This window comes from Brachionichthys hirsutus, chromosome 5 (assembly GCF_040956055.1).
Source record: "Brachionichthys hirsutus isolate HB-005 chromosome 5, CSIRO-AGI_Bhir_v1, whole genome shotgun sequence".
Taxonomy (NCBI): Eukaryota; Metazoa; Chordata; class Actinopteri; order Lophiiformes; family Brachionichthyidae; genus Brachionichthys; species Brachionichthys hirsutus.
In genome coordinates, this window is record NC_090901.1 from 13,095,355 (window position 1) to 13,239,533 (window position 144,179).

General features: G+C 43.0%; 4 protein-coding genes across 4 annotated transcripts in view; 3 read left to right on the forward strand and 1 right to left on the reverse strand.

Annotated features, from left to right (window-relative positions):
- The window catches only part of LOC137893599 (sodium- and chloride-dependent GABA transporter 2-like), an 8,426-nt gene extending 4,485 nt beyond the window's left edge, over nt 1-3,941 (reverse strand). Inside the window, exons 1-5 of the mRNA XM_068739010.1 lie at nt 3,734-3,941; nt 3,209-3,343; nt 1,218-1,358; nt 497-578; nt 182-314 (exon numbers count right to left, since the gene is read on the reverse strand). Of these exons, the coding sequence (XP_068595111.1) occupies nt 182-314; nt 497-578; nt 1,218-1,358; nt 3,209-3,343; nt 3,734-3,929 (687 nt within the window). The 5' untranslated portion in view covers nt 3,930-3,941. The remainder of the gene's footprint in view (nt 1-181; nt 315-496; nt 579-1,217; nt 1,359-3,208; nt 3,344-3,733) is intronic.
- A 23,632-nt stretch (nt 3,942-27,573) lies between these two features.
- galnt18a (UDP-N-acetyl-alpha-D-galactosamine:polypeptide N-acetylgalactosaminyltransferase 18a) lies at nt 27,574-118,981 on the forward strand. The gene is made up of 11 exons (XM_068739216.1): nt 27,574-27,820; nt 84,984-85,191; nt 85,326-85,492; nt 90,442-90,628; nt 94,976-95,173; nt 96,932-97,046; nt 105,181-105,366; nt 105,566-105,703; nt 110,373-110,468; nt 114,784-114,951; nt 118,835-118,981. Exons 1-11 carry the CDS (start codon nt 27,574-27,576, stop codon nt 118,979-118,981), a joined length of 1,857 nt encoding a protein of 618 aa, XP_068595317.1.
- A 6,540-nt stretch (nt 118,982-125,521) lies between these two features.
- On the forward strand, nt 125,522-126,512 carry pyurf (PIGY upstream open reading frame). Its single transcript, XM_068739591.1, has 2 exons — nt 125,522-125,749; nt 126,230-126,512. The coding sequence occupies exons 1-2, from the start codon at nt 125,550-125,552 to the stop codon at nt 126,375-126,377; spliced, it is 348 nt and encodes a 115-aa protein (XP_068595692.1). The 5' UTR covers nt 125,522-125,549; the 3' UTR covers nt 126,378-126,512.
- Nucleotides 126,513-142,429: 15,917 nt separating this feature from the next.
- LOC137893864 (BTB/POZ domain-containing protein 10-like) overlaps nt 142,430-144,179 on the forward strand; it is a 7,368-nt gene continuing 5,618 nt past the window's right edge. Inside the window, exon 1 of the mRNA XM_068739310.1 lies at nt 142,430-142,548. Within this exon, the coding sequence (XP_068595411.1) occupies nt 142,430-142,548 (119 nt within the window). The remainder of the gene's footprint in view (nt 142,549-144,179) is intronic.

Sequence of the window (144,179 nt, forward strand, 5' to 3'; positions counted from 1 at the left end):
CTGAAGAGAAACGGCATCACCTCCTCATCACACACTTGTCTCCAACGTAGCAAAGACAAAACTCAAATGTGTGTTTGAGCTCAAATTTTCAGTTATGTGGTGTCAATTCTGCAAGAATAGATGGATCTAAAGCTTCTCAGAAATGTTCCTGAATGAATCATGAATGGAGTAGAGGTTCCACCTTTCCGGTAGACTTGACTCCCTTCCAGATGCTGAAGTAGCACATAACCCACGCAATGGCCAGACAGATGACGAGGTCCCAGTTCAGAGACCCGAGGTCATGAATTCCTGATGATATCCTCAGAACTCGTCTCCTGTGGGACGCACAAAAGGCATTTTTAGCTGGGGTCTAAAAATGTGCTTTTTTTAAAGTTGGATATAGTGTAAAAATCATGGACTGTATTTGTAACAGAAAAATGTTGAATAGTTTGTGAACTTGTTCAAAATTATGGAATGTGGTGAGGGTAAAACAAAAAACAAATAAAAAGGCACTTACTCCCAGAACTCAATAACAGGAGAGGTGGCGTTCACATGGAGATCCATGGAGCTGTTTCCCTTCTGGAATGTCACACAGGAATCTTGAATGAAGGACCAAGAAAAATGAAAACAACTTAAAATCCTGTGATTTTTTTTTTTAAACGCTTTCTCGAAAGATTTTGGCACTAAAGACGTTAAATAGCATTCATTATATGTCATTCAGTCCAAAACTAAATTCGATTTTCCAGTATTTACAGATTTCCCCATACTAATTTCCACAACAAAGTGGCAAATATACCTGTAGCAAAAGATACTCGCTAAATTTTCCAAGATTCACAAAACCATACAGGGGTGTCGAAAATAAGGGTGCAAATAGATTTACCGTCTGAACATAGAGCGGACCCCCAAGATAAATGGTTCGATTGAGCAAATAGCATGCTAGCATTTAAATGGTAACCTCCTAATGGTTAACAAATGTTTATGTTTACCATTTTGGTTTTGGGTAATAGCACGTTAATATTTTTTTTATAGCACTTCACATTACAGCAACAGCTTCCACAGCAACTTGGTCATAAACAACGATATCCAATTTAAACACTTAAATATTTAAAAATAACTTTTTGATGTTTTGTTTGGTGCTAGCATGCTAAGGTTTGAAGACATTTGGACAAGAGCCAATGTATCGAGTCGGGTCACCCTGACCAGGTGTCTAACAGAGGCCTGGTGGTTCTCCGTCTCACCTGTATTCCACGTGTTGTTGCAGGAAGCCCAAGGCAAATCCCAGGTGAAGGAGTTGTATAAGAAGAAAATGGCCCAGGCTAACACAATGATGTAGTAGATGTTAAGCAGAGCGACAATGACCTGAGTGGCATAACCCAGTCCTGCAAGAAGCACATCGAGTTTATTACTGTTTGAAAAAAATGAATAGAAATACAGATAGAACTGGATTTCAGGGAGTGACTGAACAAAAAAAAATTAAATGCACGCATCGACTTGGACGCATACAGACACAGATATACAAGATGAACACAATTACGCAGAGTTTACATGTCATAAGTGCATCACACACACACACACATAGCTGAAATTCCTCTTTCATCCCACACTGATGTCCAGACATAGTTAGATGTTCTGACTGCGTCCTCATAAATCTGCTTGCGTGTTGTGTTTTGCAGCGAAGCTCATGGTTCCAAGATCATTACATATTCATAACACCATGAAGATGTTACAGAACACAGGAATCAGAATCAGAAGTAGTTTATTGCAATTGTCAATGAGGGTTCACAGACTAGGAATCTTTCTCTGTGAAGTTGTGCAACATGCAACAGTAATGACTGAAGTTACAAAAACATACAAGTACAGAACATATCACAAAAACAGCAGCATCAGAAGTGGATCCACAGATGTGTATTAGCAGCAGTAAAACTAATATAATCACACAGTGGAAACAGAACAGTGCAAGTTACCGGTAGTAAAATGTTCATGAGTCCGAGAAAGAATAATTAAGTGTTCATGAGTCTTACAGCCGAGGGGAAGAAGCTGTTCTTATGGCGGGAGGTTCTGGTCCGGATGGACCGTAGTCTCCTGCCTGAGGGGAGAGGGTCAAAGAGTCCAGGTCCAGGGTGAGAAGGGTCGGCTGTGATCCGACCTGCACGCCTTCGAGTCCTGGAGACATACAGATCCTGGAAGAGATGGCAGGTTGCAGCCGATCACCTTCTCCGCAGCATCCCCTGTGGGGATCCAGTGCTGATAGTCCGCGTGTCCGAAACCGTATTCCCCAGCCGCACATGCTGCCTCCGGTCCGTCAGAAAGTCCCCGCTCACCATCGTGTAACAGTGGTCCAACTTGCTCTCCTCTCTGGTGGAGCATTTAATAAACTGAATAAACTGTCTGTATTTGGGAAGTTCCTGGCCCAGATTTCCTTTGTTAAAATTTCCAAGGACAATAACAAGAGAATCAGAGAAAGTCCGTTCCAAACACATACAAACAAAATATTTTCCACGGGTGCACGTTGAGCCTCGTGCACGTCGGCGGGATGGAAACAGCTGCCAGGATCAATGAAGCGAGCTCACATGGGGAGTAACATGGTTTACACTTTACAGTATATGAAGAAATATTCCAGAGCAGGAGAACAGTGTTGAGCGATTGCGTCGGTGCACCAGCCGTTATTAATGTAGAAACAGACTCCACCGCCTTTAGTTTAGCCGGAGAGCAGCGGGTCAAGATCTGTGCCTAGGAGGCGGAAACCCTGCAGCTGTAGCGCGCTGTCCGGGATCTTTACGTCTCCGTAAAGCACAAAACAGAAGAGAAAGAAAAGTCCTCATTTCTCCTCATCAGCAGCGCCAGCTCGTCCATCTTGTTGCTGAGAGAGCGGACGTTTGCGGAGTCGGACGAGAGCACCGATACGCTTCCCTCTTCTCCGGCGTCTCACTCGTTTGCCAAAACATGGACTAATTCCGCAGCAGAAACTAAAAAGATGGGTAAAAGGTCCGTGGGAGTAGTTGACCTAAATTTTAGTAGCTCTTCACGGATGTAAGAGCACGCAGAGACACAATTAACATGAAAAAACACACAACACTGAGCGCACGAGAGCACCAGGGCGACCGTAGGAGGAGCCATCCGGAAATGCTATTTGTCTTGGTAAATGGATGCTAAATTTCGACTTGTTTAAAAAAAAAATCATTAAGCATCCTTAAAACTATCATTTTTGGAAGAAAGATGGGTGGGTTACCTTCAAACAATGGGCAGATTTTCCTCCAGGCGGTGATACCACCCTCACTGGTGTACTGGCCCACAGATGTTTCCAGTAAGAAGAGTGGGATGCCACAAGCAATCATGAAGATGAGGTACGGGATGAAGAAGGCGCCTGTACATAAGGGGAATGGAACAGTTCACTCAGGCAGCTTCCATGTGCTCTCAAGCAGTATGGAATAACAGAGACAAATGACCTGAGCTGCTCTGATTTAATAACATATTTAACATGGAGTGTTAATTAGATCATTTTCATAACATATTAGTCAACGTAATCTGGAATCACTCATGTAATTTATCATTAACTTTTCTCAATCATCTCAGATGTTTAACTGTCAAAGAAAAAGAAAAAAAGTAGCTTCGAGAGTTTTTGAATTTTTGGTTGTAAATATTTTGGGTCTGTTTTACAGGGAAACTGCGGTTATGCATCCAAGTCAATAAGACTAAAATCAGACATTTTGGTGTTGAAGGAGACAAAGTAAATAAACCAGCAATGAGTACTCACCTCCTCCATTTTTATAACACAGGTAGGGGAAACGCCAGACGTTCCCCAGGCCGATAATTGTTCCAACCACCGACAGAACAAATTCTAGTTTGTTGCCCCACTGACCCCTGTCCATCATCTTCTCCTCGGTATTGGACACAATGTCCAGTGGCATGCTGTGTCCATTGAAGGGATCTCTCTGTGATAAGTTATCCATGTCATCTTTGCTCCCTTTACGTAAAATAAATGACATTTTAAGTACAAAGAGGAAATGGGGCAATATGCAGCATCATGAAGCTGAACAGGAACAGAAAACAGATCCTTTGATGAAGACTTAATGCATCTCAGCAAGTGTCATAATAACTATCATACTTAATCATTATCCCTTGTGTTTATTTGTATTGTTTTGACCTGCAGTGAGAGTTAAAATAAGAACAAGGGGCCCTTGAAAATATTATCATAATACCATACTAAGCACTGTCCACACAGCGGTCGACTTGACAAGTGACCGCAAGGCTAAACCGGAGACCGTTACATACTACAACAGCACCAAGCTTGAAGTAGATGTGCTTGATCGAATGGCGAGGAAATACTCATTGAAAGCACCACGAAGATGGCCATTAGCGGCGTTTGATAATATTCTTGACGTGGCTGCCAAAAATGCTTCGATCGTGTTCAGGAATTGCACCAATGAGATGCTGTCATGGAGGAACTTCATTATGTGAGTCGTAAATGAACTTTGCTCCGGACACATGACAGCAAAAGCCAGACAAATGGCAGTGCGAGAGCCCCGGCTGGAGCAGCAGAAGATGGAGAAGAGAAGTCGGTGCCAAGGGCAAAGAAACTGTAAGAAAAAAGGACACTTGTGTCAAATGTCACACGGTGGTGTGTGGGAGGTGCAGGTTACCTGTGCTGACTGTGAGTCATAAGCAAAACCAATATGCATGGCAACAGCAGAGTGCCTTCAGCTGGATGGCAGCTCTCACAGCATTTTTGAATGTTCATAATTGTTAATAATTATCATTGTTAAGGTCAAATGATGACACAAACCTGTTTTGAAAGCAGGATACATTTCTTTTGTTTTTCACAGAGATAATTGTTACAGTTTGAGTTGGCGTCAATTAAATAAATAAAACACTCAATCTTTATAGTTTTCATTTAGTGGCAGAAAAAAGGACACTTGTGTCAAATGTCACACGGTGGTGTAGGTTACCTGTGCTGACTGAGTCATAAGCAAAACCAATATGCATTGCAACAGCAGAGTGCCTTCAGCTGGATGGCAGCTCTCACAGCATTTTTGAATGTTTATAATTGTTAATAATTATCATTGTTATGGTCTAATGACAACACCAACCGGTTTTTAATGTTTATAATAGTTAATTATCATTGTTATGGTCAAATTATTTGTTTTGTTTTTTACCCTCACCACATTCCATAATTTTGAAAGCAGGATACATATGTTTTGTTTTTCACAGAGATAATTGTTGCAGTTTGAGTTGGCGTGCGTCATTGCAGAGACGTTATGTTGTGTCAATTAAATGAATAAAACACTCAATCATTATAGTTTTCATTTAGTGGCCTGAGGTTTTATACCTATTCCACCTATTTTTTCTTAGATCATTATAACAATAATCGAAATTATATACAAATAATGTCCGAGCAGTCAAAATGACTGCTATGGTCATTCTAGTAGTTGCAGAATTCTGGTAGACCGAGTGTTAAAAGCTAAAGAAAACAGTGTTTATGTTGTAAACAACAAAGCAAAGGCAATGTTAAAATGTTCAGGATGTAAAAAGGTATACAGCACTTTAATGTTTATAAGCTGTCAGACACTTACTAGCTAATTGAAGAAGCATGTCTTTAGCTAAAAGGAAGAGATGTAGTAGTAGGTATAGTGGACTACGAGTGCCACAATGCTTCCGGGTATCTGATTAAAGATGTTACCAATGAGAGTCCACCGTGTCCCGTGTCCTCATTACACTGTGTTCACACAAAACAACATTAAATATTTACCTTGCGACTGTTTCTTTTCTTCTTCCATCCGTTTCTTGTTTCGTTTTTCGCCACCTGACGGATAAATTCTCTCTGACATGATGACGAGTGATGATCGCAGATAGCTGCCCAGATTTACCGGTTTGCGCTGCAGTTTTCACGAGGCACCACAAATTGACAAGCAACCGCGACTGACGAGCATCAGAGGCTTAATCCCGCCTTCCTAATGAAATGGCTGGGATTGACCAGGTGGAAGACTGACGCTGCAATGAATGAGCAGGCTGCAGCCGGAGGGCGTGGCCAGGAGTCCAGGTGACCACACATATTGGAGCAAGAATTTTCCCACAATGCGTTGCGGGCGGCCGTACTTGTAGGGTTTACCCACTCAGTGTTGTTGATCGTTCATCCACAGTAGACATGGTCGGGGTGGCGTAAGGTGCAGCCATGGTCCCGTTCTCCGTCCCACAATCAGCCCTCTGTCTCATGGGGATGTCACCGAGGTGTCACACATGACAGGAAATAGTGAGCGATCACTGATGGATCATTATTTGTTGGTCCACACGCAAGCCACAATACTTGACGTGACAATCCATCGGTTAATGTTTTTGCACTTCACGTCCATTGCACTACGGGGCCACCCACCAAATGTAAAAGTGTTTTGCGTTTTGTTAATTTGTTTTCTGAAATGTAATTTTTTTTCGGGATTTGTTAATTTGTTTTCTAAAATGTAAATTTGTTTTATGCTTTGTTTACTCCCTCGAATGACCATCAAATTGGCTGCATGCTTTTTACAGGACGTATCATATGTCACTCTTTCCTACTTTGCCGCACTCTTTCTCCTGTGCTATTGTCTGTGTGCTTTTTAGGCTCTGTGAATATAAAACCTAGTTTTAGCTTCACTCTAAACCCAAGAGAGGCGAAAATGACAAGTAAAAAGAAAATAAAAGTTATGGAGTCTTTAGCCTTGCTTCAGAGCCTTGGTGAGGAAGACTGACGGAGGAGCAGGTTCAGAGAGTGATGTCTCTTGGTGTTTGGAAGAAGCTTCAATTAGCTCCGAGTAATAGAGGAATCATTTTAGAGATGCCCCCTAGCAAAGAAAAAGACAAATGGAAACATCCCATCAGCTAATTTTCAAGGTATGAGACCTACATGAGGACTCCTTATTATCATCATTATTATTATGCTATATTTCTGTAATGTAAGCCTCTGCTACTTTTATGTGATCTTGTGAGCTTCTTAGCCTTTACTTAGGTATTGCAGGGATCCTTCAAATAATTTACAAAACAGAATGATTTTCTGATACAGCTTTTTGGTCCACATTTCTGCACTACAGAGGTGCTGAAATGTGGCAGTGCAACAGTCCATCAATGCAAACCAAGGAAAAATATCCCCATACTAAGCGCTGTCCACACAGCGGTCGACTTGACAAGTGACCGCAAGGCTAAACCGGAGACCGTTATATACTACAACAGCACCAAGCTTGAAGTAGATGTGCTTGATCAAATGGCGAGGAAATACTGAATGAATATATTTATTAGATAGAATGTTAGAGTACAAGTACAGTCACACAGTAGCATGTATTACAGTACAAATAAAGTCAAACATCCTGTCTAAGAGGAGCATTTTAAAAAAGGCCCTTGCGGTCTTGTTTCCGTTGAAAGTCCTTCGTACATAAATCATGCACAATTAACAATACAAATTTAACAATACAAATAAAAATAAAACCAATATTCAATAACTCAATTGATGCAACGTAACATTAGAAAAACAAAAATAAAGTGATTTTACACCGCCAATGCAAACTAACAATTAATCTAAAATAAATTACACCACTGATGCAAAATGACAATGAATGACAATAAATTACATAAATTCCAATAAATTACTAAGGCAATTAATATGTGCAACGTAGGTGGACAAAAGAAAAGGGAAGGGGGGGGGGGGTGGTTGATCCGGAGAGAGTCGTGATGACTATCTCCGTTTCTGTCCCCCTAAAAGGTGTATTTTTAGGGCCGTTTTGAAGGAGGCCAAAGAGGTGCATGTTTTGAGGGCGGGAGTCAAACCGTTCCACCCTTGGGTGGCCGTATTGTAAAAAGATGATTTACCCATGTTAGTCCTATAGGAGGGGGTAATCAGGTTGTTGTTTGAGCTCCCTCTAGTGTTGTGGCTGTGGGTGTCACTAAATCTGTGGTGTTCCGTCAGGTATGCAGGGATTGAGGGGACTGAGGGCAGAGCTGCAGTGACTATTTTAAATGCCAATCCCATTTTGAGCCGTTTAACCCTGTCTTCTACCCAGAGCCATTTTAGGCTAGCAAAATGTCCAGGAAGAAGGTGGGTCATGGGCCCCAGATTGAGGAGTAGCCAAATCAGTTTGTTTTGGGAGGTTTGGAGCCTGGTTTTCAGGGACATTTTGATGTTTGAATACCAGGAGGTGCTAGCATAGTCAAAGAGGGGCTGGACGAGGGCTCCAGCAAGCGTCCGGAGAGCACTTTTGTTGACAAAAGCAGACATTCTGCCCAAAAATCTTGTTCTTTGATTGACTTTTTTGATCACCTTAGTTGCCATACTATCGCCAGACAGGTATTTGTCAAGAACACAGCCCAAATAGGCAATCTCTTCTTTGCTGGAGATTACTGTATTATCGACTGTGACCTTGAAATCATTAACATTTATCTCACGTAGAGAGTGTTTAGACCCAAAAAGAATCAATTCGGTTTTACCAAGATGTAGTGACAGTTTTTTATCCGTAAGCCAAGTACGGATTCTGGTGACCTCAGAGCTGAGAGCCTCCTCAACCTGCACTTTGTCCTCTCCCGAAATCAGGAGTGCTGAGTCATCAGCAAACAGGAACAATTTGCAGTTACAGGCAGCACTCATGTCGTTAATGTATAGGAGGAACAGTAACGGTCCTAGAATGCTACCTTGAGGAACCCCACAGCTCACCGGGAGGGACGAGAACAAGGTTCCATTTATGTCTACCATTTGTTCTTGTCCCTCTAGGTACGATTTCATCCAGTTTGTTGATGTGCTATCAAAACCAATCGCCCCTAGTTTATTCAATAAGATTGAATGGTTAACGGTGTCAAATGCCTTCTGGAGGTCCAACATGACCATGCCGCAGTATTTGCCCGAGTCTACTTCACGCTTGATGTAGTCGGTCAGATATATGAGGCACGTGTCAGTGGAGTGGGATGGTCTATTCATTGAAAGCACCACAAAGATGGCCATTAGCGGCGTTTGATAATATTCTTGACGTGGCTGCCAAAAATGCTTCGATCGTGTTCAGGAAATGCACCAATGAGATGTTGTCATGGAGGAACTTCATTATGTGAGTCGTAAATGAACTTTGCTCCGGACACATGACAGCAAAAGCCAGACAAATGGCAGTGCGAGAGCCCCGGCTGGAGCAGCAGAAGATGGAGAAGAGAAGTCGGTGCCAAGGGCAAAGAAACTGTAAGAAAAAAGGACACTTGTGTCAAATGTCACACGGTGGTGTGTGGGAGGTGCAGGTTACCTATGCTGACTGTAAGTCATAAGCAAAACCAATATGCATGGCAACAGCAGAGTGCCTTCAGCTTGATGGCAGCTCTCACAGCATTTTTGAATGTTCATAATTGTTAATAATTATCATTGTTAAGGTCAAATGATGACACAACCCTGTTTTGAAAGCAGGATACATTTCTTTTGTTTTTCACAGAGATAATTGTTACAGTTTGAGTTGGCGTGCGTCATTGCAGAGATGTTATTTTGTGTCAATTAAATAAATAAAATACTCAATCTTTATAGTTTTCATTTAGTGGCCTGAGGTTTTACATCTATTCCACCTATTTTTTCTTAGATCATCATAACAATAATCCAAATTATATACAGTGTTGTATATAATTTAAGGAGTAAAATGGGCTGGGTTGAAAGACTTGGGGAAAATTACGCGTTATGATGAGCGATCGTGAACGTCTCTGTAAACCAGGGGTGTCCAACTCTGGCCCGTGGGCCCAATTTGGCCCGCAGTGTAATTATATTTGGCCCGCGAGGCAATATAAAATTAATATTAGAGCTGGCCCGCCGGTACAGAACAGCACATTCACCGCTAATACTAGAAATCCCATAATACCATTTATTTTATTTGACGTTATTTATTTACACTGTTGTTTTATATATATTGTGGAAATTTTATTTTTCTTTTGATGTGACCTTATACATTGTTTACCAATTATTGTGCATTTTAATGTGCAAAAAACAAATTTTTGCGGCGTGCATGCACGGGTGGGGTGGGGGCCCCAGGGATTTATTGCTTGGAGTCCCAATAGACCCAATAGATCCCAATCCCAATAGATTTTCACATTTATTAGACTGTGGAAAAGTTTATTTTCATATTTACCTCAGAAGGCTGCAAAAAAACAAAAAAAACCATACAATTTCTATTTAAAATGCCATATTTTTATTTGAAATTCGATTTTGCATGTCTTCATGATTAAATTACAAAAGCGTTGCTTGTTCCATACTCATTGTTAACGCAAAACTTGTTTGGGACCATATTAAAGGTTCATTTATTCAAGGTTGGCCCATGGTTTTGATTCATTTGAAATTCTGGCCCACTGTGTATTTGAATTTGACACCCCTGCTGTAAACGCTGCCCACAAATATGGCTGGTTGCGTTGCATTGTGGGATACTGTTACGAAAAGGATGAACCCCTCTAATACCAAGCCAGAGGAAGCGAAGGCAGGGAGAGAGATGACAAATGAACCGCAAAACAATATTGCCAGCTGCAGCCGTAACAGGTATCTTTATACAGCATCCATGAAAAGTAAAAGTGAATCGGAGTTGATGTGCGTTTGTAACTAATTTTTGAGTGCATAAATGGGGATCAGATCCAGAAGACATTTTTCATGATAGTGTACTGTAAATTCTGGGTTATAAGCCACTACTTTTTTTCTAAACTTTATACACTGGAAATCCAGCTACAGCACGTAATCTTGGCATAAATGAATAAATAAATGGTGAGGAGCTGGAGATGCCAGCATGAAGAACTGAGTCTATGCAAGTGTAACCCGTGTAAGTGTAACATTCTGCATCTGCTACACAAGAAGACGACAAAAGCTTTCAGAGTTAATCATAGCAGATGGCCCGAGCTTGAAAACGTTCTCGAGGACTGGGTTAGCACACAGAGAGCAGACGGCCGCGATGTTTCCACTGTACAAATCAGGGCAAATCAAGGCATTCGCCACCAAGATGAAAATGGAAGATTTTAGAGGTGGACCATAGTAGTGTTTTAGATTCATGAAACAGAAAAGCCTGTACTTTATGTCAGCAGCTCCCTCCCGACTTTGAGGAGAAACTTGCTTCCTTCCGCACATTCACTCAAACAAAGATAGTGGAGAATTCCATCGGGCCAGATGACATCATAAATATGGATGAAGTACCTCTGACGTTTGACATGCCTCTCACCCGGACTGTAAATAAAAAAGGTGACTCCTCCGTCACACTGAAAACAAGCGGCCATGAGAGAACACATTTTACCTGTGTTCTGAGCTGCACAGCATCTGGACAAAAGATTCCACCCATGGCGATTTTTAAGCGGCTGACAATGCCAAAGGAAATCGTGGTGAAAGTCAATAAGAAAGGTTGGATGATGGAGAGCCTAATGAAGGAGTGGCTCAGAGTGTGCTACTCAAAGCGACCAGGGGGCTTGTTTCGGACAAAAAAAAGCATTGCTCGTTATGGACAGCATGAGGGCCCAAGTGACAGATTCAGTGAAAGCCGCCATCAAGAGCACGAACTCGACTCCAGCTGTAACTCTTGGGGGTACCACTAAATATTTACAGCCCCTGGACATCAGTGTGAACCGGGCATTTAAAGTGGCACTACGTGAGGAGTGGGAGGCTTGGATGACATACAGTGAGAAATCCTTTACCAAAACAGGCCGCATGCGAAGAGATCCTAAATGCATGGAGCCGTGTCAAAACATCAACCATCACCAACGGGTTCCGAAAGCTTGGACTACTGCGTGATGAAGAAGACAGTGTTAGGGTTTTTCCAAACCCTCCTCCAGTTATTTGTTCTCTTTCGTGGATGCATAATCAATGAGGAGAATGTGGGTCAAGATTAAGAGATGTATATAAACAGCAGATCAGTCACAGTTGGTTCGGAATCAGCGCTGATATTCAAACATGTTTGTCGTGGCCGCTCCATGCTTGAATGGAGAAACTTCCTGCGTCGTCATCTTTTCAGTCCATCCCCTGAAGGTGGGGCTTCGCCCCGGCCAATCTTAAACCCTGTTCATCTGTGTTATGTGATGTCACTAATGAGACGTTCATGAAAATCAGTGATAGCAATACAAAAACAAATGTAGTGTCTTCCTAGGGTAGTGGTGGCCTGTAATTGTGTTGTGGAATTCCATCAGGTATGGACATTCCCTACAACTTCCCCTGATGGGGTGACCCAACTGGGTCACATAATAAACTAAAGTGTGTTGTTCCCTAGATGAAGACCCCACAACCAGTCTACGAGAGCCCCTGCCCAGCGGATGGAATGGTATCGGGTAGTCACAGCCTGACAAAGCCTCAGGTCCCCTCCGGCTTCTCCATCCTTGGAGCCCCATCCCAGCAGGGTCTCCTGCTCCATCATCAGGTCGGCGGGGGCATAGCAGCCTCCCCCACCGCACGATCGATACAGCTGATTATAGCTGTATAGATTATGAGGGCTGGTGGTGATTTGCCTCAATCTGTCTCGGGTGCGTCCGGGGTGGCCACAGCCGATCCGCACGCCGCAGGTACTGGATCGACAAGCAGAAACAGATGTGCGTGATAAGGCAATTAAACAGGCACAGCAACATGACCCTCACACATGGTATACCACAGCCTCTACCTGTCATAAACATCCCATAACTAGTGATGGGAACTATGATTTTTTTTACTGAATCGGGTTTGAATGAGTCACTTACTAAAGTGAATCGATTCATTTGAGTCATTTGAGTCACTGAGTCAGTTACCCAGAAGCTGCGTAGAAATATACTGTGAATACAAGTTTCACCTGCTACCAATTGATGCTGCTAAAATGGCTGATTGAAACAGGGAAATAATAAATGTCATTGAGGGAAAAGAGGGAAAGATCAGGAGTTCTGAAAGGGAAAAAAAATATGTTTTTGTTCTATTTATTATGTTTCCGCCAATATTCCAAAAATATATTTTTTAATTTTAATTATATAATAAAAAGGCGGCATTAAATTGTTTCTGTTAAGTCCGGACACTAAAGTTTATCTTCAGAATAATCAGTGGACTAACTGACTGAATATCGATTTTACTTTAGTCTCTTATTGATCCTTGTGAGGCAAACAGAACGGGCGGGACAGCAGCCCCTCGGCTCCTGTGAGGATGGCCCCCCCCAGGCTCGAGTCGAGTGAAAGGGGGTTAGTGAGTCCGGACTCAGTGACTCGCTGTGCTGCGGGGAGGGGGGGTGTGAGCAACTCACTGAACCACTAGGTGCGTTTACATGGACACATTTAACCCGGTTAAAATCCTGATCGGAATAAAAATGCTTCATGGACACACCTTAACCGGAATAGTCTAACCCAATCCAGCCTGATCCGGTCACAATTCTATCCCGATCGAGAGGGGTGGTTTATACCGATTTGTGACCCGGTCAGGGCGCATGAAAACACTTATTCCGATGTATCGGTACAAGTCGTCCTTACTGCGCATGTCTGTGACGTCAGCTACACGTGCTACTGCTATTGCCGGAAGCTAGTTGAAGCAGAGCGAGCGAAAAGCACGGCGGGCGGAAGACAGAACTGTTCAATATCTGAGACAAACATGTTGCCGGAGACATTAAAGGAGGAAACTAAAAGTGCAAACGGGGAAAACGAGCGAAATAACGCTGACGTTTCAGGCAGAAAAGCGCGGAGCGATTATTTGTTTACAGCGGAAGTTGCTACGCTACGCTTCTTCTTCTACCATTTCCGGTGCTTTTGGTCAAACTGCGCATGTCAGAATATTCTGTTCCGATCAAAAGTGTGATGCGTGAACACGCAAATCCTAATCGGATCGGATTTTTAGGGTCCATGAACCCGGCGCATCGGATCACAATTTTACTCTGAACTCTGATCGGAATAAAGAAACTTTGTCCATGTAAATGCACCTACTCTCTTGTTGTGAGCGCAGCTGAGCTGATGCTAGCTTGTAGCGAGTGGGACGGTTCACCAGGGGAATGGGTAGTTCATTAAAAAAACATGGATCGATGCTTTTCTCACAATTACAGTGATTAACTCGACATGTTTCTACAAGGTATGTTAGAACAGCAGTAATATACTGATTGGTGTCCTCAGTTAGCTGTGCAGCTAACTAGCGGTAGCAGGGACGAGTCAGTGAACGACTCAGTGGGGAAGAAGAATCATGACTCATGATTCAGTAAAGTGAATCACGGGTTTTGAACGATTCGTTCAGGAATCGCACAACACTACCCATAACTGCATCTACTTAAGACACCGACATCGTATCCATTGGTTGGTCAATAAGTGTTTAAAATCTGGTTTGGATTGGAGTGTGTGTGTGCAAACGCTGACTCAGCAGTTTTTAAGTTTCAATCCAATATGGCCGCCTTCCTGTGTGTCTGGGGGCGTGGCCATAATATATATATTTTTTTGCCCTGACTTGACGCATGTGCGTACCGAATTTCGTGGCTGTCCGACAAAGTTGGCGTCGGACCCCCCTTAGGCTGCGCTCGTCAACTGTGTTTGTGGATGTCTGTGCGTGTGCGTGTGTGTTGTTTAGTGTCGGGGTGTGTGTGTGTGCTGTTGAGTGTCGGTGTGTGTGTGCGTGAGTGTGTTGGTCGTCCTCAACAGCATGGCAAAGTTGGATGCTGAGGGTTGACGAGCTGCGGTCGTCAACTTGTCGTCTTCTGCGTTGCAAAAGCAATAGCCCCTTACGCCTAGGATAGGCGCTCGGGCCTAAAAAGAATTTTAGCAAAAACAATATAACTTTTTTTCTGAGTGTGTGATTATTACACAAAATACATTTTCGGAATGGTCTCGACGAGGACTACGCGTCTGTGGGGGCACACAGACACACACAAACACGTTTGTGTGTGTCTGTATGTGTGTTGTTTAGTGTCAGGGTGTGTGCTGTTGAGTGTCGTGTGTGTGGGCGTGGGTGTGTTGGTCGCCCGATGGTTGACTCGCTGCGCTCGTCAACTTGTGTTTGTGTGTGTCTGTATGTGTGTGTTGTTTCGTGTCGGGGTGTGTGTGTGTGTGTTGTTGAGTGTCGTTTGTGTGGGCGTGGGTGTGTTGGTCGCCCGATGGTTGACTCGCTGCGCTCGTCAACTCGTGTTTGAGGATCTCTGTGTGTGTGCGTGTGTGTTGTTTAGTGTCGGCGTGTGTGTGTGTGCTGTTGAGTGTCGGTGTGTGTGTGCGTGAGTGTGTTGGTCATCCTCATGGCAACGTTGGATGCCGAGGGTTGACGAGCTGCGCTCGTCAACTTGTCGTCTTCTGCGTTGCAAAAGCAATAGCCCCTTACGCCTAGGATAGGCGCTCGGGCCTAATAAAGAATTTTAGCAAAAACAATATAACTTTTTTTCTGAGTGCCCGATTATGACACAAAATACATTTTTGGAATGGTCTCGACGAGGGCTACGCGTCTGTGGGGGCACACAGACACACACAAACACGAGTTGACTCGCTGCGCTCGTCAACTCGTGTTTATTAGGTAAAACATAATTCTTAGGATTTTTAAATGCTGCTTTAAAAGGAATTATATAATTTCTAAATTGTTCCTAAGTGTCTGTGAGGCATTATTCTGTATATAAAGCTCAGTCCACTGAGAAACAAATCGCCGTGCCCCTGGAAAGATGGGCTGTTGGTAACAGTTTTAAACTGAAAAGTTGTTAATGCCACGAGTTGATGTTTTTATCTAAACTGCAGTGATGAGCCAGATATTATATTCACCCATTTTAATTTTGAGAGAAATAAAAATCGAAATAATCCAATGGAAGGAAAAAGGACAAACTATTACTGTACTACATAGGAAAGGGTGTCAGTTATGACTATGTGTATTGATTGTGACAGTTATCAAAAAGGGATTATCATAACATCACTATGAATGTAATGATTTTGTCAAACGGCAATTAGCATGTCCTGGGTAGATGAACTATTGTAATCCTCATTGTCATTGTCTTAATGTAAATATTCACCGCTACGCTTCCGATGTGATGAGTGTGTTTGTGAGAGAGAAAGAGAGCGATAGAGAGAGAGCAACTATAAAAGAGGCAAAGACAAGTTTTAGGGGTGACAAGGGTGGAGAACACAGATGGTGAATGTGAGTGAGAGTTTTCCAGTTAACTCAGCCAACCTTTCTCTGAGTGCTTCTCCTCTCACTCATTATGGCTGCCAGCGTCAGAGCCGAGGGACCCAGGCGAAGGACTCTCGGGTGTCTCACGGAATGTGCACTGAAGTGGATGAGACTCGTACGCCCATGTGTGTGAGTGGGAGAGGCAGTGATGGAGAGGCGTAGTACGGAGAAGGAAAACCAAGTCCCACGCGCAGCATTTGTCGCACAGCTTGTGGACTTTGGGGAGGATGGCTGGATGAGATGCTTCATCTGGTGGGGGAATGTGAGCAGAGCCACATGGAGTTCAGCCAATTGGGACTCATTCAAAGCAAAATTCATTATCCTGAATGTCATCCTGGAAGGACGGGTCATCTGAGGCTCTCGGCACCACAAAATAGAGACTTTGCACTCAAGAGGGTTGACTCAATATTCCTAATTGGTCTGCTCTGGGCATAATTTGGAGCAGGTTCTCTATGGTGGGAGCTAACATATCATCCCCTTACTGAATACTGGCTGTTCCATTGACCACTGGGTGAATGGATGAAAGTGGTTTTGTGTTATAAAGTGCTTTGAGTGTGTCAGTGCCGTCCGGTACCCTCCACAGTTCAATTCAATTCAATTTTATTTCTATAGCACCAGATCACAACCGAAAGTCATCTCAAGGCACTTTACAGGATTAGCAGGGAAAGACCTGCAGGGAGAGACAGAACCCAACTTGACCCACAAGAGCAAGCACTTTGGCAGCGGAGGCAAGGAAAACCTTCCCTTTAACAGGCAGAAACCTTGGACAGAACCTAAGACTCATGGTGGACGGCCATCTGTCTGGACTGGCTGGGTTGAGAAGCAGAGAGAGAGAGAGAGCTTGAGATTGACAGGCAGGAGGAGAGTCAAAAACAAGGAGATGGATAGGGTAGTGATAGAGACAGAGAGCAGGAGCAGACAATCTGCAGCCCTCCAGGCCGATAGTCAGTCTGGTTGGTGGTGATGAAGAATTCAGTTTGGATGCTATAAGATTTTTGGTTTATTTTTATTATTTGAGGAAATAATGATTGTAATTTTTGAATTGATGCCAACGATGGAGGTAACGCTTTCTGACTAGGCCTGAACGTTACGTAAAAATATGTTCAACTGTTTTAGAAGTATGACTTTGTTATCTCAATCAACTACAGCTGGAGGAGGCCATGTGACCGTGTTGGTTTGTTTCTTTGGTGTCCTTAAGATGTGTTGTCATGTTATCAATGGATAGCTGGATTTTTAGTGAATAATTCTTTAATCCGGTAAAGAATACAAATTTTAGACATTGAACTTTGGTTATAAACCAGTTTAAAATATCGACCAGTTCTTTCCATTTGTTGAATTCTCAGTCAGTAAGTACACAGTAGCGTTTGTGGAGTTAATGCTGCAGGGAACCCACGTGGATATGGGGAGAAAATGCAGGGTCATCAGGGGGATTTGAACCAAGGACCTTCTTGTTGCAAGGCAAGAGGCTACCCACTGTGCAGAACCTTCTGTTAAGGATTCGGAGTTTGTAATGTTTGCTTTTGAAATGAATAAGAAAAACATCTCACTAGTCGTAGAACACGTGAGATGTTCAACCAAATGTTATCGAGTGAGTTTTTACGGGCCTGAATCAGAGAACAGATGTGTCACAATTAGCTGCTACCTATTTACCTTGAAGGCTGAAGGACTCTTCAGCACAGAGGTCTCAGCATTGCTCCACCCAGTCCTGCTCCCAAACACATGTGAGTGACGTCTAACAATGTTGAACTTCTTTGATCCTGAAAGGTGACATTCTTGACACATGTGATCACACAAGATGTGAAAAGTGTAAAAACATATTTAATAGCTTCACTGGGCTCGATGGGTTGGGCCTTGGGTTGAGAACTGGAGTGTCGCCGGTGCAAGTCCCAGCACAGTGGCTAATTGTAATATTTGTAATATTATATTTTTCCTGCAGAGGTTAGGCTACCTTATGCGTTTTGACTTTGTCAAAGAAGAACACTACCGAAGGAACTTTGTTCATATCTTCCCAATGCAAAACATCTGTGGAGTGTTGAAAAATAGACACCCCCATTGTGTTGTCATTATTACAGAAGCTGATGCTTTTTGTTGGTGATAGATGTGCAGGGCTGCATAAAGTATTTCATGGTGTCTAACTGTGTCTAATTAATATGACATACAGCAAAAAGAGGTTTTAAATGATGCTTCTCGGTGGGATGAAGCTTTGCTGTAATACAATCCTTGGTTGCATTACTGGAATTGTCCCCCTCTGGTTTTGACAGCTGAATAGAGAATATGATTAACACATATTTCTGAAATTCCCTCTTTTGTCGTGGATTTGTATGTTTATGTGGATCTATCTACAAAAGCAGGGATTCTGTTTTGGCATGCTAACAATATAATCTGAGAATATCTGCCTGCAGCTGCCAGGTGAGAAAAATTTAAATATAGTGAAAGAAATTGAGATGGAATGAGATGGAAAAATGTTCTCAGGTTGGTCCTACTAGCGCATGTAAGGAGACAGGCAGGCAGGAGACATGGGATGTGCCAGTAAGTATAATATCAACCTACCAGTGTGAATTAAGGAACACAGTGGACATAAAGTGGACAAATGGTCAGCAAGGCAATGAAACAGCATCCCACGGATCAATGCGGTGTCTCGACTGGGTTCTATTTGACATCACGAGTAATGAAAAGCCGTGCTGCTTCAAAAAAAACTGGAAAGGGCGACAGGAATCTAACAGCAGTTTTAGGTTTCCGCTGGGCTGGGCAGTGGATGCATTGAGGTGGTCTAGGCAGGCTCATTGAATAAGTTCACAGCTCTTATGGAGAAGAAGACAACGGTCCTGTACGTGTCCTATAAGGAAGATTCTGTAACCTACGTGCGCTGTGACTGCAGCCCCGCTAGTCATCAGCATCATGCGGCTCTTTTATGGAAACAGTGTGACAGCCAATCAGGCTCTGAGTGTGCAGACAATATGCCAGAGCTTAGCATATTGTTAAGCTGCTTTGTTGATGGATGGACTGGTAGCGTTTTAGCTGCAGACATAATGTGAAGCTATGCTTTGTTATAACGAGGAATGTTGTCATCATGTTAAATGTAATTTATATAGCATCCCCAAAAAACGATTCATATTTCCTTCCTGTTAATGATGTTAAGATTTGGATCCTGAGTGACGAACCCAAAGGATATTTTCTAAAACACTTATTGATTCTGGAATCGAGTTTCTTACATTACAGTTAAATTAAAGTTGGAAGAGAAGTAGCTGCAATTTTCTGCCCTGAAGCATCGATCCATCCATCCCTGCATTTTATTGTAGACGAGACGACCTCAATCATCTCATCTAAGCCACTTATCCTCCTTGCAGGTCACGGTTGTTGCTGAAGCCTATCCCAGCGGACCAGGGGCGAGAGGTGGGGTACACCCCAGACAGGACACCAGCACATCAAGGGGCTACAAAGACGCTGACACCTACGGGCAATTTAGTATGATCAATTCACCCAAGTTGCATGTTTGGGGTGAATTGGGGGAGAACAACAACTCTGTTAACTCTGCATAAAAAGGAATCAAACCCAGAACCTTCTTGCTGTGAAGCAACAGTGCTTCCTACTACACCCCCCGTACCCCCACCCTGAAGCAATCCTTTGGAAAAGGGATGTGGGCGGCAGTGGCTCAGTGGGTTGGGAACTGGTCACCAAGTCCTGGCCCAGACAAAATATGGGGCAGGGGCTGGTGACTGGAGAGGGGCCAGTCTACCTCCAGGGCACTGCTGGCAGCAGCCTAAGCAGGGATGCCCAGACTTCCCCCTCCCTAGCCACTATGTCCAGCTCTTCCGGGGTGGATCCCGAGGCGTTCCCAAGCCAGCCGAGAGATATAGTCTCCCCAGCGTGTTCTGGTCTCCTCCCGGTGGGACGTGCCCTGAAAACCTCCAGGAGGTATCTGAAATAGATGCCCGAGCCACCTCATCTGGCTCCTCTCAACGTGGAGGAGCAGCGGTTCTACTCTGAGCTCCTCCTGGATGACCGAGCTTCTCACCCTATTTCTAAGGGAGAGCCCAGCCACCCTACGGAGGAAGCTAATTTCGGCCGCTTGGACCCCCAACCTTGTTCTTTCGATCACTACCCAAAGCTCATGACCAAGGTGAGGGTAGGAACGGAGATCGACCGGTAAATCGCGAGCTTTGCCTTTCGGCTCAGCTCTCTCTTCACCATGACGGATCTGTGCAGAGTCCGCATTACTGCAGACGCTGCACCGATCCGTCTGTCCATCCCCCGCTCCATCATTCCCTCACTCGTGATCAAGACCCCGAGGTACTTTAACTCGTCCACTTGGGGTAGGATCTCCTCCCCGACCTGGAGGGTACTCTCCACCTTTTTCCAGCTGAGAACCATGGCCTCGGATTTAGAGGTGCTGATTCTCATCCCGGCCGCTTCACACGCGGCTGCAAATCAAATTGAATCTTTCTTTTTAATAAATCTTTTTTAAATTCTTTCTAAAAGCTCTATTTTTGAATATCCCTGTCAGAGTGCAGGGAGGCGATGATGCAAAATGTTAATGAAGGGCTGGAGCTTTTCTTTGAGTCATTCTGTTCAGTTGTACCAAACACTATTTTACAAAAGTTGATGAAGACAGCAGCACTGATGGAAGTCTGATTCATACAAGGCAAGGGTGACCTCCATTATGCTACTAGCCACATTGCATCCCCGGGAGCCAGCACATTAGAGCACATTCAGAGGGCAGGTGGAGCAATGAGAATGAAACACACGCAAGCACACCCAGAAAGCTGCAGCGGCCTGTTCCTGAGGCCATGTACATGAATATCCTTCCCCCTCCACTTAAAAAATCATTTGATCCACACAACCTCATTATAGATATGCCTCATTTCTCAATTGGTTTAGAATATACTTTTAAACCTAATGTAAAACATGAAATTATTCCTAGAGCTGTATGTTGACCAATCTTTAACTTACTCATTATTAGCAATAAGTCCAACGATGTGTTTATCATGCAAGACGTGCTGAAGATAGTGTCACGGTGATGATAACATAGCTGACAACATAAGCAAGATTAAATCCTCAATGCCGAGGATGCACCTTCCTTCCCCCACTTCACAACTGTCACAGTTCAAGCCCATAAAAAAAGAATCACAGCATCAATTATGGTCTGTAATTTTGCTATTGAGATGCCAAAAGGCGTTTTATAACGAGATATTTATTTGGTGTATTATTTTAAATCATTAAAAACCTCCAATAGGAATTTAAAATGGACTTATAGCGTACATTACACATTACACACATTCAAATTAAATAACTGGAGTTTCTGAAACTCACAGTTATGATAGGCATTCCCAGTGAAATAATATGTAAAATAATAATATGTGTAATGGTCTGACAAAATTTCTAATTCCTCTCATGTCTTTTGCATGAAGGAGCAAGATGAGGCACAGATTCAAAGGATTAATCCATCCGTCCATGTTCCACAAGCGCTTTGCAGGGTTATGGGAGGCTGAAGCTAATCTCAGCTGCTGTTGGGCCAGAGTCGAGTTCAAGGGTGAAAGAGAGACAAAAATGCCCTTAGCCAATGCGACCGGCAATTTAATGTCACCAGTTTACCTAGACTGTATGTAATTTGACTGTGCCACCCCATAAAGAAGTGGGGGGGCAGCAGCGCTGCATCATACAGCAGCCAGCTCCAAAATAATAATAAGAGATTTCCATTTTATTAGAACCCAGGACTGATTGTAAAACTCTCAGCTCACAAATTACTCGAGGACATCTTGGCAGAGGCTCAGTGCTTATAAAACAAAGTTCCGTGCAATTCCTGAGGGTCTAATTTGAGGAAAGGCCTCCTTATTAACCTCCCCCCCCCCCCCCCCCCCCTTTTTGGGGGGGGGGGGGGGGGGGGAAGGCAGATTAAGTAAGAGGTGATTTCATTCAGGAGCAGTTCATCACTCCCCATGGCGCCACTAGGTTCTGTTTTAACAGTCTACCTTCCAACACTAACAGTGTAAGTGATTTGAAACCAATGTCTCTCAGTGTGTGGCGATGAAGACACACCGAGATGAAGACAGTGATTCATTCTTGAAATTAAAGTCGCCCCTCATGCCATGCAGGTTTGGTCTGATCTGCAGACAAGGATAGCTTTACCTTCACTACAGTTAGGAAATCTCAACCCAGACTCTTCTAGGAAAGAGTTACCGAACTGATGTCATTCAGCCGAATCACTCATGCCTTCAAAAGTTATTGCCGTACATAACATTTCTGTCTGCCTATTTCAATAATTTAAAATGTAGTAACAGATGGTTTTGAGATTCAGCATGGGAAATATTTTATTTGTATTTTTTTCTGTGTATTTCTATGTTTACTGGTTATTGGATTTTAACCAGTTGGTGAAGCATAACTTGATATTTTCACATACATTTTGAAGAATTAATATTCTGTATCTTTACACTTTGGCTTTTCCTTTAAAGTTCCCATATTATACCCCTTTTCCACAAGTTAATGCAGTTCCAAAACACTTATATAAAATATCTGTGTCAGTCTTTGGTCAAAATAGCAAACAGATGCCGCAGGACAGCGTCCGTCATTTCTGTCTAAAACCGCTCCGTCAGTCCCTCCAAGCCAGTACTCAGTCCGGAGATCTGCGATACAGTTCTATAGGTAGTCCAAAGGTAATCGGCTACATATGGAGCTGTCCGGTGCTGATCCTGAAATTGGTGTCTTTTCCGCTGCATTGACTCGGGGAATATTCTTTATCTTGCCCACTTCAGTTGTTTTTTTTTGGTTTGTGTATGTCCATGACAAGACAAGATGGTGGCTTTTTGGTTTTGCTTTGATTTTGTATCGATCATCTTTTTTCCTGCGTGATGATTGCATTTGAATGGAACTTTTCCACATTATTAGATGTGTTAATTTATTCAGATTACAAACTTTGGTTCATACTTATGATTTTTCTCATTTACAGTATGGCTTTATCTCTAACAATTTTTTAATTACCTACAACCTTTTAAAAAAGTGATATCAAAAATGAATATTTTATTGTAATTACAAAAAATAAATAGTTATTTAACAGCATGTTAAGGAGTAGTTACATTTATTTGACATTAAATTACATTACATTTAGTTACATTTGTTACTGTGTTATGGTTTATATTTCACATTTGGAGGGCAAACATAATGCCAATGTGGCCCTTGGAGAAAATGAGTTTGACACCCCTGCCTTAAATCATTGCTTGGAGCATCTGTATTGTCTTTTAAGCTAAACAGGCAGGTTTTCCGATTGGTTCAGAATAGGTGAGGTAAACACTAAGAATTGCTTAGGGTTTGGGTTAGGGTCAGTTAGTCATTAATGTTTTTTTCATATACTGCTACTTATATTACTTTTACTGTTATTTTATTGATATGTCTCCAGTAACAATTACATTTTACCTTGATTAATTGTTTTCAAAGTCTTATATTATTTTCTTGTCAACTAACTATCCAAGGGGTTGAAAACGATTCCTCTTCTTGTCTCCCGCTCAGGTCTGGATTAAAATACTATAAAGATGCTGCAGACTCTAGAACTTGAATATGCTGAACAGCTTATCATCTAGATGATTTAGGCTTGCTGTGAAACTTAATGATCAAATCTAAGCCTGAATAATGAATGCTTTATTTGAGGCCGTTTAGCGCCCCCACTGTGCCCGCACAAGTCCACACCTCACACCCATTCAGATGCCCCACCAGACACAGCAACATGTTATGACTGTCATTTGTGGTGAGTTGAATGCATATTTTACAAGATTAAAAGTAAAGATTAAAAGTAAATGGGAAAACCAATACTTTTTTTTGTATTTTGATGGGTACCTGGATCACTCTCAAAATGTAACGGGATCTAAGTTAGACCAACCCCCATCTTCAGATGTTTCTTTTCCATCATGATCCATCCAGCAATTTTAACATGATCCTGCTAACAAACAGACAAACATCAAAAACATAACCTCCATGTTTGAAGTAATAAATCCGTAAACATACTCCGATGCGTAACTGACTCAGCTACAAGACGGCAGACAAACCAATGCCGGTGATTACATAGCCCCCGCCTCGGCGGAGATAAAAATCGGCAATGACATAAATGACATCTGCAGTACAGTATATTGTACACACACACAACTGAACCACCCAGCCAGCAGTCTGCTTTCTAAATGGTGTCCTCCTGCCATAATGCCGTGCCTGCAGGTGATGCAAACTAATATCAGGGTGTTGAGCTGCTGCTCTGCAGCAGGGGTGGTCTTCATGCCCTTCCAGCCACACTCCAGATGGTGATGGTCCATCGCTGCTCCATGCTTTTTAATTGACCCTATAGCCCACTATACCGGGGGCCCTGAACAATGCATATAAAGGGAGTACTGGAGGCATATTGAAACCAGTGTGATGCAGAACATCCGAAACCTATTAACAAAAATACCAAAGGCAATTTCTGTTTCGGGGCGGCTTGGTGGCGCAGCGATGGACCATCACCATCTGGAGTGTTGTGGCTGGAAGGGCATGAAGACCACCGCTGTTGCCTCACAGCGAGATGGCCGCGGGTTCGTCTCCGACTTGTGGCTATTCTGTGAGGAATTTGCATGTTCTCCCCGTGTCTGCGTGGGTTCTCTCCGGGTTCTCCGGCTTCCTCCCACCACCAAAAACATGCAGCCTAGGCTGATTGGTGACACTAAATTGTCCGTAGGTGTGAGTGTGTGTGTGCTGGTTGTATGTCTCTGTGTTGCCCTGCGATGGACTGGCGGCTTGTCCAGGGTGTCCCCTGCCTCTCGCCCATTGACTGCTGGGATTGGCTCCAGCTTGGCCCGCGACCCGCTAACGGATTAAGCGGTTGGGACAATGAATGAATGAATGAATGAATTTCTATTTCATCGCCTCCTCATAGTGCATAGTGGTCGACCCTGTGGTTGTTGAACAAGTGTGGACACTTGGTCCATTATCAGGGGTAGCATTAACATTACGTGACACATTGTCACTAAAATCCCCAAAGTGGAGGGAGGCGGAGAAGCCAGTGACCCACGTCCCCTCCCAAACACAAAAGGCGTGTTCATCCTGCTAAAACTCATCACCAAGCTGGAACAATCTGAGCTGAGCACGAATCACCACCATCCGCAGGGAGGCAAGAAGAACACTGAAGAGGCGACAGCAACACCCGGTGGCGAAGCGCAGGAACAGCTCCAATGCGGTCGGCGGCAGCCCAGTCCGAAGCCTCAACGAGTCACGGCACCAATGTAACCGGTGGTTTACGTTCTGCGTTGTGTGTAGTTGCTCAAATGTGGTGCGGAAAGTGGACTTGGGACACTGTTGAATCTTGGGGAGGGCAGGTGACCCTCAACTCCCATTTATTTCTGGCAGGATATTAAAATAAAATAAAATTAGCCCTAACCGTAGTCCAGCCCCAATCTCTCCCCAACATGAGACAATCAGAAGAGAAAGAGGAAGAGGCGGACCCCGAGTTTTTATAGGGTGCCTCCAGAAAACCAATAAAGAAGAGGGTCTAGGACTCTAGGACTAAATAAGCAAAATTATAATGCCAGGCGGCTAAATCAAATGGCATAAACCCATCTTGAAATATTTACAATAAAATATACAACCAAACTCTTAGACTAAAAGAGTTTGGTTCCTCCCAACACCAAAGAACCTGCAAATGAAGTTAATTGGTATTTTTTGTAATATGCAAATTTGAATTATGACTGTTTAAATCTGTTTGTAATTCGTAGGTTAACCAAAGTCAAGAGAGCGATCACCCCTTGTGTATTTGAACATGCCATCACTCTAGATTCCTGCCTAAGTGACGCACCTTTGGGTGAGACAGAAACACAGGCAGATGGCCGACAGACGGCAGACAGCCACTTAGACATGATTGAATTCAGCATACAGAGAGCGCCTTCATATTTCACATCTAATGCATTATTCATGTGATGGGCGAGCCGGCTGGATCTGCCCGAGTGTTCTTGGGTGAAGGGAGAGTTTTTGATTCAGTGCAAAATGTGAGATCGGCGGATCAGTGGATGGAAGAAAAAGATGAAAGTGGCAGCCGAGAGGCTCTCACAGTGTAATCCATCTGCTGGTGCCACATTACGAGGTTAGCGCAGCCTCAGGTAGGCGCCCTCGGCGACGGCGATCAGAGAGGTGTGTGTTCACAAGAGGTCAACGAACTGAAGAAGGGCAGATCAGAGTATTTTGGACAAGTCACCAGCCAGCAGAAGTCATGAATCCATACCTTGTACAGTGCACAAACACATCCAGATGGTCTCTCTCTCTCTCTCACACACACACACACACACACACAGGAAACACTGGGATTATACATATTTTACTTTGTAAAAGCTAAAATATAACAAATGTATGTATCAAGTTAAAAAGCCTAAACATGTATTTTATTGTAGAAGGCTGTAGTTGGTCCAGATGACTTCCAGCTGTGTTGCAGCCCCAGCCAATCACTGCATAAGATGCAGGTATGAGGAGCCCTGTCTCTCTCTCTCTCTTGGTTACCAGAAGCTGGCATCCGTTACTTCCGTTCCTAAAGGTGGCAGAGACTCGCTTGGGTGTGACTGGCTGCATTCAGCTCGCCGCTCTGTGCGCTATTAGTCGCTTGAAGCACCTAATCTTGTTGGATGCTACGAGTGGCGCTGCGGCTCTGTCACAAGGGTTGCATTGCTGTAGCCACTTCTTTTTAACTGTACGGGGGTGTAATTGTGTGAGAGCATCAGCGATTGTGTATGTAGAGTGGATTGTGTTTCGTTATCGTGTTGTGTGTTTGTCTGTTTTATGTTCTAGTATACAAATGAAATGGTTGTTGCAACCCATCAATGGATGATCTTTGTTAACTGTGTGTTTATTTTAGCTATTGTGGCTTGCATTTCATGATGGTGGAGTGGTGTCCTGGTGGTGGTGGTGCCCTCTTTCGTTTGTTTGCACTTTGATTTTGATTGCACTTTTGATTTGATTTGGTCTCTAGTGTTCCTGGAATCCCTCTTTTATTTGGCCCGGTCTCCATGGTCGGACTCAGACCTGATCGGCGCCATCTTATTATACAGTAGTTTTAGAAATTGTTTAACAAAATGTAACTCTTTATGCGAACTGAACTGCTGTCTCTGCCTCCTTTAACAAACCCGAGTGCCTTCCTTTCTGTGTTTGCACTTTCTGTGTTTATCTAGGTGAATTTCCCAGAGTGGAGTTATCTGGCTACAGTTATCTGCCCCCCCCCCCCCCAGATAACTGGGGGGGGGGGGGGGGGCAGCGCCCGCCTCCTGCCCTTCTCCGATTGGGCTGGATGAGGAGTCCAACCTTGCAGCGAGGAGTGTGACAGCTTTATAGCGCCTGAGCGCAAGCGTGACTCGCCGGCTGCTCATCGGGGACTCTCATTCTACTGATGACGGAACGCGTTATTATCAGGCCCGAGTAAAAAGCTTCCATAGCCTCTGCAGAGACAGCGCAGCCGCTGCTCGCTCCATCTCTCCAGTGCGTCCTCGCTCCAACTGGCTGCGCGCGTCGGGAGCGAGAAGCCCGTGGGGAGGGATGTCGCGATGCTGTGCACAAGGAGAACTAAAACTTTGGTGTCGACCTGTGTGATCCTGAGCGGGATGACCAACATCGTGTGCCTCTTGTATGTCGGCTGGATCACCAACTATGTGGCCAATAACGGGGGTCCCAAAGTTGCAGAGAGCGGCGGCGACGCGAGGGGAAAGTTGGAGGAGGAGAGTAAAGGCGAGACCCTGCGAATCATCGAGAGGCTGGACCGACTGGAGAGCGCGATCAACGAGCACATCAAAGGTCAGCATTGCCTGGCGTTTCGGGGGGAGTCTGAAGTCATTTCGGCGTCGATCACGGCTGAGAAGGTCTCTTTACGCGTAGAAAAAAAAACATCACTGTGTGTTTCCATCACCGGAGCTGAACTCCGAGTATACAGAAATTATAATTGAACAGATTCAATTAGGAATGTATACCTTTAAGATACTGTTACGAAAACTACATATGGATATTTGCTGAACACAGATTCATAAAAGTGAATTTTCATGATATATATATATAAGTGGATATTCAGAAAATGAATCAAATATAAGGCGTGACCAAATAATATTAGTTCCTTAATCATCCCTGCAAGTCATGCCTTACGAAGCCCCCCCCCCCAATTCCATTCTGTCAGTCCCATCTGCTTTGTGATTGATTGAAGTATTTGAAATGATTAAAAAACACACATCCAATCTTTTTTCCTCATCGGAAAGGCTGTAGCCGATGAGTATGAAAGTATCCTAAATTTTGCGCTTCACATCGAGTCAGGAAATGTCCCTGAGAGGTCGGCAGTAACTGGAGTTCAGTTTGGACCACAGATGACTCCCAGGCTAGTTCTGCTGTTTTACACTGAGTTGGGATTGATAGAGATGACAGAGAAAGTTTTACAACAGATTGTTGCAAAAGTCTGTCATTCCGTGCGAGAGTGCTCAAAGGGAAGGGACATTTGGGGAGGAGAGTCAAGCGATTCTTTAATTCCTTAAAAAAAAGTTATACTCTTTTGCTTCATTGGGCGGCTGTGATAGAGTGGTTGTCTACTTATCAGGTGGTCGGCGGGTCACGTCTCCTGAGGTCCACATGGGCAAAAGACTGAACCCCAAATTTCTCCCAATGGCTATTCCACTGGTGTGTGAGTGATGGTGTGAAAGTTGTGAATAAGTCCCATCCATTATAGTAAAAGCTGATTTGATTTTCAATCTGTGGTGGCCTGATCGTTTCCAAAAGCCACAATAAATCTCTGGAGTAAATCAATTCACCATTTGTCAAAAGCAATGCGTGATTTTCTGTCAGGCAAACACTGGATCTATCAAATAATTGTTTCAACTCCGTACTATAAGAAAAAAATGAATGATTGGATAAAGAGGAGTGTGTTCATGGTGTGACGGCACCTCACAGCTCATGGTGTGGTTTTTTCGTGTCTAAAGTGAGAGGGGAGGCTCAAATCCTCTGACAGTTACTGTCCCATTTCAGTGTACGCTTTGTTTTCGCATCTTTGCCCCATTTATAGCTCTCTCTCCGGTCAACTCATGAAATCCAACCTAAATACAGAAATCAGATTAGGTCATTCATCTAACAAATTAATTCATGTCAGAACTGGACAAAATAAATGTCATGTCAGTAAGAATTTGCAAATGCCTTTTTGTCCAGATAAGCTTAATTCTCAATGTAATGCCAATGTCAATGTTTAACATCAATGCAAGAAGAAGACATCTCGCATTGATGAAATGTTGCAGTGATAAAGGACTAACCGCGCTCCCCTCGAGTCTCCATGTTTTAATTATCCTCCTCAGAGGCTCACATCAGGACCAACGCACATTCAGAAATGGGACAAACGCTTCCTTTGTCATCTGCTAAATGGGACGGCAAACTGTTCACCACCAGGATGTTGGATCAGGGAGAAGGTGCGCTCTGTTGCACAGCCGTAAGGAGAAACACTGTAGTGGTGTGTTCGGCAAATCCAGACTGCGGTGTGAATCAGAGAATCCATCCTGAAGAGAGGAACAACATAGATGCGTATATCTGCTGAACTTTAAGGCACAGATATAACTAATATACATACAATGCATGGGACACAAGAATCTTTGCAGTCTTTCTTAACGTAATGAACTTTCTTCTTTGTTGAATTCAGTCCCTAAACAGTCTGCAATGCAAACATTGAAGACAGATTTAAACAGTTATAATTGCTTGACAGACTCCGGCATGTCACACTGCCACGCACCAATGATGTTGTATTAATATTTCCGACAACATGAACATTTCAATCATCTAACACAGACCTGGGTATTATATGGCCCTCTGGTCGAGTCTGACCGACCTGACTAATTTTACCTCATACATGAACTAAAATTGAATTCAGTGACAGTTTTAATGAGCACAAAGACAATATTGTGATGTGTTTATGATGCTAAGAACCTTCACACAACTTTCCAACAGTATATTAAACTCAAAATGTGTTTTAGAGTAAATGTGACTGAAAATGTTCACTACTATGAGTCACGAATGGTAAAACGTTCACATTTATTTTACCATTGTTTTGAGAAATTTAATTGAATAAATTACTTTTTTGTAAGGCAACCTCAATTTTTCATTGCTTAATTAATTATAATTATAAATATACTCTTACAAGCTTGTCAAAACAATCTTATTTACTGATTTTTCTTCTTTTCTTTTTCTTATATAAAGAAATACATTTAACATTATGCAGAATTGATTTCAGCCTTTTGGCCCAGCCCTCCAGAATATTTTCTGTTTCTCAACACACAAGTCCTAATCGGATCAATATTTCTAGGCTCCATGAACACAGTGCATCCGAACATACTTTTAATCCTAACTCTGATCGGATTAAAGACATTTTGTACATGTAACTGTCACTGTCACTGTCAGCCGACAACAGTCGGCGCACTGTTTCTGGGAAAATTTGAACACACAACTATATGCTGAATAACGCAATGAGGTTTTTTTCCCAATCCAGTACTTCAGACTGCTCAAAGAGCAGCGCCACTTCGTGCAGGGAGTTGGTGGTGTGTTACATTCTTACTCATCCTTAACATGGACAATGACAGGCTGATGGTGAACTGAGTTGCTCAGAAGCGCTGATAGAATCTGCATAGGCTCCAGGGTTGCAGCGGGAGAGTAAATTTAGCCGTCGGAGTACTTGGCACACACACTTTTCCTCCGCTCTGCTCAGTCCTCACAAGCCGCTGCCAAATTACATTATCATCCAGGAGCTGATGCGTTGATGTGTTTATACTTTGTCAGTGATAAAAAGGGCCCGGATGTGGAAGCAACATCCAGGTTTGAATGAGAATAACACATTCACGGTGATAAATGGAAAAGACAGCCCTTCTATGGCTTTGGAAGCTGAATCAGGAGGGTTCAGGTTAAAATGAGCTTTTTATACATGCACTGCTAATACTTTCAAGCATCTAAGGTTGCTATGGTGGCGTCACCGTTTCATGCATCAGCTCCGGAAGGCCTCATTGGGAGTTTTGGTTTTGTAATTCTGAGCTGACTGAAAAAAATATATATTTATAGATCGAACAAAATACTCAGTATTTGAATGAATCATTATTTGAAAGCAGAGTGACGAGTCCTATCCATGAGGAGTTTGCATTCTCTGCTCGCGTGGGTTTTCTCCCACCTCCAAAAAACACATGCAATTTAGGTGAATTGATTACTCCAAATTGTGCGTAGCGCATGAGTGTGTGCATGAATGTGTGGCCCCGCGATGCGCTGGCGACACGTTTGAGGTGTACCCCCGCCTCTCACCCACAGCAAGCTGTGACAGGCTCCAGCAGACGCTGTGACACGCAAAGCGGAAAAGCGGCTGTAGATGAGACGATTGTCTCACCTGCACGAAAATGGATGGATGGATGGATGGAAACTGATGAGTCAGAATTAACAATAAGTGTGGCTGGGTGATAAAAGAAGCCACTACAATAAGGAATAAAGGCCTCTGGTTTAGTAATGTTCTGGTGCTGCTTCCTGATTTACTGTGACTGTGAATAGGGGCCACTCTTTGTTCAGGAAATTGACTTTTAAAAGATACAGAACTGCTTCAGGTGAGTCCAGTGGGTAAATATTTCCTGAGACACTTTAAGAAACTTGAGAAATCAAGTCCTCACCTTCGAAGGCTTGTCTCTGTCTAAAGTGAAACATGGAAGAATTCAACAGAAGTGTAATATTTAAAAATACTGAGCACAGTTTCTCTGATTTCCCACCACAATCTGTCGGGTGATTTACATGTTTGACTATTGATTCAGGAATAGCATTCTTCATTTATTCTTCCGATGCAATCTCTTTTCCAAATGAAATTGTAGGGTGGATTTTTGGTTAGCAAAGCAGGACTGTAATGTCCTGCTTCTGCGGATGGTGTCTCGGTGTCTGGCTGGTGTCGTGTTTCATTCCTGGCTGTGCCTCAGTGAGAAGGAGCCTTGAAGCAAAGAACTATTTTAATCCATTTATTCACAAGCATTCATTTTCTGGCTGCAAGGCAGCTCAGATGGGACCATTATGAGCAGAAAGACGACCCTCGGACACAATTTGGAATTTCCTGTCAATCGTCGGTGTCCTCTCCCGAGTTCTTGTGCCTTGATCTCCATTTTGGATCGTTTGTTTCTCTTGTGCCAAGCCCACGGCTTCGTCACCTCTTTATGAGTCAACGCGAGTCGATTTGTGCTGACAGTGTGCTGATGAGGCGGGAGCGCTCAGGGTGGAGGGTGGACATCTGAGACAGTGTGTGCTTGCGTCACAGTGAGCGGCGCGCGTGTGTGTGTGGCGTGTCATCAGAGGAACACGGCAGAGGTGTGAGGTCTGATGTGAAGGACACTGCCAGCCTGTAGAGGCTGGGTGTTGCTGCATGAACAGTGTCGTCACTGTGTCAGTCCGTTTCGGCTGCCAGGGCGCCGCAACAAACGGGTGCTCCGGGACGTTTGTGCACAGAAATCCATCGCTGCGAGAGTCCCTCAAAGATGCATGGGAATAATGCAAAAATAATAAAATTTAAACAGAGGGACAAAACATTCACCGTCGCACCATTGACATTCTAAGGGAGTGCTCCACTGAAGGTGTGATGCTCTGCATCCTTGTTTCTGTCAGACGGAGGAGGAGTGATGCTCCCACTTACCCCCTTAGAGCTTGACCTTAGAGCAGCTCTCCTGCGCTGGCAACGCTCTGATCAAGTGTTCAGATTATTAAGAGATGTCTCAGATGGGCTTGTTCACGTCACCAGGTGTTGGAGGCACGATCCAAAATTAACGCCTTGACTCACCTGCCCAGCACTGATGACCCAGAATCAGTTTTAACTAGGGTTTGTAGGGAATTTCCACACCAGATGGAATTCCTCAACATGATTACATGCCGACATGACACAAGGAAAACATGCCATTTATTTTGGTATTGGACTGATTTCCAATGAAATCCATCCGTTTCTATTCAGTCACTTGGAATGTATACATTGAAGTGTCATCATCTTTGGGTAAATTTGATTTAATATTGACATGTCAGGAACATTTTCTTAGAAAACATCAAGAAATTCCTATCTGCTGGTTAATTAAGTGCAATAATCTGCAAGCGACAGCATTTCATTTGTTTCCAATGATCAGGAACATTAGTAAAAGCAACACTATCAGCCTCTGAGGTCGACAAAACACTTCTGATACTTCTTTTTTTATTGTTTCAAAAATATGTCATTATAAAAATTACATTGCGTGTATCCAAGAAGGATTTGTGGCTGCGGCTGCTGCTGCAGGCGCTGAACAGATATGACCCTTCTTCAGCTGGTTCATCTAATCTGTTATCAGCTATAAGCAAAGATTTTGAAATTCTCATTTCCTACTCTTGAGCTTCAGGTCTGATTGTGTCAAAGCCCATTTCGGGGAACACGGATCCAGCTGGATGGGCTGAGAGTAAATTCTTAAAAGGTAATTATCTCACTCCACCCAATGACCAGATTTTGTCCAAAGCTGCCAGAATTGGGAAACATATCATTTCCTGGTTGGTCACGCCTGCTCGCTGAGTTAGACAGAGCGTTTATCATCTGCCAGGCTGAATTCCTCCTCCAATCAGGTGCTGCGTTCTGTTGAGCCAGTTTGGAAATTCAAAATGATCAAACACAATCAGAGAAAATGAATTAAACTAAAAGGGCATTCAAAGTGTTATGTGGGACAGTGGTTAGTGCTGTTGCCTCACAGCAAGAAGGTGATGATGATGATGAACATATTTATTAGATGTTAGAGTACAATTACAGTCAAACACCCTGTCTCAGAGGAGCATTTAAAAAAAGCCCTTGCAGTCTTGTTTCCATTGAAAGTCCTTAGTACATTCTTAAAAGTGGTCACAGATTCATTCAAGTATGACTTGCGGGCTTCCTGTGAGGAGTTTGCATGTTCTCCCTGTGTCTGCGTGGGTTCTCTCCGGGTTGTCCGTCTTCCTCCCACCACCAAAAATGTGCAAATTAGGTGAATTGGTTACGCTAAATTGCCCGTAGGTGTGTGTGTGTGTGTGTGCGTGTGAATGATTGTCTGTCTGTGTGTGGCCCTGCGATGAACTGGCTGCTTGCCCAGGATGTACCCCGCCTCTGCTGGGATAGGCTCCAGCATGATCAGCGACCCGGTAACGGATAAAGCGGTCAGGAAGGTGGATGAATGTTAAAATGCGGTTACATGCCACCTCTCAATTGTCACTTATAACTCACTTGAAGTGAGCCAGTTTCTGCAGAGACACAAACTGTGCCGGTATTTCTCTCTCTTCTTGTTATGTTGTGTTGGGGATAATTCCATACCTGAGCTTTTGGGTGGGGGGCCTTGCGGCTCCCACCCAATAGTAGTTCACAATATTGGCTAAACTCCTGGTGACTGGGCTGCATCTCTGTCTTGTCTTTTTTCTTAGCTCGGGTTGTGCCATGGATTTATAAAGAGGTGCAAGTGCGTGAGCTTTGAATTCACTCAAAATTGCGTGAGATTTGATGTATTTGTACTATAGTACGTAACCATCAAGTATTTACTGAATGCATATCAAATCACAGCTTTCTCTTTCTCATATTTGCTGCCTCCCTTCATTCCCTGATTGACTGGCTTGGCCACCAGTGCTCTTGTGGTGCCAGGGAGGATTGGCCAACTGGCAGCTGGATCCTCTACTCTGCTGTAAAGGTGGAAAATAATCCCACCATGTACCTCCCCTGGGTTTTTGTGTCTGGTCCATGCTCGATTTATCGCTGCATCATCTTGTTGCACCTTCCCTACAGGTTTCATGAAAATTATAAGAGTAGTTCTCCTGTAATTTTCCTGACAAATCAACGACCTAAATTGAAAACATCAACCAAAGGTATTAATTAAAATCAAAACCTAGAAGGGCACGCAGTAGAGCGCATACAGCCAAATTAAACTCTCATCCATGTTGAAACTAGACACCGTTCCAGTGGCCCTCGGGGATTTCAGCGGGGAATTGACTGCATCGACCGCTTAATCTGGATTCCCTGCCTCATTGTTTCTTTTTGGATGGATGGGTGTGCAAAGAGCACTTTAATCCCCCCCCCCCCCCATGTGCATATCTGCATATCATCATAGTTCACTTTTCCAAGCCAAATTTCCCTTTGCTGTGAGATTCATTCATGTGTTCTATTTTTCATCACACATGTTTCTCATTTTTAATTCGTATTGTTGTTGTTGTTGTTTATCGGTGTAATGGCTGCGTAAAGAGCGCCAGGTGTGCGTAGACTGAATTCACACTCAAACTCCAGAAATGCCGTGAATGCACTATCCTTCATGCAGGTCGCTGTAATTATTCATTCATCTCCCAGCAGATGTGTCAGGGCACAGACAGGGGGGAGGACCCAAAAGCACGACAGAAGAGAAATCCAGAAACTGTTCTTTTTAATCACACCAGGTAGTCAGTCCCAACCAGCAGACAGAACCGAAGGGGCAGGCAAAGGGTAGGTCCAAAAAACAGGCAGTGTTCAGAAACCAGGCAATCCAGATCAACCGGGCAGACAAATCCAATGGGTTAGACACACAGGCGGAAACCACCAAACAGGCAGGGTCGGGAAGAGCGCTGGAAAGTAGGATCATGTCACTAACAATCTGGCAAGGGTGTGGTGTCTGAGCTGAGTACATATAGTGTCCGGGCTGATGACAGATGTGATGCAGGCGATGACAGAAGCACAGGTGACAGGAATGAACTGATTGCAGGGGGTGGATCTGAGAAGATGGGGGGAAGTTAGTGTGGAAAGGACACAGGGCCGCCTCAAGCCGTGACAAGATGAAACAATCCGTAATTTTCTCGTCTCCAGCTGCTTATCTGAGTCACAGGCTTTACTGAAACCTATCCCAACTGACATCGAGCGAGAGCCCCCCCCCCCCCCCCCCCGGAATAGGCGCCAGTTCATTGCAGGGCCACATATAGACAAACACCCACTCACTCATACGTTCACACCTACAGTCACTTTAAGGGTGGCTGATTCATCTAAGCCTGCAGACATGTGGAGAACATGCAAGCTCTACACAGGAGGGCTTCATGTGGAATCAAACCTGGGACCTTCGGGCAACAGCGCTACCTACTGTGCTCGTACCAAAATACCGACCAACACACCAATCAACCAGCAAACAAAGGAGAAAACGTATTTATTAGTCTTAGCTGGCAACATGCTGTTCTTTGTTGGGATTTGCTTTCTTATTTCTTCGACCACAAATGAAGTAAAGACAAATATCCGGACCTGTCTGTTTCAACTTTCATGATTTGAAAGCAGATTTCAAATCCAGACTTCCCATGCAAGCTCCCAGCCTCTAAAAATTATATTATAGTCTAGCTGCATGTCAAACATGTAACAAGTTCATAAGTGCAGGTACTTTGGTTGGAAATACGATGCATGCTGCTGGCACAGAGGTTCATTAAAAAGGAACACAGTGCTCAAGGCGGGACTCGCTTCTCTCACATGTCGGCGACTCATAATGAACTTAACCTTCACCACAGGGACCCTGTGCAGTGGTTCGTCGGTTTAGCCTGACCCACACGTGTAGGCTGAAATACATTATACTCACACACACGCACAGACATGCATGAGGCATGACAGAATTACACAGGCTGCTCGTTCTAATCCCAAAGGCAGTAAAGTGCAAGTTGATAATTCAACCAGTCATGCATGCGCTTATCTCATCCCATAAACAAGACGTTCATGAAGAGGTGTGTGTGTGTGTGTGCACCCTGCCACTTTCTGAACCAGTGTAACATGCACACAGGTGCACGCTCAAGTTCTTTGCCTGGATAAAAACATGTTGTAATTTGCCAGTCCCCATCTTTCCATAGCTCCATCAGTGGAGGTTCGCTCTCAGCTCTCCAGACAGAAGCTGTGCCTTCACGGCCGCCGCCCTGCAGCTAAATGTCAACATGTTGTCATATTCTCCTCCACTCTGGAATAAAGTTGTCACAAAGGGCCGAGGGAAATGCAGTAAACGTTCTGAGCGCTAACGAGTCTTGTTGAAAAGTTCAAAGTGCTGAAATGTTAAGTCCGCTATTCTCCTTGAGCTTTCTGTACTTTATTTTGTTTTCATACATCGTTATTTTTTAGGACATTTCACATTTGTTAATTCTTTTTTTATTGTTACAATCAGAGCTATTATTGCATTTAGCAGCCTTCTAATTTGTACAGTACATTATAAAGGCAACTTTTGCTGCAATTCTTAATTTCTAGGCCGCTTTTGGTACGAAACTACACAAACATAGGATTGTGAATTGAAAATTATTAATTTTTAAAATTATTCAAAAATAAAAAAGAATTGTTAAAATGTGTCATTCTTTTTATAGATGTATTTAGATGACTTATGCAGAGAGTCTCTGCATAAGTCCCCTCTGTGAAATTTTAACTCATGACTAAAAAGTCCTCCTCTTCTCCGAATGTGTGCGTTACATCCTTAATGCTCTCCTAATTTATGTTTTGCGATGGAAAAATGCTTGTTTGGAAAGAAAACATCCACCTTCCTGACCGCTTTGTCTGTTACCGGGTCACGGGTCAAGCTGGAGCCTAGCCCAGCAGTCTTATGGGCGGGAGGTGAGGTACACCCTGGACAAGCCGCCAGTTCATCGCAGGGCCACACAAAGAGAGACAATCATTCACACTCACACCTATGGACTATTTATCGCAACCAATTCACCTAATTTGCCAGTTTTTGGAAGTTAACGCCCCTCCTCAAAGACAGCAAAAACACACGAGGTATTATGACTTCAGCTCATTTGTCCGACATGAGCGGTAGATGGGGGGTATTTTGTTTCCTGAAATACAGACATCTGCTGTCCCCCATCTGAAGTGGCAGCATGAGACCTAAGAGTGAAATCCAAACGGAATCAGTGGTGAGCAGAATCCCAATATGGTCAGATGGGGCAGATGTTGGAGAGGAATGCTAAAGTGTCTCCAGCCTGTGAGGCAGAAACATGACCTGTCGAACGCGCTCTCTGAGATAGTCCCATCTGGAGCAAAGATTGTGTTCCTCAGCGCAGTGTTCTGTCAGACATGAAATGTGCCTCAGGTCACCAAATTCACCTCAGTTGTCTGAATTTGAGGCTGATGGGTCTTCGGCTCAGGCTGTGATGCTTTGCTGTTGCCTCTGGAAGGTAAACACGGAAAATGTGTGAGCCGCTGCAAGTCAGCAATCTGTGGTTTGAGAAGTAGTCCAGTCGAAACAAAGCACATTTCCATGGCGAGCTTAGTGAACAATAATAAAACATGATGATTTAGGTCGACATACCAGGGTCTTGTTTCTGTATGTTAAGGTGACATGATTTCTAACACCAGCTGATTGTGTGTGTTAAATTATATATACACACACACACACACAATAATACCTTGACATATGAGTATAATTTGTTTCTGGACTGAACTCGTAGCTCAGTCTGCTAGTGTGTGTTACACCCAGGAATAGCAGGCGTACCCCAGGAAGCAGAGACGCACTCAATAGAGAGTTTTAAACGTCATTAATGAAGACGAAAACGATAAACAACAACAAAGGAACAGACCGACTGGAGTCCGAGCAACAAAGAAACAAAAAACCCAGCTGACATGTCCACTTACATAAACTTAGACATAATAGTCTAAGTTTGGAAGGCTTCGTGTTCTTGGTAGCCTTTTGCTGTTTGAGGAGGCCTGCCAAATCCCTTGCTTGGACACCACAGGTATGTTTATTGATAATTTAATGCTTCATCATCATCATGAGTTTTTTCCTTCTTTTCACTGCCATCCTTACCGCTCGCTTTCTTTGGACGCATCATTTAATATAAAGAATATTTACAGATACCAACGAAAATCACGTAAATACTGCGAACACAGCACTGGAGACGCAGGAGTCGAGTCCCGAATGCGGTGAAGCTTGCTTGCAGCCCTCGGCCATCTCGCGTCAGCATCTAGCATGCTAGCGTGCCAGTACGCAGATAATCAGTGCATGCGTTGTCATAGAGTACTAATGTGTTACTTACCTAATTGTGGCCCTCTGGATCAGAACAGCAAAAATCAGATCTTTTTTGAGCTAACAATGCCGTCAAATCATTTTGTTTTGTTTTTATCAAAGGAAGACAGAGTGGAGACACCAGATCTATTTATATGACATTGAAACAGTCTTGCTGTTTTTGTCGCTGTCAGTCAGTATCTATCAGCTATCAGATAGCAACAGCAGGAGAGGCTCTTCTTCTTAGTGTAGCCTCCTTTGTAGGCCTGCAGACCACATCCGGATGCTTTTGTTTTGTTGTGTTACACTGCAGTACTGGACTAATATGTTGTGATGCAGTGTTTCCTGTGAGCCGGTCAGCCGGTGGAATGACAGTGTCAGAACATGGGATTCACCAGCGGATGAAATCTGTGCTACCTCAAGCCGCCTGAATCTGTCACATTGGCTCTCAGTAATATGAGCCATGCTGACTGCGCTGCTGCAAACAGCAGGGCGATATTCAGCAGCCACCCTTGAGCTGATCAGGCCCAGATCATGCACGAGGCTGTTTCCTAGTGGGATAAGGTTTATCATCAAGGCCATGGGGGGTCCAAACCATTTTCAAGGTTTAGCATTTAGATGCTGTTGTTCACATTTAACGTTGCAGTGCAGCACAATGCAGTGGTAATCTCTGCCCTGAGGCACTCCTCCAGCAGCATAGGCTCTTGCTGCCCTGTTGAGATGATGTGGAATGACAACACAGTGGCATTGTGAGATTAGACCCTGTAGCAGCACGTTATGTAAGAACACCGTATCATGAAGAACAACAGAGCACAGTGTCTGCAGACGTGTGATGCATTCAGCAGGAGGACAACATTGAATGAATTTAACAGGTTACACATGTTGTCAGTGAGTTAGAGAAAGCGACATATGCCCCATTCCCAAATCCCCACCATTGATTGAAAGTTAACTTTCCTTCTTTGTATTTATGTAATGTATTCACAGGATGTGATTTGTCAGGCTGCATATTCTGCAGACAGTTTCACCATCTCAATCAGGTAAACCTCGGCACTCGTATAAAAACCAACATATGAACATACCTCAGACTTGCATTTAGCAGCCTTCTAATTTGTACAGTACATTATAAAGGCAACTTTTGCTGCAATTCTTAATTTCTAGGCCGCTTTTGGTACGAAACTACACAAACATAGGATTGTGAATTGAAAATTATTAATTTTTAAAATTATTCAAAAATAAAAAAGAATTGTTAAAATGTGTCATTCTTTTTATAGATGTATTTAGATGACTCTCTGGCAGAGAGTCATCTAAATACTGAGAGAGCTGCTTGAGACAGTTAGCACTGCTGGCTGCCATGTTTTCATCAACACAAACCAAATCCGTACTGCATGCAGAGGCTTTGAAACATGCTGGTACTTTTTAAAGTTCAAAAATCTAACCGTTTTATTGATAATAATTACAATCTGAAGGGATAGTAAGAATATTACTTTACACAGTTTCTTCTAGTATGAGGCATTGTTGGGAATGCTTCTCCTCAGTTTGAACTCTCAAGATAATCTGGTTAAATTTTATTGTGTGAAATGAGTAATATCTTTGCACTAATCCTTGTCCTGACCAATCAGACTTCTTCCAGAATTCAGAAATTATTTGTGAGTCAGTACAATTCAAACTGAACCAAGACAATGTCTAAAATAAAAACATTTATAAAAGAATCTAACTACAAGACTTTAGCAAAGGATAGCTGGAACTTTATCCTTTATCCTTACCATTTGTTTTATTAATAAAAAATGTCACTATATTTTGACACAGTGCTGAAGATGAATAGGGACCTGCCTTGATATTAGGACTGTATGGGGGGAAACTCTCCAGCGGGGTTATAGGTGGATGCTCTAATTACATAAATAAATTAACACTAGTTTCTTGATGCGGCTTGCCGTCAATAGACATCTGCCTTCTCTATAAATCTATTATGGTGCACCCCTTTATAAAATCATGTATCATCATGTGCAGCCCCCCCCCCCCCCCCCTCCTCCAGCGAAGACTATGCTAAATTCTGCAGTTGAAAATGTTCAATGCGGAGCTGAATTATGAATGGCTTCAGCAAACCACTTGAGCATACAGATTGCTCCTGCTTTCACAGAAAAATGGATTTGATAAATGGGAGAATGAAGACGAGAATGAGGTGAGGGGTGGAACGTTGAGGCTCTTATTGCTGGCTGCAGCAACGCGTCTCCGTGCTGCTTCACCCAGTCCAGCCTGGCTGTCACTCAGGGATTTGGATTCTGAATCAATGCAGCCTTCTGTGAAGTGAAATTGAATTCTCACCACAGATTAATTTTATAACGCTTGATAAAGTTTCACTCGGTTTTGATGGGCTGTGAAATCAAGCAAGAATGCACCTGTTCCTTTACCTTTGGAGAGCGAGTCTTGTCTTTCCACTACTGACAGCAGTCGGATGGCAGCGGATTGCAGAAGTATGTCAGTGATGGAAGAATCTCAGCAGCGATCATCTTCAAAACCATCAAATAGAAGGATGAAAGGGGAGCGGCAGAGCGAAAACATGAGGGACATCAGAGGAATGCAAGTCAGAGAGCGAGGGGAATGTGGGAGGGGAGGGTGTGTGTGTGTGTGTGTGTGTGTACCAGAATGATCAAAATGGGTGATAAAGAAAATAAGAGGAGAATGGAGCGATTGAAAGAAAGAGAAAGTGGGAGAAAGTCTGAATCTCTCTCTAGAGAATTACCTTTCTTGTTGACGCTCAGGCTCAGAGATAATCAGGTGTTGAAATTCCCCTTACCCAAGGACCACGAGAGCAGATTGCAGAACAATAGGCCCCTCTCTCTCTCTCTCTCTCTCTCTCTCTCACACACACACACACACTGTCCTGATAGGGAAACAAACTCTCACCCTCCAATTTGTAGCAGCATCAGGAGTCTGGGGTTTTGTGTCTGCAGGGAAAACAATCCTGCCTGTTCATGCCAAAACAACACACACACACACAAACACACACACACACACACACAAAGAGAGTCTCTATAGAGCTCCCCTTGGCTGCCAACGAAATATGAACAGCAGGTGGTCTTTTTTCATCTGCAATGTGAGTGTGTTAATATCCACTTCACAGTAGTGTGTGTGTGTGTGTGTGTGTGTGTGTATTTTGAGTGCCAAAGCTACATTATTCCCAGAACTCCTCTGGTCTCGCTCTATATTTTATCCCATCTTAGAAACTTGCATTGTCTAACCTCAGTAATGACCTGCTGTTGCTGTAATGTTGGGCCGTACGCCTTGAGGAGACGCTCTCGCTACTCTCGCTCCTCTCGCTACTCTCGCTCCTCTCGCTCCTCTCGCTACTCTCGCTTCTCTCTCTCCTCTTTGTTGTCTTACTGTCTTAATAGACCTGATAAACACTCCTTCAGTTCCTGGATCCTTTTTGAAGGAACTGTTTGAAGAATACGCAATCGCTACCTCATGTTGTGGAGCATTGACTAAATTATACACGAAACCTTCAAACCAAATGTTGGGGTTTTTTTCTTTTTGTGTGCTCAGGACATTTAATTGCAGCTCTGAGAACATCACGACGTAAAACACTTCGTAGGCTACTGCAGTATCCCATGGCAACTGTTGCAGATTGTGATTGATAAGTCATGCATATATCATCCATCCACCTTGCGGGTCACGGGTCTGCTCGAGCCTATCCCAGCTGACTACGGGGAAGAGGTGGGGTACACCCTGGATGAGATGCCAGCTCATCGTAGCAAATTGAAATTACACTTCTCACTGGGTTCAAATGTGGAACCTACTTTAAAAAGAAACAATTTTGTCATCATTCTCTCCACTGTTGCAACAGCTGGTGCTGCCGCTTTCACTTGAAGAGATTGTTCTCTCTTTTCTTCGATGCCGATCAATGCAAGGAGACCATTTATCTTCCTCTTTTCTCCTGATGCTCCTGCTGCCCAGTTCAGACCCTCCTGATGCTAATCTGTCAGCAGAGATGTCTGTCTGACTGTCTGCTGCAGGAATCTAGCGTGGCCGCTCTTCCCTTCGCCTGACAGTCAGCAATTGTGTGGTGCTGCAGTGATGTGTTTATGAATACACAGATGGATTTGCATGTTCACTTGGGAGTTACAGTATAAAATTGGCCTGTTATGGATGGAATATGATTTAAAGGGGCATTTTAAGTGAATTCCAGTCTTCCACGTCTGATAGAGCGCAGGAAGGAGGAAACTTAAGTCATACAATTCAGTTGTGCAAAGTGTCCTAAAAAAGGATTATTTTAGGTTAAAGGTCACATAGTATACCCTTTTTCCACAAGGTAATGCATGACACTTGCATGAAATATCTGTAACATGTTTTGGTCAAAATAGCAAACAGATGCTGCAGGACAGCGTCCGTCATTTCTGTCTCAAGCAGCTCTCTCAGAAAAGCCTCTGAAAACAAAAAAGAAACTAAGTTCATAGCGGGCACGCACGCAGCTGCACGCTACCATGGTAACCGGTGAGGTGACTTTTTTAGCACATACTAAAATATTTTTGACAATTTTTACCAGAACATTATCACCAAAAATAAACTTTATCCACTGTGTTCTTCTTTGATTCATGCACGAGCCACAGGTAAAGTGTGGACACGGGGAGAGTGCACACACATCTGGTGAATGCCCCCCTGTTGTGACATGTTTCAATACTTGCTTGCAGACCTACGCAGGATTGACTGGATGTTTTTTTTTTCTTTTCTCTTTTTTTTTCTTCCAACTTGTCTGCATTTGTGCTCAACAGTGACAACATACATGACGTCAGTCACTGTTAGAGTTCTATGCAATTTTATTTTTATTGTGATTGTGACCGTCACCTGCCCTCTTGGCAGACTAGATTTCCTGTAGAGTGCTGTGCACACCAGAGTGAAACACAATACCAGTGACAAATCCACAGTGGTCTGAAAAGAAAGTGCAATGGATTTATTGATATCCGTTTCATCCAACCATAACCAAGAATTGTCCCAATGCACCAGGTTCTCATCGGTCTCTAGAGGAAAGTCTGAATCATCATGTTCTCAGGAGATCTGAGAAAAACGAGAGAGAGCATAGTGAGAGCCACAAACACTAACCCAGCAACCTCCACTGACTCAGAGATCTGTGGACGGAGTTAACTCTCAAATCGAGTTTTGATAGGTGCTGGTGTGGTGGACCTGGCATGAATGAACCCTCCATCTAAGAAAGGGGCAGTCATCCCCTCCCCCCACCCCCACCCAGCAATTTTGGGAGGGTTGGAACAAATGAATTGCTTTTGAGTTATTTCTTATGGAATGCATTGCCTCTACTAACGAGCTCAGCTGTGGGACGAATTTAACTCCTCAGTCGAGGTACTACTATATTCCTTAAAGGTGAGTGAATGAAGGCAATTGTTTTTGTTTTTTAACAAACAGAGCAAAACAAGCGATCTTGTTCTTCTGGAGTGTTTTTAACGATGAAATTCGGTTTTCTGCCTGCCAGACACGCACCGGCTCTTGCACCAGTTTTCTCACACAATCCACCGAGTGGAAAACACAATTCCCAAGGACATCTTGTCAGGTTTTAGCAACCGTGGAGAAGCCTCAAAATGACATCAACATGCACATGCATTCATGTCTATTAAATTAAAGTGACTACCCCCTCAATTATTTGCTTGTGTGGAAACGTATCAGTCTTGATTTCAAACGAGTGAGCCCCACTGTTCCCGCTGCTCTTATTAAAGAGGTGGTAATACCTTAGATTTAAGATATAATCATGTAGAAGGTTATACGGCTTTTCCCAGTATGCATTCTCACACTTTAGCATGTAGGAAGACTTCAAAATAGTTCAATATTTTACTGAATTTGCAGCTTTATGAGAAGGAAAAGCACAATCTTGCTTTGCTTAAAAATGCACGACGAGTGAAAGCATGGTGGAATAACTAGCCAGACTCTGTTGTACTTTGATCTGTGCATCCCTTTATGGTTTCAGGAGACTTAGGGTTTTCTGCCTCCCAAGCTAACAATGCAGTTGAATGAGGTTTTTTGTTGATGCACTGGAGCAACTAAAGGCAAACTCCATCTAACAGACTGACGAGAGGCAAAATTTGCGGGGCTCATCTAACCGAAATTAATTATTTTATTCAAAATGTTGATCTACTTCAGTGTTAATTCCTGTCCAGCTGAAGTGTTGCAGCATTTATAGGATAAGTAATATATTTAAAAAAAAATTAACAAAAGGAAAAACACACATCAGTCTGTTGTTAAAAAAGGTTATTACAATTTTTAACACACGGCTTCATACAATGTTAATATGTTGGCTTCATAACTTGACATATTTGTTTAGACTGTTATATTTTCAATTTCTATAAGAAAGTGACTGAATAAAGAATCCCATGAGACACATTGATGTTGTTTTGGGGTGTTTCTCTTGACATTGCTTGGTTGATTCTGAGTTGACCTGAGGATCTCTCTCGACAAATGATAAATTCGATCCGCAGAATGAAGTTCTATATTTAAAGGTACATTATTTTGGTGTGTGTGCAATGCAATCTCCTTCTAGCCTGTCTGACTACTCATTCTCTCCAGTGGAAATGAGAAGCTAAATCCTGCTTAGTGACGTTTTCCTTTTGTGATGGAAATATGATCTCCTTTATGAATTTCTACTGGGATATAATCCTCTTTTTATAGCTCACAGATTGATTTTTGAGTAATGCTCCTTAAGATCCTGATATATCACTATCTTACTTCAAACCGTAAAATATGTCAAGGCCCTCATGAGAGAGATTATGTTGAATAATTAAAGAGTTTATCTGTGTAATCAAGGTTTAATGTCTGAATGTGTAGCAGTTAAAGCAACGACACAAGTACACATTTTGATTACACATGCATGTTTTTTTTAATATTAGCACATGGTCATTTTAGTTTATTATAAGGCCAATAATATTTCATGCTGGGTTTGCCAGAGCACATCACGTCGTTGAGCTGTTGAAACATGTCTTTCATTGTCACATAACTCGCCAAAAAATGAGAAAATATTCATCCCGAAATAGTATTTCTGAATCGTAGAGAAGTGAGGCTTTATTACGATATGTAGATAAATATTTCAAATACATTTACATAAAGGATAGATGGATTTTGGATAGCTGGAAGGATATAAAAGTGCAGCAGTTCTAAAATACAGGTGATGTAATGTGTTACGTCCCGTTATGTTGTCTAGGGGATGATGGAATACTGTAAAAAACCTCTCAATCCGGGTGGCGCAGCAGCAGCAATGCAGCAAACTTCAATACTTTCTACTCTCAATATATAAAATAGTCATGTACACGATTAAAACTGGAAGGAAAATGCAGACTATTATTTTTAATGTAGGGTGAATACATCTTGAACACACCCCGATCCTCACTGGGAAACTGGGAATCAAAAATCAAAGTAACTTTGCAGTTTCTCAGTGGTATACATCTTAGTGTTTATCATATCATCTAAAGTCACTTTCCTAATTCCCATTCTACTATGTTAGAGGCATTTAAATATAGGACACAATATTTAGTGAAATTACAAACATTAATGCAAAAATACCAAGTACCAGGATATGAAACTGGGACAGTTATAATGCCTGGAAAATCAGGGCTGTGTTCAAATAGTGCGACTTACAAGCTTCTACCTTCTGGTGTGTTGGTTGAAAGCAGTTCTCATGAAAGTTTAAATTAATCTTAAAAATACAACTTAAAGACAGAAGTCAGTGGATATCGCTGTTTAACATCTCGGGTTGCAAAGGGGCGGAATATTTTCTTAAAATGTCCAGTAAATTTCCATGGGAAGTTAAGCTGGGGAATTTTGGAAATATTCTGCAACCCTAATTACATCAGCGTGTGTCTTTGATAACGAATGCGTTAAAAGAACGGTTCAGGCCTTGCTCTCGGCTGCCTGATTTGCGGCTGCTTCTGGTGGGGTAAACTGTGACAAGAGTTTAAAAGGAAATGAGATTTCATCCGACAAGGTCCCCCCCATGATGGATTTCTGTTCTTCATATTCACGTGTTTATCATTTTCCCTTCTCAAATGTTGTCGCGGGTCACTGTTCATGCTCCTCTGCAAACTGAATTGGATTTCACACAGGGAAGACAAAGAAGAACATTATGCGACAGGCGAAGACACTAATGCTGCTTGATCTGCAGACGTGTGCCGTTATGCCCTACCTAGTTTCCATGCAAATTATATTGCTGCTGGTTAATGTATATATGACATTGTCAGTGGTAGACTTTTGATTTCACACTGTGTTGAAATTCACAAAGTAATGACCACTGACTTTTATTTTCTCTCCTATCAAAAGCCAGCGAGACGGACATAAACGGGATACGCGCTGTGCATCCTTTTAGCTTCCTGATTGCTTTGACCCTTTAAGGAAAGAATAATTAATTGTGTTGCAACATCTGAAAGTTTGAACGAGACTCAAATTGTATTTCTCATTGGCAATTATTTCTTTTTTTTACCTCCAAGAGGTAGGTCATGCTTCCATTCTGGATTGATTATGGCAGTATTCCAGTATCAAACAAATCATTGGGTTATAACGCTGAATGAGATCAAAGGTCGTGGTTATGGAAGGAAATTCACATTTCCCAGCAGAATGGACTGTCGTCCTTGGCTGAAGTGTGCATTCAGTACACTTTGTCATTTTTTGTTTGACTTGCCGACCGACAGTATTTTTGCTTTATTAATACAGCGGCTAAATCTCAAAGTCAATGAAGTTACCTATAAGCCAGCTACAGCAGAAGAAAGGAAGGAAGCAAAGGCAACTCTGCAAGGTTTTTGTTAATATGAACATGTATTAAACGTGTTAAAGAGTAGAAGGTATAAGATACAAGTGTTAACATGGTCTACTGCTAAGGTAAGCACTATTGACTCTCTACATTAAATAGATATGATAGTGAACGAGTCTTCTGTTCCTCTTCTGCATTTATTTTCTACATATTTGGGTATATTTTCAGGAAGCTTATCAATACTGACAAAACGGACCAATAGTTGAGGTCAGTGTAGGTACAATTATACAAGCGAAGACATGTAAAAGCTTCACGTGTCACGCAGGCGACACAGACTGCCGCTGAGTGCGTTAACTCATTACCAAGTTGCTGGCTCACAATCTACTACAACCATTACCGTATTGGTTATAGATAGGGGGGGGCACCGATTGCAATTTTCTGGCCCATCACCGATTTTTTTTCTTAGTCCTGCCCTGCCGATACCGATTTTTTAAGTCAGTTACACCTTCAATATTCCAATCTTATTTTATTGAACACAAACTACATTTGTGCGACAGGTTACCCTGCAGACCTGTTTTGAGCCTCTCACCAAAATAGAAAGTGCACAGCAATATTTTGCTTTTACAGATAAAAGGAAATGACAAGGGTTGAGGTTGTTAATAAAATCACTGTCTCAATTAACATTTCTGTAAATATGACTGACCAGGCGCTTTCATGTGTTATATACTAATATTAATTATAATTACAATGTGATTTATCCTATATTTACATGCAGGAAAAAAGACGGAGGAAATATTAAGTTAAATCTTAGAACACAAGTACAATATGAAGCATGCAATGCAGAGACTCTTAAAATAAGTGTATGCATTTATGTGCAAACAATTAAATGATTATGTACAATTTGTACGAGACAAATGTGCGCGTGTTTTCTCGACTCAACAAGTTATGTTTTTTTAAATGTTGGACAAATATGACAGTGTATTTTGTATTGCATTTGTAACTGCAATGTTGTTCTGTAATTCAAGTGGGAAAATACATTATGTTTCAGGTACATCTTCCTGCCTCTGTTGAAGCCCCCCCCCCCCCCCATCTCATAATGGTCACCTTTATGAATAATGCATTTACCTAGTATCAAGTTACCTTCAATAAATCAGTGCAAGAATTTTCCACCTGTAGGCCCTTCTGTGTGAGAATAGCTTTTGGCCACATTCAATTCAGCTTCTGGCAGTGATTTCCACATTGAGTGTCTGTGGGGGGAGGACATAAGAGGGAGGCAAGAGTGCAGCCAAAGGATGTTATCTACTGAATGTCATGCTTGTCGCCCGGCGACTTCAATAGTTGAAGTTAATTAGCTGATGATCTATTAGCTATTTTTTGCCTCCAGCCTGTGTTGCTCTGGGAGTGGCAATGTTGTCTGTCAGTAGATTCAACACGCCGCTGCAGATATACCCCAAGCTGCCCCTTGCAAAATTGACTCGACTAATTCAAGACGCCCGCAGGTCGACCACAATTAGTTTTCTGGTCTCCTTACTTATCCCCAAGTATAAGTCTTACATTTTCATTTTTAGGGAAAAGGATTTACACATTATTGGCTGGATAATTATGAAAATATGTTCCAATCAACCTCAGCTGTATGTTGTGTTTCATTTCTAATTTCATGCAGCTTGTAATCAAGTTAGATGGAAATTCTGAAGTTGTAAATCATTTTAAGTTTGGTAAAAACATTTTGTCTCTCCACAATAAAGTACGACGTAATGGTGCACAGCGCTCACAGTGGCGTGCTATGAGTTTATATTGCGTCTGCAGCTGGAGCAGACTGAGCAGGTTCTTATCTCTGTCTGGGAGTCTCTGCTCGAAGGCGAGGGCCATCATGTCTAAAGTTTACTGTCGCCTGGACGTAAGATTCATTTTATAATTGTTGAGTTGTGATCTGTAGTTCAGCTCGGTTTGCAGGACGTGCAATGGTTGTGTGTCTTAAGTGATGGAGTGTCATCAAACATGCACAGTGCATCTGAGATTTGACGTGCACGGATCTAAGCTTTGAGCTTTTCGGTTTTGTTTTACCTAAAGCAGCAATAAAACCAGTAATGAAGATGTGCTAACTTCCTCTGGGCTGCACAAAGTTTATAATCCCGCTGTTTTTAATCCCAGTGCGATGCAGACAGACTGATCGTGCTGCACAAAGTGTTTCTCTCCACTTTAAATCATAAATGCACTATTAAACTAGATGGCATTCCAAGATCAGAAACCTCCACCGAGGCAGCTCAGGTTATGTCAGCGCACCTAAAGGCTCCAGCCCCCTGATAATAAGACCGATGTTACCAGCTGTTTATGTAGCCGAGTGAAATATAATTCATGGATTGTCTCAATGGTTCTGCATTCAAATGCAGATGCTTTGTATTGCGGCTTTGTCAAAGGGAGCATTATCCATGCTGGTTGCACCCCCATAGTAATGCATTATTTCTCCTGGGTTGGATCCTGACATGGAAAGATCAAAGCTGATGAAGTGTGTGTGTGTGTGTGTGCATGGGTGTGCTAAAGAGCTTAGAGCTACTTGGCTGGGGTCTCTGTGATTGTGTTTAGCACGTCAACTGTCAATGTCTCAGCTTCTATTTAGCCTCTAGAGGAGAACACTCCAGACTGGAACATGAAGTTCTGAACTTTTACTTGCTTGTTTGATGGAGACAAATAAAATGGAAGAAAGAGGCTGATTTATCTAAACGTGTGACAACAGGATAATAATGAACAAAGCGAACTGAAGAGGATGTGTGGACATATCTGCAGACTGGGGCGACACAGTGGAGGGATTGGACCATGTTGACTCCTGGCTTATGAGGCAGCGTGTTACGGACTGGTGCGAGAGGACCCCAAGAAACAGAGGAGACAGTACAAACGTGACTATAAGCTTTACTGGAATGTTCATCAGTCGAGTCACTATCCCGGAGCTGCGCACGGGTTACGGGGTGGCTGGAGCCCAACGAAAATATCTTGTTAAACAAAAAGACACAGCCAAAAGAACAAAGCAAATAAGCAAGCTCAAAATACAAACTCTAACAAAGGCAGATCCCAGGGATGAGGAGCGGCAGAAAGACGTTCTGTACGCAGGGACATGATCCATGAAAAATAGTCCGACTAGGAACAGCAGGCGGAGCAGGGCTTATGATGAAATCGTACCTTGAGGGACGAGAACAAATGGTAGACATAAACGGAACCTTGTCCTCGTCCCTCCCGGTAAGCTGCGGGGTTCCTCAAGGCAGCATTCTAGGACCGTTACTGTTCCTCCTATACATTAACGACATGAATGCTGCCTGTAACTGCAAATTGTTCCTGTTTGCTGATGACTCAGCACTCCTGATTTCGGGAGAGGACAAAGTGCAGGTTGAGGAGGCTCTCAGCTCTGAGCTCACCAGAATCCGTACTTGGCTTACTGATAACAAACTGTCACTACATCTTGGTAAAACCGAATCGATTCTTTTTGGGTCTAAACACTCTCTGCGTGAGATAAATGTTAATGATTTCAAGGTCACAGTCGATAATACAGTCATCTCCAGCAAAGAAGAGATTACCTATTTGGGCTGTGTTCTTGACAAATACCTGTCTGGCGATAGTATGGCAACTAAGGTGATCAAAAAAGTCAATCAGAGAACAAGATTTTTGGGCAGAATGTCTGCTTTTGTCAACAAAAGTGCTCTCCGGACGCTTGCTGCAGCCCTCGTTCAGCCCCTCTTTGACTATGCTAGCACCTCCTGGTATTCAAACATCAAAATGTCCCTGAAAACCAGGCTCCAAACCTCCCAAAACAAACTGATTCGGCTACTCCTCAATCTGGGGCCCATGACCCACCTTCTTCCTGGACATTTTGCTAGCCTAAAATGGCTCAGGGTAGAAGACAGGGTTAAACAACTCAAAATGGGATTGGCATTTAAAATAGTCAATGCAGCTCTGCCCTCAGTCCCCTCAATCCCTGCATACCTGAATAAACACCTCCACAGATTTAGTGACACCCACAGCCACAACACTAGAGGGAGCTCAAACAACAACCTGATTACCCCCTCCTATAGGACTAACATGGGTAAATCATCTTTCTACAATACGGCCACCCAAGGGTGGAACGGATTGACTCCCGCCCTCAAAACATGCACCTCTTTGGCCTCCTTCAAAAAGGCCCTAAAAATACACCTTTCAGGGGGACAGAAACGGAGATAGTCATCACGACTCTCTCCGGGTCAAACCCCCCCTCCTTTTTTTTTGTCCACCTATGTTGCACGTATTAATTGCTTTAGTAATTTATTGTAATTTATGTAAGTTATTTATTGTCATTTCGCATCAGTGGTGTAATTTATTTTAGATTAATTGTTAGTTTGCACTGGCGGTGTAATAACATTTTATTTTTGTCTTTCTAATGTTACGTTGCATCAATTGCGTAATTTAATATTGGATTTATTTTTATTTGTGTTGTTTTTTGTGGATGATTTATGTACGAAGGACTTTCAACGGAAACAAGCCCGCAAGGGCTTTTTTGAAATGCTCCTCTTAGACAGGATGTTTGACGTTATTTGTACTGTAATACATGCTACTGTGTGACTGTACTTGTACTCTAACATTCTATCTAATAAATATATTCATCATCATCATCATGAAGGCCGGTTGTAATCAGCCTCAGGTGTGTCTGGGATGAGGCAGAAAACAGGTGTGAGTCGTAGGCCAATCAGCCAGTGCAGCCACATGACCCTCACAGTACCCCCCCCTCAACGGACGCCACCCGGCGGCCGACCAGGCTTGTCCGGGAAGTCCCGATAAAAGTCAACCAACAGGTCGGGGTCCAGAATCAAGGACGGGGCAACCCACGACCGCTCCTCAGGCCCATACCCCTCCCAGTCCACGAGGTACTGGAAACCCCGACCCCGCCGGCGAACGTCCAGCAACCGCCGGACAGTATAAGCCGGATGGCCGTCGACAAGACGCGGGAGCGGAGGGGGGTCGGCCGGAGGGCACAGATCGCTGGAGGCAACCGGCTTCAGCAAGGAGACGTGGAAGACAGGATGCACCTTCAGCGCGGGCGGCAGCTTGAGGCGGACGGCGCTGGGGTTGATGATGCGCTCCACCTCGTAGGGGCCGATGTAGCGCGGGGCCAGCTTCCTGCTGACCGCCTGCAGCGGGAGATCCTTGGAGGAGAGCCAGACCTTCTGGCCCGGTTGGTACGGGGGAGCTGGAGCACGACGACGATCCGCCAACTGCCGATTCCGGGCCGCGGTGCGGGTCAGGGCCTCCCTGGTGTCCCGCCAGGCCTGGCGGGCCCGCTGCAAGTGGTCCTGGACAGAAGGAACTGCCACCTCACCCTCCTGGGCCGGGAACAGGGGTGGTTGGAACCCCAACGACGCCTCAAACGGCGACACCCCCGTAGCAGAGCTCACCAGCGAATTGTGAGCGTACTCCACCCAGGGCAGCTGGGCGGCCCAGGACGAAGGTCGTTGGTAACAGATGCAACGGAGAGCCGCCTCAAGGTCCTGGTTTGCCCTCTCCGTCTGGCCATTGGACTGGGGATGGTACCCTGACGTCAGGCTGACCGCAGCACCCAGCTCACGGCAGAACGCCTTCCAGACCTGGGAGATGAACTGGGGGCCCCGGTCCGACACAATGTCCAGGGGGATACCGTGGAGCCGGAATACATGCTGTGTGATGAGTTGTGCGGTTTCCAAGGCAGACGGGAGCTTGGGCAAAGGAACGAAGTGGACTGCCTTGGAGAACCGGTCCACAACAGTCAACACGACAGTGTTACCACCGGAGGGGGGAAGGCCGGTGACGAAATCCAGGGCTATGTGGGACCAGGGGCGTCCGGGTATGGGCAGCGGCCGGAGAAGTCCAGACGGCAACCGATGCGAAGCCTTGCTGCGGGCACAAATCGTGCATGCGGAGACGAAGGCCCGGGTGTTGGCGGCGATGGATGGCCACCAAAAGCTCCGGCGCAGCAGCGCCAGCGTGCGGTTGACTCCCGGATGGCAGGCTACCCTGGAGGCATGCCCCCACTGTAGCACCTCCGGACGAGCTGCTGGTGGGACGAACATCCGATCGGGGGGGCAATCGCCTGGCACCGGTCGATCACCCTGGGCCTCCTGGACGGTCCGCTCCACCTCCCAGCGAGCGGCGCCCACGACACAAGATGGGGGAACGATGGCTTCCACCACCCCCTCCTCCATCGTGGGGGCGAATTGCCGGGAAAGCGCATCCGGCTTGGTGTTCCTGGAACCAGGGCGGTAGGTGAGCGTGTACTGGAACCGTCCCAGGAACAACGCCCACCGAGCCTGGCGGGAGTTGTGGCGGCGCGCCGAGCGGAGGTAGGACAGGTTCTTGTGGTCCGTCCACACCACAAAAGGTTGCACTGCGCCCTCCAACCAATGCCTCCATTCTTGGAGCGCCAGAACCACAGCCAGCAGCTCCCGGTGGCCCACGTCATAGTTCCGTTCTGCAGGCGATAGGCGTCGGGAGAAAAACGCACAGGGATGCACCTTGGAATCCTTCGGGTTCCGTTGCGAGAGCACGGCCCTCACCCCAGTGTCGGAAGCATCCACCTCCACGATAAACTGAAGGGCCGGGTCAGGGTGAATAAGTACGGGGGCCGACGTGAACAGGGCCTTCAAACGGCTAAACGCGGCGGCGGCTGCAGTGGACCACTCAAACGGTGTCTTAGGGGATGTGAGCCGAGTCAAGGGGGAGGCGACCTTGCTGTAGTCCCTGATGAAACGCCGGTAGAAATTGGCGAAACCGAGGAACCGTTGCAACTGCTTGCGGGAATCAGGGACTGGCCACTCTGCCACAGCTCGGACCTTAGCCGGATCCGCCTTGATCTGTCCCTGTTCTACCACAAAACCCAAAAACCGTACGGAGGTGGTGTGGAACTCACACTTCTCGGCCTTGATAAACAGCTTGTTTTCTAGCAGCCGTTGGATGACCAACTTCACCTGCTGGACGTGTTCGTCCAGGTTGCGGGAGAAGACCAGAATGTCGTCGAGGTACACAAAAACAAACCGATTTAGCATATCCCTCAGCACGTCGTTCACTAAGGCTTGAAAAACCGCCGGTGCGTTGGTGAGCCCGAACGGCATAACCAAATACTCGAAGTGACCGAGAGGTGTGTTAAAAGCCGTCTTCCACTTGTCCCCCTCGCGGACACGGACGAGGTGGTAAGCATTTCGGAGATCGAGCTTAGTGAAAATGGTGGCCTGACTAAGTGACCCGAACGCCGAGTCTATGAGAGGAAGGGGGTATTTGTTGCGCACGGTGATAGCGTCGAGGCCACGGTAATCGATACAGGGGCGCAAGCTCTTGTCCTTTTTCTCGACAAAGAAAAACCCCACCCCGACTGGAGAGGAGGACGGACGGATGATGCCTGCCGCCACGGAGTCGGTTATGTAAGTCTCCATGGCCTCCCTCTCTGGCTTGGAGATATTAAACAGCCTCTGCGAAGGGAGAGGTGAGCCAGGGAGCAGATCGATAGCACAATCATAGGGTCGGTGAGGCGGTAGTTCCAGAGCGCGGGTCTTGCTAAAAGCCTCACGGAGGACATGATACACCGTCGGAACATTGGATAAGTCGGCCGGTGGCGGAGTGGACGGAGGGGTGTGACCGGAGTGAGGGATAGCTGACCGGAGACAGTTAGAGTGGCAATAAACGCTCCAATTGGCTACCGACCCGGTGGACCAGTCTATGTGGGGATTGTGCATCTGTAACCAGGGGAGTCCGAGCACCAACGGAGCAGAGGGTGACGAGAAAACATAAAAAGAAAGGACCTCAGCGTGGTTTCCTGACAACTGGAGGGTGACAGGGGGCGTGCGGTGTGTGACCTTGGATAGGCGCTTCCCATCCAACGCCAAGACGTCCATGGAACTAGCAAGCGTCACCAGCGGGATGCCGGCTTGGGTACAGAGTTCAGAGTCCACAAAGTTATCGTCTGATCCGCTGTCGATCAGAACGTGCACCGGAACAGAATCATGCAGAAAACGGATCGTACCTCGAATTCTAACCCCGCTGACTGTGTGGAGGGAGGACGCTGCCCGGTTCAGAAGGGCCCGTCCCCCGGCTGGCGGAGTGGCGCTTCTGGGCCGTATGGGGCAGGAGGCGAGGTAGTGACCCTGTTCACCACAGTAGAGGCACAGGTGCTGCTGAAGGCGACGCTGACGCTCCACCCTGGAGAGGCTGGTTCTCCCCAGCTGCATTGGCTCCTCACCAGCACCGGGAGAAGGGGTGGCAGCAGCCGGTTCCGGGGGGACGAAGGCACCCAAGTCGGGCCTCCGTAATGGCCGGGGGCCCATGGATCCACGGACTCCCCGGGTCTCAGCGCGCTCACGGCGTCTCTCTCTGAGGCGGTCGTCCAGACGGATAGCAAGCGCCACCAGTTCCTCCAGTGACCTGGCCTCGTCCCGTGCCGCCAACTCGTCTCTGACATCGTCGTTTAGGCACCTTAAAAAAACTGACTGGAGTGCAGTCTGTCCCCACCCGCTCTCCGCCGCTGTGATATGGAAGTCTACCAAAAAATGGGCGACGGTGGCGGAGCCCTGTCGAAGGGAAAGGAGGCGGCTGCCGGCTTCCCTGCTGCAGACGCGGTGGTCGAATACCTTCCGCATCTCGGCCACGAATAGCGGGTACGAGTCCAGGAAGGCCGCCCCGCTGGAATGGGCGGCGAGCGCCCAGGCGGCGGCCCGGTCAGAGAGGAGACTTATCAGGAACGCGATCTTGGCGCTCTGGGTGCTGTACGTTGCCGGCTGGTGATCAAAAATCAAGGAACACTGCAGCAGGAACTGCGCGCACTTCCCCGGTTCCCCGGCGTATCTCTCCGGCGTGGGGATATGCGGCTCGCGGGAGAAGGTGGGTGGAGGGATCCCCGCTGCGGCCCCGGCAATGCGTTCAACTCGCCCGTCCATTTGTGCTACGGTGGAGCTGAGCTGGTCCAGGGCGTCAGCGAGACCCCCGAGGGAGGCAACGTGCTGCCCGACTAGGAGGCCCTGGCTAGAAAGGGCTTGACGTACCCGTTCCGTCTCTGCGGGGTCCATGTTACTGTGGTCGGACTATTACTGTTACGGACTGGTGCGAGAGGACCCCAAGAAACAGAGGACGGAGACAGTACAAACGTGACTATAAGCTTTACTGGAATGTTCATCAGTCGAGTCACTATCCCGGAGCTGCGCACGGGTTACGGGGTGGCTGGAGCCCAACAAAAATATCTTGTTAAACAAAAAGACACAGCCGAAAGAACAAAGCAAATAAGCAAGCTCAAAATACAAACTCTAACAAAGGCAGATCCCAGGGATGAGGAGCGGCAGAAAGACGTTCTGTACGCAGGGACATGATCCATGAAAAATAGTCCGACTAGGAACAGCGGGCGGAGCAGGGCTTATGAAGGCCGGTCGTAATCAGCCTCAGGTGTGTCTGGGATGAGGCAGAAAACAGGTGTGAGTCGTAGGCCAATCAGCCAGTGCAGCCACATGACCCTCACACAGCGGGCAAACAGGCGTGGCAGCCTTTCTTCTCCCTGCACTGACTGGCATCAAGACAAGAATGGGAATTTACTAATAGTTTGTTACAATGGTTGCACATTAGTCTTTGGCTTTGTAGTCATTTTTAATGTTCAAATATTACTCAGTTAAGCTTTAAAAAGCAAAAGCCATGTCCTAAGCAGCATTGCTAAATAACTTCGTCTCGACGAAGATGTTGACTCTTAACATTTGAGGAACTTTTTGCATTTGAAAGTCCGTGCCGAAATTCAATAGGAAAATTCATGGGAAAATATATACCGTAAATTCCGGACTCTAAGCCGCACCGGTATATATATAAGTGTTTACCGGTATATTGAATAAATGATCTTTACAAAGGCTTTATCAAAACACGGCTTGTAAAAAAAATAATAAATAATGGTAAAAAATTGTTTATTGACTAACATCACATCAAGTGCGAAAAAAAACTTGCTAAGGGTACGATTCATAGTGAATCATTCATTGGAGAGCATCGCCCCTGTCTTACAGTCTGACTGTTTTGGTTGTTTAAGTCGATTTAACCTGAACTGTAAACTAAAAAGTTACGTTGTTTCACTTGACCAGTTCGGCAATTTTATTGGTTTAGTGAAAACAGGAAAAATCCATATATAAGCCGCAAGGTTCATAGCATGGGAAAAAGGTTTAAGGTAAATGTATTTATTCAGAGGAATAACCCCTTGAGATGGTCCATCTCGTTTTTGAGGTTGTATGGAAAACAGGGATCAGCTGCATTATCCATCCATCCATCCATCCATTTTCCACCACTTATCCGGGGCTGGGCCATGGAAGCCGGCATTATTAAGGATAATAATTAAAAATTAAAAAATTAAAAATACTTATTTCACCCGGTTGACTCCATGCAGGAGGACGTTTAGCTCCTTTAATGGTTCAAACCTCCTTGTGTGCTTTGTGTTTTCCTACGACCATTTGGGAAAGCTTATTGATTTTCAAGACAAGTGTGCATCTGATGATGTAAACATGTACGCAAATTCAAATTATTTCAGAGAGTGAAGAACAGAAGGATAGAGATCAAATGTAATGAAATGAAATACAATGCACGGTCGTGATACTCGAGGCTCCAATGTTTCAGCTCTCATTTGCGTTTCGATGCTTTTATAAAGAGCTGCAGCAGCAAGCACGTGATATCTGACAATTGTCACAATTTGCTTTTAGACTTGATCTTTTGCGTTTGGGGACAAAATCCTCGGCAGACAAATGCTTTACATTTGCAATGATCCCTCTTAGATTATGAAATGCTTTGTAATTTAACAATTTTTTGATGAAAGTCTTAATATCATACCATACCGTAATAAAGGCTCTGCTCTGGCATGGAAAATACTAAGTTCTCTTCTTATGTCACATGTTTTGAATGTGCTCGGAATCCTTCAGTGTATGAAGACGGAAACTTGCAATGCAGAATAATGTAGTCACAAGTTCTTGCAGTCCCAGAACCGCAGAGTTTTCCATCGAATACTCTGATCATACGCAAATACTCTATTTAATCACAAGGCCAAAGTAGAAGAAAGACACATTACATTCACTGAATTTACAACCTTGAAATCGTCAAATGTTCTGTAACACAGGGTGATATAATGTCACAGAAACGCAGAGGGCTTTTAGTGTCTCATATCTCGACCCTGGTCATTCTTCCTCTCAGTTCCAGGGACTCAGAATCATTGTGCTTCATGTTCAATCCGTTCATCCAGCTTTTAGTTGGAGGCTGGCTGGAGCCGACTCCAGATGGCAGTGAGTTGCATACTGGAAAATGCAGATGCAGAAAATCTTCTCAGCCATTAGTGGCGTCGGATTTCTGCCTTACATTCTGGGTACGGCTGCAGGTAGGGCAGCGAGGATGTTGTGAGGCATAAGCCACATTTCCACTACCGGTACTTATTTCTGGCTCGATTCAACTCCACATTTGGCATTGTTGTGTTGTGCAGGATAGTACCTCCTCAGGGTCGAAGGGATGCTGCACAAAATTACCATCACAGTCTTCAATGCGACAAATACTTTGCTTGGTCCTTTCCTCAGCTGCTAAAAAAAAGTTGTGAAGGTATTAGTGCCTGATTTAAGGAGCTATTTGTTTGCTGGCAGGATTACACACAAAGTGTGAGAAACGTCTTCATGGAACTTGTTTGTTTGGCATCTGACTGTGAAGAACCAATTCAATTTGGAAGATGTCCCAGAAAAATAGGCATTTTTTATTTAATTTTTTTTACATTTTAACTTGTTGAATGCCATCCACGTCTAAAGACGTTTTTTTGAAACCCAAACATTCACTGCCAACTCTGACATTGAAATTTGCCTTTCTTCAACGGCCAATAACTTTGGAACGGAAAATGTTAGGAGCACACTTATTTATTTTTTATGAAAGAAGAGACTTTAATCTTTCATTTGGTATGTTTCGCGTTTGCATATTCACAGTAAAGAATATTCTGTGGGGCTTGGAGAATCGGGAAAAATGGGGCACTCAGCATATAGCTGAGCTGAAAATTGCTGGAACTCAATGAGTTAAGCTCGCCATTTCTGTCTTTAATGCATAAACTACTTGTTGCATTACTGTAAATCTGGGTGGAAGACTGGGAAATGCAAGAAAATGTCAACATTTGAAGTGAAATATTTTTCTTGAATAATGATTAAATGGATTTTGACAAACGTCGCGGAACCTTCAGGTGCAGTGATTTGAAAGGGAAACTGGGCTGCCAAATGACTACAACATATTTAGTGTTTGAAATCACATGAAACAGATTTACACGTTTACAATCACAGGGATATGCTCTTTCTTTAACCTTGTATTTCGCCCATCTTGTGAAATATATGTTCACAAATGAATGTGTTAGCTAGTGTGTGTGTGTGTGTGTGCGTGCGCTCCATCTGTGCATTCCAGATTACTGCCTCTAATCTTAATCCTGTGCACGTAAACGAATACTGACCCAGTATCTCTCTCCACCCACCAATCCCCATCAGCATTTTATGTTGGTGGTGTTTTTGGATATGACCAACTGAGATTATTACTGTATGTGATGAGGAATGTATTTCATTAAGTAGCAATTGAATCAAATAGAAGGAAAAAGTCTCGGGACAGATGGAGAGGAGAGACGCCAGGTGAGCCTGGCTTCATGCAGAATCATCATATTCTATAGCCTTCACATTTACCAGATGTCAAACCTGTGTGTGTGTGTGTGTGTGTGTGTGTGCACGTGCACGTGCAACAGGGGCATTTGTGAACGTGTTGCTACAGCAGGAAGAAGTACATATCATGTTCTGTCTTGTGTCTAAGTAAAGCAGAACACATTAAAGTGAACAAAAGGTCTGCTTCTTCCATCTGAAAATAGCTCCAGCTCATTCTTATCTTAAACTGGCGGCCATAGAGGGGGGGGGTCTTCGACTTACAACCTATGCGACTCGCGACTGTTCGACTTTACGGCCGCCCTCCTCTGTTGTTGTTTGTCTGTTTACGAGGTGTTTTTAACGACATACCGTAAAGCGAGGGAGCAAATCGAGTGTGCAACAATTTCTGGCGTCTCACCCACGATGTATACCGAGAGGAAATGGTCTCTTTCTGCGCCGATATTTTCCGTATCATGACGCTGCATAATATACTTAAGATAATTTAACATGGGGCGATTTATGAACCCCCGTGTTGTGAAAAGAAGCCAAGGAAGCCAAAGAAATTGCCTGAAGAATAATATTTAGGAAAAAGATGAACAAAATATGACTACCGGTACGTGTCTAGAAATGTTGACAGGGATGAGGTTTTTTTGGGGGAGGGGGGGATTTATTCTGAGGCTTTACTAAGATAAGGCAACTGTAGTGTCTCCACCTTCATATAAGACACAAATATAAATGTTTCAGTCTGAATGTCTAAGACTGAAAGGTGTGAATTTCCCAGAATACGACACAAATTCCCTCACTGGGAGAATAAAATCCTCCCACACAGCTTCTACCATGGATGGACAAGAAAGGACTTGTTGGCATCAAAATGAAGTTTATATTATATGAAGATTGGTTTTAGGTTAAAAATACACAGCTTTAGATTTAGGCAAAAGTTTCTGATTGTGTTTCACTTTCTCTGGACAATATAAAAGGTTGTCTGCAGTGCAGGGTTTATAAAGCAGTTCACAGTGAAGAAAATGCAATTAAAAATATTCATCTAATGGTAAAACCCGCTAATTTTTGGACATGATTATTCACTAAATATATTGACCTTTGTGCAGTGGCGGGACAGATTTATGCTGTTAGATGTGAAGGAGATCTCATCTCATGTAATTATTTTCGTTCCGTCACAGGAGGCCATTTTTCTTTAAATTCCACTTTGAGAATTTGGATCTTAGCTCATATAAAAGTTTACCGAAGTGTTTACTAGCAAAGCAAACAGCTGAACAGAGTTACAGATGTCCCATCTGCGCCTGTAAACACTGCCTAGCTGGGACTCGTCTGGCTTCTCTGCCCCCAAGGCCCCCGAGACGTAGGTGCCACATATTTTTTGCTCCAAGGTTTTTCTACTTGAGTAAAACTAATGCTGTTTTATAGGTGCGTTTTCCTCGCCCCAAGCTTTTAGAGGCAGCCAAGAAACAATTTTGCCCAGCAGAGCAAATGCTGAGAAACCACTCAGCAACCAAAGCAAACCCCAAGGCTATGTCTGGGGGGGGCTGTCGATCTGAACTGTCCTTTTTGTGAAATAAAGTCAAGAAGCAAAGATACTCTTGTAATGATTTATATTTCTGTACCTGATTGGGGATCTAAACCAACATTACTCACACAGACAAACACACACCTACAATCCCATCCCCACACACACAGAGAGAAATAAAACTACACACACACACACCCCGATTACTCATTTAATCATTGCTTAAAGGAGACATATTATGAAAAACTCACTTTTCCCATGTTTCTACACTATTATGATGTCACAGAGGGGGAACGTGCACATGCATGCACATTTATTGCATGCAAGCAATGAACTTAGTTTCGCTTTTGTTTTCAGAGGCTTTTCTGACAGAGCGGTTTTGACCAAAGACTGGCACAGATATTTCATATAAGATTCATTCTTGATTAAATCGCAGTCCAGCGATTAAATGAAAACTAGGTTCATGAGTTGGAGGTGTGCAACAGTCGAAGCCTGATGAACATCCAAAAAGGCATTTGTAAACGAAGAGGCAGGGAATTTAAAAAAAAAACCTTAAAGCTGGCAAGGCCTGTAAAAATAGGACGATGTGCAGGAAGCGACGGTGGAAACGTTAGACCCGCTACTTATTTCAAGAAATGGCCACAGTCTGAGGAGAACGCACACAGACTAAAAACACAGAGGATAATGAAAAGCAAAAAAGTAATCTGCAATGAAAGGCGGGAAGTATAAAAAAAATAATATGTCATAAAGCAGAAATCAATAAACTAAACCTGAAACTATTTACAAAGCCACATTCCCATAAACCCTGTTTAACCCTGCTCAAAGAGAATATGTACTGTTTGATTATTAATCCTAATAGACACCTTTAATCATCGTCTCCTCATGAGTTATGTGAGACGTACTTCTCTTGTCTATTACTATTCTCCATCTCCCGACTGCAGCCCCTTCAGGGGGGGTTGCGAGTTGCCATCTGCCCCCGGCCAGGTTGCTCTCTGCTGGGCACGCTCCTTTTCCCGCAGGGCCCCCTCTTGGCAGAAGGGGCAGACGAGGTTAATTAGCTATCATCGTTACCTCCCAGCAGAGATGATGAAGTTAAAACCATTCAGGGACTCAGCGGCTGTGCAGAGCTCACTTCTGAAAATGTGTGCTGTGAGTTGTCCTTTCTTTCTATGTAACTCCAAATCGAGATGACGTTTGTCATGCACACCAACACAGCTGAAATCTGAGACTATCTCGAGATGTTTGAAATGTTTAAAACCGTCCTGTTGAGTTAGATTTGCACTTGCACCTGCTTCTTTAATCCTGCAGACCCACTGATAAGTTGACTTATCAAATAAATGCCAGACACACTCATGCACTTAAGCATTTTTTCCCCTCCAAGGAGGTGAAAAGAAAAGACAAACAGATAAAATACAATAAAAAAGAGCAGAAGTTTTATGTTGACACCCAGCTGCCGGTGTGGTGAACAAAGAGGCAGGAGGAAGTGGAGTCGACAGGGTTTGTCTTCAAGGCATCACAGATGATTGATAGAATGAGAGCTTGTCTGGGAATCTAAGGAAGGCTTTCACGTCACGGAAGGGAACAAGAGACCGGAGAGCAGCCGCAGAGGGCTAGTCAAACCCACGACGTGTGTGTGTGTGTGTGTGTGTGTGTGTGTGTTTGTGTGTGTTGCCTATCATTTTCAATGAATTCAATGCATGCATCGTCACCATCTGTCATCTTATTTTACTGACTTGGTTCAAGATGATCGGAATCAGGGGTGTTGAGATGCTCAGGATTCCACGTGGGTTTGGTTCAGGGAGGCAACTCAGTCTCACGATAGCGGCAAATTCACCTGTTTGCAGATATGGTAAAGTGTCACTTTACCTGCATCCTGAAGTCTGGCAAAATAAAAGTTAATTTCACTGGGAAACTCCTTCCCTTTCATCTTGGTTTTTCAATCTCACAGGTAGTAATTCCCAATCCGACACCCTTTAGAATGTCGGGTTACATAAGTGATGGAAAAGCCCTCAGGAACCGTTTGGGGTTCAGTATCAGGACTGATGGTGTTGCCATGCAACCAGAGCCAAACCGACAAGCTTCCCATTTTAAAATCTTCCCCAAAGATTTAAAGTCCACCTTATTTTAAATACTTCAGAATACTTTATTAATCCCAAAGGAAAATTCCTGCACATGCGCATTAATAGGCAGCAATGCGACTTTAGGAATTACAGAAAGCAGTTACAGGCACATTTAGTACACAATAGACACACTTATATTTGAATGACAATGCTGCACTCTGAATGGGCGGGGATTTCTTTCAAGATGATAAAGATCCAGGCCAGTCCTGGGAAGCTGGAACCATGGAGGGAAGGGTAGCAGCACATTCCAGAGGATGAAATCGGACAGGACGGAACAGCCATTGAGGGAGGGGTGTGTGTGTGTGTGTGCGTCAGTCCTTGTCAGTTCTTGTCCGTGTGTAAAGTCTATAAGAGCCACCACAGAACACTGTGACCTGTGCTTGGGACGATATTTGGTCTAAGAGACAGATAAGCCCTGCTCGGTGGTGCCCTCTCTTATGAGGAAAGGAAAGGGGGGAGGGAGCAGAATAGTTCAAATTCTAACCGAAAATAGATGAACTTGTCTTGATCCAATTAGGCAGTTGGTCCTCAGTAAATCGACATTTCGGGAGCCAAGTAGAGCCCTCAGTCCCTGCAAGTCTTTGCCAAGTCCGGCGATCTGTTGAAATAGTCCTGTCTGCTGGCGCAAGATGGGATCCAGTCTCTTCCTCGAATCGGGCCGTGAGCTGAGAAGGATGAGCTCACGGGACAGTCCCTGGATCTGTGCCAACACCCCGGTCCCCCAAAGCCTCGAAACGCACATTTAGATCCATGGTCAATTTATCAAACACTGTGAAAGCCGCCATCTTGGAGATTCTCCGGTACACCAGGGCAACTCCCAGCCCAATTTGCAGATGTCCCAATAAGCCAAATAGCCAAATATATATATGTCCTCAACAGATTGGACCGCGAGACAGACAACCCTCCACTTAAGTGAGTAGCACAATCTGGGCAGGTCGGATCCCCCGGCTTTCCGTTAGATGAAAACAAACAAACAATTTCTGTATAACTATTTTGAAAGACTCTGCAGCAACAAGCGCTGTAATGCGTCCTGTGCTAAAGTTGACTGTAGCCTGATTTAACCCGGGAGCAGCGCTCATCGACTTCAGCTCATGTAAAAGCTTTTCAGTCAACAGATCGGTGAGGACCGGGGGGGCTTATGGGTCAGAAGGGATTACGCACTGTGCACTCCTCTCTCTGCACGCTTTCATGATACATTCATCTCTTCATTATTTATGAATTTCTCTCACCTCTTTTCCTCACCCCTCTCTTGCTCTAACTCACCGCAGCTCGGCCTTGTCTCTCCCGCCCTGCCTTCCTTTTACACTCTTTGGCACGCTGCCTTATTCAGGCCAGCAATAGGTCATGGCTGACAGATGGCTGGATGTCGAAGGCTGAGGCCACGAGACAGTAGGCAGAATGAAACACGATCGGCTCCACACATCACTGGGACTCAAGGCCATGTCTAATTTTTTTACTTTTAGGGCCGAAGACTCACCGTTTTAACACAATCCTGCTTTTCTTGCTTTAAACATGCTGTGACAGTTTGAATGTCTTTTGTCCTTTCAGTGGTGCAAACACTTGGAAGCACATTAGAGGAATGTTTTTTTTATTCCCTCTGGTCTGATAAGTTTCTGCTGAGGAATCAGACCCTAATTTAAATGTCACTGCAGCCTATGAAGGAAGATTGTTCCTGAGATGTGGCGCCAAGTATTTCCTTTGAGAAAATATCATTGTTGCTTCACTGCACATCTCCTCCATCTACACTCTGTCCTCTCTTTTACGACGTACTCATTTAACGACTATTCGGAGTTTGGCGACAAGAAATCGCTCTTACGACGAGCGGAATGCACTGGCTGTAGAGTTAGGAGTGAGTACGTGTACAGTCGCCCCTCGCGGTTCACTTTCTGCAGATTCACTGTATTGCGGATTGTCTTGCCAACCATAAGGATTCATATATCACGGATTTTCCGCTATATCCTGCAGATTGTATAAAATTTTACATTTACATTATTTTATTATTGATAAAAAGGGAATAACGACATTGCTCAGACACGCCTATGTTCAGACAATTCGGCTGGTGACTGTGCAACACTATCAATTTCCGTTCTCTGCAAATTGTGTCTGTAGCTAAAGGTTCGGTAAAGTTGGAAAGATATTCACAGAATCGGACTTCCTGCATCAATAACTCATTGGTGGTACATTGTCAAAATAAAAATGATGCCTCTTACCCATCGTTGTAAGGTAGACAATGTGCTGCAAGCTCAGCTCTATCAAAAGTAGCTGCAGAAATAACATCAGTGTCTACGTGCAGTCGGCTGTGAGACGAGTGCCAAGGGACCATCAGCAAATTGCAAAATTGCTGCAACAGCCAAGAGAGACCGACACAGATATTTAATAACTTCACTGTTAGACACTGTACTGTCACAGAAATCACTGTTTTGGTGACAGTACAGTGTCTAAAAGTGAATTTATTGAATTCAGAGGCACAGACTGATGGTAGAGCAACAGAAGGGTTTAATCCCCAAAAAAAGGGTTCAGTACACAGAAAACGGTCCACACTGGCAAAGGTATCCAAATCCAAGGTAAAACAAATCAGGCAAAGGTTCAGGAACGAGACTGTTAGGTTCAACAAACTGGCTAAGAAGGCAGGGTGACGAAGGGAATGAGGACCAGGTGTGACAATGAGAGGAAAAGCGGTCAGACACCAAACACAGGAAACGATACAACACAAAAAGGAAGCAAAAAATACCAGAAAAAACACGAACATGACAAAATAAAATGTTTCGGGAACGCCAAGAGTGAAATCTTTTAATCGGGTGAAGGGAGGTGCAGAGTCAAATGATAGTTCTCTGTGGGTTTGTCACTGTCTCATTTAATTAACATGACCTATTTTCACTTAAGGTATTTGTTAATGTAAAATAATTGATTGGTACAATTTTACATCTGATCATTTAATGAACGAAAATGAGTTTCCCATTTGTCATGAATAATCCAACTAGCAAAATATTCCCATTGCCAGCTGGCAATCACCTGTAAATAAGAAAACAATCACATTTGCTTTAATCCTTGAGAAAGGAGAAATGCTCTACAACCTTCTTGTGGGTTGGAACAAATTGCTGCTGGTACAGGCCATAATAATTCTCATGTTAAGTGGTGAATCATGGCGGTCAGAGCAGCAGGCCATCGGTTCTTGAGATTGTCGTTTGCCCTGAAAATGTGCTGATGATGCCAGGATCAGGATCGTAATGTTACCAGCAGGTCTGTCAGCACTGCTGGGAGAGAGGTTGTTTGCATCCACATATGTTAAAGATTTGAATGCCATTTTCTTCATGTGTGGGGATACCGTACTGCGCAGCACGATCCGAGACACGATGCCCCATTTTCATATTTGCAGATTATTTCCTTCTTCAATTCAACAGTGTTACTGCTGCCTTTCATTGGATCCGTGGCTGAGGGCTAAAGAGAACAAAGTGAAAAAACAAAAAAGCAAAGTCTTTCAAACTCAAACTGAACCCACCCGGGTATAGACTCTGCCTTCCTCTCGGCTCCACTCGTGTGTTCGAACTCCAAAAATGTGTTCGACTTCTGAGGCATTTTAAACTAGGTACTATAAGTCAGGGTGGTAACACAGGAGGGACAATTTTAAAGACATCAAAGGCAATATGATAATCTTTTAATTGAAGTACAGTTTAGTTTGCCTGACCGTGTCCTGATCCAGATTCTGGGCGGCACTTCTGGCCAAACAGTATTGTATTTAAAATACAATAATAATTCAAAAGCATTTTTCAATCCTTGTGAAACCCCCCCTATGGCCTTCCTAATTTATCTCCTCACTCACTTTCACAGTCTTCAAAATTAACTGGCTCATTTTGTTGACAACTTTCTAACCCCAAATAAATACAGATTTTCTGTGCAAATAATTTCAAACTCATTTGGCTTAGTATTGATGAAAAAGAATGTCTCTGCATGGAACCTTGAGCTGGCCCCAAAAATATATGGGGCCCTCAGCAGAATTTGCCTCTACTGTATTGCCAATGCAATCGACAACGACTGCAAGTAACTGCTGGCGAGTGTTTCTGCAGCACAGCAACACTAAGGATGAGAATACAAAGCCCTAAACAATGAAACACAGGTTGTGGAAAGCTGTAGATCAGAGTGTAGTCAGGTGTGTGTGTGTGTGTGGGTTGTGGCCCAAATCAGTTACACAGACAGAGAGCCACGGGAGGGAGGGAAGATAAAACAGAGGATAAAGTTTACTGGCAAGCAGGAAGTCACGGTGACAACAGCAGCTACATGCGATGTTGCACTGGAGAGCGCTAAACTGATGAAGTAGCTCAAAAACCGGGTTAGGATTAAGATTATTTCATAATGCTGCTGAAACACCCACCCCTGGGATTGAGAATAGTGGATTTAGACAGTATGTGGAAAGCACATTTTGCAACCCGATATTTTTGAATTTTCCAAATTCTAGCGCACCCTAGAGGGTACAGCATCATGTTCTTGTGTGCATGGTCTTGCTGTCCAGGACACTTTAATCGTACTTTAAAGGTAGGTTTCAAAGTGGATTTAAACGTCTCAAACACAGAGGTGAGGGGGTGAAGATTTGTTGCTAGGTAACATGTATGTCAAGTGGAAAGGAGGTGAGGGTGTCAAGGACTGATGGCCAGTGGGGGACGGAGAATTGTGCTACATCCGGAAAGAGGAACAATGTTTTACAGAAGGATTGGTTGGAAGAAGACGGATAACAACGTTAGCTGGATGGTGTGAGGCAACCCTGAAGTACACACAGAAAATACAGTTGGCAACTAGAAGTGAACAATACTAGCAGGGTGCACTCTGGACGCGATCCAACACGGCATGGTGAACGGTATCGTGGTTGCATAGCTCACACCTTTCCTATCTGAGGAGTCTTCACCTTTAACAAAGCACGGATCTTTACTTAGAAAATCATGAAATCATGTATTTAACTTGATGTTGTTTTTGTATTATAGATGTAGGACTACTTTTACCAATTCAATTCAATTTTATTTCTATAGCGCCAGATCACCACAGAAATTTATCTCAAGGCACTTTACAGGATTAGCAGGGAAAGACAGAACCCAACTTGACCCACAAGAGCAAGCATTTTGGCAACGTAGGCAAGAAAAAACTTCCCTTTAGCAGGCAGAAACCTTGGACAGAACCTAAGACTCATAGTGGACGGCCATCTGTCTGGAAGGGCTGGGTTGAGAGAGAGAGAGAGAAGCAGACAAATACATATTGTAACAGGCTGCAGAAAAAGATACTGACTAAAGAGCTGCTATATAAAGCTACAGGTCCAGGATCTGCAGCACCACGGACAGAAGGACCTGCAGACAGAGACAGAAAGAGGGACACTACCACTTTAGGGGAGGGGGGTGTCTGCCAGGTGTGTTTTAAATAGAGTTTTGTCTGCTCCTGATTGTATCACTGTGAGAAGGACAGGGAAAGGTGGTGGAAAACACAACCATGTTTCCGTGCAGCTCATATTATACTGAGTCCAGACGCAGCCCCCCCATACTCTACTTGTGCTTGTAAATGATGGATGAATCATGCGTAATATTCCGTGGAATATACGTGATTTGAGATGTCAACATTTTGAAGAAGCGTTCTATAACGTATCTGAAAATCTCAAATGTTAAATGAGGCATTTTAGCACTTGCCAATCTCTTTGTCTCATTCTGTGACACATGAAGAGCAGCGGCTGAAATCAGCCTCAGCCCGTCCTATTTCTGTCCAATCAGAGATGTGCCCACCCTCAGAGACCAGCTGTAAAATGAATCATATATGAACATCTCTGGAGGACTGTGTGTGTCATTATGTGTCTGTGCTTCTTAATCGGGATCTATTTGAGATAGATAGATATGTGTGAGCGGTACCGTTGGGTATTTACTGTTCAATCCCATCATCCTCTCCCCCGCATCAGTGCTGCTGAGGTCGTATGACTGTGCGTGCCCCCCCCTCAGGTCAACATATTATCTAAATGATTTAATATCACTGCAGCCACTGCAACCCTCTCCTGTCATTGTGCTGTGAAGCAGGAGAACTAAGCACTCTCGAATGAATACTGAATACTTAATCGCGTTTCATTGCTGTAGTAACAAGGATTCGTGTATTACACAGACCGCCGACTCATCCCCTGCGCATTTCTACATTAATATCTGCTATTTTGCCTGAACGCATCGTTCCAAAAGTGGAACTCGGCTCTAATGTGTGGAGTTTTGTGTGGCTTTGGTAGAAATGAGAGCCTTTCCACTGATGCCACGCAATGATTTGCTGTATATGATGAATGGATGTGAAGCTATACCTCCCTGTCCTCAAGATGAAGATCAGACAGCGTCTGAATGCTAATTCCAACATTACTTTGTGGAACAAAAGCCCCGGGTGAATCTCAGGTGGGGAATAACGGCACGCGCGCTCAGCCTCTTGCTGCCTCTTTTCTTATTCATTAGCTTTGTATTGATTCAATGCCGCAGAGCAGTGACTGTGACCAAGCGCATTGGCTTGCTGTTGGGGTTTCAGGAGCCTGAACACTCCCTGCAACAGCCATGGAAAGGTTTAAGCGGTGGAACCGGGACTAACACTGTTTAAACACTGTGAGACTAATTAAAGGTTCAACCAACGCAATGTTCTCCACCAAGATATGACCTCTGCCTTTGCTGCTATATCTCTATCACAGCTTGTCACCATGGAGCCCTGATTAAATCGTGCATTCAAGATTCAAGATTCAAGATACTTTATTATCGTTATGCGAACATAATAAAATCGTGAGAAGGCCCACGGCTTAAGGCACACATCATAACATAATCAAATCAAAAACTAAATTCTCTCTCTTAAAGAAACAATATATATATACACACGGCTCCCTCACGGCCAGCTCAATTGCATGTTTAGCAAATTACTGATAAAAGGAATGCTGTACTGGAAGTTACCGGAGTCACATGTATGGTCATTTAAAGGTCCCATATTATGGAAAAACCCACTCTACACGACTAATTTGTTGGGTTTGGGTCATTATCAACCCAAAAACAGCCTAATAAACCATCCAGTCAATCCCGCATAGTTTGCGTAGTTCTGCTGCAGAATAAAACAGAGCAGAAACATTACACATAAGACATCCAAGAGAGGAGATGTCTTTGTCTTCAGCATGCAGCTTCACAACCCACACGATTCATTCATTCATCTTCTGCACCGCTTTGTCCGTTACCGGGTCGTACTGGAGCCTAGCCCAGCAGTCTTACGGGCTGGAGGCGGGGGTACACCCTGAACAAGGCGCCAGTTCATTGCAGGGCTATAGACAGACAGACAATCATTCACACACACAGACAATTTAGCGTAATCAATTTGCCTAATTTGCATGTTTTTGGTGGTGGGAGGAAGCCGGAGAACCCGGAGAGAACCCACACAGACACGGGGAGGACATGCAAACGCCTCACAGAAAGGCCGCAAGTTGATCATGTGACCTTATTGCTGTGAGGCAGCAGCGCTTACCTCTGCATCACCGTGCTGCCCCACATGAATCAGTCCACCGAAAAATGACAAACAACCATATATGATTATAATGTCACTTTGTATTTCGAGCTGGTGGCAATTTTAGGCAGTCAAGTCAGCCGTTTCTTCCAACTTCCAGTCTTTATGCCAGACGAGGATAATTTTTGGCTTTTTGGTTTTAGCTCTGAACTAAACATACAGACACGAGTGTTTTTTATCTTCTCATTTTAAAACTAAAAGAGACCTGTTTATAAATTAGCTACTAGAAAGTGGAGTTGGTTCGCTTCACCTTTTGGGCATTATTTTTTATTTCCTATCACAAATGAAATGGGGAGGTGAGCAGGACAGAATTACATCCATAATTCATTTTTCATTTCAAAAGCAGAACCCAGAGACTTTTGAATTACACAATTTTCATCATACAAGTACTTAATTGATGGTATGAATGAATACATTTTTCTTATTTCCATGGTCACAAGTCAAATCTAAGCCTCTTCTCTTAGTGGCATTTGAGGGTTCTGGGTTTTAACTCAGCCTTTTTCTCAGACATAAAATTAACAAGATTACAAATTAATAGGGACAACTTAAATATATTTTCTCTAACAGCCGTTCTTCAGTAAAATATATCTGTATAAGGCAATCCTGAATATCTGATGCATGATTTTGTATGTTTTCTTGTCCCGGGCAGCTGTGTAGAAATGCTGTCATTTTCCCATCGAAGTCGCTTTATGACCAGAACTTTTATCAAGTCTAAATTATAAAAAAGGAAACATCTTTGAATTAGTGTCATAGTTCCATCTTAGAAAGTAAAATTACTATGACTACAAGGAAGCTCACTTTCTGTTACATTTATCCACTCTGAATTCTCCGAAATCCAATTAACCTCCAAAATAGCAAAATGGTTTCAATTAAAATCCCGCCACAATACATCTCGCAATTATTGCCTGGCTTCTGTGTATTCATTTAGACAGATTTAGATGTCATTGTGCATTATATTCCCTCTCAACATTACCCTTTTAGCGACCAGTGACAGCGCGAGAAAACAGAATGTCCTTCACAGTCCCCGCATCCCCTTCATGCCTTCAGGTCTAAGACATAACATTATGGTTCTGCTTCACGGTTCACAGGTTGTCTTTCGGTTACGTTCTCGCTTTCTTTAAAATAAAAATAAATATATTATCAAATGAAGGAACCTTTTAGAAAGGGCAAAATAAACCTTGGACTTGTGCACAGCTTTGAATGCTGAAAAGCCTCAGCAGGACATGTTTGGATGCCCTGGAAGCTAATGTCACAGCGTGCATGCGACTGAAGACGCCATTGTCAGAACCACATGAAGAAAGTTACCGTGAGTATCAAGCGGAAGAGCGATATTGAGATCACAGCGGGTAAAGATCATTGTGATGTTACAATGCCCAGAACACACTGTGGCATTTTCAAAGTAAGTGTACGTGTGTGTGAGGGGGGGGGGGATAGAGCACTGCAAATGTCAAAGGAGCAGAGAGTTCTCCGTAACCTTTATCCATCCCTGTCTGCAAACAGTCGGATGTGCAATGTTCCTCCTCCTGCAAAAGTGCATGTCAATGTGCCACTTTGGTCTGCAGTGGTTCATTACAGGCAGGAAAAAAGTCCTATCTGAAATTAACCCATCGGATGAGAGCAGAATGCCCAAAGGAACAAAATATCACTGCTGCCTGCCGTTTGTTGCGATATCTGTGTGTTTGTAAGATGAACCGAGAATAATCAGATGTTAATCACACAACTTAATTGCAGCTTTAGGACACAGCTAAATGGTATCCAAACAAATAAACAAACTGAACAAATCGATAAGTAGACACAACTGAACAGAAAAATCCGCGATCCCTGAAATGTACTAAATATGAAAGAATAAATATATCCCTGCGTATCAATGCCAGGAAGTGCTTTATTCTAAGGGCTTCATTGCAGAAATCATATCTGGACAATCCTATGGAGGAACCCATGGTGGATCAGAGCTCCCTGTGTTCTAGCTGAAGATATAAAACTGACCTACAAACTCGTGCACTGCTGGATGATGCCAAATACCGACTCTTTAGCCAGAGGAATAGATTAAAGGTGACCCTTTCTGTCACGGGGACTGGGCCGAACTGGACGCTCGAAACAGGCACGACAGAGGACGCGGGTTTGAGCCGGTTTAATAGCCCACAGGGGAGCAATGAAATCAGGGGGAAGACTCAATGAAGTCGGCGACTCGCCGGAATCCAGCCGGAGTTCCAAGACGAGCTGGGAGAAAGTCGGCAGGGAGGTTCTGCAGAACTGCCAAGGAGACGACACGAGAACAGGCGGCGATGTGGAGCCAGGGAGACGATGAGCACGTGGAGTCAGGAGCTCTGGGAGACGCTGACGATCTGGCAAGGCGCGGAGCAAGGGCCAGAGTCTTTATGGAGCAGGTGAGGAGACGAGGCTCGATTGGAATCAGCTGCGCAGGGCTGCCACTCCTGCTCCTGCTCCAGCTCCGCCCCCTGCTCACCCAGCTCCAGCTGACACCCAGCAACGATCACTCGGACACAGAGAGAGAAGCATCAGGAAGAGCAGAATCCTGACACTTTCACACATCAAAGTACTGTAATCGTACTGTATGTAGCACGTTCTGTGTTTTATATTATGATGCGTGAAAAATAAACTAAATACTGTCTGCAAATTATATCAAAATGTTATCAGCATTTCAAATGGATATATATACACACGGCTCCCTCACGGCCAGCTCAATTGCATGTTTAGCAAATTACTGATAAAAGGAATGCTGTACTGGAAGTTACCGGAGTCACATGTATGGTCATTTAAAGGTCCCATATTATGGAAAAACCCACTCTACACGACTAATTTGTTGGGTTTGGGTCATTATCAACCCAAAAACAGCCTAATAAACCATCCAGTCAATCCCGCATAGTTTGCGTAGTTCTGCTGCAGAATAAAACAGAGCAGAAACGTTACACATAAGACATCCAAGAGAGGAGATGTCTTTGTCTTCAGCATGCAGCTTCACAACCCACACGATTCATTCATTCATCTTCTGCACCGCTTTGTCCGTTACCGGGTCGTACTGGAGCCTAGCCCAGCAGTCTTACGGGCTGGAGGCGGGGGTACACCCTGAACAAGGCGCCAGTTCATTGCAGGGCTATAGACAGACAGACAATCATTCACACACACAGACAATTTAGCGTAATCAATTTGCTTAATTTGCATGTTTTTGGTGGTGGGAGGAAGCCGGAGAACCCGGAGAGAACCCAGCTCCAGCTGACACCCAGCAACGATCACTCGGACACAGAGAGAGAAGCATCAGGAAGAGCAGAATCCTGACACTTTCACACATCAAAGTACTGTAATCGTACTGTATGTAGCACGTTCTGTGTTTTATATTATGATGCGTGAAAAATAAACTAAATACTGTCTGCAAATTATATCAAAATGTTATCAGCATTTCAAATGGAAATGAAATTCCAAGTTCCAAAATTTCACATGCTAAACTGGTTAGGAGGGCTTGGGAGCATAGCACACTTAAAAATTAAAAATAAAGCGTGTGTTCCTTTGATTAAATGTAGGAAAAAATAACTGATTTCAGAGTTGATAATTTTGGACATCCATCGGAGAATTTACCATTCATTATTACATGCATAATCTACCATTGCTCAGTTAAAAAAGGAAATGAGATGCATTTTTTTTTTTTTATCAACCTGCGTGTGCTCTGTGTAATCCAGTAATCCTAGCATCCGGAGTAATCAATAACTCACAGATATTGATCATGTTTTAATATGGTCATTTTTTGCCATGGGGGGAAACATCTTAATGTACAGCTGTCAAAGCTTTTAATAGCTTCCTGGAAAAGTGTCACATACTTCTGATTTATGTAGTTGTGTGTGTTGAAGCTGAAATGAGAGCGGGTGTGACTCATGTTGGCTCCGTATCAGTGGTTTAGCATGGCTGTGAGACGTTCTGATGGATGTTAGCGCCGAGCTAATCACAGTGCTTGCAGAGAGTTTTTCCGGATGTTTATGTGATTGACAAACAAACTCAAATGAAAAGTATTTTCATTTACCGGCAAATGGTATGGGTGTTTATGAAAGTTCTGCTAATCACATTATCACAGGCTCAATCTCCTTACTGCGCCCCAGAACAATATCCATGAAGTGAGCATATCAAATTGATTCATCCAAGTAAGGCTACATTCACATGGCAGGGCTAAATGCTCAATTCAGATTTTTATTTTTTATTTTTTTGGGGGGGGATCCAATTTTTTTTTTTTTTTTTGCGAGTCTGTTTACATTTCCAATTAAATTTGAATTATATGGCATTCAGGATCAGCACTGGACCGCTCCATAGGTCGTCGGCTACATATGGAGCTGTCCAGTGTGGATCCCGAAGGCAGAAAGAATCTTTCAATCTAGTTTTGATGCATATTTTTAAAATAGCTAGTCGTTGTAGTAGCTAGTAGCGGAACATGCTGAAGTACATTCCAAGTAGAGGACACCTGGGGGAAAGTCGCTCATTTGCATAAAGAGGATATTTCTGTTGATATAATTCATTTATTCCTCTCAAGAAGATGTGTGTTTGCGTAAGAGGTCACGGAGAACCCACTAGACATTTCTTCTTTCCCCCCCCCAGAAATGTTGTCACCCTCTGCCACCTTCCTCTGAACATAGCCAATACTCTGATGAACATTTCTGGATTTATATATGGGACTTTAGAATTGTTGATTTTATTCCAGGGATTGTTCAATTCATAAATAGAACCTTAATCCAGCTCTGTTATTGGAAAAAGATTTTTGGATGTAGCAAAAGTTATATAAATTAGAGCACTTATATAAACATTTATGGGGGTTTTTTTTTGGGGGGGGGGGGGGGGCAAGTTTGTGAGAATGGTTCCATTAAGACTTTATTTTCCAATAAATAGAGCATTCTTATGATGACTTCATGGTTCGGGCTGGTATATGTTTTTGTTTAAGGATCTAGGAATATATATCATAAGGATTTCTTACATATCATCTAGCAGTGTCAATAACGTCCCAGCAGTTATTAGATGAGGTCTAGAATGCGGTCATCAGATTCATGAGCTCCTCAGTCTGAGTTAGGTGGTCCTTTGACTTTTCAGTGATCGGGTCTGTCAGGCTTGCTGACATAAATATAAAATTAATTAATACAATGAATTGGTCGAATGGTTGTCAGACGTTCTGCTTTGTAATCTATTACTGTCAATGTAATTGTAACTGATACTCGTTTATTTGTGTGTGATCCTTGTCTGTCTATTCCAGTTTTCCTGTGTCTTGCACATTTTACTCTTCCAGAGTAGAACAACTCAATAAAGGTGCAATGAGATTGCAGATTATGGCGTCTGACGAAACAATATATTTTCTTTTTTTCCTTTACAGGAAATGCCTTTCAAGTAGTTAATAGCACATTATCTCGCTCATCTGCTCGTCTGAGACAAGGAAAGCTTCTCTGTTGTGTTGTAATGCCATTAGTGGAATAGTGGAGCCTTCTTCTTCTTCTTCTTGTGGAGATCTTCCAGGAAGAGCCACTAAATCTTTATTGATTTCTGGAAGTGGACGACGTCTTAGAGAATCAATCGAGCTGTTATCAAGATGTAGATTACCCTTTCATCATGTATGCTCCCCATGATGTGTGTGTGTGTGTGTGCGTGTGTGTGTGTCTTCCTGTATTTGCATCTGTAGGTGTGTATGTTCATCACACAAAAATCCATTGTTTTCACACACACACACACACACATAGGACAAAAATGATGTCTGATCACTTTGAAGGGTGGTTAGGGTGCTGAAGGAGAAAAACGACTTGCTAATGAAATCTGCCTCTGATCTTTATTCGGCAAGCCGTCCGGGTTTGTTTTCCTACGGAAAGAAAAGAAAGAGCAGACACTCTTCATTATTTCACCCGGTAAACTACTGAAGGTGCGGGGGCACGACTTCAGTCCGCTTGTGTGAGGATTTCAGGCAGACGTCGCACAGCTGAGGTGTAAGCGTGACGCTCTTTGTTCTTCTGGAAGTTAGACATGCACTCCATCCTATGAACATGGTGTAAAACTGTCTGTCTCGACTGGAAGTCTGACCTGATTGTTGTCACAGACTCAGTATAGGGTGGTTCTTTATTTCATGGTCTACCACAGTATACAATTATTTGAGAATATCACATGTGAGATAAGAAAGACAAATATGACAGACGGTCAATGTCCTGAAAAAGAAACTAAAATCAGCTGAGGATGACTTTGGCTGTCTGAAAATCCAAGACGGATTAATCCTTGAGGACGGATGCCCAGTCTGGGAGAAAGGTGTCGCTAAAGGAGGAAAATTGTTCACCCATTTTCCCAAATGTCATCAAAGGGGTTGACACACATTTCTATTCATGATCCCAGCAAACTAACGTTCATGTGATTGGAGGGATTAAAGCATCTCAAATCCATCGGTTTAAAATACAGAGACACAATCACTTTCTACAGCTCTTGAGAGACAACAAACGTAGAAGTGTCTCTGTGGGACACATTTACAAATGTTATGAGCGTGTAGAAGTAGGGAAAACGAGCGCTGTAAAATAAATAAATAAATAAATACCAGTGGTGAAGACTGCCAAATGAAAACTAAAATGAAATTCAAAATATCTTGAAAATAATTATTTTTACAGACTTTTATTCCACAATTACAATGAAATGAACTTCAATAAAGCAACAGTAGAAAGAAAGACAAGGAAGCTTTATTTGTGTCATTGATACAAATAGATGAAATTATGTTCATTACAGCGGGCCCCATGAAACAACCACACATGCAGGGGCCGAGCATGCGGAGAGGGAATAGGGTGAAGGTGCCACCATAGTCGGCACACCCGGAGCAGTTATTGGGGGACAGTGCTCAAGGGCACCTCGGCAGTGCTCTGGAGGTAGACTGGCCCACACTCCACATTTCTTCCGGGCTGGGACTCGAGCCGGTGAACCGGCCCAACCCACTGAGCCACTGTTGGACAGATTTTTCTATGTCCATTCTACAGAGTTGTTATGAAGTTAAACATGCTATCGTGATTAACCGACTAATTGATCCTTTATGTGACTGAAGTTTAGAGTAGTCGACCCTGATAAATAATCAGGAGGCGAACTGCTGGTTGTCCTGAAGGAGCTGATGGATGTATCATCGTGCTTTTTTGGCTCAATCACATTTTTCTGTCAGTTTCCTCTTAGTTATAATATTCTTTGATAATAAACACTCATTACCTTCGCCTAGGCGAGGCAGAGGTTATGTAATCGCTGGCATCTGTCTGTCTGTTAGCAAGATAACCCAAAATGTTCTGGACGGATCTGGATGAAATGTTCAGGAAATGTTGTGAATGTTACCAGAAATAGATGATTTAATGCTGGTGATGATTCAGAAGAGATCTTGGATTCTGGATCACTTTTTCAAGTTTTCATTAACATCGCAGTTTAATGGAGCGTCAACATTTGTTCCTCATTTATCTCGGTTAATTATTGACCAATTTTTATGGAATATGACGCAGTCATGCAGGGTGGGGACCTCTAATTTATCATCGAATTTAAGATCGGATCCAGAATGGATTCAGTAAAAAATATATAGTTTTGACATCGAAAACCCCTTTTATGGATTAAAAAAATCCAGGGTTGGTGTATAAGATAGAAAGATAGATAACCGTTATTGTCCCATAGGGAAATTTGTCTTCGCAGTCTTTTAGAACAACACGAAACAGAGTACACAATGCATCACCAACATGAACAACATATAAGTAAATACACACACAATGAGCAAACACTGCCACACAATCAGAACACATATCACACTCAGGAGGGCTGGGTCCGCACAGGTTTAATGGGCAGTGATAGCAGAGTGGACAAAGATCTTTTTAAAGTGCGCCCGTTTCCACTTCAGGGTTGTGTATCTGCACCCAGATGGCATCAGTGTGAAGTGTTGGTGGAGAGGGTGATCCGGAAAGATACCAAGAAAAATGTAGAACCTTTTGATGATTATCCAGATCACCACGTGGATGGTGGAAGTCCAATTAGGATGGGAATGAGCTGCTCGGTGGAGGTCTGCGCTCTCTGAGTGCTTTTCTAATTTGTAATCCTTATTTCTGTACGGGAAAATCGGATGTTTGAGCAGTACGGCATACTGTGGAAGTGAGTATGGGGAAATCTCTAAATATGGGAAAATTAAAAATAAAGCAGTGATTCTGGAAATAACGGGCCAAAATGATCTAACTTCTCACTTCTAACAGAAGAATTTTCGCCGCTCTTTGACTGTGATTCAATGCAACATACAGGCACCAGTTGATCTGTATGGTTTTAAAGGGTCCTGAGTACGGCTGGCAGCGGAAAGGGGTGGACAGGTTTGCACTTTTCAGTGGACTTTGTTGCTGCTGGTTGGTGGTCAATACGCCTCTGGTTCTGGTCCAGTTTAGCACTGTCTCATATCTGGTTCCCGACTCACTTTAAATATACTGTTTTGTTGTCAGCAAAATTGTCTTCTGAAATCCATCGCCATAAAGGAGACCTTGAACATGCTTGCTTGACTTTTAACTAACATGGCAAATGCATGTATGTGTGTGTGTGATTCTTTATCCATTGCTCGATGTAGGTGGTTGGTAGCGATGTGACTTGTCCAGGTGTGAACCACGGCGTACGTTATTCAGGCCTCAGGGCAGAGAAGGGAGAGTGACTCCCTCTCTCTCTCTCTCTTTCTGTCGCATAAAAACAAATTATTTCTGTCAGTATTTGTGTGTTATTTTACGTTATCAAAAGAAGCCTTCGAAGTGATCATCCTTTACTCTGAGAGGGATGCAAATGGGCTCATTATTCTCTCCAACTGAGAGCTGCGTAAAACTTTGCAAATGACTTCTGCATGCATACGCGTGGCAATGCGATCAAACACACTGCAAACAATTGAAAAGGCTTTTTTTATGAGAGGCCTCGCTCACTGATGTTAAAAGAAGCTGTTGCATGATTTGAAGGAGTACAAATGTAATTTCCCATTTCTCTTTTGCCTCTTCAAATATTGCGACGAAAAATGCTCTCAGGTGGAGATAATGTTGCAGGGCTTGCAGAGCACACAAGACTGTTTATTAATTTATTAATGTTGTTTTCAAAGATGTGTGTGGGTGTGTTTTTGTGATGCAAGTGGAAAGCCTGCTGGGACAGGTATTTGCCAACCGCTGTCAATATGAGGCGGATGTGAAACTTGAAAGTACACCGTCGAGGCATGGAGGTCTAACGTTTATCTAACGTTGAGCGTTTATCCACGACAAATGTTTTTTGTGAAAGCAGCACATGTTCCATTTCAAGTTTTGATCAGGTCAGGCTGTTTAAATGCATCTTTATATCACACCCTTTAATCAATGGTACCTAATAACATCAAAGAGAAGATTGCTGAATTCCCTTGTGGTGCAGGGATGTGCAAAACAATAAAAAAAAAAAACTCAACTAGGGCGATGAAAGTGTTTAGTAACGCGCTTCCACACAATCAGAATAAGAGCTGATCGTGAAGTGGGTCAGAATAGATCCTGAAGACCTTTCCCTGCAATAACATTCAATTTACCAGAATTTATGTGCGTAAAGATGGGAAAATTATAGGCTAAGTGTTTTTTGTAAACTAGGTGAAATGAGCCATTATTAAAATATGAAATGGTCTCTGTTGTCAGAGGCAGCATCTGCTCTGCTGACTCTGACAACAGGGCTGTATTTTCTGATATAATCCAGCAGATGATGTGAGAAAAAGCTCAGCGGGAAGAGCTCAGATGGTCCTGACATACTTATTCTATCCAGACTTTGTACAGGTCTCATCATCCCAAATCCCACCTCAGTTTAGACTTAAATACTTGCTTTACATCCTATTTTTCCTCAAACTTCCTTCTGAGGAAACCTGTCATCCAACACCTCATGCTTGTCGTCTGCCACTCAGTCAGCCACTGGTGACAGCTGAGCTGCAGTGATTCTAGCGAGAGGCTGTTGTACACGAGAGGTCTGTTTTCAACATCGAACCACAAAGCAGACATTTTTGCACAATTTTTAAAACATGATACAGATGTTAGCTGCAGCGACTTTATTGTTCGTAGTCAAAATTCCAGAGGTTTTCTTCTCATGCACAGGCGATTCCTGCACAAGGGATCAATATATCAATAATTTAATTTTAATGTAACATTGTAATTTTGGTGTCATTAATATTTTTGTGATTTCCAATTTTACAGTGTACTGTATACAGATCAGTTTGCACTGCTCAGAATGTTAAATTATAAGTAAATGCTTATGCTTCTAAATATGACTTGTATATTTCGGTGGTTGAGCGGGTTGTCCTATGATTGAGAGGTCGGCGGTTCAAATCCCAGCTCCTGCACATGTCCACGCTATCGTTGTGTGACACTCCACGCACGTGTGTGAATGTAGTGGGTCAGGAGGGCCGATGGCGCAAATTGACAGCCTCACTTCTGTCAGGTTCTAAATCAGATTTAGATATAGTTAATGTTTATTCTTAATAGTGAAGGAGTAGTGCAGAATCTAAGTAATTAAATTGAAACGCAAGTCAGTTTTGACTAAAAGAATTGCAATTGCTACATGTGGAAATATCTTTGTAACACACACACACATATATATATATCTTAAATTAGCATTGAAACTATAGTGATATCTTGACACAGCAGATTGTCTACTTTTTAAGGCTACATAACTGCTACTCAACCCTATCGAAGGGTTGCCTGTTTTGCGCTCTACTTTCCGTCTTAATAATTTGACAATACCGAAGAGCCTTTCAAAGTACAAGATCTCATTCCTGCTGTCCTTCAGTGCTTAAAATCACCACATTTTAACTGAAGTGTCAGTGAATATAAATTAGGGCTTTTTTTAGCCAACTTTCCTTTTTTGCCAGATATTAATTCAAAAATATATCTTAAAATGGGTCAATTCATACTTAAGGTGGGTGCTTTTATGGTGCTTATGAGGCATTTCACCCCTTAAGAGCACAAAAGGTGTTATTGCCAAAGGCTGAAATGCTATTCTTCAAGCAATAAAAATCATATTCAGCTCAGAGAGGGAGAGGCATGGAAAAGCCCTTCAGCAGGCCTGTTTGTACGGCAGAAGAGAAAAAAAAAAGATTTCATTCATTGTTTTCATCCCTGCATTTTATGGTTTTAAGATTTAATGTTACAGTTTTCAGTCTTAAACATGTGATAGCTAATGATTGAGCTATGGCTTGACTAAAAATATTGTTTTGCCAAGTGAGATCTAAAATTGTCTATTGCATTACAAGCCTGTGATGTTGTGAATATTATTTCAGTTAATGATGGATTTTAGAATTTAAAAGAATCCATATTTTTGTCAACAACATCTAAAATCTATATTTTTTATGTTCTTGTTGTCTTATTTTCAATGTGCCAGGAATGAATGGCCAATGGGAAGGCAGCATCCTGCTTCTGGAGATCATCGATTGTTTGATCATTATGCACACACTGTGATGTCGTCATGATGATGATGTGGTTTTACATTAAACCTCATTGATGGAGGAAAATAAGTGACATAATTTGCTTCCAGCTTCTTTTACACTTATCATTTTACTTTGTGACTTCATATGAGATGCATCACGTGTTAGATGTCAGCGATTCCTCTGTGATTCACAAATTGATTTATTGGGAATGGATTTAAGAATTATATTGATTATGTTAGTGATTTAAAAAAAAAAAAAGTCAAACTCATTTGTGAGTGCATTGCAGAACCTGGTCATCCCTACAGCATGAGCGTGGGGGATTTATATTGTGATCAATTATCATGGCACAAGCACATTCTGATTTACTGTCTAAATAAAACACAGCCAGCTTACCAACACACACTGCATTATTAAACAACGTCAAGCCCTCTCAGTGGTGAAGCAAATAACTGTGATCAATCATTTTCTCATCAAACCAAAGCCCAGCCCTGAAGCTCTTTCAGCAGAGAGGCTGCATCCCACTGCCGGACTCTGCTTCCACTCACTGTGTTATTCCCATCCAGACTGCAGGAAGCACTTAAAGTCATGCATTCATTAATAATCCGACCAACGCTCTAAACGGCAGGGCACTAGGAAATGTTAGCAGTTAGTCACGCGTATGCACCTCTCATGCATGATTGTGCATTTTGTTTCCAAGCTTAGGACACATTTTTGTGTGTGACCTTCCCAACCTTCTCAACACAGTCTCATGAATGTTTCATTCCTTTGCTTTTTGATCCACTTCTTCAACTGGCTCAGACAAATAAGAGAGCAATGCATTTAGAGTCTGCTGCCATCAGTGGCAGTTCTAGGACTATTTATCTGGGGGTGGCTGAAGCATGTGTTATTAATGTAAAGCTCACGTACACACACACACACACGCACACAACATCCTGCAAATCTAGCCTAAAATAGGTCTAACATTCAACTGAGTCCTTGATATTGCTTCACAGCATTCTGGTTTAGAACCACAATGACTAATTATTAGCCTATTCCAAGTAAATCTCTGATAAGCTAATATTAGCTAAATATCACATTAGCATGCAAATAGAGCAGCAGGGATAACAATACAGTGTGAAAACAACAAGCTGAAACAATAAACAAGCTGCATGCCAAACACCTGCCCCAGGAAGTGGCGTAACCAAATGACCACCCTTTAAAGCTTTATGGATGCCACTGTGACAGACGGTGAGAATACATTACAGTGGTACTTATTTTAATTATATTGATCACACCAATTACAAACGACAAAGTATGCTTATTATAATGTGTACATGTTTATTTATCACATTCGGCGATGAGGTGTGGTACCCCAGGAAGCAGAGACTTGAACTCAAACATTTTAATAGCAAATTTGAGGTCAACCAATGGACTAATTACTGTGGTAAAAACAATGATGGAACTGGCTTACATTCCAATCCTAAACTAGCCAAAACTACAGCCAACATCACATGAATTAGAATTGTGCTGGGCAAGAAGAGAAACCTAAAACTCAAATACACGGCCATAAACTAAGTCGCGACAGAGCAATACGTGTGAAAGAGAACAAACAGGAACCATGGAATTAACTGGCAGAGATATATGGGGGGGGGGGGGGGCACACACAGAGGATTAGGAAACGGGATGGACCGCGGGCACACACAAGATGAATGTCATATTCTCACACTGGATAGTCTGAGGAGCCGAAACTATAAAGGCTGATGTGAAAATGGGTTGATTGTGGCCACATCTGCAGAGAAACGCCACAGCACAGTAATGGCAATGAAAATCTCTGATATTGTACATCACATTTACGTTCCATCCTTTTGATGATGTTGAAATGACTTCTTGTTAGGGCTCACCAAATGGCTTTGCTTGATAGCCACGCAGCAGGCTTGGAGATAGGTCACAGTCATTTCTCCTGGAAAGCAGTGACTGACAGGTCTGCTGGAGAAAAACTGAAGCAAGTGTTTTCAGGAACCAGCGTGCTGAACTCTTTCTCCTACTCTGTCCACAGAGACCCCGCAGAGGGATGGCGAGGATGCTGCATCTTCTTCGGACTCAGAGTCAGACCCCGCCCCCTCGCTGTTCAACCACTGGGGTCACGACCTGGGTCCAGAGAGTCGAAGGGTTGCCCTCAAGAAGTTCCGCTACTATGGCTACAATGGCTACCTGAGTGACCGAATCTCTCTCACCCGGCCAATCCCAGATTTACGGCCGGACGGGTGAGTCGGCGGACTGATGTGCGATCTGTTCATTGATCAATTGATCTGTGTGGATTCCACCATTAGAGTGATGTTGATTCAATCTCGATTGTGCCTGTGACATATGAGACTCCAAATCTCTTTTCCCCCCACAGGTGCAGAAACATATCATATTCATCAGATCTTCCTCAACTCAGCATCATCTTCATCTTCGTCAACGAGGCCTTGTCTGTGTTGCTGCGCTCCATCCACACTGCAATCCAGAGGACTCCATCGCACCTCCTCAAAGAGATCATACTGGTGGATGACCATAGCAGCAGCCGTAAGAATCATAAGGCATCCTCTTAATGTCACTTCCATGATGTGGGAATTAATTTGGTGTGTGTGATTAAAAGGCCAAACCCACTCTGACTCTCTCAGCAGCAACATACTATTTCTCCCTGAAAACAAATACGTTTATTGAACAGGTTTTCATTTATTCATTTTCTGAAAGAAGAACAATTGCTTCTCAGCCGCTCATCCGAATCCGGGTATTGGGTTTATGCTGGAGCATATCCCAGGTGACATCTGTGAGGCAGCAGCGCTACCCACGGCACCAACATGCTGCCCTGAAAAGGTTTTTCTACAGGACATGTATTAACCATATATAATTATTACTCATTGAGTTCTAAATTTGATTTGTTGGAGTGTGGAAGATGCCTTATAAAATAAATAGTACTCTACCAACAGGTATTTAATTATCAAATCCTCCAGATAACACATACAACGTCAGAGTTAAATGATATTGCTGATCACTTTTTATAACCCACCCCCCCATACTAATTATTCAATTCACTTTTATTTATATAACACCAGATCATAACAGAAAGTTATGACCTGCAGGGAAAGGCAGAACCCAACTTGTACCACAAGAGCAAGCACTTTGGCGACAGAGGCGAGGAAAAACTTCCCTTTATCAGGCAGAAACCTTGGAGAGAACCTAAGGCTCATGGTGGACGGACATCTGTCTTGACTGGTTGGGTCAGTGCCACAAGTGGGCAGACGCTGATGAACGTCATCCCGAATAGACAACTAATGGTAGTTCACACAACTGGATGCAGATGCAATGTTAAGAACTGAGAAAACAACTGACAAAAAAAAACAAGATACACTAGCTCCTGTAGAACTGACTAATTAATTGATTGCTGTATCTCATTTCTAATCATAACAATCAAAATAATCAATTCAATAACGTGGGTTTGTGTGAAATAATGCAAAATGTTGAATAGTAAAAGAAAATCTGGTATACAAACCAGAAATATTTTTAGAGCTTGAATGACATTAACATCAGCCGATGAGTTTTCTCAAATCAAACACTAGAAGGGCAATTATTTTATCACCCCAAGCCATGCTCCAAGCTCAACCAAATTTGGGACTGTTCGCTGCAAGCACACTATTCAATACGACAACATGGTGCCAACCTTCTGGGGGAAAGAAAAGAGAAGGGACCATACGCATCACTGCAATCAGATGTATTTTTGGAACAAGAACTTGAAATAAAATAATAATAGTAGTTCTAGTTAGTAGTAATGTGCTTTCATTTGGGGCTTTTTGCAATGACACTGGGGAGGTCTGCTGAAATTGATTAATGTGGCACTGCCCCACCAGCCACCACTGCCCCTCAGCTGTAAAGTTTATTTTTTATTGTTTCCTACATTGTGAAAACGTTCTGTAAAATCGGTTCTGATTAGGTATGAACCATGGTCCTTTTTTCATTTTATATGACTTTCAAAACCTCATTTTAGTAAGCTGTAAAAGGGATAACATGTTGTCAACTGGGTTGTCAACATGTACGCAACTGGGTATGAGGGTCCCTGCATGAATATTGTATGAGTATTTTGCAGGTTTCCGAATCACAAAGAAGATGCTCTGTTTTAGCTTTGGCAATTAGCAGGCATTTATTTTTCATCTAGTATTTCTATTACAGCTACTATAAAACAAAATAATTGTTTTTGTTGGTTTTGCTCTCTTGTATTCCCAGTTTGAAAACCTTGGCTTAACTAACCTTTTGTATCTGAAGTCATGTGATCATATATTGTTTGCTCTTTTGCAGTTCCTCAGGATTTATTGATTTAATAATTTATTATCTTATAATGATGTATAACGGTCTCTTCGCAGTTTCTAGATATAACATGGAAGAGGTTTGTCTGCTGATCAAAAGTGCTGCCACATTCACACATGCAGAAGAAGGGTATGGAACAAAAACCTCCATTAAGGCTTGATTTGGTCTTCTTTAATTAAAATCGAAACTGTTAAAATAAGTGGAGAAAAAAAATCCTGATCGTCTTCTTTATCCTCACCTATTCCAAAATTATTTTCTATTTCTTTGGCCACACGTCCACAAGTTGCATGAAAACGGATTTTTAGAAAGTGTTGCCATGTACTGGTAAAAGAAAATAACTCTAATTCATGGATCGGCACCTTTATCTGGATACCCTCATAAATGTCATTATTTAGTCTGTGACACTTTCCCCCACCCTTCCTCTGTCTGTGTTTCAAAGAAATCCAAAAGGTAGCTTATGTGTAATTATTTTTTTAAAAAAACGATTTTTCTTTTTTTTTTTAACAAATCTTTCTACCACGTTTCAACAGAATCCATCTGGTATAGGTTATACATAATAGGTGGAAACTGTAAAACTAAAGCAACGAGAACGTTATGAGCTCTTCCCTGCCATAAGCCCAAGCATTTCACCAAGTTCCATGAAAGTCTATCTTGTTGTTTTATATGTAATCATGTGAAAACCTGTGAAACATAACCTTCATGGCAGAGCTATTAAAAACAGCAGTTTGTCAGCTTACTGCCGTGCTGGGAAACACACATGTGCAGACACACAAAGGCTTACATGTGTAGTTTTGTCATGGCGTGACAATTCTGTGTTCTCCTCTCCAGAGATGTTTGGCCTAAAAGGCTTTAATCTCATTTAAAGAATAACCTCATCTGCTATCATCAAACATTGGCACCAATGTATTTTCTTTCCCTTCAAACCTGAAAGAACAAAATTGGAAGGACTTACAGTTCTGTATGTTGTGAGTTATGAACCCAGACTGTATTTTGTCTTGCCTATTTTAGATTATTTTAGGCATGAACGACAACAAAACTGTACAAAAACAGACTAAAACTCAATACAGCCATTTCAGGTAAAGTGTCGTCGTGTCTTATAAGAGGGATTATGTTAGCAATTGCATCGCGCGCGATGAAAAATATTTCACTTCTGCCAAATCTATAATTACCATTATGAGAAATCTGTCAGACGTGTCGCCAGCAGATTTCACGGGTCTCTAACTGCTGCTCTGTTTTTTTTTAAATAAATACCCTATGAGAGTTTATTCACGGTCGCTACACAAGGATAAATAGATCCAATGTTTGTATCAAATTGTGTGCTTATATTGCATAGAACTGATCAAGCGTGCAGGTCTCTGGGACTCAAACCACTAAAGTGACAAATGATGGCGTGGCATTAATTCTTAGTGAAGATAATCGATGGCAGGTAATTTTGAAAACGAAAGTACGTGATCACTGCTGCATCTTATTGATTGTACATGGTGTAATTATGACAAATGAGGCTCAGCTAAGAATAGATGGAAGCCAGAGTGGAATGCAAGTCACACTGATTATGTGTCACCATTAGAATAGTTCATTAGCAGAGACGTCAGGGGTTGTATTCATAAAGCACCCGAGCACTGATCAAACACCACAGAGTCATGCAAGCCTCCGTTAATATACACAATTTATTTCAAAGGGCTGTAAATAGCAATTATTTACTATAATTTGCATAAATTGCCTTTTTAATGAAAGATTAAATATTTAAATATGTCCATACAATATTAGATAACAATGAGAAAAGTCTCACTATTTATTTCGTAGTACTGTATGTTATTTTGCCTTTGCATCTGAGTGTTCATCAGAAGGGGGCATTGGTCTATTCCAGAATGAAATATCTCAAATTAGTTGAAGGAATGTGAAAATATAGCAATTCATGATTATAATAATGAAAAATAAAAAAACATAACCATGTCGGCAGGAAACAAAACTGATCATGCCCCCCATAGTGTATCGTGTTCTCTTCAGGTATCATGGTGCCATGACCTCTCTCAGGTGGGCACATGAGCAGACAAGCTAGTATATGAGAAAGATCAGTTTGGTTGTGGTATTCCTGGAATTTCTGTTACAGCTGGAGAGTCCCCGAGAATATTTCGCTCCCTGTTAATTGGGAAGGAAGTTTCCTCTATGATAAACATCCCTGTCTCATTGGGCAGGTAGTGTGGCCTGATGTTTATTAGAACCTGACAGAAAACTGAGAAACATTAATTGAATTGTTCTTTAGATTCAGGTTTATGTCAGTATGTTTGAATTTTTGTTGGATAAAAAAGACTAATTAATAATTTGAAAGCCATTATTCACATCCTTACTTAACATCGGTCTCGTAAACCAGCCAAAACTTTGGCTTGTTTTGTGAAGGCTTTGCTGTATATTTTGTTTTTGCCGTTCAAAAGGAATTTAATTGATCGCATAAATGCGGAGGAAGTGTGGATTGGAAGTATTTGCCATATGTCCCAATGCATTTATTTATTTTTATTGTGTATTATGTTGCCATGACCCAGATCCGGATAAGCGGCTGATGACGAGAAAATATTTATTCATGTTCATTTTGTAGACATACGTATTACATATCTCTTGTAAATTGTTTATGTTAAAATTCCACTAAACTAGAATTAAGGACAACCAATTCTAATGAAAAAATATATATAAATATACTGCTCCAGCTACTTGCTGCTCAGCCTCCCAGCGCACGAGCATTTGTAGCATTGAGATTTTTGTTCAGTCAGCGTATTCATGTTGATGATCAGTCAGAATGTTCTCTTCAGTATGCCGTTTATGTTCATTTAATTGTTGCGTATTGCAGGCTTAGCCATGGGGAACCTTGAAATGTGCATGTGTCTAGTTGCAACATAAGGATAAGAACCCAAGTACCCAAACTAAGAAGTAATGTATCAGTGAAACATGCCGAGACAATAGAAAAGAGAAACTTCTACTTTAAAAGCAGGAGAATTCATCCTCAACTTAAAAAGAAAACAATTTGCATTTCTGGCACATGTACAAAAACACACACGCACACACACACACACAGCTTCATGGAGCTGAGGGAAGATAAATTATTCACCATAATTCACTGGATTTGTTGTAGTAGCAACAAAGTGGGTGTGTGTGTGTGTGTGTGGCTCTTGTTCCAGTGGAGCTGCAGGAGCACCTGCAGAGCTCTGTAGAGGAGGCAAACTCTCAGCACGGCCCGGGCTTCATCAAGGTGGTCCGCCATGACAAGCAGGAAGGGCTGATCAGGTCCAGAGTCAGCGGATGGAGGGCTGCCTCTGCTCCTGTTGTCGCTCTGTTTGATGCACATGTGGAGTTCAACACTGGATGGTGAGCGGCCGGTTTTAGACGATTCGGTCATTTGTAAATTAAGCATGACACCTTACTCATTAAATCAAGGCTGTATCTGTGCCAGAGAGCGCCGTTGTTAAAAACACATCAACGGGTCCCATCTGTAACTAGAAAAGCACTCGGAGAGCACAGACCGCCGCCGAGCAGCTCATTATCCTCGTAGTTGGATTTGCTCCGTCCACATGGTGATCTGGATCATCACCAAAAGGTTATAAATTGTTCTTGTACACCAACCATGAAAAGTAAAAGTGATTCGGATTCGGATTGATTTAGCATTTTTCATATCCTGTCTTACAACCTTTACATATCCGTTGTTCATCTTTCTCTTTTGTCTTCTACTGAATGTCTTAATCGTTCACCACACACGTTGATTTTATTTCCATTTCCGTTTGTTAGATTTTATTGTGCATCATTTCTCCTTCTACCTGTGTCTGGCTCTAGTTAACCTTTTGGAGGAGCAGAGCAAAGTTTGTTGGGTTTAAACGTGCTGAAGGGCTGGGCTATGGCTGCTGGAAGCTCAGACTGCTGAGACTAATTGGAACAAAACATAATCTTAAATGCAACTGCAGGTAATTGGAAGATTAGTAGGGGATGGAAGAACATCCATGTGAGTGGTTGGCACACATAAGTAATGATGAAAATTGCAAATTTGTGTGTATTCATGTGCATGCATTTGTAAGTGTGTCTTCGGCATGCAAACATGTGAGACCATGCATGTCCTATCGTGACACAGCAAGCTCCCAGCTGGTAGATATGATTAAATGAGCAGTGTAATTCACCGCTATAACTCTGCTAGTGCCGCGATGATGGCAGCTTGTAATGTCACTACAGCATCACTTTCCCTTTCAAGAAGCCTCTAAGTGGATTCAGTCACCTGCAACTGGTACAAAATGCTGCAGCCAGATGTTGAGCACATCAGCCCATCCTGTACCACTCCTCTGGCTTCCAGTTATTTGCAGAATTGTTTTAAAATCTTTCATATTTGTTATTTAAGCTCTTAGTGCTTGCTCCTCCATATTTGTCTGACTTGCTGTCATTATGAGACCAGAACAGAACTGAGATAATTGAATCAGTGACTGTTAGATGTCCCAAAGTTAAAATACACATTTTGGGGTGATTCTCTGTATTTGCACCTGCACTGCGAAACAAAACTTTTATTTTAATAGCTAACATTTCATTCCAATGTGTGTAGATGTATATTTTTAGGTTTCTAGAGTTGCCTCTTATTTCTTTGTTTTTAATCGATTGTTTGTAGTTGTTCAGTTTTGCTTGGAAAGCACTCAACTGATTTATTATTAACATTAGTTTATGATGGGGTTTCGGACCACCTGATATGGGCCGTCCGTTCCCTATATTCCCGGTGTCAGAGCTTGGTCCGCATTGCCGGCAGTAAGTCGGACACATTTCCAAAAGCTATTTGACCTAACTTTTTAAAAGTTGTCTTTTGTCAAGTCAAGTATGGTGGCCCACGGCAGAAATGTCTCGGAATGATTCCACTAAACAGTGTAAGTAATGAGAGCAGTAGTTAATTACTGAGCTCATTAGCCGAGCTGGTAGAGTTTAATCTGTCACACAGCAAACGCTCAGGGTCATAGAACATTATTCCGACTTTAACTTTCATTCATTCATCTTCTTGAGGATGAGACAATCAGATATCGCCTCGTTCTGAGCCGCAGATCCGAATCCAGGTCATGGGTTTACAATGGAGCCTCTCTCAGCTTATTGCAGGGCCACACATACACACACACACCCATCCCACACCGAGGGGGGGGGGGGGGGGGGGGGGGTGTAACAGTATACAGTATTACAAATGAAATCATTTTTGTCATAGATCCTGAAGAGCTCAGCTGGAGTTAAACACTTTGTCTACTTTCTCATTTCTTTAAACATACAAATTCACGCCACTCACTTTATGCAGTCTTGCTTCATATTTCACTGATATGATGATGTTGTGTTTTTGCTGGTATCATCAATACTGTCTTTATCTATTTTCCACACTTTAAATTGTGCTTCTCAATCTTTTTCATTTTCGTTTTCCTCTTCCCATGCTTTTCTTTTCTTTTCTTTTCAATTGTCTGGAGAGCCAAGACATTTGAAACGTTATCTCACATATTCTAATTGATATGAAAACAGTTTCCATAGATTTCCTGCTATTGTGGCTATACTACAGTTCCAAGTGGTACTGCACCGTTTAATTAATCCATCATTAATCTGTAAGTCTTTACTGTGTACATACAATATCTGTATCCAGTTAATGTCAAGCATAAATGAAGGCTAACGCTAGCCTCATGTAGAAAGTGGATAAAATCTAACCTGTGATATAACATTCGGAAAAGGCTTCACAAAACACCAGCCCAACAGTCTGACACTTCTTCTTAAAATCAGAATAATGTGTGCATTTGCAGGAAGCATTTCTTTGCTCTAAATGTTCTTACTTGCGTAAAAAGTGCTGAACAATGAAGGTAAATGACAAAAAAAAAGAAGAACAGTTACTTATGTATTGTAGCAAAGAGATACACAATATATTGTATGATATAATGAATGTAAAGTTGTTGACATCAAAGTCAGTGGAGACTCCACTACTCAGCCCACCTCAGTATTCAGTTGCTGGGAAAGAGGATTCCTTCAAGGCTGGCCAGAAGTCTCTTTGTGTGACCTCTTCAAACTTACTTTACTAATAAGACGCTTTTCAATGCAGAGGTCACATTAATTAGAGGCTGCATGGTCCTACCTTTTTCTACAGTAACCCGATTCCAGGGCTTTCTGGGTGGTTTCACTATGTATTTAGGTATCTCAGTGTTTGCATGCATAGAACTGTGCAGAAGAAGGCAGGCAAGCCTCACCTTTAAACCAACAATTGGTGTGATGGACAAAATAGTCCCTCATCCAATCCGATGTAAGAACTGTGTCGTGGACCCTTACAGGAAGGCACGGACGAGGGGGTTTGCAAAGGTGTGTCCTTTAATGAGGTCAGAGTCACCAGCCCCACATGAACCCCAAACAGCTCCTTAAGTAGGGGTGGAGTAACCCACGTCATAAGTAGGGGCATGACCCAATTAACGATCCCCACATTCCCAGAATAAATCAGCTCAGCACTTGACGTGCTCACCGGAAAACAAACATAGCTCGGAGACAGTCCCGGCGACAAACATATGGGCACATCAGAGCGCCCCTAGGAAGCGTGTATTGTCCCAACGTGTGGTCCCCCCCCCCCGGGTCCGATGTGCGGATGGTTGAGTCCATGCTGTTATCCACAGCCTCCGCCCATCGCTCTGGCTCCGCCTGCTGTGGGGCCGGACCGAGCCACCACAAACTGCGTGATGTTACGCACATGCAGTATACGTCTGAGGTACAGTACAGTGCCTCATTTGTGTCTTTTCCCATGTAGGATAGTCAAAGGTAGTTTATTTAAACGGCTTCCTTCGGCAATTTTGCCAAAGTGACAGCATCATATTGAAGCAGCATTTTTCTACAGAATGTTCTTTGAACCTGATTTTGTTTTCATTATACAACAAAGGGAGCTTAAAGTCTGACCATCTGACTTAAAGCATTTTCATGTTCACTGACATTTACATTTGGTGTGCACATTTCACAGTGCATTTGTTCGAAAATTGTCATTTAAAGGCTGAAACTACGTTTTATGATTTGAAGAGGGGAGGGTTCTAGCAGCAAAGTATGATGTAACTTGTATGATGAATTTTTTTCATCCACTGAGTTGCAGGGATTCTAAGTTATCATCATCTCCTTCATCAAAAACACAGGAAGTTACAATAACACGCTGATACTCGGGTAGAAAAAACTAAATTGTAATTAGTTCCTCCATATTTTGCAGATTGCATGCTGCATCAGAGAAACGGTGGGACATAATATACTGATATTATCAGTATAAGTATATTATTAGGCACTGAAATGAATAGCTGGTTTAATTTGTTTAATTATTAATGCTAAGGGAGAAAGATGGTTTGTAAAGGGAGGAACCAATGAGAGAAGCTCATTGCTTTTGCTAACATTCAGCTTAAGGTGACCTCAGAGACTGTGCTTGCACATTCATTCCAAGGCTTCCAGCATTGCCTCACTTCATTTTGTTCGCTCTGTTTTCCGCTGTATGTTTGTTGAAGATATTTAACTGATTACAATCAGGATCTTTTAGTGATCCATGATTATTATGTAAACAAAGATATTATCATGGGCAGATGTCTCATTATTTTCTCATCATTTTATTTCTGCCCCATTAGTTCCCCTACATCCTAAAGACTGGAATATAAGATCACAGATTAGTTTGTTGTCTGCTACTCAACACATTCACGCTGTGTTCTGCTGTCACAGGTCAGAACCTATTCTGCAACGAATAAAGGAGGACCGGACCCGGGTGGTGTCTCCCTCTTTCGATAACATCAAGTACAACACCTTTGAGATTGAGGAATACCCGCTCTCTGCTCAGGGCTTCGACTGGGAGTTGTGGTGTCGATACCTCAATCCACCAAAGTCCTGGTGGGCACAACGCAACCACACAGCCCCCATCAGGTGCGAAACGAGCGTCAAGATTTACTTTTCTTAGCAAGAAAACTGTACTGTCGGCTTGTCCCGTTAGGGGTCGCCACAGCAAACCAACGTTCTCCACTTCACCCTGTCCTTTGCATTGTCCTCCCTCACTACGTCCATGTATCTTCTCCTGGGTCGACCTCTAGCCTTGATCCCTGCCAGCTCCATCCTCAGCATGATGCTGATAATGATGAATATATTTATTAGATAGAATGTTAGAGCAGTACAAGTACAGTCAAGCAGTAGTATGTATTACAGTAAAAGTACAGTTAAACATCCTGTCTCAGAGGAGCATTTCAAAAAAGCCCTTGCGGTCTTGTTTCCGTTGAAAGTCCTTAGTACATAAATCATCGACATTTAATAATACCAATAAAAATAAAAATAAATTACTCCATTGATGCAAAATAACAATAAATTAAAAGACACATAATAGGTAAAAGGGGGGAATTGATCTGGAGAGAGTCCGTTTCTGCCCCCCAGAAAGGTGAATTTTCAGGGTTGTTTTGAATGAGAACAACAAGGTGCATGTTTTGAGCATCCTTCTACCGATATAGTCTGTCACAACGCGATTGTGCTGTAATGTGGCAGCTTTAGAGAGTATTTCACAGCCGCTGCGGGGAGGGCCTCGCTTCTGTTTTTGTTTTTGTTTTTATTTTTTTAGAGTTCCTGACTGACAATCTGTGAATCCACTGGAGGAGAAATTCACACCAACAAGCTATTTCTCCAGCGGCGCTGTATTTCATACTGACAAGAGGAGATGTGTCGGACTGACAGCACGAATGCTAATAGGGGTTATTTTTCACTCCTGTTGATTCAACTTGATCTCAATGAAAGATTTGGTTGCTTTTGCCTGAACCAATTTCCCTTTAAATGACTTTATTTTGTTGTTTTCTTGGAGAGGCCATCATTTTGATAAATGTCTAATGTAAAGCAGGTTTAAAAGCTGCATCCCATGTAAAGAGCATCAATGAGGTTCGGTTGTCCGGTGATGAATGAATGATGAATATATTTATTAGATAGAATGTTAGAGTACAAGTACAGTCACACAGTAGCATGTATTACAGTACAAATAAAGTCAAACATCCTGTCTAAGAGGAGCATTTCAAAAAAGCCCTTGCGGTCTTGTTTCCGTTGAAAGTCCTTCGTACATAAATCATCGACATTTAATAATACCAATAAAAATAAAACCAATATTAAATTACTCAATTGATGCAACGTAACATTAGAAAAACAAAAATAAAATGATTTTACACTGCCAGTCCAAACTAACAATTACCCTAAAATAAATTACACCACTGATGCAAAATGACAATGAATGCCAATAAATAACTTACATAAATTACTAAGGCAATTAATATGTGCAACGTAGGTGTACAAAAAAAAGGAGGGGCGGGGGGTTGATCCGGAGAGAGTCGTGATGATTATCTCCGTTTCTGTCCCCCTAAAAGGTGTATTTTTAGGGCCGTTTTGAAGGAGGCCAAAGAGGTGCATGTTTTGAGGGCGGGAGTCAAACCATTCCACCCTTGGGTGGCCGTATTGTAAAAAGATGATTTACTCATGTTAGTCCTATAGGAGGGGGTAATCAGGTTGTTGTTTGAGCTCCCTCTAGTGTTGTGGTTGTGGGTGTCACGGTGACGGGACAAGGATTACCGGTACTTTTAAAACATGCCTTTTGTACTTCTGTCTTTTCTCTTCTCTTTCTCTTTCTCTTCTCTTTCATCCCTTCACGCTCTGTCTCAGGAGCCCTGCTCTGATTGGCTGCTTTGTGGTCAACCGGAGGTTTTTTGAGGAGATTGGCTTGCTGGATGAGGGCATGGAGATCTATGGTGGGGAGAACGTGGAGCTCGGCATCAGGGTGAGTCGGCAGGAGAACCTGCATCTACTCGGTTGCGGTGAATGCATGCCTGCACCTCTGAACCATAGCTGCCAACATGTCTGTAACAGCATTTGCACCCTGTCCACTGCAGCGGCGTCTGTGTTGCCACCTACCAAATTGAAATATCGTGAATAGCAGACAAGCTGCAGAAATGATGACCTTTCCTCTGACGAAATGGGCTGTGTGTCACTCACTTGCATTCTTCATTGTCCTGTGCCGGTTTGTCTTGTATGTTTGAAACAGAGAACCAGCACCATGCCATGCAAGTGAGATTTGGTTCTTTGACACTGTGTTTATTCTTCTTTGATACTTTGGCGTTCGCGATTTGTTATTTCGTTCTTTATCACGGCCATAATTATATTTCTCGGTGAGAGTGATGCATTAAAACGTTATTTGAATTGGACATTGTTTCTGGAGTCGTGCATTTGGGTTCAAGTCCTCGTTCGGGTCGTGACTGTTTCGAGGTTCTCCAAGCAAACAGGATGTCTCGGGTTAATATTTTTCTTTAAATCCTGATACTTCTAATATCCTGCAGATATGTTTTCCTTTTATTTCTTTATGTATTTATTCCATCATCTATAGAAGTGTCTCGATCCAAAGTGCAACTAGCAAACCAATCAATGGCATTTCCATGACCTTCTGCCAACATATCAAATCAGGCATGAGAATTTCCTTTTGGAGCTTCGCGATTTTCATCATTTCTATTTCTTTGTAGTATAACAGAACATTCAGCTCGGCCTATTTTTAGTGGAAAGAGATTGTGTGGAGCATAGCTTTAATAATATTTTATCTTTCCTTTTTTCAAGGTTCAAGGTTACTTTATTTTTCGCATTTCCATGACGACAGTTTACACCTATTCTTAAGAGTGTGTTTTTTAAAAAACATTTTGTAGACATTCCATTTCTTTGACAGATTTTACATGTAAAACAGGGATGATTAAAATGTTGAATTTTTCATTATCATGATTTTGACATTTTTTATATCTGCATTTCAGTATTTATTTATATTGACTGACTTAATGAAAACTGAAAGAGCTTCTGTTCATGCACATACTCTCGTTGGGGGGGGGGGGGGCTATATGACAGAAAATCAGGTAAATCTTCTTTGAACACAAAACAATCCTGGAGCTTCACATCATCGCAGCATTCTCCCTCTGATAGATGGGAATTTTTTAAACCTAACCAACAGACATTTCATACTTCTCCAAATCTCCAAAATTCTTCTCATCTCCAAGTTGAATTCAATGTTTTAAATCCATTTTCTGATCTGAACTCTTTACAGCGCACTAAGCCAGATGAGTCAGCTCAACAGAATGAACAGGAAAGATTTGTGACAAGCGCACAAGCTCAGTCGACGGGCGGGTCGACTTTCCATCGGCGTCGGGGATGGGAAGATAGAAAACGATTGGACTGTTTTCTTTGGTCGGAACTGTTCTTCCAATGCAAATTTCCCTTTGCAATGCTTACTGTCGGGTGGCGCTGCAATTGCTTGGCGAGCAGGACTAAGTTTGCGTCGTGTTGCAGTGACGGCAGGAGCCCAAACGACACAAGGGCTGCTCATAATACGAATTATGAGACTGCAGATATCCCCGTTAACAGCTTTCATAGGAAATCATAAACAGTCAATGATGCCATGAATATAAATTACAGAATCTGCCAAAGGTTGAAATGAAGTGTCCTGTCGTTTCGACACTTCACCCCGCCCCGTCATGGGGGCGGGGTCTGCATCTACGTTAGATCAGACCTCAACTTCACCGTTCTACCAGAACTAGGAACAGACACAGAGTCTGTCTGGGTAAAAATCATTTATCCCAGAGCTAAACCTCTGGTCATTGGCGCAGTATACAGACCCCCAGACCAAAATTCATTCTATGATTTATTGGAGAAGCATGTGATCGGCTTGGGAAGCTCGGAGGTCATTCTGATAGGAGATTGTAACACCAATGTCCTTCGGAAAGACACCCCGACTTTCAAATCCTTCAGCAGCTTCTGTAATCTGCATAACTTTACCCAGCTGATTCAGCAATTTACAAGGGTAAGCACCACTTCTAGAACCATCATAGACCTAATCCTGACATCGGACAAATCTAGAATCAAAAACAGTGGTGTCATCGAGTGCAGTCTAAGTGATCACAACATGATCTTCTGCACTCGAAAAATTCATAGACCTGCAGCCCATTGTCATACCACAATAAACTGCAGAACCATGAAGCATTACTCCCCAGAAGCTCTAACAACAGCGCTGGAGGAAACTGATTGGTCTGAAACTTTAAACTCCGCCTCTGTCGAGGGGACCTGGTCTTCCTTTAAATCTGCATTTCTGTCCGTAATCGATAAGATAGCACCCATAACTGCTGTTCGGGTCAGAGCCCGTACAGAACCTTGGATGAAGGGGGAAATATTGAATGCCATCAAGCTCAGAAACAAATGTTACTCTGAGTACAGAAAAACCAACAACGAGGAACTACTTGAAAAAAGCAGAAAACTACGCAATGAGGTTAACAAAATGATAAAAAATGCCAAAAAGAATTTCTTAAATGAGAACATTGAGGCGAACAAAAGCAACCCACAAAAACTGTGGGAGGCCCTAAAACAATTAGGCTGCAGCAACAGACTCCAAACAAAAACCAGTAATATCTGCATTAACTCAAGTGGTTCGCTCCAGACCGACAGGTTGGTGGTAGCAAATTGTTTTAACAGCTTTTTCACCACTATTGCCACCCTGTTGGTCAGCAAACTCCCCCCGCATTCAGGTCTGTACGGTTCTGACCACATCCAAACTCACTATGAGAAGCTAGGTGCTAAAAAGGACACTTTCTCTTTCACACCTGTAAATACCGTTGATGTGCTAAAACAACTAATTGCCCTTCAACCTAACAAGGCCACAGGCCTTGACAACATACCCACCCGGTTCCTCAGAGACGCAGCTGTCTCTATCGCCCCCGTGGTAACCCATCTGATAAATTTATCCATCAATCAGTGCCACGTCCCACAGGAATTCAAGACGGCGCGGGTTATCCCTCTGTATAAAAAAGGAAACAAATTAGAACCTGGCAACTACCGCCCTGTTTCCATCCTTTGTTCCATCTCAAAGGTTATGGAGAGAATAATCCAGGAGCAAATCAACCGCTACCTCGCCGAGCATAGCCTGCTCTTTGAATTCCAATCAGGCTTCAGAACATCCCACTCCACTGACACGTGCCTCATATATCTGACCGACTACATTAAGCGTGAAGTAGACTCGGGCAAGTATTGCGGCATGGTTATGCTGGACCTCCAGAAGGCCTTTGACACCGTTAACCATTCAATCCTATTGAATAAACTAGGGGCGATTGGTTTTGATAGCACATCAACAAACTGGATGAAATCGTACCTTGAGGGACGAGAACAAATGGTAGACATAAACGGAACCTTGTCCTCGTCCCTCCCGGTAAGCTGCGGGGTTCCTCAAGGCAGCATTCTAGGACCGTTACTGTTCCTCCTATACATTAACGACATGAATGCTGCCTGTAACTGCAAATTGTTCCTGTTTGCTGATGACTCAGCACTCCTGATTTCGGGAGAGGACAAAGTGCAGGTTGAGGAGGCTCTCAGCTCTGAGCTCACCAGAATCCGTACTTGGCTTACTGATAACAAACTGTCACTACATCTTGGTAAAACCGAATCTATTCTTTTTGGGTCTAAACACTCTCTACGTGAGATAAATGTTAATGATTTCAAGGTCACAGTCGATAATACAGTCATCTCCAGCAAGGAAGAGATTACCTATTTGGGCTGTGTTCTTGACAAATACCTGTCTGGCGATAGTATGGCAACTAAGGTGATCAAAAAAGTCAATCAGAGAACAAGATTTTTGGGCAGAATGTCTGCTTTTGTCAACAAAAGTGCTCTCCGGACGCTTGCTGCAGCCCTCGTTCAGCCCCTCTTTGACTATGCTAGCACCTCCTGGTATTCAAACATCAAAATGTCCCTGAAAACCAGGCTCCAAACCTCCCAAAACAAACTGATTCGGCTACTCCTCAATCTGGGGCCCATGACCCACCTTCTTCCTGGACACTTTGCTAGCCTAAAATGGCTCAGGGTAGAAGACAGGGTTAAACAACTCAAAATGGGATTGGCATTTAAAATAGTCAATGCAGCTCTGCCCTCAGTCCCCTCAATCCCTGCATACCTGACGGAACACCTCCACAGATTTAGTGACACCCACAGCCACAACACTAGAGGGAGCTCAAACAACAACCTGATTACCCCCTCCTATAGGACTAACATGGGTAAATCATCTTTCTACAATACGGCCACCCAAGGGTGGAACGGATTGACTCCCGCCCTCAAAACATGCACCTCTTTGGCCTCCTTCAAAAAGGCCCTAAAAATACACCTTTTAGGGGGACAGAAACGGAGATAGTCATCACGACTCTCTCCGGGTCAAACCCCCCCTCCTTTTTTTTGTCCACCTATGTTGCACGTATTAATTGCTTTAGTAATTTATTGTAATTTATGTAAGTTATTTATTGTCATTTCGCATCAGTGGCGTAATTTATTTTAGATTAATTGTTAGTTTGCACTGGCGGTGTAATAACATTTTATTTTTGTCTTTCTAATGTTACGTTGCATCAATTGCGTAATTTAATATTGGATTTATTTTTATTTGTATTGTTTTTTTTTTTTGTGGATGATTTATGTACGAAGGACTTTCAACGGAAACAAGCCCGCAAGGGCTTTTTTGAAATGCTCCTCTTAGACAGGATGTTTGACGTTATTTGTACTGTAATACATGCTACTGTGTGACTGTACTTGTACTCTAACATTCTATCTAATAAATATATTCATCATCATCATCACGGTTCATTGATGGTTTGTAAAACCACCAGGCCTTGAGCCCCCTCCAGCCAGTCAGATCTCAGTCATGGAATTACAAGTCTGGTACGATCCTCCCTTTAGCGCCTCGCAGTGCAGCGACCTTAATTTATTCTGCCACATCCAGAGAGCAACTGCCTGAAGACCTGTAAACGTCAGCACACACAAGCTCTGGATGGCTTATTCTGCACAGTCCGGGATCAGTCGGTCTCTCCATGGTAACGCATCTCGACGCTGCCGCTGTGACCTTGGAAGTCCGTGGTTCTCCGGCAAACATCGGACGCTCCCTCCAGCCGCCGGCGGCTCTGCGGTCATTACGCTGTAGCAGCCGATGCACGGAGAGAGTCATCGATTCAGCTGCTGTCCGCCTCTGTGACAGTTATAGTGGGAAGACAGTTAAACGCCACTTTCTAGCTTGGTGTGTCGCACGTCAGGGTTTGTTCAGAGCGTGATGAACATGGATTTATTTGCCTCTGCCCAGCCGAATGGGAGATGTGTAAAGGTTTGAAAGGCAACAAAAGGTCAGCACAAGCGCCTGTTGTGTACTACAACACATTCAGCACCTATGCGGTGTGAACCTGGCATCACCCCACCCCCCAACAAGTCCATGAAGGCTTCCTCATTTTATTGCACACAGTACTGACTATATAAGCACCTCCAAGAATCAGTATTTCTTCTGATTTCTATCTTTTTTTTTTACGTGGCAGACTCCACTGCCGAAGAGCCAATTGCAGATCAATGATGTTGTAATTCAGTTCTGCATATGTGTGTGTCTCAAGGGCATTGCTCGGGCTCTAACTAATTCATCGTGCCTCGGGTTCAATCCAAGGTTTAGGTCGGAAAGCAGCTGGTTTGCTCTGCTCCAATCTCCTCCATGCCAAACACGGCCGTCTTTTGTTATCGGCAGGATTATTTCTCTCTTGCAGATTCTGCAGAAACGCGCCGTATCTCTGGCCAGCGTGCTTCCATTGTGATAACGATGGCTTTTTAAGAAGCTCCATCGGCGCCGTGGAGTAATATTGTATATTTTCAGCCCTCATTACCTAACAGCATCTTCTTTTTTTTATCGCAATGGGCGGCCGTCCTTGGCCGGATTTACAATTGACAACATCATTTGTTGTTGCCTTTTGACTCATTTCCTCATTAAAAGTTTCAAAAACTGAAGTCGGTGAGTGAGATTTGCTCCACATTAAACCCGAGTATACAGACTGAGAGACAATTAGGGCCTTAAATGTGCTGCTTTTACACTCACAGAAATCAGACCGGCACAAGTGGAAAGACGGCAACACACAAGTGGAAATGTGGAACAACTTCTCAAATAGTTGACCCTGTTTTATCCTACAGGAGAAGGATTTTTTTTTAGACCAAGAATAGCAAAACAGTCAAAAGAAAAGGCTGTTTTTAAACTGTAATTTGCTCCCCCCCCCCCCCTTTTTTTCACTTTCTTCCTCCGCTTCCCACTTTATCGCTCTCCACCTTCTTTGTTCACTCTCCTTCTGAATCTCTCCCCTCTTTCTCTGGGTTGTCGGCAGTTTTTCTCCCGTCTCATTCTCTATCTCGCTCAGCACACCCACCCACGCACGCACACAAAGGGATTGTGATGCTCGAAGAACAGCTCCTTGTACTCTAACCCTGTTGTAAATCCTCTTTAGAGAGCATTGAGGGAAGCGTGTTTGATCTCAGAATTTGGGTGTGTTTTCAGCTCATCTCTGAGCAGCGAGCCCATGCTAACAATGCGACTGTTGTTTTTTGCTGTAGTCATTTTCTTTGCGTGGATGGAGGCAATGGGGCTGGCTGGCAGGAGGGATTATGGCACACACAAAAAAAACATGCAGGACTGGAGTAGAGAAAACAAACGTCTTTATTTAAATCAGTTTTCTCCAGCGCTTCATTGGCAGATGCACCTACGGTAAATTCCTTATGGTCCAGCTGCAGAATCTTAACAGCGAAGACAAAATTGGAGGTCTGAAGCGTGATAACATTTTTAATTTGCACCAACTGACTTGCAATCTTACACGCATTCCTAGTTGAGACATTTGCAATAGGTTGAAATGGCCTTCAAGTGAAAGGAAAAGAATAAGTTGTTCAGACGGAGAATTGAACGCTTCTTCATTTATCCCCCTTTATTCACTGAATCCATTTGTCAGGCATGAATTCCAGCATAAGAGGCGTGAGACGTGTCAGCTGAAGATCTTCAAGCAGAAGCACCTTCGGGAGATGAAGGCAATCTCTGACATGTAGGCACAGTGACAGTTTAAATATCATTTGAAGACTAAGATTTAAACGGGTGGAACATCAGAAAGGCTAAAATCAGTGGAAGGGAAGATGAAATCGGCTCAGCAGCTGACATCCAGGTGGTAGCAGTAGTTGGAATTTTATTTTAGACTTGGAGGGCATTCCTTTAATTGTTACGTATTTTCTAAAACACAAACCAAAAAGCCAGCTGGGATAAGCTCCAGCAACACGCCTGACCTGCAAGGCCGATAGAGCGGCTGTGGACGAGATGATTGAGGTCATCTCGTCGACAAGAAAATAGGTGGATGGAAACTAAAACCACAAACGGGTTCGGAACACGTGTCACTGTTTTTAGAGGTGCAAATAATTTAACAATGTCCTCCATGTTAGTGATGTCCTCACTGTCCAAAGTGCTAATTATCCTGACTGTTAGAACACATGCAGGAAGGAGGGTTACTGTCAACACAGCTTGTCGTTCGAGGTAGCGGTTTAACATGTCCAGCGTTCTTCTTGCGTTCAGGGAGTAACATTGTTTGCTCAAATTCAGCGTGGTATTGCAGTTAAAAAAGATTTGGATCGCGATGCACCGTACTTGTTGACTTTTCTTTATTTGATTTTCAAGTAATCTTAATGCAGTTGCTCACCTTTGTCTCAGAAAGAAGCCCTGGCCTCTTCACATCAGAGGCTTTCAGGTAGTGAGTGAGTCTGTTTCCTGGATGCAGACAATGTGACTGTCGTCCATACAGACCTTTACTCTAGTGGACAAATTGTTTTCATTCTTTCCAAAGGGTTTACCAAAAGTTAAGTTCAAATCTACAGTAGATTGAATAAAATCTACCATTGTGTATGAATACCCAGAAGGCAATCTGACCAACAACCATCCTCATTGCTAGTAATATAGAACAGTTAAAACACACATAGGGCAGCAACTGGGTGCGTCCAGCAGGCTGGCGCCTGTCCCGGCACGTGCTGGAAACATCCATGCGGTGTTGCTGATTCCTGGGTTTTTGTGTCTGATGAAGGTGTGGCAGTGTGGCGGCAGTGTGGAGGTCCTCCCCTGCTCCAGGATCGCACACATTGAGCGAGCCCATAAACCCTACACAGAGAACCTGACGGCCCACGTACGTCGAAACGCTCTGAGGGTGGCCGAGGTCTGGATGGATCAGCACAAGAGTCACGTCTACATGGCGTGGAATGTTCCACTGCAGGTAAACCACCAGTGTGTGTGTGTGTGTTCTTATTTTTGCCTTGCAGCTGTTCCACTAATCTCCTAGCATCTCTGAGTATTTGATACTTGTGTCTTGCAACATTTCCAATCAGGACATTGAGTCTTTTTTTTTTTTGTTACAGCTTACAGTAAAATTGACGCAGTAACTCTGATGTGCTTGTCTTTATGTCCTGCTCCAGAACTCAGGAATTGACATTGGAGATATTTCCGACAGAAAAGCTTTACGAGCCAAACTGCGGTGCCGGCCGTTCAGCTGGTTCCTCTCCAACATCTACCCCGAGCTCCGGTCCTACAGCGACACAGTTGCATACGGAGTGGTGCGTTCAACCTTTCCTTGGTTCTCAGGCACCTAAACATCGCCAGCATGCAGCCTCCGTCCGAGCATGTTCAGTTCAAGCTGCAATATGTTAGAACAGACCGCAGATCAGCAGTCATGGCTCACTCCAGGCTCAGGAGCGTCTCAGTGGATGCAGTCGCATCAAAAGTCAAAAGCTGCCTCCTACACAGGTGGAGATGAAGCAGATCCAGGTGTTGACAGAGAGGCATGAAGTGGTTGAGGAGGAAGCCTGGGATTGCACCTCAAACAAGGCCCACCTCTGCAGGCCTGAGCAAAGTATCCAACAAAGATGTTTGTTAGAATGCTAAATACAACAGCGGTGTAAGACTGCATGGAACCAGCAAAGAGTTAGCTCCTCTTGTTGCTACAGATGCAGAGCTATAGTATCTGTATTCAGCAGGAAGTGGGAATAAGACATTGCATTATAAAGCCTTTTAGTCAGGTGCCGCTATCATTGAAGCCACAGAATCGCTCCTTGCTGTCATGTGCTTTTAAAATCTGAATGGCATTAAACGCACGACGCAAAACTGCAATTGCCGTCTTGAAGAATTCCTGCTTGATGACAGCAGGAATGTACGAAATCAGAGATCCTTCACAGGATCATCTCATCTATTGATGAGGCAAGCGCTATAGAGTGTAAGTTTCCATTTCTATTTTGACTTGCCAAAGGGGACATTTGGGGATATTCTTGTCCGTCCATTCATCTTTAACACCAATGAAAACGCAGGCCGAGAAAGTGTCGGCGCAGGACACATTCTGCCCTGGTCTGTCCCAGTGGGATCAAACAAGACCATCTCAGGTGTGATCAGCACTAGAATACATACTTATTTTAAACTTGAATAATTTCCACTACGTGTCTCAAGCCCTTAACTTTTCCATGAATGATGAGTGTGATTGTTCTCGCACTCCTCTGCTGCTGCTCATTTTAAATCACAGCGTCAGCGCATTGAAGGGGGTGAACCTTTTTTTTTTTTACACTACTTCATTTCTGCCTGGAAATTCTTCTGTTCGGCTCCCAGCTGTGGGAGGATTTTATAGAATTGAAAAATGGCAGTAAATCGGCTACAAGCGAGATATAAATATCCCACCGCTCTGACTGCTCCTGCTGACGGAGGGAGGGAAATGAACGGCTCTCTGCTCTCCACTAAAACGCATTCGTTTTGTGTGTGTGTGTGATTATTGATTGCAATAAACTTAGAACTTGTGTGTGGATATAACTCGAGGCATCTGCACGGTAAAACTTTGGCTGCGGTTTGAATAGCACGACACAAGGAACATATTTAGCTCAGGACTGCAGTGTTCCAGCTTTAAAACAAAACGGCCACTGAGGAGAAGAAAAGGGTGGAAATGGCGGAGGAACAAATGTTTATAGGTTCTAAAGCAGCGGCTGCTGCGCCGTAGCCCCGAACGCTGCTACGAGGCCACCTCAGAAAACACTGAACAAACACACGAGATGGGGGCAGTTATTGGGTTCGGCTTTGAGCGGGTGAGATGATAGTGTTGCCGCGGCGACATCTGAGATATGTAGATGTGAAGTTTACATATTTGACTCAAACAAACTCTCACAGGAGAGAGTACAAGAAGCGGTGCGGTGCCATCTGCGGATGCTGCTTGTGGACTCATCTCTTAGTTAACCCGAGAAAGGCAAATATGAAACAAAAAGGTATTTTTATTTGCCAAACCTTTTAAAAGAAACATGGATATATACGAGCACCAATCCTATATTCTCAGGGTTAATACAATAATAATAATAATACATTAATACTCATATTTCAGTTTAATGTCTAGTGAAAGAAATGTAATGGTGAGTAGTGGGATGATCAAGCTCTGGAGGTAAAAGCCTTTGTGAGCTCTATTATAGAATCGATGGGTAGAAAATGAAGGTCTCTCTTTCTGTTCACTCATCATAAACTTTGAATATCACCCCTGTGGGAGTTGGCTGGGTATGACCCTGCGGTCTGTTCATTCATCTTCACATGTTAATGTTTGCATTTCACTCACGATTATGTGAAAGGGCAAAGCAGACCTGGGCTCTGTCCGCAGATCTATAAAAGATAAGCCGCCTTTTCTTTTTCAATGGTCACGTTTGAAAGGTCGACACAATGCTGTGGAGTGGAGGTGTCGCCCGTGCTTTGTGAATTGATGGATCTGTTGTGGTTAGGACAGACATGGGCAAACCCAGGCCCGGGGGCCATATGCGGCCCGTTGGTCTTTTTAATCCGGCCCGCCAACTTGTCCAAACTATATCATTAAATATAATTGTATTACAATTAAACCTCATTCATTTGACCTTTTCTCTGTAATGCTACCTGTAAAAGGCCAAATCCTTTAATGCAATAGCTTTCATGTGTCATTTATATTAGCTCACACAAATACTCCATCCATCTGTTCTTGGTCCGGCCCCTCTGTCAAATTTTAGAACCTATTGTGGCCCGCAAGTCAAAAAGTTTGCCCACCCCTGGGTTAGGATAAGCATAGTCGCCATCCTTGAGCTGTGCATTAAGGATGCGTTTGACTTGCAGCTCAAAAATGGGACACGAGCACAGATAATAAACGAGGCAGAGCGCCGTTCAGGGATTTTAACAAACAAAATAAACGATCCAAATGGAGCGGCAGAGGGAATAGCAAAAAAAAACTCAAACTTAAAGGTGCAAAAAAAGGAAGGTGTAAAATTAAACATCAACTGGAAAAACATGGGAAAGACGCTTAAATGATTAATGGAGGAAACAGCGAAAGGACGTGTGATGGAACCCAGGAGAAAAGACACTGGGCTGGAAAACACAGGCAGATGTCTGCGTATAGAGCGGTAATGAGCGCTGCACCCAGGCGACAGCAACAAGCAAGTTCAAACGAGGGGGCTGTAATTACCTCCCTGCCTCCGAGCATGCTCTCTGACTGGACCTTCATGAATGACACATTTCATTAGAGTGAAATGAACACCTTCTGGTAGGAGCATGGCCGCTGCACACTCTGCCACAAGGAACAATATTCAAGTTAATTCTCTCCATAATATAGGGGCTACTCAATTAATGGAACAAAGGAATCCCCATCACTATGGAACCAGTGCATCCGCTATGAAGCCAACTTTCACACGAGTCTATGCAGAGATCTGTCAGAGAGCGGATCGAAGCGTTCATAAATGACGTGCTCTAATTTTAGCTGAGCTGTTAGTTTTTGGTTGGATATTTAGATATTCCATGCAGGATAAATGTCTCTTGATTATTAAAAATAAATCTGTAAATAAAGTAACTGCTTGCACTTCTCAAATCTACGAAGGGAAGATAAATTACTTCAACAGAATATCCGTGCATAAAGAGCAAGTTAAACAAACAGAAACACAATGCATGGCTGACGCATTGTGAGACACCTTGAACGAGTTCCCCCTGTGAGGTTCTCTCTGCGTTCTCCAGCTTCCTCCCACTTCCAAAAAGATATTCAGCTTAGGTGAAATGGCCACTCTTGATTGACTGAAGGTACGGATGTGTGTGTGTGTGTCTGAGTATGTGTGGCCCTGCAATGAACCCGACGACCTGTCCAGGGTGTGAATTGATAAGACTGGTTTTGATTAGTAATGATTGGTCGTCTGTTGATTTTATAGGCTTCAATTTATTTCGTTGACTTTGAATCACCTGTCCAGTGATTTCATAGCTTTTAGCTACACATTAACAGGAGTTTTATGTTGCGCATCATTCTTGTTAAAAAAAAAGAAATACAGTGAATTAAAGATAATGGAATAAGAAACCATTACCAAATTCAAGCAGCGCAACACAGATTTGAATAAAACCACAATTTCCTTTAAAATATAAATGACCTTATTTCTTACGCGTTAGGGACAAGGACAACCTGAGGTATATTGATGGTTCTCTGTTAATTCACACAATTTAATCCATAATGCTTCTTGAAATATATGCAATTTAAAAGGAACATATATTTTTCTTCTCAGTAGTATTACTATTCAGCATCCAGAATAGGTGAAGGTTGCTGTGAAGGGTTTGTATGACTTTCTCCTGGCGAGCTGCAGCGTAATTAGAAGATGTGGTTTCATTTGTCCCCACTAATAAAGTTGTGTATTGTACCTCTTCATTTTATTCTTTTTATTGTTTCTGCTAACATGTAGAATAATGCCACATCTGTAAATGAAAATAAATCAAGTATTGCTATAGTACTGGCTCAAAGCCATATAAAAAAACAAATTTTGAGTGTTGGAATATAATTTGTGTGCAGCAGGAAAGCCGTCTGCATCCAAGGTTTACGATGCTAAGCTGCTCCCAAAGTAGCTTCAGACACGAGACTGATGCGTTAGTCTTTTGACTTCGGTGAGGCTCGCCAGGAATACTCGAGCTAAATTAGAATGGTTACAAAACAGCCCTGGAAACCACAAAGGTTTTATTGAGGCTGCCTTTGTCTTCCGCGTATTCTTCTGCTAAAATGAAGCTCTGACGGCCTGAAACTGCCTTGTGCGATTAGAGCAGTTTAATAGTGCTGAAAATCTGATGATCAAGTATGTATTTGAGTGAAAAATGCCCCCCTCCCCTTTTTTACTTTGTTCAATTACTCATACTTTATAGCCACTTGTTTCTGAGGTACCAGAGAATCTTGTCCTTTAGCTCACGCTCGTTCTTTTTACGTTTTGTCTCTTGTCCTTTCAGCTGAAGAACAGTCTCAGGGACAACCTGTGTTTGGACCAGGGACCTGACACTGACAACATCCCCATCATGTACCTCTGTCATGGTCTGACACCTCAGGTCAGTGGAGCTCCTTCTATCCTCTATTTGATGCTGCCTCTTCAAACCAACCACGGAGAAGCTGCTGCAGAGCGATGTGAGCAGCAGATAACTGGAGGCTGCATGAGGGAGTTACATACAGTAGCAGGGTTGTATGTCTTTATTCTGGACACAATGAAAAGGCTCTGTAACAATACATTTAAAATGCTGCCCTATTTAAAAAAAAAAAAGAAAATATGGGGAAATTTTTAACATCAAAATAAAAACCGAACAAATTTGCAGTTTGTTAGCAGAACAATGTTTTTGGGGACGCAACACTGACTTTTGTCAGTTTTGCTTGCAGCCACATGATGAATGTAAATCTAATATTTACTCTGCTGCCATCCTCCCGGAGAAACGTCTGGTTCGTTGCTAAATCGGTCGATCTGTTCTCCTCCTGGTGGGGTTTGTCTGTTCGCGCTGACAACAAGCTCCCGGCTCGGAGAAACACTGCCGAGTCCTGACACACTTCAAGCAGGTCAATGGGCCAGAAAGAGGCTGAAAGACAAGCACAAGGAAGTGCAAGCAACTGTGTTTACATTGCAAATGATCGATTGAACCTTTGCTGAAAACTTTGGTTCGTGCCGCTTCAGTCATTCCGTCAAGAGGGCTTTGAACCATTTGTATTTCAAGTAGGCGGGTTTTAGGACATTCTATCTATCGAGTCCTTGCGTATCGGTGCATCAGAAAATGTTGATCTATGGGAGTTGTAGTCTATATAAATAAAGATCCACTATTTGTAAGCCCGTTAATTAGAGCAGCAAAGCCCGAATAAAACTCCGTCCCATAATAATTTGTCATGGACCGTTTCTGCTTGAAAAGTAAAGCATTTCTTCTATGTGCAGCTGAAATGTCTTTAAAGTAATAATCCAGTCACTGAGGGCAGTCAACGTCTTAATCAACCTATTACAGATGTAAGGCCATTTAATTTGGGAAAGCTAAACTCATAACATTCCTTTAATGGAGGTACCGAATGGGAATTTGTGTTTCCACTTTTCTCAGCTCTGTAGCTTGACAAAATAAAAACATAAAATCACATTTCACTAGCTGCTTTATATACTGGCTGTCCTGTAGTCCTGCACAATCGGAGCTCGACTCCGGTCCAAACCGCTGAGCTTTCTGAAGACACCCTAAGCCTCCATTGTCCCTGAAGTTAATAGCTTTGACCGGAGCCTTGATGTTGGAAACACCCAGCATATCTATCTGGGTCACACTCAGGAGTTCCGTTTCAGATGCTGAAACAGCTTGTTTTAGCAATCCCCCCCCCCCCCCCCCCATCTCTTTCTCGCTTTCTCGCAGAGAGAAGGTTGTGAGTTTATTAGATTGTGACAAGTTTTGCCTAATTTGGATGCAGAGTTTGAGAGGGAGAAGTTTTTCACATTCACAGCATTACTCTGGCAGAGAGGACGGAACATGTAGGAAATAGCGCATGTAAATGTATTCAGCCGGTGGCAGAACAGGACTACCGCTGCCCAACATGAAGCCAATGCAGTATTAGTGCAGTACCTACATAATGCTTTTTTTTTTTTACTCCTCTGAAGCCATCCTGCTGATGTAGTGAACACACAATTAGACACAATGCCGTATTATGGGATATTAAAGGCAGAGCAACAGAGAAAGATGACTTCCAGCAAAGCTGTGATTCAACGCCTGCATGGTGACATGTTTCCAGATAACGGCAGTGTGGCTTCATGAGGATAAATCGAAATCGCAGCAGGATGTAATCGGGCAGAGCCGAATCAGCATGAGGATATAATCGCTTTGTGGACTGAAGATGTGGCTTTTAGGATCAGAGGTGTGTGTATGCAGATTAAGCTGCACATGACTTTATATCGTGTAACTGCTGTAGTTATAACAGAGGGATTTGATCATGATGTTAGTGTGTAATGAATGAATCTGTAATCCATGTTTTCTCTGAGTATTCTTGCAGACATTCAAGCATGATCGTTCTCTCCTCAAGTTGACAGGCAGCAAAACACGACGGAGCATATTTCCACCACAAATACACGAGTTTTGATCTCAAAATCTCAAATGACAAAAAATATATCGCGTGCAAAGAGTTCTGGGACACGAGGAACCAGAACGAAAAGCAGCGGGAGACATTTCACAGCTTGCTTTAAAGAATCAAACATTCCTCTGGGCTCCTCTCAGGCCTTTATCACTTTGTTATTGTCGTTCATTCTGTATCCACATTGGAAATTGTGCATAGTTTTATTCCCTAAAGTCCCCAATCACACTCCAGTGAGGTTCGCTCTGTGCCCTTGACTGAGGGACTGTTGATGCTTTCCTCCTTTCTTTTTCAGCCACTTTTGAGTCACCTCACTCAATAATAGGAAGTAGATAAACTCAATAGCAAGAATACAAACATGTTGTTTGTATTTCCCTGCACCAAAACCAGCTGTTTGTGGTTGCCTTCTTCCTAAACACACAGGCATTAAATAAAGTAAGAATTTTAATCTATAAGAATAAAATTATGTCCATACATCGGTTTTCTTGGAGATAAGACGACCTCAGTCGTCTCTTCCACAGCCTCTTAATCTGGCTTTCAGGTCAAGGGTGTTGCTTGTACATCCTGGATGGAGACGCCAGCACATCGCAGGGTCACACAGAGACAGACAACCACTCCGCAGACAACCTCTTATCGGCCTCCGTGACTAATAGTCGGTATCGGCCATAAAAGAAAATCATATCGGTCGATCACTAGTTTGTAAGTTTTATTCTGCCTGCACCTGTTAATGAGTCTGTGTGTCTGTCTGCAGAGATCGCAACACTGCGATAAGCCTCCTATTAGAGCTTTTAAGAAGCCGTGACAGGAGATGGGATCGTAAAATAAGCCCTTTGATTGCCGCAGAGTATCAATCTAGTGACAGATGCGAGTTTAATCACTCGTATTAGCACAAACACACAGATAGAAACTGATCCTTCGTCAATTGTGCAACCACAACACAATCCTGCACTTGTGCATGGGCACACACACAGACACACACACGCACACAAACAGCAGAAATGTCCTGTTCCTGTAAGACGGTCATTATTCACATCAATTACCTCCTCAGATCCGCCACACACACTCCGCAGCAAACACACATCCCGCGGTGACATTTGTTCTGTGCAGAGTGTGTTTCCAGTGTCACCCTTTCTTTCCGTCGAAACTTTACCTGCTTGCTTCAATTTCAGTTTGACATTAATCCGTTTCAGTCGCTCACGTCAGGTTCTTTATGGGGTTGCGTTTCCTCATTCGGCATTTTGCAGGCTTCAAAACTGGGCCAACATTTGCATTCATTACAACGTCCCTTGGGTGTTTGATAGTTTTTAAGGTATGCAGAATCTCCTGTGCTGATGTTTAGTGGGGTCTCCTTCATCCGTGAAGCTGCATGTTTCTCTCCTTTTTTCAGGCTTTCTGTATTTCTTATTCTTAATTGGATCGGTTACAGGTGGCCTGTTTATTTCTTGCTACATTAAAAGTGTGAGAATGTTGTTCAGAGATCTGGCTGATGTTGCAGGTGAGGTAAATAAAGGACACTTAACATTCAAGAATTAGCCTAGTTACAGTTGCATTTACTGCCGACTCGGCTCCGTGTCAATGCATGCTAACATTCTGCAAAGGTGCACAGTCATAAAAATGCGTGATGATATGATAAAAATCATTGTGAGATAAGGTTGATGATATTCGTTTATAAATTGCTGCTGTTATGTCACTTTTTATTTTTTTTTACGATTAAACAATGTGAAACAACATGGAAAATGGAACAGCTACTTAACTATGCAGATTTAGTTTATACATACCAACCTTTAAAAGTATTTAAAAAAATATCTCTAGCTTGATGGTGAGTTTTCTGACTTTATATCACAGTAGTTTGACTATGAAGATGAAGGAAAGACCAGCCAAACATGTACAAACATGACGCAGGTGAAGGGTTTGGCGCGCTCACCATAAATGCACTACGCGTTCACCAACTTCATGCCAACTAAGGCATTTTCACAAGTTAAGATGATTTTATTCATTTCATTTTATTCACTTCCTGATGTCAGCAACATCAGGATATTGTTCGAAGACTCCCTTGATGAAGTCCCTCTCTGTACCCCGGTTGAGCAAAGCCTTTTCCTGCAAATGTTTGCTGTTAATCATTGTTGTTGAGTACAAGTAAAACTTTGAAAATTGAAATAAATCTCATAAAAGCATACTCTGAAAAGCACAATCCCCACTGAAGGCCTAATTTTTCCCCACAGCTATGGTGGAAGGGATCTTGGTGTCTGGGAAGTTCTGCTTCCTCAGTCCCATGTCTGTGTTTTCCAGCAGAACGTCTACTTCACCAGCTCCCAGCAGCTTCACCTGGGAGTGCTGAGTCCCACGATCGACGATGACGACAACAAGTGTCTGGTGGACGTAAATAACCGACCCATGCTGCTGGAGTGCAGCTACGCAGCTACCAAACACATGAAGCTCACCTGGATGTTCACTCAGGTAAAGCACAGACACTCGGGGACACACACACACACACACACACAAAGAACGCCAGTTAAATGACTGCAGTCTTTGAGACCTTCCAGACACAAGAAAGGAAAGAATCTAGCTGCATGGATGTTTTTACTCATTTTAGCTCTCGTCCTTTGATGCACCTTCGATCTTTTTCATTTGCTAATTGGTATTCCTGTCACAGCAATGGCTTCCGAGAGTGTGTTTTTTTACCAATCCTCTGGGGAGGATTTGTGCCTCTTCCACTCCCCTTTGTTTCAATTCTGGTTTTGTTGGTACATGGATTATTTCTCAGATGCTTTTTTTTTTTTTGCAATCAGCATCTACTTGTGTTGGATAATGAGCTTTCACAACATTCACAGTTTCCGACTTTTAACGATCCTGTCTTATTTTTAAGCCTCAAACTTTTCATGTTGTCTTTAAATGTGACAGATAAGTCGAAAGATCTGGATAATTGGTATAAAATGAACACAATTGCATTCATTCCTGAGACAGCTCTTCTCTTGTGTATTCGTTTTTGTGCTTCTGTGTGCATGTGTATGTTGCTTTAACCCACATCAGACTAAAAAGGAGGCTTATTTAGCTATAACTGAGATCTTTCCTCTTTCTCCCATTCTTCTCTCTCTCGCTCTCTCACCCATCATCTGGTATCCTTAGAGGACAGCACTTCATCTGAGAGTCCTCAATATTTGAATCTACTGGGCATACTGCCTCTAATTATTATTGGCTAAATTCAGATATCAGACTTCTAACTTAAAGGTCCCATATTATGAAAAACTCATTTTTCCCATTTTTCTACACTATTATGGTGATTTTGGAAGAGCTGGAAGAAGCGGCCGGAGCGGGAAGTCTGGGCTTTCCTGCTTAAGCTGCTGCCCCCCGTCACGTCGCATCACGACGGGGGGCAGCAGCCCCACGCTCTGAGGGAGCGCTGCACACTGTCAGCCTGCAGTTGTACCCGTGACCTTGTTCTTTCAGTCACTACCCAAAGCTTGTGACCACAGGTGAGGGTAGGAACGGAGATCGACCGGTAAGTGGAGAGGCTTCGCCTTTTGGCTCTGCTTCCTTGTCGCCATGACGGTGAAGAGAGTGCAGACACAGGGACGTCCACACATGTGCTGTGACGTTACAGTGGGTGCGATTTCTTCCAGACGTGTTTCAGGAGGTGATTACTGACCTACACAAACTACGAAGGATTGACTTGATGGTTTATTTTGCTGTTTTGGGTTTGATAAAGACCCAAAATCACCATAATAGTGTAGAAACACAAACTACGAAGGATTGACTGGATGGTTTATTTTGCTGCTTTGGGGTTGATAAAAACCCAAAATCACCATAATAGTGTAGAAACATGGGGAAAGTGAGTTTCTCACAATATGTCCCCTTTACGGGTCTGCTGTGAACGTCTATGTTAAGAGTTTTTTCTTTACTCTCATCTGTTCTTTTATCCCTTTCAGAGATGTATGATTAATGAAGAGAAAAATAAAAAGATTTAAACATTTAATAGAACAATTCTGGTACAAGTTGGTGAGGAAATCAGCGCTGATGTTAGAACGCCGGTCCTTGTGGGAGTTCCAGGGCTCGAACAAAGAAAATTCCTTGCGGCCTCTCATTTAAGAATTCCTCCTACTGATACAAAGCTGTCTAAAGCCTACGTGGATCAGTATATCTGTGTAGTGTTCGCTCATTGTGATCAGTATAATCAATATAGTTTGAAGAGTCACTCAGAAGGAGGCCATTAAAAGAAAAAGAACATGTACATGGGTAGAAGAGGTAAAAGCTTTAGATATATTGCTAAAATGAAACAGAGGGAAGTGCATAAGCTGAGAATAAAAAACAGAGGAGTATATGGAGAGGGGGTGTAAATAAGTGAAGCAAACAAGTGGGGAGGCAGAGATTCATGAGAAGCAGTCAGTGTTTTTGAATTATTGATAAGTGGCTCCTGTACCATATTGAACTGAGCTTGACCCTGCAGGAATGGCGAACAACAGAGAGGGAGGGAGACTGGAGAAAAGAAAGCAATAAATTCCTTAACAAAAACAACTCTTGACCTGGTGGTGTTTTCTTATATATATATATATAGCAGATGGTGTTTTTAGACATCGGTGGATTTTTTCTGCCATGATTTGCTTTTCTGTTCTGCCGGTCTGCTTTATTTGCTCCATGTATTATTTCAAGGTGCGGCATATAAAAAAAATTCATATAGCAAATGCTCGCCGCATCTGCAATGGCTATTGGATTTACGATGGGAGGAAACACAAGAGCAGAGAACTATAGTGGGGGAGAGAGTAGTTTGCTTGCAGATGAGCAAAGGCCAGGCGTCATGAAGTTCAGAGTGGTATTATACCTTACTCTTCCTCCTCTTTCGGCTTGTCCCGTCAGGGGTCGCCACGGCAATTCAACCTTCTAGTCGATTGCATGCTGAATTAACTAGCGTCCCTGCCTTAATAGCAGGAAATCAATAGTGTGGTCCCGCTCTGCAGAATGACAGACAGGCTCAGTGCTGATGTGAGGACAAGGGGCTGGACGAATGCCAGTTGTGTGTGTGTGTGTGTACATGAGGAATATAAGAAATTCTATGACCTCTCCGTTCTGTTGTCGTGACACGTCAGCAGCCGCTGAAGCACATCGGTTGTACCTTACCGCAATCACTGCGGAGCAAAGTTCCGTTTTTGATGGCAGAAGAATGATAATGTTTGAAATTATATCTTCTGGCAGCTTTTTTTACAATATAATATCTGATCTTTAAAACTGCATCAAGCCCTATTCTCATTACCTGACTAGAAATCGGCCTGAAATCTGCTACTAAATCTGCTGCAGTACAAAGTGCAGCCTTAGGAACCGTTTTACTAAAAGCAGCTGCTTGATTAAAGAGGTGTCAACTGTTACCAAGTTCATTCATTCATCACTTTATAAACAGACGTGGTATTGTAGTGGACATTAAAGCCATCCAGTCAATATGCACCAGTATAAATAGTTGCAGCAGAATTTGTTATTTCTAACTTTCGTGTGGAGAACTAATAGGTAATCTGACTGTGTAAACTGGATCTCAATTCTTGAGGTCAGACTATCAAATTGATTGTTTTTTGAGACCCTATTAGCTAATGTGAATTCTTCTGTCCTTCGAGGAAGCCAAAGAAACTAAAAATTAAAGCTGTATTTCAACATAATAAGTAGGCAATTTCAATTATTGAAACCTTCGCTGGATCATCCTCATCCTCGTCTGTTGAATTACTGCTTGGATTTTAGAGACATCATATTCTACCTGTTCTACCGGACCCCATACTCCCGAAGAGTAGAGTATAAGTATTTACATGTATTTATTAGTACAATTTGTTCCCCTTCATCTTCATATAAACGACAGCAATCCCGAAGCGAGTTCAGTGCTTATATGCCTCTATATAAAAAATAATTTCATTGTGTGCTTGCCGTGTATCAATGACAAAAATAGCTTTCTTAATATGTATATTACTCTGCTAGCATCTTATGAGTGACATAGTTGATGGCAAGAATTTTGAAGGTTTTGCAAATCAAATTCACTCAAATGATTGTTGCCATTAAGAAAGGTTTCTTATATATGTTTGTAGTTCTTTCCGTGACTGAAGGCCCCATGCATAATGTTATTTAAATTGTATTGTATTGCATTGTATTCACTTTTCTTGCCGCCAGTCCTTCATTTCCATTCTCTTTTTCAATAAACATTGCTTCACACACAGCCTTTGTATCTGTCTTAGTGCAAGTATGCTGGTCAAGGCACCCAAAATATTCAGGGTTCATGAGAAATGAACATTTGCTCTAATAATGGCAGGCAGAACACGACACCAACTGCAGTGTGCCACTCTCTGACCTCCTCTCTGTCTTCCCACTTTAGGGTGGCCCCATCCAGAACATGGATTCTCAGCGTTGTCTAGAGCTGGTGGAAAGTAAGCATCCGGACTTCACCTTCCAGTTGGCCATTCAGGACTGCACCGATCAGAAATGGACCATTACTAACATACTGACTGTCCTGCCACAGTGAGCACGACGCCACTGTTCAGCTACTGGAGAACCTTTGTTGTGATTGGTCAATCCACAAAAAAAAAAACCCAATGAGGTTCATTAAAAAGACTCTAACTGGAGATCTGGTGAGCTTGTAAAGAGTTTGAAATGCACTGAACATTGCTGACTTAGCAATGCCCAAAAAACGTAATAACTTAATAACCCTTTGACACCAACAACCCGTGAGAACAGTGCCCTCGCAGACGGTGCCATTGCTCTTTAGACTTTCCAATCTTTACTTTAAATGAGAGATTCATCCACTTTCTCCAGGGACTGGTTAATGAAATAATAATAAGAGGACGTGCGTGTCCAGAGAAAGTGAATGGAATGCACTCACTCTGGAAAAGTCTCACAAATGTGCAACAGGAAACAGCTGATTTGCTGCAGAAATCGTTGGGAGGCAGCTTTGACTTATTACAGCATGCACTGTGTGACTCTGCAGGTAGGACAGATGCTGGGGATTCTCTCAGTATCACAAAAAAAGAAAAAGTTCAATGCAGTATAACCACCGAGTGATTTGAGCTGACGTGAGATTTCAGAAACGCCAGCACGTGTTTGGACTGATGCGGCATTCATATGAAGAGTGACGGATTAAAAAGCGCTATGGAGCATTTTGGGGGTTGGAGAAGTTGATAATGGTCCTTTAACTCATCCACGTGTACAAATAAATAAATCTACGAAATGGCAGCTCTGAGGTGGAATGACAAAAGCCAGGAGTAAACGCTGCTGCGTGTCCTCGCCAGTGGCCGACAATGCTCCATTCAATGGCGCACTTTGTGATGTAGAAAAGGAAACTGTGTGGATATTAAATGCTGCTCATGGATAATTCAGGTTCTTCTTCAGCCATTATTTATTTTCTTTGTAGTTTTTGCAACTCTTTCTTTTTTTCTCCATCCTTTCACCAGAAAAAAAAAAGCACAGCAATATTCCTTAACATGAACAGTCACATGATCATGATGGGCTTTGATACCAAGTGGAACCCAATTTCACTGAAAAAGAAATAAAGGCATGTTGTACACAAGGGAGGATCTGGGTCTTGTTCAGCGAGCTGGAACACAGTTACTCAGCTCGCTAGCCACGCGTGTATAAATACATTTTGTACACATGTACTGGTTTGTCCAACAGTAATTCGTAGTAGTAATACTAATAATGCGTAAATGCGTTTCTGGTATACTGACTTTAGTCTCGCCTACAGCCATAACTCCAAGGCAGTTGTCACGTAGCATCAAACATGATATGAATGATATGTCGTTTATATTATCCTGTGTCGCAGTGATGAACCTCATCCTCATGTACTTTCATTGCCGAGCCCCCGTTCCAGCCTGTTGGCACTCAGTTCATGCTAAAGATAGCTTTACAAAAAGGATGAAGCCGACGAGTGAACATATTAACTACTTTGTATTTCAAGATTCAAGATTCAAGATTCAAGATAAGAATTATACTTATTGAAGCTGAATATAAATATTTTACACAGTATCCCAACGATTTTAAAACTGGGGTTACCAAAACCTGTGTCGACCTCTTGCTCTTTTTGTTTCTCAGGTTTGCACATCCTGAAATCTAAAAAATGTCTCAATTTTTGGGAAACTGTTAATATATTACATCACAAAAATGTCAAATCTATTTTATTAGCATATTTAAACTGCATATTTATAAGTACTAACAGTAAAAAAAGAAGAAGAAAAGTCACATTTGTCACATTTGCATGCTAAAACATTGCATCTGCCCTCATGTAGTGGATTAGCATCCGGTATTCAGTCACCTAATATAGCACATTATTATAATGTCATGGAAAATATTCGTATTCCCTATATTATTACCGATGTAACTAACAATTTAAAAATGAATTTATATTTTCGCTATACTGTACAGCAAAAAATAAATATTGGCGATGTAAAAGGGATAATTATCTTTAACATGCAAACTTACAGCACAAAAGGCTCTAAAGTCAAGACATGCATTGATGATGAGGGTGAATGGCAAACGGTTACCCAGAGTTACACGTCCAGTAGACACAAATCAAAACAAGAGAAGCACTGAGATCGCCCAGCAGCTCATTCCCCTCATAATTAGATTTACAGCGTCCACATGGTGATCTGGATCAACACCAAAGGTTCTAAATTGTTCTTGGTATCTTTATACACCGGTCATCAAAAGTAAAATTGAATCAGATAACTGTTGTTTTCAATGTTAAAATGTAATATTTTTTCTTGACTTCATTCTGGAAGACATTTTTCAGGATGTTGTCAATGCATATTTTACAAGATGCATGTGTGTGTGTAAGCCTCCATTATAAGTACATTTTTGTATTCAGATGGGTATCCGGATCGCTCTCAAAATTTAATGGGATCTAAGTTAGATCAAGACCCATTTTTTGTTTTACATCAAGATCCATCTGGCAGTTTTTCTCTAATCCTGCTAGCAGGTAGACAAACAAACAAAGAAACAAACACCGTCAAAAACAAAGCTTGGTGGAGGTAACAAATCCATTGAGAATCTCTAGCTTTAATATTAAATGCACAGGAGGCCGAAACGCAAGTGTACCCCCATTTAAAAAGAAATACATTTATAACATTCGCAATCCGGATCCAATCCAGATGATATTTGGTAGAGGCCCCCACCCTCTATTGTGATTGTGTCAAACTACTAAATGGATTTCCATGAAGGTTTGCGGGGTGATGGGGCACGGATAAGGACATTCATTCATTCATTTATGATCCAAACCGCTTTGTCCCGGGTTGCACCTTGGGGAAGCCGCCAGTTCATCGCAGAGCCACACATAGACAATCATTCACACGTGCACTCACACCTATGGGCAATTCAGTGCAACCAATTCACCTAATTTGCATGTTTTCGGTGGTGGGAAGTTATTTAGTTGCAGTTATTTGGATGCCCCCCCCCCCCTCACAAACTCAAAATGTATGTCACCATTTTATAATAACAGGGACATGAAATAGAACTGGGTTCTAAGTATGATCCAGGACTGTGTTACGGTGTTCAGGCCAAATCCTTTGATATAATGGATTAAATTGCTCTCATTAGGGAAATGTGGATGTACGTATGTGATACAGATTAAACGGCTCTTGCTTCAAATATTGTGTATTTCATCCACAGCTTGATATGGGCCCGAGGCAGAGAACACCCCGAATGTGTCGCCAGCGCACGACGGGGATGATGAGTCAGAATGAAATGCTTCTGAAATCAGACATGCATACTTGCACTCTTATGTTTGAAATATATAAAAAATCTCAAAACAATCAAACATAAATCAGGCAGAGATCAAAATAATCAACACGACTTGTCATTCCTGACCTGGAATACTTTTAACTGAGTTGCGGTTTCCTCAGAAAGCTTTGAGACTTTGTCGCACTGCAAGTGAGACTTGGCTCAAGGCCTTTCAAGGCTGAGACTTGTGTTGAAATGGCGTTTTCTCCATTGCTGTTGCATTTCTTTCTCAGACCGTGGACATTATGGGGAACTATTGATGTTCTGTTTTACTCCCAGAAGGTCACCAGAAAACTCGTTTTAACCCCCTGCTCTTCCCCTCATTTCAGCTGCCCCTGACTGGAGATTGCAGCGTTTCCTGCTGCATGTCTTACCACTAGATTCCCCTCCTGATTCAACCCCACCAGGAACCAGCGCTGGTGCTCTGGCCTGGGTGGGTTTGCCTTTGAAGAGCGGCGATGCCGTTGCTAAAGATTTGTCACTTGCTTTTTAATTGACTTGAGATTTTTGCTTTTATCTCAACCAGGCTTGACAGAGACTTCCTCAGTGGACTTGTAAAGAACTATTTACAATGGTTTTCCTCAGAATAGGTGCACGTCTCTCTTTGCTTCAAGGAGCTGCTAAGCCTAACCGCATCCTCCACCTTGGCTTCAGCTGGAGACCAGCTTAGGGAGATTCTCTAACTCACCACAAGATTTTCCACTTTGATGAATATAAAGCCGGGTGAGGAGTAAAAAAAAAAAAAAACTGTGAACCCTTTACTGGTGCATTCTGTCCAGTGCAGCTGGGGCAGATGAAGTAATTCATTTTGCCCCGTTGTCTCGCCTTTATTCATTATTCATTCATGGTTTACCGTGATGCGTGCGAATATCACAGCATCGAAATAGCGTTAAACGCTGAAAGCAATAAAAGCATCTCCGTGGATAATTTGCTGCAAAAGCTGAAACACCTGCACTTTTAGTGTTTGGAGGAGTTATTGTGCACACCTCGTAAGCAAGTCTCATAACCTCTCACAGCATCAGAGGCTTTGTAATCTTAGCACATCCAATGAGCTTTGCACATGCACAATAATAAACACTTCGCACCAAAATGCCGACTGAGTGATTAAAGGCAGCGAGGCCTTTTAAAGGAGCAGTGATGATGCAGCATCAACCTTTGCTCACATTTCACCGGTTCACAGTTCTGTTGTGCAACTGCCAAGACTTAATTGTAGGGTGCACTTCGGTAACACTGTTGCCAGGTGACCATGGACTGGAGGACTAATTAAACAGTTAACAGTTCATTGAATCTGTCTGTCAGTCAGGTGCATCCGCGAGAGTTTAGCGCTTTATCTTTGCTGGCAGAGAAATGTGTCGATTCAAAAATGGGTGAAGTGTGGCAGGAGACGAGAGGGGAGGAATGAAAGTACAACTACAGAAGATAGGGCATGCAGAGAGAGGAGGTAAGGGCGTAAGGGGATTAAGGGTTCCTGTGGAGACAAAAAAAAAAGGCAAAGGAGAATTACATCCTCTGGGATCTTATTAGATTAAGCAGGAAATGCTACATCAGCAATACTGTATTTCAAAATGGAAATGAAAGCTCTTCTGGGAGGAAAAAAAAGCCTATAGTTGCCTGTTTCTAATTGGATAAAATCTCCTCTCAGCAAGGAATCCATCAGAATTTATGTTCAATGTGACACTGAATTTTAATTCCCAAAAAAGATTCTTATTTTGCAGGCCCAATATGAAAACTGAAGAATAAATTATATTAATATGTATTAATATGTAGAGCAAAGTGATAAAATATTAGCCACCACTGCAGACTTTGAACAGGACTTCATCTTGCTGGACTCATAAGTGGATTCACTCCAAACGAGAGGAGACGGCAAAATGTGGAGGTTAAAGCTTTTATTTTGTAAGAAGAGCAGAAAATGGGGAGGGAAAATTTCACATTACCATCCACTCTGTGCATGGGAAAAATATAATTAGACTAATAAATGAAAACAGTCACTCTTCATGGGTATAGTCTATCAGTCCACTGAATACATTCAATGCACCAGCAATAATATATAATATAAGAATGTACTCTCTTGTTTAGAAATGTATAGAGATATAATTTTATAATTTGTATTATTGCATACATTTTACTGGGGTTCTTTTTCATTTATCTGCTTCACTCTTTGCATAAAAATATTTTTGATGTAAGCGCTATCCAGTCTAGGCCTTCTTCCATATTTTGCTTGATAATGTTCCTTTCTAACATCCTTCTCATCCCCACTGTGAAACTTCATCAGCACTTTAGGAGTAATGTTGTGTTAAATTGGATCAGAGCATCAGGATTTGTCGGGGATGGCTGATCATGTCCAGATGTCCCACAGAGAAGAGACAACGGGCTCCAGTATGCTCTTCTAACTTGCATGGCAAAATAAAGATGTGATCTTTAGCTACTGAAAATAGCATCGTCTGGCATTAATGTGGTGAATTTACACTAATACTTGGATGCAAATTTCTGTTGTGGTTGTTTTATTTTACAGTGTTGCTCATCATCAGTCACTCAATCATTTGTGCTACGTATATTGTTTTGCTTTGACTAGAACACTCACCATTCTCAGTATATTTCAGACCCCTCAGTGGAATGTGTGGAATACCACATTTGTGGCTAAATTAGTCTAACAATATTGTCTGTCATACTTCTTACTCAAACAAATTATGCTTGCCAGGTTCCAATTTATTGAGAAAATATGTGGAATAAATTGCCTGTTTGGGTGCAGCTCGCTAAATTGATTGAATTGTGTTGTTTCATTCATATTGTGCTTTCCAGTCAGTGTATTCGCACAACTTGACTGCACTAAGATGAAAAGTACAACACTGCCATCATATGGACACATGTTTAAAAAATAATAATAATAAACTTTCCCATCATAAACGACTGTGGTAAAAATTAAAGTAATGGCACACATAATACCACACGTTTATGTGTGCCATTAATTTAGACATGTTTAAACAAATCGAATGTTTTTGAACGATAGCTGCTAAAGCGGCCATCAGGCGGAACTCACTATTTCCCTTTAGAGGGGGACTCATATAGCCGTTGCACTCATAACAACGACGTTTCTCTTCCGGCTATCTTTTTTCCTTCGGATGGCGAAGGAATTGCACGCCCAGTTATATCAGTGATTGGATAGTATAGGTAGCTCCGTGTATTTTATTGGTTATGTTTATCAATAATATATGCGCGGTGACGCTTTCAGAGGGTGAGAAAGGCGGACGTTCCCTCGCCGTCATAGAAAGAAACACGTCACTTCCGTCTTGGGACTGCGGCTAGCTTGTTGGACAGTTTTGGTCATGTTTCGCAATGTTTTGGGTAGATTGGTGACAGAAGCGGTTCGTAATCCCCGATACGTGAAAGGTTCTGCTTCAGTACAGAGGATAACTCCCTTTGTGGTGTTCCGGGGGTTTTCGGACGTGAAGGACGGAGCGCAGCAGCCTTTTGATACCTCCCTGCTCGACTTCCTGGTTTGTCCGCTGTCCAAAAAGCCACTGAGGTAAAGCAGACTGTAAACATGGCTAAAAAAAAAAAAGGCCTGGAGCTTTGTTAGTCTTTGCTGTATTCTTTCTGTCTGTGGTGAAGCTTCGGGGCTACAAATTTAGCAAACAAGATGACGTTTCTGCTAGCGAGCAGAACCTCGTTTTGACCTCTGCGACACGCCACTCGTTTTTTGTTGTTTTTTTGCTCTTTGTAATTCAAATATTAAATAAAGTGTTTTTTGTTATGATTCGAATTCAGATTGTCGCGTTAACTGCAACAGAACAATAATTAAATCATTATTTATTCCAGTATGATTCTCTTCCAGGCTAACCCATATATTTAAACGTCATAATCAGATTATAAGTGTGACGTGACTGGATACTGTATTTGGTAGTGGCTTATGGCCTTGAATACATTATTCCGGTTCTTGTATTTATGTTTTAGTGTCTGTTTTTGCGGATCATGACGTGATTCTGTTGCTCTTGTCCCTCCCAAGGTACGATTCTGAAACGAATGTGCTCGTCAACGAGGAGCTTGGTATCGCCTATCCCATTGTCGATGGCATCCCCAATATGATCCCCCAGGAAGCCAGACTTCTGCAGAAAGACCCGCCGACCTCGCCCTCCGCTGGACCACGCAGATAGACTCTGATTTGTTGCGGCTTAAAGGCGCTCGGACTGGAAACTTCTTTCACAGTCGCTGGATGGTTCCCTGCTGCTCTCTACATCCATATTTATCATTTAGACCAGTAGCAACCTGAATCGGAAGCCTTGTATCAGAAGTATGTTGTCCCTGTCCACCATAGTGGGTCTGGTCCCAGTGGTGTCCCTCTTGGGTTTGCTGTACTCCGCTGCGGTGGATGAGAACTTCCCTCAGGGCTGCACCAGCAGCAACAGTCTGTGCTTCTACAGCCTGCTGCTGCCGGTCACCGTCCCCGTCTACGTCTTCTTCCACCTCTGGAGCTGGATGGGGATCAAGCTCTTCAGACATAACTAGGTTGTTCTGTAAGAGGACAAAGATCCACCCGGAAACACTTGGGCAATATTTAATCATCTTAAACTTTATTTTTTGGACACATTTTGTCTCGGATAAAACATCAGAAATTAGGTGGTCGGCATTTAATGGCAGAAACTGCTGCTTTCTGAACCGCTGTGATGTAATTCTGCTGTTAGACATGTTCTGGATGTAGAGATAAATATCTGCAGCTTGATATTGAAATGTACCTCTTCATACACAATAAATAACCTTTGAACTAAATAAAACAAAGTCTTGCTTGCTTGCAGAACATAACGGGATTATATAATGTTCAAAACGCTGTTCATAAAATGTTTTTATTTTAGAGGGTGTACCAGCTGATCGTCCCCGAAACCACGAACAGAACCTCAGAACGAGAAAACGCAAACGACTCACAAGCACATTGAACTCGCCGTTAACGGAATAAGAACTATCGTTTCCTCCGGATGTTAATTTGACGACCGGATTTCTGTTTTCTTCACGTCCAGAACAGCCGTCTCGACTCGGAGCGTAAAAATGGACCCCCAGGCACCCTCAGTGTCTCTTCTTGCTCTTCACGTCTGTGCACTGAGCGAGCTTCATGAGAGGAGACTCCGGCCGTGGCGACTGACCCTCGCCTTTCGTCTTGAAGAAAAAGGACTCGTTGAGCCTCATCTGGACCGCTCGGACCTGAAGACAAAAAGAGGTCATTGTGTGAATGAGCGGCAGCAACGTTGACCTTTCTGTCTCTGCTTAGCAGAAACAATCTCAAACACGGGCCTGCAGAATTCTGCCGGGGCTCGGCGGTGCCCTTAAATCCATCTGAATCCTCGTTATCTCGGCTCCAGTAAATTTAACGTCTGAAGAAAAGGCGTTTAAATCTGACGCAGCCGGGTTCTCATTTCGATCCTTGCCTACAGCATGGAGAACAGCCGAACGGAACAGGGGGACAGCTTTCAGGTGTTTTGGGTACTGTCCGGCAGCGGGGTGGCGCGTTGTCGCACTGTTGTGTTCACGGTTGTGTGCGACGGTGTGGCTCGGTGTGCGTTTACTTGGACGCTTGCTTTGGCGTTGTCATTGAGAAGCGCGGGAATGTTGCGTCACCTGGTTCAGGTCCGGCCTCCCCGAGCGGCAGGACGGCTCGTTGTCCTCGCTGGATGTCGTCGTGTCTGCGGACTTTACCTCCGGTTCGGACGGGGGGCTCAGACTTCCTTTCTTCACCTCTCCGTCTTTCTGGCCTGAAGAGTTGTTGTCGGGACCTTTCGGCGAGCGGGACGTCTTCGCTGGCAGGCGTGTCCACAGGTCTTTTCTGTCCCTCTGCGGCAGGCTCAGGTCCAAAGGCTTGGCGTCCCCGGCGTGCTCAGCGACTCTGGCTCTCTGGCAGAAGGCGAGGTGGGAGGAGAGCTCGGCAGAGAACAAGCTTTCTGTCTGAGTCGACGTCGTCTTCTTGTCCTGTCGGCTCGAAGGACACGACTCCTTCTTTCTTTTTGCGACGTCCAGAGAGACACTCGCAACCACTGGATCAGCCAGATATGGGTTCAGATTGGGCTTTGGCTTTAATCCCATCAGACGTTTCTCCTTCTTGTGTTCATTGTGGATTTTCTTCGGCCTCTCCTCCTCCTCCTCCTCCTCCTCCTCCTCCTCTTCGTCTTCTTTCACCGTCTCTCGCTTCTTCACGTGTCCATCCGGTTTTCTGTGATGCTGATCAAGGCGTATGTCTTGAGCACATTTGTAGGAGCGACCAATAGGCAGTCTCGTCCGTGCGATGGGCGTGTCCTGCCTGTTTCGCTGCGTGGCCGTTTGAGGCGAATCGGGAACGAGTTCGCCGCTGGAAGTCTCGGTGGGCGACGCCTTGAAAGTCTTCTGGGTGATGAAGAGGTCCTGGCTGTTCATGTCCTCGCTGGTGCATTGGGAGTCGCTGCCAGGTGCCGGGCCCTGGGTCTGTCCACCGGCTGGGACCTGGGGACGACCGCCATCAGGCCACTGTGGAGTCGATGAAACACATTTGGGGCGTTTGGCGTGCATGTATCCTGGTGACAAGTCAAATTCCACCTTCTTTTTGATTTTGGCTTTCTTCTTGCACCCTTGAGTCACGTGATCCGACTCGAGTCCGTAGTTCAAAGGAGGCTCGGCTTGTTCTAACGTACAACTATCAGCCAGTTCCGGCTTGTTTTTCCGTTTCCGCTTTTCTTTTTTCTTCGCTCCCCTGCTCGCCATTGCATCTTTACATTTGGAGTTTTTCTTCTTCTTCTTTTTCTGCCGATCCTCGTCTGTGTGTGTGGTTTTGTCGTTTTTGCTCTCTCTTCTGGAGTCCTTTTTTCGTTTTCTTTTCACAGGCGAAGTCCAGGACTCCCAGAACAATTCGTTCTCCTCGCAGTCACTCATGGGTCTGTCCAAGAGAAAGAAGCAGAACGCTTTTAGTGGGTATTTCCATCGCAGCAGAAACCTCAGTCGTCTGTGCATCACCAAAACATGCACCTCTTTGGCCGCATTCAAAACGGCCCTAAAAATTCACCTTTCAGGGGGGCAGAAACGGAGATAGTCATCACGACTCTCTCCGGATCAACCCCCCCCCCCCCCCCCCCCCCTTTTTTTTTTGTCCACCTACGTTGTACATATTATGTCTTTTAAATGTTTAATTTATTGTAATTTTGCATCTGTGGTGTAATTTATTTTGAATTTATTGTTATTTTATATCTGTGGAGTAATTTATTTTTAATGTATTGTTATTTTGCATCAAGTTAGTAATTTAATATTCGTTTTATTTGTATTGTTAATTGTCAATGATTTATGTACGAAGGACTTTCAACGGAAACAAGACCGCAAGGGCTTTTTTGAAATGCTCCTCTTAGACAGGATGTTTGACTGTACTTGTACTGTAATACATGCTACTGTTTGACTGTACTTGTACTCTAACATTCTATCTAATAAATATATTCATCATCATCATCATCATCACCAGCAACGGGACTAATCAGAGACAATGATTTTAACCTACAATTTGCTTGTTGAAAGTTAATTTCACTTTTAAGTTTATGCATCTCGGTACTCTTGACGTGTGAAAAAAAGAAAAAACGCAGGACTGACTGCGTTTCTCTTTCGGGAAGTAAATTAAGTGTGTAAAAGTATAAGAAAACTATCACGTTTAAAAAAGAAAAGTGCCAAAAAGCGGACCCCATGAATGAATTGCGTAGCCGTCCATGCTGCTACTTTGTTACACGTTTATACCGAAGCTGCAAAGTACAAAGCTTTCTGTCCGTACGTGTTCTCGGCTCAGAAAGGAAACCTGCGTCATTTTGTTACCAAAGTATGTTTGAACCTTGTATGTGCGGTGACACAAAATGTCATTGAGGAATAAGAATTGAAGAACTAACTCGATAAATACCTTCAGAAGAGAGACTCGAAGTCTCCAGGCCGGCAAACTTCAAAGAGACCGACTCTGACTCTGGACGGGTCACGTTGCGTTCAGGAACTCCTGGTAAGATCCGACACCCTAAACTTCTACATCTCGTGTCTTCCCCGGCTTTAGAGTCGGCGAGGTGCGACATGTGTTGTGTGTAGGCACAGAAAGCAAACATCTGCAACGCGATGTATACTATTGGTTTGCTTATACTGTATAAGTACACAATCAGCACAGCAAAGTACCCTCTGCTTCGTTATTCACGCCACTTTTTAAATACTACCCAATAGATACTTGTGTTTGTATACGTGTATGTTGCATCATTGTGTACCTAAGATTCTTGACGCGAGTTATACAGTGTAACTGTGGACAACAATACCTGAAAATATATCTACCGTAGGTTTCTGCTCAGGTGAGTTCTGCACTGGCAGATTCTCTCTGGGAACGGCTCCTCTTTGCTCTTTTCTTGTCAGATGCGTATGTTACAAATGATGCTTTCTATCTTCATAGAATTCAACATGTTAATATTTCAATGGTGAAAAGAGACTCCATCTTCTGATTCTGTAATTTCCTGCACATATCCTTCTGCTGTTTCCTTGGAAACATGAATTCCAAGACAAGTTAAACGTCAAAGGTGGCCATTTGAGAGGGACATATGGAGAAACCAGTGCATTCTAACCTCGTCAACTCGTACAAGCATGCATATCTAATATATTATGCAGCTGCAGCTTTTGATATTTTGAATATTATGCATATCTTATTTTGTGTGGTTTCCATGGAGATGTGTTGTTTTCAGTGGCTCTGAGAGGTGGTCATCTGGCCCAGTGCGTATCTAACAAAACGATACAGTTGAAATGGAATTTAATGGCCAGCTTCTCCACTGCATAAAGTGATATATTTGCTGCGTATTTTATTGCGGGGTCAGGGGGATATGCCAGTTCAAACTTGTTGAAGAAAGCAAATATAAGCAGAAAAACCGAATCCCCTACGAGAGGTGACAAAAGGGCCCCATCCATTGTTCTTGTGTGAAAAAGGATGTGTCCGACTGGATTTTAATGTGCCAATGAAGGAAAGGAAGGTTTTATAAGTGTGAACACCACATGATATAATTTATATCACACAGATTAGTTCAATATCACAGCAGAGGGTAACGCACGGTCTTGAAAACACTTTGTGCTGTCGATATTAGCTGTGGACGGTGTCAGAATGTCAGGAAATCCTTATTTAACTCCACAGGCCAGCACATAAAAGGAGCGTAAACATTGTTATAAAGTCTTTAGAAAACACTTCACCCTTCAGAAGCAATTAAAAGCACTTATGCATCGTGTATTGGACAGTATGTGATGCTGGAAGCCGAACATGGAAGCACAAATGGGAAGGTCGGTGACGACAATGAAGTAAAAACAAAAATATACACACTGGTATAAAATTTGACGGTTCCTTTCTAACCCCTACAGGCCACTAGGGGGCGATGTGTGACAGCTTTATATTCCAATGACTCAGCTTTGCCCACTTCCATTCCCTCTGCTCCAAACAACACCTTCAGACAAGCTGCAATAATGAATGCATGAGCACAAACTGCAGTCGTGTTGACGTTGTGGGCATTGAGCTGTTAACGGTTGCTTTAGTCATCGAGCTGCAGCCGTCGGGCGTGCACACTTGATCCAGTGCTGTGTTGGCCTTTTTCTGTGGGGAGCAGCAAGGGAAAGGCAAAGTTGGGAGAGTGACCGGTGGTGGACAGCGTGCCTTTCCTCTCGCTGCTCTTGTACAGAGGACACACACATAGGTCCGGAGGAATTACCTTGCCCTTATTTTTTACCTGCATGTGGGAGAGAAGAAAATAAACAAAGAAAATGCAATACAAATATATATATATATATAAATAGAAATAGGCACATGGAAGCTGGAATGTATTTTCTTTTCTGGTGACACTTACAGGCTTTTATCCAGATCATGGGCATCTTGCTGGAGAGCTCTTTGGCACGTTGCTCTTCAAGAACTCCACTGATGTGGAGGGAGGAAAAAGTAACAACATTTAAAGTGAAGAAAGTCTCTTTGAATAAGAATAACATTATAATGCTGTGGAACCTTTCTAAAACAAACTCACTGATTTACTGTTCTCTGTCCCATCGAGATCCTTCCAAATACAAGCCATTGGCGGATACACCGTCCTCTGGCGCTGTGTCACACTGTGTCCACAGAAAGAACCTGCAAGTAGAAATCATAAAATCAAAAAACACACTTCAGTATTGCTTTTATTTCCCAGCGTGGTTCTGCAGCTCCAGTGAAAAAGGCCTGCAGGAGAATCCAGACAGCCAGAACACATTGTAATACCAATACGGGGACAAGTACAAATGAAATTAAAAGAGTTCACAATATCCCCTTGTGGTCATTTTTGTTCTGCTCATCCAAATTTGGTGCAATGTAATGCATGTTTTTTATTGACTATGTCTTGTTTTTCGTTATTATTATTATTGATTGTGTCTGTTAACAAGGCGAAGGGACTACCAATGGAAATTAGGCTTTCAGCTAACTTGGATTTATTTACGTTGAGAATTGTTGCTTAATGTACATTGTCCCTTTAAAAAAGATATATATAAAAGAAAATAAAGAATAAAAAAATTAATTAAATTAAAACAAATTATATCATTCCACTGACTCACCTGTAAAAACTTAAGCCTGGCAAGCTGCTTTCGATGAAGTGATTCTGCCAAATATCGAGAGATCTCAAAATAACCATGAGTGACCAATGTTCCCTATAAGTTTTCATGCGTCTGAGCAAACACACAAACTCCCTGAGCAGTGGACAACTTTGAGCAGCATCATAATAATACATTTTATTTTAAACGCACTTTACATTTGAAAGCAAATCTCAAAGTGCACAATAGTATAAAAATAAATAACATAAAACAAGTGATAAAAATCAACAAATAAAACAGATCAAATCAACAAGCAAAGGATGTGTGTACTGTGGTCGCGAGAACTCCTTTTACGATGGCGTCTACTAGATGCGTAAAAACACGTGAATCTCATCATTAGCTGGATCAGCCAGTCACCGGCCACTCACTGACGCACAGTGGGAAATAGCACGGAATGAATTTTTACGTGTTTATGTTATTTTCAATTTAGGTTGGATTTTTTTTTTGTGCGCAATGTAAATGTTCGCCGCGCGAAAACCTTATCAGCTGTGCGTAATTACGCACGAGCGCACCTTAGAGGGAACGTTGCCAGTGACCTATTGATTTTTTCGTTTCGTTAGCGTCTTCTCTTCCAATTGAGTTTTTTTATATTATTTATATTTCTAAATATTTAACTTCTGATACGACTTTAATTGTAGAAATTTATGAGTCACAGTTTGAATGGATGGGGAGTAGCTTACATTGTTTAACGTTAAGACATAATCCTGAGGCTTTAGAAAAGACTGAGACGGTGTTTAGAATTTGCCATTGATTTGGTGACTTTACAAAAGATACATGCATCATCTGCAAGTTGACTTATCTTAAATTCTTTATTTAAAATGGTAAGTCCTTATATATCCTTGGAATGATTAATAAGCAATGATAATACTTGTGTTGCCATAATAAAAAGCTTTGGGAAGAGAGGGCTTTAAATCTAGGAGTCAATCCTGGGTTTAGAAACACGGAGCTACTATTAATCTCAGTGTACAACATTTGAACCAATTTACAAAAATATGCCCCAAAACCCCAAAATATTAATGTCTTTAATGTACATTAACCAAAATGGCACAAGTATCGATATTTGGATCTTTGAATCGATTCTAGAGTGTAAAGTGAATATTTCAGTATCGATCCGCACACCGCTCTTTACATTGTGCGTAATAAAGTTTTGATCCGCGCATCACTAGTGGAAGCGCGGTGGAGGTGACCAGTCGTCTCTCAAGGTGTTTCCTTGCTGTTCCAGCAACAATGTCTTCAGTGGAGACTTTCAGGGACTTTGTTTAGGAACGACTCTCCGCTGCTGCTGAAGAAATAGTCGGAGTTTTCCTCCAAACTATCGCTGCCCACGAGCAGGAGATCGACCGTCTGCGCAAACTGCTGCAGGCTGCCGGTTGGAAAACCGAACTCCAGCCACACCAGATAAGTGCGTCAAACTGGATCTGAACTCCATCCAAACTGTCCCTTAGTTCTCTTTGAGACTTTATATCAGGGGCCTCAAACTGCGTCAGGTATTCCACGAAAAAAAAAGCTTCGTTAAAAGCATCTAATCTCAAACGTGATGAGATGAGAAACATCTTTGTCGTTAGTTTCGGTTAGTTTCTCCCTGATGACGTGTTGCTGCAATAGTAATGTACATACGGTGAGCCACGGGATTCCGTTATGGAGGCTTTATTTACTGCCGTTATTATTACTGCTCTTTTTTATATCGGTTCCAACGGTATGTTCGAGCTGACACCGATGTTCCGTCGACTTTATAACCGAGATGGGTTCGATTCCAGGTCGGAGTCTGACTGATGCGGGGCGGCGGACGGGAGACAATTTGCGTAATAGTTCATATCGGACCCCTTTATGACTCTGATGTTTGCTCAGTGAATTTAATGCATATTTTACAAGATAGGATTTTTTTTTAAAGCCTCCTTTATAAGAGTAAGTGGGAAAATCCAGATGTTTGTGTGTCCAGACAGGTATCTGGATCGCTCTCAAAGATGGGAACTAATTTAGACCAAGAACCATCTTCAAAAAAAAATTCTTGCCAATATCCATCCAGCAGTTCTTCGTAATCCTGCTAAACGCAATGTGTACCCCTATTTAAAAAAAACAATGCCGAAAGTATCCGCAATGCAGATCCGATCCGGATGTAACTCGGTGGTGAGATAGGGGCCCCCACCCTGCATGATTGTGTCAAATTCCATAAACATTATTCAATAATAAACAGAGATATTGAGGAACAAATTTTGAAGCTCCATTTACTGCAATGTTAAGGAAAAGTTTAGTGATCCAGAATCCAGGATCTCTTCTGGATCATCACCAAAATTAAATTTCTGTTCCCAACGTTTTCTGACAATTTCATTGAGGTCTGCCTGTAATGTTTTGAGTTATGGTGCTAACAGACAACAAACAAAAATGGGGGATTACATAACCCAAGCCTCGGCGGAAGTAACATTCATATAAAACTCACGAACCACGTTAACATTAAACTTTCATATCGTCCCGCGGGCCGCAAGATTGAGACCCCTGCTCTGTATAAATCTGTTTATTGGGGGGGGGGGGGGGGTCGGTTAAAGGGTGATTTCAGGTGAGTCATCTTCTCCATATTTTATACCCACAACAACGTTCTATTCTCTCTTTAAAGGAGGTCAGTCACACGGCGAGGCCTTTGGCGTTCTATGCTATCAGGGAAATATGTCATGCTCAGATGGCTCTTGTTTACTTTAGTATTACTAGAACATTATCCTGTTGATTTCTGTTTGTCCATTCCCCCAGAGCTCCCTCAGCAGCATGTCCTGAAGGAGGAGAAGGTTTTCTCTGAGGAGACCTGCATTCATCGGGAGAGTAACTCCTTTGTGGACCAGGAGGAACCAGAATCTCGATGTATCCAACAGGAAGAGGAGGAACTCTGCGCCACTCTGAAGGAGGAGCAGCTTGTTCCAAAGCAGCAGATTAGTACCTTTGTGCTAACTCCTGCTCACGAGGAAAGTGATGACTGTGATCCAGAAGTCAACATCAATCACCAACATCCCACTAACAACTCTGATGCAGCCGGCAGTCAACATGTGACAGGAAGTAAACATGAAAACTCATCAAGTGAAGCTGCAGAGCTGAAGACAAAGAACAGACATTGCAAGAGCGAAAGTGAGCACTGGTCTCCCTGTAACAACTGCAGTGTAGCTGAGAGACCAACCCAGAAAAGAGGTCAGCATGGATATTCAAAATCAACGACAAATGCAGAACCGAAACCAACAGAAAGACATTGTAGAAGCACAATTCAGAGTGACGTTGTCAACAACTCCGCCACGTCAAAGAGTGACAGCCAAGCATCTAAAAAGGCTTTCAAATGTGACGATTGTGGAAAGCTGTATAGGTTTAGATCAGCGCTGGAGGCACACATGAGAGCCCACACGGTTGAGAAACCATATCTTTGTACAACCTGTGGGAAAAGATTTGGATACTCCACAGTACTTCAGCAGCATTTAAAGATCCATACTGGTGTAAAACCACATTTGTGCGACACTTGTGGAAGAAGATTTGGTCGAAAATCAACCTTGACCCGACATATTAGATCCCACACAGGGGAGAAGCTGCATTTGTGCGACACTTGTGGAAAAACATTTCGTCAAAGATCAAACTTGACCCGACATATTAGATCCCACACAGGTGACAAGCCGTAACTTTGTCCAGGAACTTAATAGTGTTCTCCGGCAGAAAGGTCGAGTGAGCTGAACACTCCAGATGCTCCAGGAAACAAGGGCACCTTTGCATCGCTGGTTATGTGTAGACTCTGGGTTGTGACCTGTCAATAAAGGTATACTTTACTGTCAAAAAAACGCTGGTCCAGTTTTTACTCATGACCATGTTTGTTCTGAAGCCACTGCAACAACGAAAACTTTTAAAGTTTTATCCACCATTGATTTGTCTTTCAAAAGATACATGCATCATCTGCAAATTGAATTATCTTAAATTCTTTATTTAAAATGGTAAGTCCTTATATATCCTTGGAATGATTAATAAGCAATGCTAATACTTGTGTTGCCATAATAAAAAGCTTTGGGAAGAAAGGGCTTTAAATCTAGGAGTCAATCCTGGTTTTAGAAACACGGAGCTACTATTAATCTCAGTGTACAACATTTGAACCAATTTACAAAAATATGCCCCAAAACCCCAAAATATTAGTGTCTTTAACAAAAAGGGGTTTTCTACTGTATCAAAGGCCTTGAAAAGCACATGGCTGTCTGTTTTTAGATCCTCCCTGTCATCTAATAAATCAATGATCAGCCTAATATGGTTATGCTCCATTCCTTTAACAAAGGCTGATTGATTTTCTTTAATTACTTTTAATAAGCCAAAAGCCAATCTATTTGAAACATGAGCTAACAGCTTGTAGTCATTACGTAAAAGTGTTCCTGGTCTCCAATTGTCAAGCAACAGTTTGTGCTTCTGGGTTTTGGGATGAATGTGATAACACCCAGTGTCATGGGGTGACAGGTGTCCATTTGAATGACATTCCTGAAAACCATGCTAAAGAAGTTCTCTAATATCACTCCAAAAGTGAACGTAAATTGCTGCAGTCAGACCGTCAGATTCTGGGGCTTCATGCATCAAGACTTGCGTGGATTTCCTACAGAAACATGGCGTACGCTCAAATCCAGAAAACATTGAAGACACACAAATAAATCCATACCCCCCCCCCATGTCCACGCCGCCATTTCATACGCAAATCATATTTCAATGACCCCTGCACCTGAGATTCCCATGACTGCGCGATCAGAAAATTACAACAAAAGGGTGACTCAGCCAGGAAAGAAGAGAAATTTCACAAAGATTCAGATGTTGCTGTTATTTCAGTTCTTTCTATACATTTTTCCATCATTTATTGGAGACGATCCAAGTCAAAAATCAAATTTAAATGGAAACGTGTTGTTAATTCCGACTGTAAGGGTTTCTTGGGTTAAATTAGTCCATCCGGGTTGTGTCTGAGGCGATGAACTCGATCATCATGTAAACTTTGGACTGGTGCCAGCCGGTTGTGCTTCTGTTCTGAACAGGACTGCAAAGCTCATCCTGGGAAGCAGACGCCAGATGTGTGAAGTCTGAAGTCAGATAGAAGTTAGAAGGGCATGTGCTGCCTTGAAGCTGGTAGACAGTGACTCACTCTGCGTCTCTCTCCTTCTGTTAGTCATGGGAAACAAATCGACAGAGCACAATGTGGTCAGGATTGTTTTTTTTTTCCCGTTTATGCCCACGTCATGGCTGGAAGGTGAAAAGCAATAACATTTGACCAATCGAACATTGCATTTTGTTAGTTAAAAAAAAAAATCATTTGAAAGTCTTCTTATTTTCTGATTTTATTAACATTTTACACAATGTCGCAACCTTTGTGGAATAAAGGTTGTCGAGTCCGTGGCACTAAATGACAATCAATCTGTGAGTTAACAGGATGACTAACTCAGTGGTGGGAATACCGGTGAATAACCAGTGTTCCCATTTGAAGACCAACATAGACAATTCATCATTTCCCAAAAAACAAACATGTTAGATCTGTAGTTAAGATCCATGCATGATGAAACTTCAGGCACCTGAGGGTTTTTTTTTAACAAAAGCTACTATGTGTTGGTTCTGATTCCCCAAAATGTTCCTCGTCCTTCATTCAGGAATAAATGGATCCGTGTTTCTGAGATCATTTCTCCATCTCTCTCGTTTATTTAATATGTGTATGCAAAACTCTGAAAATGACATTTGAAATGTTTATAGAATCTGTGTCTCCTACACAGATTCATGGATGCAGAAACACGCCTCCCATTGGCCGAGTCTGTGACGACAGCAGCATCATCCAGCGACGCACCTCCTGAACTTTTTGATTCAGGATGTTTTCCTTGACGTCAGGCCAGTGTGAAAGCTCTTTTTTTTGGGGGGGGGGGGTGAACTCATTAAAACAGTGATGGTCCTTGAGTGAAATGCCTGCGTAACCAAGGAGACTCCCCAGATGGGGGGTGGTCGTAACTCCATCGAAATGCTGCCACTATTGTTGTAAGACAGTCTAAGAGCCAGACTGGAAAGGTCAAATGACATGTGGGCTTAATATATCTGACCATTCAACAAAGATAACTGAAGCGAGCAAAAAGCAAGAAAAAAGAATTCCCACGTAAAACCTTTTCATTCATGGACAGTATGTTTATCCTTGTATTGGAATAAGCAATATTTCTACATGCGTACATTCTGTGATGTGAACATAAACGGTTCTGGTGTGGTGAGAGCCTGAGGCTCAGATGAGGCTTTGTCATTCCTGTCCTGCCCCCCCCCCCTCCAGGAGCTGAAGGTGTGACATCAACAGCAATAATGAAGGCAGCTCATCAATGGCTGAGTCCGGCATGGAGCTATAAAAGGAAGTCGGGAGCATCCAGCGTTTATGATAACTTGTAGGAGCAGACCAAACCAGACTGGCTTCACTGGTGCGCATCTACTACCTGAAGTCGCTGACAGAGGTATGTTCAGCTTATTCTAAGGCTGCATTCAGAGAATAAGGCCAAACACAAAATCAGCCCCAGCTTTTAAATTGGAATGTTCAATCGTGTGCTAAGGTACGGAAATGCAGGGAATAGCAAAGATTGAACTAATAATATTTTTTTCCAGTTTTATTTAAGTTTATATCGCTTTTCATTTTGCCGAGGCGTTTGTATAATTATTATTTCATTTTATTTTTTAATGCAAACAGTTCATCTACGTCGGCAAGACATGCAAATTCCGGACAATAGAGTCGCGTTCATCTCGCTCTGCATCTTACACCTCCTTGCCCTCGGGGAAGGGCGCCCCCTGAGGTAAGGTCTGCCTCCTCTCGGATCAATTCCGAGGAACCTTTTTTTTCTTTTCTCAGAATATCCTGTTTTGTAATTTTAAACTGAAGAATATTCCTTGTTCCAGAAAGAGGACGGTGAGTGAGGTCCAGCTGATGCACAGCCTCGGAGAGCACAAGCAGGTGCAGGACAGGCGGGAGTGGCTGCAGATGCGACTCCGGGGCATCCACACCGCCCCGGCCCGGGACAGCAGCCCCAGCGGGGAGGGGGGCCAACCTAGGAGGAGGATGCGACCCGACCTGAGCGACCTGAAGCCCGACGAGATCCAGTACGCTCTGAACCTATTGGAAAAACTCCTCAAATCAAGCCAGTCGTGATTTCATTTGACCTCCGACAACATTTCCTGCAGTTTAAAATGGGGTGGGCTACATTTCATTCTTTAAATGTTGTTTAATATTTCAGGATAACTTATTATGTCTATCGTTTGTTAAATTTTACTGCACGTATTTATATTATAACTTTATTTATGAAATGCATGTTTATGATCATGAGACTTGGAATCGTTTTCCCGGTGTTTCTGCACTTCTCTTAAACCATTCGTGAAGCTGCTTGCTTCAGCAAACTGAAGGAGATCAAGACTGAGACCAACAGTTTTCATTATGATTGTATGATACAGGTTTATGTGGCTTAATAATAGGCTTTTATAAACAATTTGTGTATGTGTGTAGAATTGGTCCTTCTATTTTTTTTAAGCATGTAATGCGTGAATGACATGAATAAATAAAACATTAAAAAATGTAACCTAAATTTAAAACAGTTTAGGTTGTTGTTTTAATTGGGTGTCCATGCAGAAATAGAGGCACAAATAAATGACCTTACAGTCACGTGAGGCTGACAAGGAGCGCTGTCCGTGTTCTCGCGATATTCTTCGTGAACTGTAGTTTCATACTTTCATTACTGAACCAAAACAAAGAAACTAACGCTGTTGTAAGTGGAGTTTATCCAAAGCCGGAGCTTCTACAAAATATATTTTGTCTTTTAGTGATTAGTCTGAAGACATTTCAAACAACGAGTCAACAATGTCAATCGGAATGTAGCGCAACAAGAGGTAAAATAAAGTTTTGTTTAAGCTATCTGAAGTTAGCCTAGCTTGGTGTTTAGCTTAGTGCACAATGCTAGTTCAACAGGCTAACCAAAAAGTCTCAGATGCTTATTATGAGTCTAATTTCTGTAAAACACGATTTCGAGTGACTTGTGTTATTACACGATGGCTACAAGCTCATATACAATCCTATTTATATATGGAGCTGAAATTCATTCTGTGTTTTAACATGTCGGGATTGAGAATTGACTTTCGAGGCAGTAAATGTGTGAAATGTTTGTAAGTCATTGTTAAAAGACAGTGGAAGCAAATGTCGCTGACCTATCTATTATGTCAAGTTTGTTTAATGATAGTTGTATTAAACTAACCAGATCGTAATAGTGATTCTTACCCAGTAGTAATCGTTAAACTAATCTAATCTGTTCGACCGCTGTATTAAATTATTGATCTGTTTATTGATTTATCGGACATGCTAGGCCCTTGAGCTCTGCTGGTTTCTACGTACTGAACTCGCTTTTCGTCTGCAACGTTTACGCTTGATTTGCTTCTAGCACGATGGATGACAGAGTTTATCCAAAGCCTCATCTTCTTATTGTGCTTATGGCTTCTCTTATTTATGTGTGCTTTCCATGTGAATGACAGCAATAATACAAGTGAGAAGAGCGATAAAAGCCGTCCTTTTCTGCTGAGGGACATCGTGAACTACTGTAAACCTGGCGAAGAGTCAAGTTTGTGATTTATTTGTGAAGGTTTCCAGAGTTTTCGCAGTGAATGAATCATTTCTGATTTGATGGGAAGGGAGGCTGCCATGTTGGGGAGGGACACCACGGCACTTGTCCGCTGGGCAGATCGTATTAGACAGAAGCACACAGATGCTCCGCTGGTTAATCCCACGCTGTGCATCATTTGTGTTTGCAAAGAGAATCATTCAGGAGATAAAACTACGGTAAAGCCGGACGTGACCTCCATCTGGATCATGAAATTGAGAAGCAGTTCAGAAGCCGACCTTTGCAAATGCGGCGGCTGCTTGTGCTGATTCTGTAACGTTATTATCAGGTCTATGGGACTCCTGTTCGCTTGGCTGGAAGAGTTAATTCAGTTTGTCCCCTGGCACCAGGAGGCTGCCGTTGAAGGCGGCTTGTCGTATATGATACGTGTTTTACACATTTGATGCTACAATATTTTCCACATCTGTTTTGGAGCAGCAGAGACGAGGGGGCGACATTTCAGCTTGTATTTCAATAAGAATTGTTCGTGCAGCCGGAGTTGAATCCAATCTTACATTGTTTTCTGCTGCCTAGATTTAGTTTGTCATGATTAGATTGTTTCCCTATTGTCCAAATCATTTTCCAGTATGCATTTAAATTGAAACTGTGTGTGTGTGTGTGTGGGGGGGGGTGGGGGGGGGGCACAAGTAGACGATTTGCCCAAAGAATAACATTAAAGTTGATGATCTAAGTCAAATTTTACGACACTCGCCACCTAAACGCACCGCGGCGCGCGCTGAAGGCGGAGTTTACGAGCTGCGCGTGAAGGCAGCATCGCCCTGATTGGGTCGAGCACGCGGCCATTCACAGTTTCAGGTCCCTCCAGTGACTCGGAGCGAGTCGCCAGAGCTCCTCTCTCTCTCTCTCTCTCTGGCTTTGCAGGCACATTTTCAGCTTCTGGATCAAGGCGGTTTTTATTCTGAGTCCGGCTCGAGCGCGTGAGACGATGCCGAGGAAGCTGGAGAGTAATGAGCGAGGATGCTGAAGCCGCAGGGAAGCCCACTCTGTTCGGGGGCGCGCAAGGCTTTTGTGCGGGAGTCATCCCGCAGCTCATCCCCTGCTGCTTTGTCTTCGCTCGGCCCGACCGGTAGGAGCTCGTTTTAGCCCGTAGAGGAACAGCATTGGCTGATTTATGCTGGCTGGCACTAAATCCTGGGTAATGCGAGAACTATCCAAGCAGAGAAATCCCTGTTCTCAGAGGATCCTTCCTTGCTTGTATTCAGACTCCTTTGTTTGTTTTTTTTGCTGGACTGGAGGCCAGACTGCTGCAGACCCCCCCATCTTTGCTGTGTCGGTGTCAGCAGCCCCTGAATAATAGATGGAACCCCCCCCCCCCCCCCCCCCCCCCACCCCGGCTCTCACCTCATGCTTTTAATAGACTTGCCTTGACTTGATGTGTCTTAGATGGGTCGGCACAACCTGACTTTTATTTAACACGTTAAAGTTGCAGGAGAGGAGCTTTGGTCCGCACCTTAGGCCAGTGACCTTGGGGGGGGGACGACCAGGAGGTGGGACGACTGAAACGTTAGCCGCCTCCAGTTCTCTGTGTGCGATCTCAGATTCTGGAGATTTGCATTTCCGTGTGAAAGATGAGAGCTGCCTGCCTCCTCAGTTCCTTTGTTCCCCTGAACGCTGCGGGTCCGTCCGCTGGCTGCCTGTTTCACTGCCTGCCTGTTTCACTGCCTGTCCATCCGCTGGCTGCCTGTCCGTCCGCTGGCTGGCTGCCTGTTCCGCTGCAAGACTAGCGTTGGTTTTTATTATCCCATTTGTGAAACACATTAAAATCCCAGTGGACCCGAACGTGCTTAAGTGGATAGAGCATGAATTTATGTTCATGTAAACACAATCTATTCCAGTCGGCCACGCCGGATCACTTCATCGTGGGTGAAGATGGTGGTTTCTGCACGGCGGGCCAGATAAGCATGCCTTTCTATAAATAGCCTTGCTTGTTTTCTTTGTTCTGTCCGTAGCGTCTGCTCGACGGGACGAGGACGGTTGTCCTCTGTGCGGGGGCCAGGTGGCTCACCTGAACACGCGCCACCAGAGTGAGACGTGTCGTTTTGTCTTTTTTGTCCTGGTCTTCAAGGACATTGCTGCTTGCTCAGCTGTAAAGCCAGGGTGATTCCTGAGGTCACTTCCTGTGCTACGGTTCTCGTTACGTTGAGTTCTAACATTTGTAAATATTAGCATCCTTTGTGTCTCTATGGCGCTTTGTGTGTGAGAGACGTCACGGGACGTAAGCCCGATGTCTGCCTCAGGTCGGGATGCGCCGGCGCTTCATTCAGAAGCCAGTTCTTATGAAATAATACAAAAAGACATCGGCCTCTATTTTTGTCCCTCACTCCCCTCCTTACTCTGTAGTATTTGGTCATCGTCGTATTTCACAGCAGATCCTCTCTGGAGAGCGGAGCGTTTACATTATTACACATTTAATCAGATTAAAAGCCTGAGCGGAATAAAAATGTTTCACGAAATCGGATTAGTCTGACCCAATCAAGCTCAATTTCGATCAAGATTCTATTCCGATCGAGAGGGGTGGTTTATACCGATTGACGATCCAATCAGGGCGCATGAAAACGCGACACAACGAATTCTGTCTTTCATCAGCTGACTTACCTTGAAGCGTGACCTGATTCATCTCATCGCCAGGTTCATTTAGATACAAGTTAATAATAATAACTTAGTAATAACTGCATTATTATACATGTTGTTACATGT

Coding starts and splice junctions, on each gene's coding strand:
- galnt18a (XM_068739216.1), top strand. CDS start 27,574: ATGCTGTGCACAAGGAGAACTAAAACTTTGGTGTCGACCTGTGTGATC. Junction 27,821..84,983: donor GATCAACGAGCACATCAAAG/GTCAGCATTGCC, acceptor CTCTGTCCACAG/AGACCCCGCAGAGGGATGGC. Junction 114,952..118,834: donor TCACCTGGATGTTCACTCAG/GTAAAGCACAGA, acceptor TTCCCACTTTAG/GGTGGCCCCATCCAGAACAT.
- pyurf (XM_068739591.1), top strand. CDS start 125,550: ATGTTTCGCAATGTTTTGGGTAGATTGGTGACAGAAGCGGTTCGTAAT. Junction 125,750..126,229: donor CTGTCCAAAAAGCCACTGAG/GTAAAGCAGACT, acceptor GTCCCTCCCAAG/GTACGATTCTGAAACGAATG.